This window comes from Podarcis filfolensis, assembly GCF_964270895.1.
Source record: "Podarcis filfolensis genome assembly, chromosome: 1".
In the NCBI taxonomy this organism is placed as follows: domain Eukaryota; kingdom Metazoa; phylum Chordata; class Lepidosauria; order Squamata; family Lacertidae; genus Podarcis; species Podarcis filfolensis.
In genome coordinates, this window is record NC_139604.1 from 59,332,357 (window position 1) to 59,459,015 (window position 126,659).

The window sequence follows — 126,659 nt, forward strand, 5'->3', positions numbered from 1 at the left end:
TTATCGTCTTATTTTGGATAGTTCTGTCTCTTAATCTTCATCCAAGGAGCACAGTGGCGCGTTTTAGACTCAAAAAGTAACCTGTGAGGTATGTAAATCAAAAATCACTTGATCAGGACCACCCTTATCTGTTTAAAATTGTAATAGTGGGGAGTAGAGAGACAGAGCAGCCCACTAGACCTTGGCTTTCCTATATCCAAGCCTGTTTCTGCTATATCTCCCAATGAGTTGTAAAGCAGATGAAACAAGGGAAATCCTTCAGTGGTAGTATTACATAATTAGTGTGTGTGTGTTAAAATACATGTGTCTGGTTTTCAACATTCTCTGTTAGCTCTTAGTGGGATGTGGTTCTGCTGACTCTAGGATAGTTACCAAATTTTAGATGCCCACTGAACAGTCTTATTTCTGGATTAAAATTGGAGGCACACATTGTGCTTAAGCTGAAATACAGTCAATGTGTGTTCTCTGAGCTCCCAGAACTGTGAGCGCATCCTCCATGCAGCTGCTGGATAAAATGTAACTTTGATGTAGGCACACAGCTGTCTGTCCTCTCCTTTGTTCAGTTAACTGGATTTTGAGGGCAGGACCAGAAAAACTGAGAAACGCAGTTACTGCTGGGCTTTCCCTGTGGCTGCTATATCTTCAGCTGCACTGTCCATATATTAGCGGAGGGGTGGAGGGCTGATGCCGTAGAGGGATTCCCTTCTGCAGCTACAGAGTGGGGGGGGGATGTGACCTTTCAGATGTTGCTGGATTACATGTCTCCCATCAATCCTGACCATTAGCTATGCCGGCTGCAGCTGATGGGCGTTGGAGCCCACAAGCACATCATTTTAGAATTGCTCCTCTACCTTCCCACCAGCTGAAAGGGAGCAAATCCTGCTCCTTGTCTTTGTCAGTGTTCCCAAGGGCATTTCTTTATTTTCTCCCACATATTTGAATAATTCTTCTGCAAGGGAGCAGCATTATAATCACAAAATCTACGTGTCTGTAATGTCAACGACTCTTTTATTTACAGTATATAGTTTTAATATTATGTTCAAGGCAGTTTACATCCAAACTGACAAAATGTACCAAAATACAAAATCATAAAATAATGCAATAAATCATAAGGCAGTAGTATGTAAATGCCAAGGTAGTAAATGGCAATCCCTTAAAGTTCAATTCAGCAAAATAGAACTACAAAAAACAAGCCCATTCATACAAACCAGTTCATAATAACTTCATTAATCTCAACAGTAAAATAGAAGGAAATAACCCCTAGGGAAAGGGTGGGGCGTACTGTGTCTCCCCAGGATCCATGGAATATAGAAACATTCCTACACTTTCTGTTTAACTAGCATGGAATAAAGGCCAGTTCTCCAAAATAAAGTATAGCTGGCAACCCTGCTGCTGGCTATTGTTTCTTTCTTGGCTGAACTTCTATAAACCTTTAGCTTCCTAAGCTTCAAAGTGCTAAATGGAACTTTGCTTTACTTTAGAACTTTACACCTTTTCCTCGGAGGGTCTCGAGCTGTGACATGCTAAATCTCTTGTAGCAGAAGAGAATTTTCCTCCAGCTGGTGCCATCTGAGGTCATCCAAAGAAGTTGACAATTAGTTAGTTTTGCCATTAAAAAAAGAAATAACCATGTATGAAATGAAACACTGTGCCTTTCGTCACATTGGAGGGAGGTGAGAGGTTTAAGTGAATGCATGGTTTACCTATGTTTACCTGTGTTGAATTGACTGGAAAGAACTGGTGGCTGAATTCACAAAATCTGAACTGGCAGAGGTCAGTGAGGAACACTTAGCTACCTTAGCAATTGCCTGCTGCCCCTCAGCCTTTGATTTTTGCAGTGAACCATATTTAGTGCTGTACTTAGCATGACATTCGACTCCTATTCTTGCTATGCTCCAGTGCATGCTTGATGTTTTCACATTTTGGAGACTTTCATTTTGCATAAATGTTCCGTAGAGGCAGAGCTGTGTGTGGAGCTTTTTATTCTGCATCCCACCCCCACCCCTCGAACCACTGAGCCTCTTGGGCTTGCCAACCAGAAAGTTGGCGGTTCGAATCCCCGTGATGGGGTGAGCTCCTGTTGCTCTGTCCCAGCTTCTGCCAGCCTAGCAGTTCGAAAGCACACCAGTGCAAGTAGATAAATAGGTACCACTGTGGCGGGAAGGTAAATGCTGTTTGAGTTCGCTTTGGCACTCATCACAGTCCTTAGTGCACCAGAAGCGGTTTAGTCATGCTGGCCACACAACCTGGAAAGCTGTCTGTGGATAAACGCCAGCTCTCTCGGCCTGAAACAAGATGAGCACCACGCCCCATAGTCACCTTTGACTAGACTTAACCGTCCTTTACCTTTTCCTAGTACCTAATAACAAATATATTCTGTCCACACATAGACATTGATGTGAATAGCTGCCTTTGGCATATTGAAGGCCTGAATGTTGCAAGAGCATCCTTGCCTATTGACTATTTTTTTATAGGCTAGAGATCATGTGGCTTATTGGTCCTTGCATAACATGCAGGATGAACTCTCCAACTTAAGCTACTTAAAAAATAATGTGTAGCATTTGCACAGCAGTTTGTTTTTTAGCATTCAAAACTGTGTCATACTATAGTAATCCTAACATGTAGAGTAGGACATTATTCATTTTCAGGATTTATAAACTGCTCTACATTCAGACTAGGACAGACCATAACCAAAATACCGAGCATAAAAATGATATTTAAACCAATAAGAATTAAAAGCAGCAGAAACAAAATAGACTCCTTGGGAGAAACCATGCTGGGCCTGGCTTTCACTTCAAAGAGAAGAGAATGCCAGAGACCAGACGGTCCAGTACTAAAAGGTTTGCTGCAGGGACATGTGGCATCATCAACAGATCGTCATTCACAGATCTAAGTGACAAGGGTGGGATGCAGGGAGAGAGCAGGCTTCTTAGATTATACACCCCCATATAGCACGTGGGAAACTCTTAGAGTGAGTCAGACAACTGGTCCAATATAATCTAGCTCAGTATTGTCTACCCTGGCAGCCGGGAGCAATCTAAGGTTTCAGAAAGGTGTATTTTCCAATCCTACGTGGAAGTGATGGGAACTGAACCTGAAACCTGTGTGTATCACAGGCAGCATCTGAGGATGGGTGAGAATGGTGAAAGCCATATATTGGGTCAGCTTCCTGGCTCAGCTCACACTCTTAAGCCCAAATAGTACATCACTACCATTTTTTATTTGGCTGAGTTTATCCAAATGACCCATAGCCCCTTGTTTTTTAATATAAAATATTCTATGGATTTCGATCCATAAGGGGAACTAGGAATGTTTGCTATGGAAATCATATACTTTGTATATATGCAAAGGTCTGTAGCTATGAAATATACTTGGTACGTGATATTAAATGGGAAATCAGTGACCAAATTCTCTTTAGGATTAAGTTTTATGTAAGAAAGTTAATAGACTAATATCAGTTTTTAATTGCAAACATGAATAGAACTGGAAAAGTAACTATAAGCCAATAAAGATAAACTGATTTCTGTAATACTTATTGTTACATGCCAGCCCAATCTCCACCAAGTGGTGTGTGAGACTTTGGGGGTCCCAGGTGCTTACCCAGGGAGAACGTAGCAAAGTGAAAAATACAAAGGAATGAATATAATCCTAACACTGAAAAAATGGGAAAACAGATCGTTTGATTTAGTCACCCATGTAAGAATCATATTAGAAGGGTGTGTATTCGTGCAGAGAACAAAATCTTTGTTGAAAAATGGCTGACACCCTCCGACAGGGAACTTGGGTGTTGAGAGCCAAAATGGCCACTGAAAACTAAACCCTTAAGATGCTATAAGAGTGAAGCAAAACCAAGTGCATATGAATCCATGTTAACTTCAGTATTGTAAATGGGATTAAGGTTAACATGGATTCATACACTTGGGTTTGTTTTAGACTGTGTTTATAGGGTACTTAAAGCTACAACTGTGCAAGATACTTTGTTCTGTCCGAGCCAAAGGCAAAGGGTGGCTCTGCCCTACTTTCCTAGAAATGCCCACCCCATCTCGATATCAGTGAGTAAGGCCTATTTTCATTGTGCCTGCCCTTGCTATGGGTCACCTTTGGCCCTCCAGATGAATATTGGCCAATCCTGGAGGAGAGCTGGAGTCTAACAACATGGGAGGACCACAGCTTAGCTACCCCTGGTTATTGTGTAGCTATATGCGCTCTTAACTACACTGCATGTGCTCCCACCAGCAGAAGTGTAGCGTGGGGGGTGCCAGGGGTGCTTTGGCCCCGGGTGCAATTTTGAGAGGAGCACAAACAGGCACCCCCACATTAGGCTTCTTCATCGGAGCCTGGCTCAGCGCCAGGAGAAACAGCACCTTGGCTGCAGCACTTGTGCCTGGTGCAGCTCTGCCCCCCAGGTCAAGCCTGATCCAGGTCTGATCTGGCGGCTGAGAGCAGGTGAGTCGGCAGCGAGGTGCACCCACTGCACTGCCAGGTCAGGCGTGAACCAGTAGCGGAGAACAGGAGGAAAGTGGGCAGCAGCTTCCTCGCCTCTGAACCGTGGTGTATGGGAGGGCGCCCTCCGCGCCCCACCCGGGTACGCCGCTGCCCACCAGCATATGGCAATTACACTGTCACTTTAACCTGAACACCAGCTCCTATGTGCTATTGCCTATTGCCTACATCACCTCATAGAATCCGATGTTTGCTTTTTCCTTTTTGTGTGTGTGTGTGTTTTTAAAAATATGTTTGGATTATTTTCTTTGGGTAGGGTGTGGAATGACAGGTTTCTACCTATACTTTAAAACAGACATTTACATAAAGTCCTTTTTCCTTAGGAAATCAACTGCACACATTGAATAGTAAGTTGCGCTAAATGTCAACATGAGACTGATATAAGCACCACAGCCACCCTACTCAGAATAAGCCTATTTAGGAGACGGACGAAGAGTTTGGAAGAGTTTGGATTTGATATCCCGCTTTATCACTACCCGAAGGAGTCTCAAAGCGGCTAACATTCTCCTTTCCCTTCCTCCCCCACAACAAACACTCTGTGAGGTGGGTGGGGCTGAGAGACTTCAGAGAAGTGTGACTAGCCCAAGGTAACCCAGCAGCTGCATGTGGAGGAGCGGGGAAGCAAACCCGGTTCACCAGATTACGAGACTACCGCTCTTAACCACTACACCACACTGGCTGTGGTGTAGGGGACAAAACTGTGTCTTAGCAAGAGGCAGGTTCGCCTCCTGGGATCTCTGCCTAAAAATCCCAGACAGCAAGATTGGCAAAGACCTCCCCAAAGAGCTTTGAGAGGTGCCACTAGAGAACAGATGGCGCTGGGCTGCACATGCCAAGGTTATAATGTGATAGCAAATGCTGGGATAAAGAAGAAGGGAGCTCATAAGGAAACTTCGTGTTCTTTATCTAGATGCCTTACTTCCAGCATTTTATATAACTCGGGAGCAAAATGTCCCTCTGCATTATTCTGTGGTACCACATTGCTATGGTGCATTTATTTCCCAGCCCCTCCTCCTCCTCTCATGCAAATAGCTTTTCAAGGGAGCTTGTGGATGCTTTGATAACAGATATACACTGCGCTCCCACCAGAAGGAAGCTCTGGGTTGAATCAAAAGTTGATGGGCTGCGATATGCATCAAAGCGCTCACAACACTTCACCACGCCAAACAGAACTCATGACTTGGTGCCTTTGGCAAGATGGCTGTGTGGATTGGCCTGTCTGATTCCTTCACTGTCTCCACTTCTGGAAAACTTTTAGTTATGAGTCTTAAATAATTTTATCATAAATAATTGAATGATCTATCAATCTACATTTATATCCTGCCTTTCCTCCAAGGAGCTCAAGGCAGCATATGTGTTTCTCTCCACACACCTCCATTTCCATTTTATCCTCCCAGCAGCCCTGTGAAGCACAATAGAAACAAAGTAAGGAAGGCCCACTGTAACTCAGTGAACTTCATAGCTGAGTAAGGATTTGACCCTAGGTCTCCCTAGTCTTAGCCCAACACTTTTATCAGATGTGTTGACTGGGCTTCACCCCCCACCCCTTTGCAGTGCAGGAAAATGGCTTGCCTGAATTCATTGTGACATAAGGTGATTGACAGGTGGGTGGGGATCTACCCACCCTTGGAAGTGTTACAGTGGATCTAGCTCCCCAGGCCAGCTCTGATCCATGGTGACAAATGTATACATATCACAATTCAGAAGTGGCAATGTAGATTCCACAACTCCACACTCAGGGTTATCTTAGTGTGAATCTTCTCTTGTAAAAGCTGCCTAAGAGACAGTAAAGAGTAAATAATGATATCCATTATTCTGTCACCTGGTTCTCCAGCAGGTGGTGCTAACACTCCAAATCCTGGCTCTTTCTCCCAACATTGCCCATAATCACCTTAAAAGAAAAGAAAAAAAAGTAGCTGTGCTTAACTTCCAAAAAGAGCCTGGCAGCATTCAAAACTGGCTGGTCAGTCCACATTGAAATCCCTTCTCTTCATTCTTACATCTATGGAAGAGCCTGCCGTTGCTCAGTGGCGAAGGCACTCTGCCAGTTGGAAGGGCGGGTTCCTTTATTATTGCTGGAGATAATCTCATATTTGAAAATGCATTCCAAAGCTGAGCCTTTATAACCCTGCAACTAATTAAACTTTGAATCCAGAAGTCCTCTGAAAGAACAGCTGATCCAGTTGGTATTCTTCCTATTTTAACAGAGTATCTGTAGAATGAGGTACGATGCTAAAAAGGAAAAAGAGATAATCTCAGTTGTAGAGTGACAGAATGAATCCTAACAATAAAAATAATTGCTATGTGGGGCATGGTGTCATCAATATGGCAATCACACACACAAACACACTTTCTCCTTTCCTTCAGCATGGATGTAAGAAATCATCCTACCACTGACTAACATTCTGATAGTGTTATTCGTACCTTTTGAAACATAAAAAGAATGATAAAAGAATGGGGAAGGAGCTGATCCATTCTTCTTTTCTTTTTTACTAATATCATGCTGGGAGACGGTACTAATTGGGTGCTTGGGACACAGTTTGAACCTAGAGAATCTGGATTTGCTACGCTCTTTGGATCTTATAGTGCAGAACTCTAGAGCTCCTCTGTGTGTGAGCCCAAAAGCAGAGTGGCAGTGGTGTACATGTCTTATTCAGGTCAGGGAAAGAACTGTGAAAAGCCCACATTCACCCTATTGGCTCTAGAGCAGAAAACTCTGTGCAGGGACATATATGTGTGTGCCTGTCTGTGTCAGTGAGCATTTTCTTAACCTACCAGGTCATTGAGTTCTGATGACGCACAGTGTTGATTTTGGAGATCGATTGCTAGAGCTTCCTACTGACTGACCAGAGTAAACAGTTCACACTGCAGCCAAAGTTCACTGTAGCCAAGCTGAGTTGTCATGTTCCAGTTCTCATTGATAAAAAGGAGGGGGGTTGGGGTGGAATATAGAGCTGGAGTCTTGCCAGATTGTTGATGTGTCCATTCAAAGGGCAGCATGGAGCCAGATGGCTGCATTGTTACACACCGCTCCAATCTCCATGAATGTTGCGAAATTCCAGGGGTTGCAGACATACTTATCAGGGTCTGTGTTTCCTTTTGGGACAATGAGGCACAACAGATACTGTGGTGTCTTTACAATATTTGATTTTATTTACACACACACACACACACACACACACACACATATATATATATATACACACACACACACACAACCTGTGCCTAGATGGACTGCAGGGCATTCACATCCTATGCGAGTCTGTCCTCCCCCTTAAGGAAAGCACTGGATTCAAAAGGCAACCAAAAGCCATCCTCTCTGTCTCTTGGTTCCAGCCTGTCATCGCTGGCTCACTTTAAGTTCTGGCCCTTCTTTGCCTTCTTGCTGCTGACTCCCAGGACCTTCCCCCCGCATATGCCATTCAAAGCTGAAGCCCTGGCTAAACCTCACCTTTGCCTCTGTCCACTTGCACTCAAAAGAGAAGGGGCCCCACTCTCCCTTGCCTGGTAGCCTTGCCCTCTGATGGTTTCCATGATGGGCCATCACTGGAACTTTGTCCCCTGCTAATGGCCCATCCAGCTAACCCTGCTGTGCTTGGCTTGGCTCATTAGCATTACTAAATCCAGGGCATAGGTACTGGGGCCCTGCGTGCCCAAGCACCCACAAAATTCCCCATGAAGAGCCCGGGCACCCACAAATTTCAGCACCAGGGCCATGCACATTGCATGGCACCCGTGGCCCTGGGCTCCCACAGTCGTGGGGTCATACTGGCACTCCAGTTCTGTGTTTAATCAAATCTTGATGAATTCAAGCTTTTACTTAATCCAGGAATTATGGGGGAAATCTGGCCCCCTGGAATTTAGGGGAATCTGGCCCTCCACAAACCCACATTCATAACAGCATGTTCTCTTTTATGGCAAGCTGATCTTAAGACTCTGATCCTCCACAGCTCTGGAAGAACAGTACAGAAACCACCTTGCAATGTCTGAGTGACACATCCATTAAACAAAACGTTGACTTGAACTTTGGGGTAGATATCTGCTGTCACAGCAATCAAATAATTTGGCTTTATCTACAGCTTGATATGGAGCTTTGAAATACCGTAACACTGAGTAATAATCCCGCTTGGAAGAATAGAGAATGTGATCTGGTCTGACATGTTGTTTCTATTAGCTTCTGTTAATGTTGTGAAAACATCAGAGTCTTGTAGCACTCTAAAAGATTAAGGGAGAAATTGCATGTTGCACAGAAATAAATGTTAATTTCTACTTGCCTGATGGAATGACCTTTCCTCTCCTTCCCAGGGCGGGGCTCTCTGATCCCCCAGAGCTGCTTTGTGCTGGCTCCTGATAGTGGAACTACTTAATTGATCTAACCCTTACTGATTACTTGTAGCACAAGCTTTCATGGATTAGAGTACACTTTTTCAGATGCATGGAAGGTTGTACTCTGTTGGCAGGAATCTGTATCCATCTGCAAGAATGTGGAGGAGCACAGCTCTGGTCTTCTCCCTCCCTGCCCCCCCAATAGCAGAATCAATGATGCCACATGGCAGAGCAGTGTTTGCTTGGGTCACGCCAGATGATGTCTGGCCCAAGGTCACCTAATGGCTCATGCATGATCAAAGATGTGAATCGAAGTCTCGCCAGTCAAAGTCCAGCTCAGTATTGCACAACTGTCAACTGATCCATGACTGTCAACTGGATGTTATGTTGTGCTCTGCTGCTCTTTGGGTTAACACAGCTGACACGGTTATGGGCTCTCCATGAGGGGGGGGGCTGGGGTGGTGTGCTCCTTCAAAATTTATCACGACAACTGTCCCTCTCTCCCTCTCCCTCTATGGGGCTGAATGGCAGTGCAAGCAAGCACAGCCTGTGACAGTTCTATAGAAAATGTAAGGTAAGGAAAGTGACCACAAGAGCAGTCATGCCCAGTTTGCTTTGTTGACCTACACCTGCAGTGGGAGAAGAACGCTTGGTCCTTTTTCAGCCCTAAACAAAAATGATCAAACTCTTTAATGATGGTACTGGTGTTCATTTATTTATATAATGTTGTCAAGAGTTCATCCTGTTTTAATTAAATGATGGAAATGATAGGGCTTGAAGCCACATTCCCCGAAGATGCTCAAAGCAGGTGTAGCTGGTGACACCAGCGTAAGACAATGCGAAAAGGCTGATCATGGCTGGTGGGCATGGTAGGAAGACTGGATAAGGGCAGGGACTGACATTGTCTCTCTTTTGCTGATCCAATTTAGCCTCATCCTAATACATCCTTAAAAAACAACAATACACATGTCCACATAAATACATATGGCTTTTCAATATAAATAATAATAATATAGTAATTTATTATTTATACCCCACCCATCTGGTTGGGTTTTCCCAGCCACTCTGGACGGCTCCCAACAGAATATTAAAAACACAATAAAACATCAAACATTAGAAACTTCCCTAAACAGGGCTGCCTTCAGATGTCTTTTAGAAAGTTAGATAGTTGTTTAATTCATTGACATCTGAAGGAAGGGCGTTCCACAGGGTGGGTGCCACTACTGAGAAGGCTCTCTGCCTGGTTCCCTGTAACTTGGCTTCTTGCAGTGAGGGAACCGCCAGAAGGCCCTCAGAGATGGACCTCAGTGTCTGGGCTGAACAATGGGGTAGAGATGCTCCTTCAGGTATACAGGTCAGCACCAACACTTGGAATTGGGCTGAGAAACGTACTGGGAGCCAATGAAGGTCTTTCAGGACTGGTGTTATGTGGTCTCGGCGGCTGCTCCCAGTCACCAGTCCAGCTGCCGCATTCTGGATTAGTTATATAAAGCATTAAACAACCATTGGGATTTCTGATTCATTTTTAAAGCTGGTGTTGTATGATTGCCTGTCACTTACATTTACTGCTGGCGTCATCCAGTGGGATAAAGATATTCAGTACCAAACTCACCAACAGCAAAAGAGGTGTAATTGCCAGTTAACGCTGCTGCACTGGACAGGGCTGCCAATTAGGTCCCGAATTCGCCCCAAATAATGGCATTGTTACTGTGACTCACCAACCTGACTTTATCCTTTAATGGCCCAGGAGGAGTAGGGGAATGTTTCCTTTATGGAAGGTGATGACTGGGAGAATTACAGAGATCATCTCTGGAAAGTGAAGGAGCTTTGAGAAAATAACCTTTGCTGCTGATGGGGGCAGGGAAGAAGCTGGTGGAAGCAGAAGCAGTTTGATAAACAGGGGGAAACAGAGATTGTGGGTGGGATGAGTTGCGAGCAAAAAGCTAGAAGGATCTTCAGGTGTAGGATGCCTGATATGAGATAATGGTTCTTCTGTCTCGTAGGAGTGCACAGGCTGTTGCTGTTGGGAGAAAGATCCAGCTGCAACCGAGGAGAAGAATGCTGAAGGTCATCCTTGAGAATATTTGTGGGAATGTGACCTCAGTGGCCCTGCTCTCTGGGTCTTGTGAGATTGTTGTAGCAGCCAATCATAAGTGGTGTTGGGGCAAAACAAGCAACATTCTGGAGACAGGGTGTGTTCGCATTACCTGCTTCCAGCTATTTACCCCTTAGCTGTTCACATCAGCAGGGCTTCAATTATATTCTGACCAAGGGGCACTGACGGAGTGGGATGTCTTTACTCTAGGCACAGGTTCACATACCTTGGCTAGAGATGAATTAGGAATGCCTTAAGGACTGAACAACGCATCAAACAATAGCACGCTATAACAAAGTACAGGATACATATGAATTTTGGATAACGTTGAGTGGACACGGATTGTAAAACGGCACTGGAAATGAGGTTAGTGCACAGGAAACAGGAGCCCACCACTAGTTACGCCTCTGTTTGGCCCATGGAAAATATAGAAAAGGGAGTTAACCTACCAAGTCAACCCAGAGAATAGGAACTGTTCATTCTCCTGCCTCTCCCCACAGATGAGACGGCACAGATGCTTGAACTACCGTAGGTGCAGCCAATTTCTAGCTACAGCGCCACTCACTCATTTGCTAAGGCTGTCTTTGCCCCCCTTTCCAGGTTCTTGCCGAGGGCAGATCTAGACAGTGCTTCTTAAGGGATCAGCTGTGCTGCTGGAGTACAACCTGTTCCACACATACCAGGAATATTAGCCCATGCTGGCCTCCATGGGCGTAGACAGGATTTATGGGGGGGGGGAGCAGAACTGACGTGATGGGTCAGTTAAGTATTTCTATTGTTTTGCTGAAGACAGGAGTGCCTGGCGTGCTCTGGTCCATGGGGTCACGAAGAGTCGGACACAGCGAAACGACTAAACAACAACAAATTGTTTTACTTGATGGGAGGGAGGACCTGCTGCCCCCCCGGCTACGCCCATGGATAATTGCTGGCCTAGAACTATCTACCCAGACAGGTTTCTACTCTTGGCAAACAGGCAAGAGTCTCCTGGAAGGAAAGTGTTTGCTTTTTCCGAGGATTATTCATGTGCTTTCATCGGAGTGTCCACAAAAGTTGCTAGCAGCTGCCAAGCAGATATGCTCCAGGGGTAAAGGGAAGCTTTTTGTATATTGGGGCCAGCCCTGGAAGAAGTGACTTGGAACTAACTTTGTGCAGGGCATTTTAATACACAAGGTTTTGAAAACTGGCAATTCGGGAGAGAGGCATTTGAAGTGCGGAGGAGAATTTTGGCCAGTGTAGGTTTTACTTTACTAACATATAGGATTTCTCGGTCCTAAACATATCTGCTCAGAAGTAACTCTTGCTGAGTTCGTATTACAAACTGAAGCACAAATCACTCTGAGGCTCATGTGTGAAAATAGTCTGGGTGGTTTTGCCTGCTCAAAAGGGAGAATGAGGGAAGGGACTTCCGGAGGCGGCGCCATTGGTAATGGCGGATTCCCTCCAGCTGTGAGGGAATAGCTCCACGGGAATCGGGTCTAGCCGCGACGGCGACGCGGGGACCCCTTAGAAAACTACAGGCGGGAGAAGCCTGTGTTCGTGGGACTCAGCGGGCACCTTCAGCGCCCCCCTAACTGTGAGGGAACCCCGCAAGGGGTCCCGGAGCGAAACGGGGAGATAGGCGCGGTGCTGAGAGCCAACTGCTTCTTCCGTGGAGCGAAGCCGCACAGCTGTTGCCGGAGAGCGCTGACCTTTTTCCTGGGACAATTCGGCTAACAAACAACTACCCGTGAGTAGGTCAAGTTCAAAGACCGGGGAATTTAAGGAAAAGAGGATTAATTTGGCACTGCAACGGGAAGGCGCAAACAGGAAGTCCGTCTTCCTTTTTGTATATAGATCAAAGCAAAGACTGATCAAGCTAACGCTGGAGAGCTGGGTTTAAAAGGACTTAAATCCTAATGTCAAATCAAAAGATTTCCCTCCCTGAATTGCAGGAGAGGGGAGGGAAGAGGAGAAAATTTATTTTGCCTGCAAAAAAAGTGGAGAGAAAAAGGAGTAAAGACCACCACTTAATCCTTGGGAACGGACTGCCAGATTAATAAAATTGCTGTACTGAGAATCGCACTATTTATGGACAATGTAACTTTGTGACAATTAACTCTGCAAGTGAGACACTTTTACTCTGAGGGTTATTTTGGACTTGGAACTGTTGCTTTTTTCTTTTGTAGAAGAGGGACTTTGGAAAATCGGAAAAGAGACTCTATTGCAATACCATTGATCGTTACTGTGTCCCCCTAGAGGAACTTTGAAATTGTTGCAACTAGCCAGGGGATTTTCCACTCTCGACTGGCCTGGGAAACTTCCGCAGCAAAACAAGTTTTGGCCGTGGGATTGACCTTGATTTTCAGATCCATAGATAAAGTGGCATGGCAGACTTGCTTCAGGAAAAGACAACAAGATCGGGAAAGGCTAGACAGCAGCAGACTAGTGTAACGCAGCAGCGCAGAGCATCCGTATCTGCCTCTGCATCTGTATCTGCCCCTTCTGCATCACAAGGAAAAGATCCTGCACAAGGAAAAGATCCTGCACAAGTTGGGTCTAAAGGAATGGCTACTGAAGAGGGATTCACTTCAGTATTAAATAAAATTTTTGAAACCTTGGAAAAATTAAGTAACCAAGTAACTGAAGCGACTACTAAAATTGACCAAAATACTACTAGCATCAACAATTTGGGGCAGAAGGTGAACTCAAATACAGAAGCTATTGAAAGACTGTTGCAAGAATCCGCTTCGAACCAAAAGGCAGTTGAGGAAGCAAAGGAAAAAGTGCTGGCTGTAGAGGAAAAGATCCCAACTATATGCAAAGAGCTAAAGGACCACCGGTCGCTTCTGTCTATGATCGAACTTAAGGAAAAACAGACTAATCTGAGGATCAGGGCGGTCCCTGAATTGGAAAAAGACAGTTTAAGTGACTTTCTTACGCAGGAATTTGCAGAATTTTGGAATTTGGATGCTAAGCAAGATTTCAAGATAGTAAGTGCTTTTAGGCTTGGAAGAGGAGGGAGAAAGAACAGGGTGAGAGACTGTTTGGTTACCCTCCGAACAAAAGAAGAGAGAGATAAAATACTGAGTCTGCACTTCCAGAAGACCTTGGAAATAAACGATTCAAGAGTGGAGATATTCAAGGATATTCCGAAATACTTATTGGATCTTAGAACTAACTACGGAGATCTGGTGGCCCTGCTGAGAAGTAACAGAATTGTTTTTAGGTGGGAATTCCCTCAAGGCCTATCCTTTACCTTTAAAGGGAAAAAGTTCAAAATAAGATCAGTGGAAGACAAGGAAAAATTCCTGAGAGACCACGAAGAAGATCTGCAAAAAGAAGTTCTAGAAGAGCTAAGAGCTTTAAAACCAGGAGTACTAGACATAGTACCACCACCTTTGGGATTGGACAAATTAGAAAAAGTGATACCACCGTCAGAACAAGAGGAATTACTGGGAGCAGTTGGAGGAAAGTAGAATAAATACACCATGTCTCTGCAATTATTAAGTTGGAACATTCATGGACTTAACTCCCTGGAGAAGAGGAGGAAAGTTTTTCATTTATTGAAAAAGGAACAATTGGACTTAATTTGTTTACAGGAAACACATGTGATAAGGCTACACAGGAAAGTATTGATTAATAAAAGATTGGGTCAAGAGTTTATTTCATCGGATAAGGTTAAAAAGAGAGCCTGTCACCGAAATTTGTTTTTAAAGTTTTTAAAGATGACCAAGGAAGATTTGTGGCAATCGAAATTCAATCACAAGGAGAAAAAATTTTAATAGTAGGAGTTTATGCACCAAATGAGGGGAAATCTGAATTTTTTAAGAAATTGCACGAGACATTGTTAGACTATATGGATCACAACATCATTATGATGGGAAATATGAATGGAGTGGTATCTACAAATATGGACAAGTCGCAGAGACAGATTGTAACTAAAGATGGCAGACTACCAAAAACCTTTTTTGAACTGACTGACAATATGGACTTGATTGACATTTGGAGAATTAAGAACCCCCTAGGAAGAGAGGGAACATTTTTCTCTGAAGCCAAAATGACATGGACAAGAATTGACCAAATATGGATAACTAGAGGACTGGCACCTAAGACTCGAAAAGTGGAAATTTGCCCAAAAACTTGCTCTGACCATAATGCTGTGAAAATGGAGATGAAACTAACACCAATCGGTTCCTTCAGATGGAGGATGAATGACACCTTATTTAGAGATCAAGAGGTTATCAAGAAGGCCCAAAAAATCTTGAGAGACTATTTTGAGATAAATTTGAATACTACTACTGAAAAAAGAATAATCTGGGACGCAAGTAAAGCAGTTATGAGGGGGTTTCTGATCCAACAGAATACAATAAAGAAGAGAGCCCAAAATGTAAAAAAAGATAAAATTTTAGAAAAAATAAAGGAGGGTGAGAAGAAACTAAGAGCGAAACCAAAGTCACAAGAGATTCTGAGAGACATAAAGTTATATCAAGTGCAATATATGAAGATGATGAACCAGGAAATTGAATGGAAAATTAAACAAATGAGACAAAAGACATTTGAATTGGCTAATAAATGTGGAAAATTGTTAGCTTGGCAAATGAAAAAAAGACAAAAGCTCAATACTATCACTAATTTGGAAGTGGAAGGAAAGAACATTCAGAATCCAGTGGAAATTAGAAAATGCTTCCAGAGGTATTTTAAAGAGTTATATACACAAGGGCCACAGAAAGAGTTTGATATAGACCAATTTTTAAAAACAAATGGATTACAAAAAATCTCTCAAGAAAATAAGATAATGCTGAACTACAAAATTACAGAACAGGAGGTAGAAGGTGCCATTCAGAATATGCAGTTGGGTAAATCTCCAGGGCCGGATGGCTTAACCTCAAAATACTATAGATCTTTGAAAGATTGGTTAATTCAACCACTAAAGGAGGTTTGTAATGAAATTTTGGAGGGGAAAAAAGCGCCAGAGTCGTGGAAGGAAGCCTACATTACACTTATACCGAAAACAGAGTCTGAAAAGACACAACTTAAGAACTACCGCCCCATATCCCTGCTCAATGTGGATTACAAAATTTTTGCTGATATTTTGGCTAATAGATTAAAAAAAGTATTAGTGGAAGAGATACATAAGGACCAAGCTGGCTTTCTCCCAGGTAGACACTTGTCTGACAACGCGAGGAACATAATTAACATATTGGAGAAGTTGCAAGTGAACATTAATACTAAAGCAGTTTTAATTTGTATAGATGCGGAGAAAGCCTTTGACAATATTTCTTGGAGTTTTATGAAGAAAAATCTTTGGGGGATGGGGGTGGGTCAAGGGTTTGAAAATGGTATAAGTGCAATTTATTCAGAACAAAAGGCTAAGCTAATAGTCAATAATGTGATGACAGAGGAATTTAAGATAGAGAAAGGGACACGACAAGGCTGCCCAATTTCCCCATTGCTTTTTATTTCGGTCCTGGAGGTTTTGTTAAATATGATTAGAAGGGACCGTCTGATTAAAGGTATCCAGGTCGGAGCCAAACAATACAAATTGAAAGCTTTTGCAGATGACCTAGTTTTGACGTTACAGGAGCCAGAATCTAGTACGAAAAGAGTATTAGAACTAATTCAATAATTTGGTCATGTGGCAGGATTTAAGCTGAACAAGTCAAAAACTAAAGTTCTTGAGAAAAATCTAACATCGATTGAGAAAGAGAGGTTTCAGAAGGAGACAGGTTTAACATTAGTTAAGAAAGTAAAATATCTGGGGGTTAATATGACGGCTAAGAACTTAAATTTATTTAAAGATAATTATGAGAAATGTTGGACAGAAGTGAAAAAAGACTTAGTAATATGGTCAAATTTGAAGCTTTCCTTGTTGGGTCGAATTGCAGCTATAAAGATGAATGTATTGCCAAAAATGTTATTTTTGTTTCAACCATTGCAAATTTTGGACAAGATGGACTGTTTCAAGAAGTGGCAGAGAGATATTTCTAGATTTGTCTGGCAGGGCAAGAAGCTCAGAATAAAATTTAAAATATTAACTGATGCAAAGGAAAGAGGCGGATTTGCCCTGCCAGACCTTAAACTTTACTATGAATCAGCAGCATTCTGCTGGTTGAAAGACTGGCTGCTTCTTGAGAACACGGACATTTTGGACCTAGAAGGTTTCAACAATGTTTTTGGGTGGCATGCATATTTGTGGTACGACAAGGTTAAAGCACATAAAGCATTTAAAAACCATATTGTCAGGAAAGCATTGTTCAATGTCTGGATAAGATATAAAGACTTACTGGAAAATAAAACCCCAAGGTGGTTGTCACCAATGGAAGCGAAGGCTCAGAAAAAGCTCAATATGGAGGCCAAATGGCCGAAATATTGGGAAATATTGGAACAAGAAGGAGATAAATTGAAATTGCAGAGTTTTGAGAAATTAAAAGATAAAGTGCGAGACTGGCTTTATTATTATCAAATAAGAGAGGCCTATAATTTGGACAAAAAAATTGGCTTCCAGGTGGAAACAGAAGTGTTAGATCCCAAAACTAAGATACTCTCAAGAATGTATAACTTGCTGTTAAAATGGAATACGCAGGATGAAACGGTTAAATCTGCTATGATTAAATGGGCACAAGATATTGGTCATAACATTATGTTTGCGGACTGGGAACAGTTGTGGACCACCGGTATGAAATTTACGGCATGTAATGCCTTAAGAGAGAATATTATGAAAATGATATACAGGTGGTACATGACACCAGTCGAGCTTGCAAAAATATATCATTTGCCCAATAACAAATGTTGGAAATGTAAAGAAAATGAAGGTACATTCTTTCACCTTTGGTGGACGTGCCCAAAGATTAAGGCTTTCTGGGAGATGATCTATAATGAAATGAAAAAGGTATTTAAATATACCTTCCTGAAGAAACCAGAGGCCTTTCTCCTGGGCATAGTCGGCCAATTGGTGCCAAAGAAGGATAGAACTTTCTTCATGTATGCAACAACAGCAGCAAGAATACTCATTGCAAAGTATTGGAAGACACAAGATTTACCCACCCTGGAAGAGTGGCAGATGAAGGTGATGCAGTTGCGTAGCGTGGGGGGTGCAGGGGGGCGGGCCGCACCGGGCGCAACATCTGGGGTTAGGGCAAATCCATGGGTTAGGGGGCGCAAATCCACGGGTTAGGGGGCGCAAATCCACGGGTTAGGGGGCGCAAATTACTTGCCTTGCCCCGGGTGCTGACAACCCACGCTACGCCACTGAGGTGATGGACTATATGGAATTAGCGGAAATGACTGGCAGAATCCGAGACCTGGGAGAAGAGTTGGTGGAAGAAGATTGGAAGAAATTTAAAGACTATCTTCAGAAACACTGTAAAATTAATGAATGTTAAAAATGATGATGGATTGAAAATAAGAGGCATTAGCAACAAAGTTAACGAGAATATGCAAAAATGAGTTGAGAATGGATGAAAATATAGAGTTATAATATGTTAAGATATAGAGTTAAGATAAACGAAAGAGGGTAAGGATTTGCTGATTTGATTATTTAAATGGGAATACAAAAAGGGGAGGTGTGAGGAAGTCAAGGAAACAAGCTAATGAGTTTAAAGTTTAAAAAAATGGATTTGTTTTTAACTCTTTTGTATCTATTCGTTTTTTTGTATTTTGTATTTTGTATTTTTATTTTTTATTTTTTATGTATTTTTGTATGTTTTCTTTTTTTATCTTTTTCTTTTCTTATTTCTTTTATGTTTTTGTAAAATTTCAATAAATATTAAAAAAAAAGGGGAGAATAAGGGAAAGCCAAATCCAGGACTGTGTGAGTATTCCATGATTTTGTCATGCAAGCATGAAACAAGTTGATATTAGGGCCTGGGTGCAGAGTCATGATAATCTAAACGTATTCATTTATTTTAAAGCCAACAGGTTTCCAACACATATGGCTCTGAAGATAGACTTGAAAATGTATAAGCAAAGCCCTGTGAAATCTCACACACTGAAGCCAAGTAAGATTTCCAGAAGCTGCTGTAAGAGAGAGGCAGGGCTCAGAATCACACCTTGCCCCACCCTGTGGCTAATAGAAATGGAACAAATTCTATAGAAAAAAGCACTTTTGTCCAAATCAGGGGTGGAGAATCTCCACCTGTGGGCCAAATTTGGCCTAGGAGGGATCCCAATTTAGCCCATGAGGCCATTCCTCACAAGTTACACCTATTTGCCTCATACGCGACATTGTATATGATGTAAGGTATGGGGCAGATACCAACATGGCTACAAAGGTACTATCAGGAGCTAAAGTGAGCCCTTTTGCTGAAGCAAGCACCCCTCCAGCAGCATGAAGCAGTGTGCATTGAAACTGCTGCTAAAACTGAAGGCCCTCAGCTCCTTTTAGCAGCAGATTCAATGCAAACCACTTTGTGTTACTGGACCAAGGCATGCTTTCCCCTTCAACTGAAGGACCCCAGAAGAGGTTTCCCACCACAGTCTAAATGTGTCAGAATTTGGATTTGTTCAGCTTTTCTTCCTTGATGTAATTCACATCCTGACCTTCAGCCAAAGCTTCCCAGGGTAGCTGACAGCGGTTAAAATTAAAATTCAGCTTTACAAATACAATGAAACCAATATAAATGAAACAGAAATTTAGAATAAAATAAGAAAGTCAACAGGAAATCCAGCAGCAGCTTAGGTCTTGCATCAACTATAGACATGAAGAGAAAAAATGTGCAAAAACTAGTGCAAAAGACAACTGTAATCTCCATGGGGAAGAAGTTCCACATCCAGGCTGCCACAGTAGCAAGTGTATTGGTGGTCCTAAGTAAATGCCATCCACACAAGCCCCATTGCTCAGAACCACAGGGCACAGAAGAGGTGGCTAGCTCTGCCAGAAGGTGCCATGGCTAAGAGTGGAAGCAGATGCATAGCCATATTCTTATTTAAATTGCCAGCAGGTGTGTTTTACAGTGCTAGATGTATGTTAGCCTGGTCTGGCCTTCAGTGTCTTGTCTGTCTGCAGCAGCAGCCGAAGCAACTCTGCTTCGCCATCTCTCTGTTTCCCTGGTCTCAACCAAATTGGTTTATATATTTAGCATCACCCTGTTTTGTAAGTTTTCTTGGCATGCATTTATTGACAGGTAACAATTGTCAATGGAAGGACACCGAAGGGAGATAGAGGAGAAGGAAAACAAGGACATCTGGAGTGGGAAAGTGTCAAAGGCAACAGCTGCAGCAGGAGTGTGATGAAGTCAGGAGGAGGTAAAACAGGAGGAGGCAGATAAGCCGCTGATCTCAGGATGGGAAGACCTTGGAAAGGGAAGACTAAACATGAAGGAAGGGCCCAACACTCTGGAGATGCAGGCAGCTGCTTTGCCACAAAACAAGGGACAAAAACCTTCACTGATTTTGGCACATAAAATCCACAACCAGGTGGCATGTTTGCTCTTATTCAAGCTGTTTTAGGAATAATGAATAGGTTTTCAGTTGCATCATCATGTTAAGACTAGAAGTATGGTATGATCTTAAGCAAATGTATTTACTCCTATGTATTTGATGATACATCATAATGCAACTATAACCATAATGTTAGCCTTTAGCTACTGTTATTAGGAAGAAGCTGGTATTTCTTCTGCAACATTTCTAAGACTTTGTTGTGTCTATGTCCATGCTTCAAAACTAGATTAATTAATTCAGGGAGGTCTAGTTTTCTGCCTTGGTCAAAGCATTTCCTAATCTGAGTATCTGGTGTGGAAGATGCAAGGTCAAATTCTTCCCACTGCCTTGTCTTTATACATGCCGTTTTATTTTGCCCAGTCTTAGTTCGCATCCAATTTATTAATGGGAACAATTCTTCTATCAGAAGTTTAATGTCAGGCGCGGCCTTCAGAGTTGTGGGGAGGGAGGATTTATTATGCTGCACAGCTCCTGAACTCTCCCCATTGTTGGGAGATGCAGTATTCTTTATTTATTTTGCATACCTTTGGCAAAATAAGCCAAGGGAAGCCGGGGGGGGTCACCAACATGGCGCCCTCCACATGCTGTGGGCTATTAGCCTCAACCAACATGGCCAGTGGTTGGGGATGGTGGGAGTTGTGGTCCACAGTGGTGGGAATTGTGATTTGCAAGGCTCTGCACTTGCTAGTGCACTGCATTGGCATAATGCACCTGCACTGCTCCATCTGCAAACAACATGCAAACACCTTGGGCCAGGGCTTGGATGTAACTGCAGGTGGAACCAATGCACACTGTCCCCCCACCCTTTTTTTAAAAAAAAGCCCTTCCAAGGGCAGACAAAGTGCAGGAAGTGGAATAGCATTGGCACTTCCCCCACCCACAACACCTGTGATGGCCTTGGAATCCGATTCAGAGGCTGAACCAGAGGAACCCCAGCCTGCACAGGAGTCCCCGCCTCCAGGGCCGGCTGAACTGGGGCAGGGCCTTGATTCTGAAGCGCCTGCACCTGTGCCGGATCCTCAGGAGCAGGCACCAGATGAATCCACTCTGGCTCTGGAGGTGGTTGAGGACTCAGTGCCTACAGGTGAGTCTCCCCCTGGGTCCAGTAACCCTTCAACCTCTCCTGAACTGCAGAGGCTCAGGGCAGAGAGGCGAAGGGAACTGGTTTCTCCCAGGAGGAGTGCTCACCTTAAGGCCAGGAGCGGCGGGTCTCGTGGGGGCCGGGACTGCCCCTGGCCTCAGAGAAGATAAAGGCCAGTCAGCCCGGTCCCAGGTTGCGGGAGCAATGTCGTTGAAGAGCTGTTTTGGCCAGCATCCAGTCCTGTTCCCCCAGAGTTCCTGTCCTTGCCCGGCTTCTCGCTGTGGACCCCGCTTCACCCGAGGAGGACTGTCTGCCGACCCTCAACTCAGGTCCTGGACCTCGCCCCACGGTAATCTCCCCCCTGGACCAGCACAACACCCTCCCAAAACCCAAGAGGTGGCAACTATCCTACCACTCCTCTCCATCTTTGGCTGCTCAGGCAAATGCTGTGCTGCAAAAAGGAGGTGAGGCATTGACATCATGGCCAAATGGTGATGGAAGTAGGCAAGCTTTTCCAGCTCCATGCTGCAGAGCCAGAAGAAGCATTATGCCAACTTGCATCAGGTTGGCAACCCCCAGGTTAGATGCTTGCCTGTATATTAAGCTTCATAACTTTCTTTCCAGAAGGGCTAAATACTTTTCAAAAAAAATAAATGTAAGCTGAGTCCTCTGCTGGCATAGGCCCTGCTGCAGTTAATCTTTTTGTACCATTATGAATTCAGTCCTGCTGGACTCCAGGAAATGCTATTGCCTAGTGTCCAGTCCAAACAACTTAGATATCAATCAGAATTCTGACTTCGCTCACTGGTTAAAAACACTGATGGGCAGCAGCAGCCAAGCTGGCTCATGTAACAGAAACTGGTTAGAATGGTACCTACACAATGTGTTTTGTAACATTGCAGGTGACACCAAACTGGGAGGAGTAGCCAATGCCGCAGAAGACAGAATCGGGATTCAAGATGACCTTAACAGATTGCAAAACGGGGCCAAAACTAACAAAATGAATTTCAGTAGGGACAAATGAAAGGTTCCGCACTTAGGCAGGAAGAACCAGCTGCACAAATATAAGGTGAGGGACATCTGGCTTGCCAGCAGTACATGTGAAAAGGATCTAGGGGTCTTAGCAGACCACAAGCTTAACATGACGCAGCAGCAAAAAAGGCTAATGCTGTGCTAGGCTGCATCAACAGAAGTATAGTGTCCAGATCAAGGGAAGTAATAGTCCTGCTCTATTCTGCCATGGTTAGGCCACACCTGGAACACTGTGTCCAGTTCTGGGCACCACAATTTAAGAAGGATATATTGACAAGCTGGAATGTGTGCAGAGGAAGGTGACCAATATGACAAAGGGTTCTGGAAACCAAGCCTTATGAGGAACAGTTGAGGGATTTGGGTATGTTCAGTCTGGTAAAGAGGAGACAGATGAGATGATATCTTCAAATATCTAAAGGGCTATCACATGGAAGATGGAGCAAGCTTGTCTTCTCCTGATTCAAGGGCTGAACAAATGGATTCAAGTTACAAGAAAGGAGATTCCAACTAAACATCCGTCATGTATGATGATGTTGAGATTCCTGCATTGCAGGGGATTGGACTGGATGATCTTGGAATCTCTTCCAACTCTACAATTCTATGATTCTATTATTATTTTCAGAAGGGCTACATTTTCTTTTTTAAAGAAAGCTCAAAGTTGGGGGCTGTTTGGGGGAGCCGATGAAGACCTTCATGGGTGCTGGGCTGGCAAAACCTGCCCTAATTGGCTGGCTTCTGCTGACTTTAACTGAAGAACAAGAGAAATGAAGAGCGAAACAATGCAGCAAGCTAGAATTCAGCCATGGTGCTCCATTGCTTGTGTCCTGTTTCAAAGGTATCCTCTCAGTTCACAATCCATTTATTATAACAATGAAGGGGGATGAAGGCAGCTTCAGTGCCCTGGTTCTGTGCATACCTATAAATCTGCCACTGGTAGTCCAACAAAATCTGTACTGCACCATGTTGGCTGCCCCTGATGTAGACCATTTGTAATTAATTCTGTTTTCAAACCTTTGCTTTTCTCTGTGTAGAATCTGGACAGTTATTTTAAGCACAGAGTGGACATGCTTCCTATAAGGTTTTCAGTGCTGTAGACACTATTGGTCATCAGCTGGGGGTCATCAAAACCCACGGCAAGTGGGGTTCAATCTGATTCAAGGTGAGGCAGATATTTGTAGGCACTTCCACTTCAGTCTGTTGAGCAAGTATGGCATGCAGGAGAAGGGAGTTGGAGAGATGGGAAAGTAGAAGAAAGTGAGGGTGCGGGAGGTTACAAAATAGAGCGCCTATTGAAGGCTGGAGTCAAAATCTGGATAAACAGCAATGGAAGACTGCTGATCTATCCAGTGCCAGATGAAAAGAAGAGGAGGGCTCCTTCACCTGTTGTGTGGCAGAGGAATTTCAGCAGCCATAGTTCACATGGTGAAACTCCCTCTTCTATGCAGCTATTAAAAGGTGCAGGAGCCCCTTCGTCTTTTGCATCTGGTCACTCTAGCCGGAAATGCAGCTTTCAGAAAGCCCTTGCACCAATTATCGATGACTTTCATGGTACGTGCTCTAAAAATAAAAACTCTGACAAAGAGTTGGCCCCTGAGCAGCAAGCCCGTAAATCTTCCAACAACAGGCCACTGTGCTCTGATGAGCAAAGCTAATTTGGAGGAACTGACATTGAGGGACTTGGCTCTGAACAAGCTGTGCAAACAGGAACCCAAGATAAAAAGCCTTGAGTAAGAGCTACTAAAACAAACAGTGTGTGAAGTGGCATGCTGGTGGAGTGGCCTCCTCAAGGCTAGAGTAGTGAGTGGGTGGGAAGGAAAGTTCCCTGAAAACGTTGCTTACTTTGTGCTGCACATCTCTCCTTTCCTCTGTGAAACATTTCAGCACACGAATTAGCGTAGTTTGCAGGACTGGCTTGCCAGTCACTGAAAAAGAAGGTGGCAATTTTCTTTCCCTAGGTATGTGTTAATCAGCTATATGTACTGTATGTACAATACAAAGGTTTAAAAATCTGGACTCTTATTTCTCCTCTCCCCAGGGTTTCCTCCCAGGCACTTCTGGTAAAAGTTAGCTTTAAGTATTTTCAGAACAGCATTCAAAGTCTAACCAAAAGGATGGCATTCACCTCACCAGCCATCCCTTACCTTGACAGAATATTGGGAACTGCGATTGTGTACTATAGGATACAGTTGTACCTTGGTTTTCGAACAGCTTAGTTCTGGAACGTTTTGGCTCCTGAACACCGCAAACCCAGTGAGTGTTCTCGTTTGTGAACTATTTTTGGAAGCTGAACATCCAACAGGGCTTCCACGTCTTCTGATTGGCTGCAGGAGCTTCCTGAAGCCAATTGGAAGCCACGCTTTGGTTTTCGAACATTTTGGAAATTGAACGGACTTCCAGAATGGATTCCATTCGATTTCCAAGATACAACTGTAGTTTTATGTTTCTTATAATAATTTTTATTAATAATAATAATAATTTATTATTTGTACCCCGCCCATCTGGCTGGGTTTCCCCAGCCACTCTGGGCGGCTTCCATAGAAACCAAAAAACACTAAAATATCACATATTAAAAACTTCCCTGATCAGGGTTGCCTTAAGATGTCTTCTGAATGTCAGGTAGTTGTTTATCGCTTTGACATCTGATGGGAGGGCGTTCCACAGGGCGGGCGCCACTACCGAGAAGGCCCTCTGCCTGGTTCCCTGTAGCTTTGCTTCTCGCAATGAGGGAACCGCCAGAAGGCCCTCGGTGCTGGACCTCAGCGTTTTATTAGTTTTACATATAATCACATTGCATAACATCGTATCCTCTTATTAAATCTCTTTGGCTCTACTGAGCCTGTCGACTTCCCTCCCTCCCGCCTAATGGTTTTCAAAATTAAATTTTGCATCTTTGCATTTCACTTCCTTTCCTATTCTTGTTATATCATTGCCTAATATATTAAATTACTCAACCTGACTAGGTAGCAATTTCATCTTACAAATCTTCAGACAACCCTGCTAGTAATGTTAGTTGCTTACAGTTGTCTTTGAAATATAATATAAATTTATTCCAGTCTTTTCGGAATGCTTGATCTCGCTGGTTCCGGATTCTTCCCGTCAGTTTAGCCAGTTTTGCAAAGTCCATCAGTTTCATCTGCCAGTCTTCTTTTGTTGGTACTTCATGTTTCCATTTTGGGGCTAATAAAATTCTTGCCGCAGTTGTTGCATAGAAGAACATTTTTTTATCTTGTCTCAGTATCTCTTTATCTGTAGTTTTAGTTTCTATCCCTCGTGACTACAGCATGGAAACTGAAGCCATGACCACCAGCCTCAGAAAGCAGATGGCATCTGAACATTGCTTCTAGCAGCCTGGTGGTGTAAAACCTGGCATTTCCTCAGTTTGCCCAAGCCTGCATCAGCACTAGCAAATGCTTATAAGAAACCTCAGCTGTTTTCTGACAAGAGGCAACCTGCATTTTAGGCCCCATCACTCAGAGCCAAGCTAAACATACCTGGGGGTAGCCATATTTGTTCTTTACTTGTCTCCCTCATTAATTTATAAAACAGGGAGAAGAGAGAGTATCCAATTTTTATAACAAAAGCGGAGGTAGAAGAAGCTTCTGTTTCCTTCACTCACACAAGAGCTCTTCATACACAAATGTAAATAACAATAACAATAACAACAACAATAATAATAATGTCTAGTTTAGACCCTGGAGATCTTCTTACTCATTGCCATGGAGAACTCTGCTTTTCTTGGTACAGCATTTGATTTTGATTATGGTTTTTATCGTTGTAAAGCACAACTGATATTCACTTGATGAGTCATAACTGGACCGAAGTTTAATTACAGCAGTGCTACTGCTACCACATATTTTTCTTTTCTTTTTTCCTGATGGGCAGCAGGGTGGGGGGGTGAGTTCCATAATGCAATTAAGGCAAATGGTTTAGCTGGTAGCACTTCTGCTCATCACAAGCCAAGTGGGCAGGGGAGTAAATGTACTTGCAACAAATAATGGATTGTCCCAGTGTTCTTAAGCACCGCCAATCATTTCAAGGGACACAGAGTCCTCACACACACCTCTTCTGGCAGGTTTGGAACACCAGCAACCCTGTTGTTAACTGAACCAGTAACGAGGCAGAAGCTGGTCTGGGAAGGATCAGAGAGGACCCCACACTTCCCATGACTCTGCTTCTAAACCAAGAGCTTCCATAGAAATAATTCAGAATATTGTATTCTGATTAAAGTTTAACCAAGTTGTAGTTTTTTTTAGGACACTAGGTGATATTCAGCCAAGTTTTATGCAGAATAGACACACTGAAATGAATGAACATGACCATATTAGAGCCATTGATGTTTATTCTGAGGAAAATAATAATAATAATAATAATAATAATAATAATAATAATAATTATTTATACCCCACCCATCTGGCCACTCTGGGCGGCTCCCAACAGAATATTAAAAAGATAATAAAACATCAAACATTAAAAACAGGGCTGCCTTCAGATGTCTTCTAAAGTCAGATAGTTGTTTATTTCCTTGACATCTGATGGGAGGGCATTCCAAAGGGCAGGTAAAACTACCGAGAAGTCCCTCTGCCTGGTTCCCTGTAACCTCACTTCTCTCAGTGAGAGATCTACCAGAAGGCCCTCGGTGCTGGACCTCCGTGTCTGGGCTGGACGATGGGGGTGGAGATGCTCCTTCAGGAAAACTTAGTTGAATACTACATGTTTCAGTGCTTGTCCAAATAATTCAATATAATTTTCAAAACCTACTTCCAAATCATTTGTCCCCCCCCCCACATTCTTCTATATAATGAGCTTCCAACATCCATTACCTCATCTTCCCCTATTTCCCATCCTTCCCACCTTCAGTCTTTCTTCTACCCAAATAGTACTTACATGACCACTCATCTAGCTTCATTACCTTCCCGTCCTAAGACCTCCACTCCTCTAGCCTTTAACCCCATGGCTCTGCCTAAATCCCTCCAGCTTGAACACAATAACAACTGTCACACTTTCCTCCCAGCCACAAGATCTACCTGCCCTGGGCCTCGGGTGATAAAATGAATGGATGACTGCAAGCCTAATTTTCCTCTTGGTCTCTGCTTGAGAAGAAAGGAAGGTCTTTATGCTGGAGGGGGTGTTTAGAAGATCCCAAGCCTGGAAGAGGAGATCATTCCAGTGCCTCCAGGATAGAACCAGTGCTGATCTGATATTTAACACATTTACTTGTTTGCACAAATATGCATATCCAGATGGGAAGAATTCCCCCCCCCATACACATTGACTGAAAAAAGACACTTAACACTCCATCAAGACAAAGCACTGCTCATAACAGTGGAGTCAAGAGTCTCCAAGAATTTATTGTAGTTTGATAATAGGTCTGAAATAGTTTGCTTTAAATAGTTTGCACTGTAGAAAAGTAGTAAGCAAATAAATAAATATGCCCAGGACTTGAACATTTCCCCCTTGCGAAAATGATGACAGCTTTTTATTGCAAAACAGAAGTTTACAGAGAAAGATATATAATGAAACCAGAAGTACATAGTTTTAGCTCATCTCATCCCAGTTACCCCAAAAGTCCCTTGGTCTGTTGTGCATACTGTCAGCAAATTAGCACATGCTGTACATGGGTGCTACATAGCTTGTGCAAATGGTAAGTGCATTAGAGTTCAAGTAATTCCAGTATGTGAACTTTTGAATGTCAACAGCAAACTCTACCCAGATGGCTGCAGGAGTTTGGTTACTATATTCTTAATGTCTGTTTCTTCTTTGTTCTCCTTTTAAACAACCCAAGTTTTCCAAATTCTCGGTGGCAACACAAGCATTACAGCTGTGCTGAACAAGGTGCATTCTCCTTGTAAGTGCATCAAGGTGAGTGGAGCACACAGAAGACAATTCCCCCCAACTTTGGGATAGCAGTAGACATTTGGGATAGCAGTAGCCATTTCATCCCAAACAGGGCTTTGGTCCTGGCCATCTACCTGCATGAACCAGCCTCCATCTACATTGGATGCTCACCAGCCCACCCATATACCTTTACTGCTGCTCGCTGCTCCACAGATGCCACGAGGACCATCGTTTGGTCTGTTGGTGGCACTAGAAAATGCAGCACAGCTCTGTCCAGCAAGCTAGGTAGGAAAAGGGAGGTGGGCTGTGTGAGGAGCCTCTTGTTTTCATGTGGAACTTGCTAGAAATAAAATTCACGTATTTGTTGGTTACACTTGTATCCCACCCTCAGGGGCATTTGGAAGAACATATCATCCAACAACTTTGTGAGGTAGATTAATATATGAGAGCCAGTTCTTATATGGACTGAGCCCTTAGCTGTGATCAGGCAGTAGCATGTCCACCCAGAAACAAGAGGTTGACGCAAAGACTAAAATCCATACACTTTCTCACTTGACTCTTCTTTGCCTTCAGTCTGGTGGGGTCTGTATTTATACCTCCTGCTTCCCAAATGGTTTCTGTGGCTTTTTGTCAGGAGATTGTTTTTCTTTCTGAATGGGTCTTGAATCCTTGTTTCAGGAGGCCTATCAGTGCTCTCTGCAAGCCTCCAGCCCTGGGAGCTATGTTGTTGTCTGTGTTATATGTCTTCTTTTTCCCTTGTGTGTACTGCTCTTGAGAGAATGAGGGGGTTCAATAATAATAATAATAATAATAATAATAATAATAATAATAATAATTCATTATTTGTACCCCGCCCATCTGGCTGGGTTTCCCCTCTGGGCGGCTTCCACAGAAACCAAAATACACTAAAATGTCACACATTAAAAACTTCCCTGAACAGGGCTGCCTTAAGATGTCTTCTGAATGTCAGGTAGTTGTTTATCGCTTTGACATCTGTTGGGAGGGCGTTCCACAGGGCGGGCGCCACTACCGAGAAGGCCCTCTGCCTGGTTCCCTGTAGCTTTGCTTCACGCAATGAGGGAACCACCAGAAGGCCCTCGGCGCTGGACCTCAGCGTCTGGGCAGAACGATGGGGGTGGAGACGCTCCTTCAGGTATACTGGGCCGAGGCCGTTTAGGGCTTTAAATGTCAACACCAGCACTTTGAATTGTGCTCGGAAACGTACTGGGAGCCAATGTAGGTCTTTCAAGACCGGTGTTATGTGGTCTTGGCGGCTGCCCCCAGTCACCAGTCTAGCTGCCGCATTCTGGATTAGTTGTAGTTTCCGGGTCACCTTCAAAGGTAGCCCCACGTAGAGCGCATTGCAGTAGTCCAAGCGGGAGATAACTAGAGCATGCACCACTCTGGCGAGACAGTCCGCTGGCAGGTAGGGTCTCAGCCTGCGTACCAGGTGGAGTTGGTAGACAGCTGCCCTGGATACAGAATTGACCTGCGCCTCCAGGGACAGCTGTGAGTCCAAAATGACTCCCAGGCTGCGCACCTGGTCCTTCAGGGTTCAAAACCCAGTCTGGAGGTCTGAAGGTTTTGTTTTGTTTTACAATCAAGCACTTTATAAATTTTATGAAATAAATACTGGCAGTACTAGAGCTTTGCCACTGGGGCTGGTTTTCGGCGTTTGGGAACCAAGGCGTTTGAGAACCAAGGTACCACACTGTACTGTATGTGGTCTTTTTCTATGCTGGGGAAAGAGGGAAGTTTGGGAACTCTCAAGGTCATCTTTTAAAGGTCTAACAAGCCTGTATTTCCACACTTTACTTTGCTGCATATTTTGTGATTTTAAATCTCTGCTGGGGTTCTTCTCATCAAAGAGAACTTACCCCAAACTTGGATCTTGGCATCCACAAGTACTCCTTTTTATACCCATTTTTTTCCTCGCACCAACAATCAGAAGGGCAAAACCCTTTTGTTTTTTCCTGCTCAGGTAGTATACACTGTTCTGTTCAGCTTGTTTTGTAAACTTTACCAGGATTTTCTCTCTGGACTCCGCCTGCCGTATTCAGCAGCAATTGACTCTGCTGGTGCCCATGAGTACAGCCTGAAGGGACTGTTGCTGTTCAGTTTGCTTAAGCATAAAGAGAGGCGATATGTAAGGCAGTGCATGCTAAGAGCAGTGGTTCCGTCCCTAGCTTAAGCCAATATTTGCCTAAAGCCTAATGGTGATTTATATGGGAGTTATGTTGCAACAACTCCCACGTTACTCATTTGGATTCTCAGATATCTGGTTAATAAATGCCAGGCCGCATCTGTAAGTTCATCAGGTTCACAATATTATCAAAGTGCAATGGTGAGAAGTGAAATGGTTAGAATACCACAATTGGTTTATATCTATATTTTGTAGGATTGTCTTCATAATTTTTATACTTGATTTCCTTACTCCATAAGCTGATATTATCTGTTTTTAGGTAGATAAATATTATCCATTTTTAGGCTTAATTGATGAGGTAGAAAGCAAGTGTGGTCGCCCCATACGCACTAGTTCTTGTAATTGTAAATACTGTAAACAAGTCACAAGGTAACAAGTGAGAAGGAGCTGAGGAAAGTCACGTCGCGTGAATCATTCATCAGAGAGAAGATCTGAGAGCAAGCTTACCTTGGGGTTCTGTTCTGATAAAGATTAGGGGGATGTAGAGTGTTTTTGTTGCTGCTGAAGCAATAAATTATCAAGACAGTCTTTTTTTGCCTAGTCATGTCTTTCAGTACCAAGTCCCAACAATGACATTTTACTACACAGCAAAATGCAAGCAAATAAGAACCGAACTATTAAATTACAAATTGCCCTGGTAAAGTCCAATCTCATTAATGGAATTGGCCTGGGGAAATCCAAAATGTAATGTTCCATTGGCATAGGTTTATGGAGGTGATGCAGGGAGATATAAAGAAAGAAGTTAGGATAATCAAAATTTGTTCAAGGATTGTTATAGTTTCTTGAATTTGTGTTAATGGGAGAAGACTTCAGATATAATACCTGAATTGTATCCTACACATTCATTCTAATTAGCCCAATGTAAAAACACATGCCTGATTCTTTGTTAGAAGTATAGCAATTAGTGACTCTATATTGCAGCTTCTCCTATGCCTTTAATTGTGTAGGCACAGCATAACAATACCACCCTGGATTGCCATGACCCCCTTAAGCCTTTTGCAAATTGGTGACCTCTACACATAGCAAACTGTTCTTACAATAATCTCACTGTCTATTGAAGGTGTTTCCCAACCCCTGTCTTAAACTGGTTTTCCCCCTAGCCTGTGATTAGGAATGAACCAAGTGGACTGGCTGACACAGAAGCTGGTCCAAATATTTGCTCATAGAAGTTCTTATGGCTCTAGGTGCAAGATAAGCTTGGTCCTCATAAAACTGAACAAATACAAATACTTCTGAGTCAGAATTACTGCACGCACCTTTTTATCAAACACGTCAAGCAGAGGGAGCAATTGACTATACCAACCATTTTGTCTTTGAAGAGCAAACCTGTTATTCGAGCAAACTATTAAAATTTATAAACAGTATAAACAGTTGAAGTGATATCCCTCATTATGGTGATTGTGATGATTTCAATTTGTCACTCACCGAAAACACTGCAGTCCCTAGCCAACTGACAACAAATTGAAAAGCATACAAAAAATTAAAATATAAACAACCTGCAGTTATTCAGCATCATAAAGTACCACCAAATCCTTCGTAATACTGTACTAAAAACAACAGACCACCTCAAAGCAGGTGAGCTCATCCTAGCTCATCCTGTCCCATCAAATGCCTGGGAAAAGAGAAAGGTGATTAACCTTGTGCTAGAGAGATGTTAATGTAGGCTCCAGGTAGGCCTCACTGGGGGCAGCATTCCATATATGTTCAGGAAGTGTGAGAGGATATTTCCATCTACCATATCCACAGGAACAGCTAGACCCAGCTAGCAGTGGATTGAGGTAGTACTTTAAATCCAGCCCTGTACATTGAACGGTTTCATCTCAACGACTTTTCTAAATGGGACTCTGGCTCCATGAGTTGCTTCCACCCTGGGGTGCAGGGGAGAGGGCCTAGGCACACTTACCTTGTTGGAATCCTTATGCAACAGGCCAGCATATGACCTGAAGGGTTATATGCTTCCCTAATATACAGCAATATATTAGATCATACAGTAGGGGATGCTGGAGGCCTCAAAATCATATGGGAATCAGAAATTGACCACCCAACTGAAGAACGCAAATGAGAGGGTATGTGGACTATTCCCCACCCCTAAAACCATCTCTGCCCACTTACAGAAGACCTTGCTGAAGGTAATCTTGCACTGCCACTGGACTTGACAGATTGCTAAAATCAATCCCTCCCTTTCCCTGTTATGTTGGAAGGGTTGTGGAAAACTTGGTTCAATTATTCATGTTTCGTGGGAATGCCATGATGCTTTTTTTTCCTTTTTAAAATCATATCCATAATTACAAACCAACCTCTCTCCAAATCCTGCCTTAGCCCTACTAACACTAGACATAGACTTTGGCTCCAGCTTGCAGTACAGAGAACTAGTAGGCTTTTTGCTGATTGCAGCACGACTAGCAACAGCACAACAGTAGAAAAACCAGTCTGAAATAGCCCTGAACATAGGGGAAACAATATCTGGATACAGCAATGTCTGAGGGTCTCACTACACTACAGAGATGGATTTAGGGCAGTGTGACTAGTTCCACAACACTGGGTGCCAAGCCTAGGGGGCACTGTGGAGCATTGCAACTATGACATAGTGAATTGAGCAGAATGGAAGGCAAAGGTGGGGGCTGAATTTTGGGCTTGCACAGGATGCTGCTGAAACGTGAAAGACTAAAGTTCTTCCCTAGTCACTCTACATAGGAGACTGATCAAATGCATGACCAAAAGAGACACCTTTCAGGAAACCGGAACCCTTTTCTTGAACCGTGTTAACGACCAAAATCAAGACTTTGTTGTACCAAGTGCTCAGTCTTCTCAATGGAGAGATTATATTAGTTAATGTGTTTGACTACTGAATGTGTGAGATTATGTTTAAAGTCAGAGAATAGAACAGACACCATTAGATGTACTGCTGGGTAAATGTTTAACGCTTCTTGTTTTTGTATCTATTTAAAAACCAATACAAACTTGTTTTTTTAAAAAGGTCACCAAGATCACTTCCGAATGACCTGTTTATCGAAAATTTATCCTGGCTTGCTTGCACAAAGTTTGCAGGGGGAGGTATGCAGCACCTGCTAGTTACTGAGCATTCATTCTGATTTGTTTGGCGGTTATCCACCGTCATGTCAGACAACTGTTATTGCCACAGTTTCCAGTGCATTTTCCTGACCCTTTCATTTTTGGAAGTGGGTTTGTTGTGCAAGAGGGCAAAATCCACTTTGATTGTGCCATCTGAATTTGCTGGTATGTTCACAGGATTTGTGTTATGTACTGAAGTTCTCACCCTGGGCCAGCAGGGGAATACTGTAGATTGTTCAGGTCCACATATGCAAATAAGGGATTGAAAGTGACGTTCAGTGATTGGATAGTTACAGAAAATGGTTACTGTTGCGTTCTAGTGGAGCTCTATATAAGCAGGCTGGCTGAACCCTTCAGTTCAGTTCTGTTCTGGCCTGTGAATAAACAAGAGCTGTTTGAAGAATTGCTGTGTTGTCTGATATGTTCACCCACAACTTAACAATTTGGAACTGGAGACTAACTACATCCACCTCAGTTATGCAGTGATGTACTTATTGGTCAACATAAGAACTTAAGAGCTCTTCTGGATCAAACGAAAGGCCTACCTAAGGACTAGCAAATGTGGTCTCTTCACACGTGAACCACAACTCCTATTATCCCTGAGCATAGTCAATGTGGGCTGGAGCTGATGGTAGTTGTAGTCTACAGCACCTGGATGGCACCATATTGGGTTATCTATTCCAGCAGCCCGTATTCCATGGTACTTGTAATTTTTTTCTTGATTTTCTTGTTTTATCTTATTGTAGAATGCTTTGAGGTTTTTAACAATCACACAATGTATGAGTTTTATGAAACAACCAAAATTGGGGAACCACTTATATCTGATGCAATAGCAAAATTGCAAAACAGCAAGTCCCAGTCTTAGAACAATTCAGGTTTCTTTGCACTAGGACTTACCTTTTGACGAGAACAAGCAATAGTCTGTCTGCCGCCTGCTGTTACCAAGGAATAAAATGCCTGCTGTGTTTGACATTTCTATTTCTTGTGTTTTCTTCAAGGTTCAGGAGCTTTCACTTTGGCAAAGAATAAAGAAAAACAGAGGGAACACGTTGTATCAAATCAACCAGATGTTTTACCCAGCAAAACATAACGATCCATTAAATTTCAGCTAGGAACTGGGAGAGCTGTAATATTCAGTCGTTAATGGGACTGTCCATAAATTATATTAATTGCACTTTTAGAAACCTTCCAGAGCACCTTTTTCCCTTGCTGCCATTTTTCAGTGTAGTACAGACCCATCAGAAAGTAAGCCACAGGTATCACTACACCCCTACCAGTAAAATATTTTATGCCTGCCGTGATGGATTATCTTTATTTTTTTGTGTCAAACATAGAAAGTAATGAATAACACTTTTTTATTTTCTAAACTACTCCTTGAAAGAGTAGGCCCAAACTATCCACCATGGGAGAGGTCTTCCCAGGGATGTCTAATGAAGGAAGATGCATATTGTGACTTCCTCATGCCAAGCACATCACCAGCACACTTCACTGACCACTACTTCTGGGAGCAGGGGAAACAGTGAGCAGTGCAACATCAAACCGCATATCATCTTTCCTTAGGTGTTATGAGGGAGGTGTGAGTGGCAGCCATATGCTATCTCACAGTTCAGCTTCAGGCTATGAAAGGCGGTATGTGTGTGTGCGCGCGCAGCGGAAAACTGAGGGAAGCCTGGGAATAGGGAGAAGCAAAAAGGGCCCAAGGGACACTGAGAGCCAGTGTGGTGTAGTGGTTAAGAGCGGTAGTCTCCTAATCTGGGGAACCGGGTTCGCGTCCCCGCTCCTCCACATGCAGCTGCTGGGTGACCTTGGGCCAGTCACACTTCTTTGAAGTCTCTCAGCCCCACTCACCTCACAGAGTGTTTGTTGTGGGGGAGGAAGGGAAAGGAGAATGTTAGCCGCTTTGAGACTTCTTAAAGGGAGTGAAAGGCGGGATATCAAATCCAAACTCTTCTTCTTCTTCTGAAGCATCCGCTTTGAGTGCAGAAGATCTCTGTTTCAGTCCCCAGCATCCTCAGACAGGGCTGGGAATGTCCCCTTTTGAAACCCTTGCTGCCAGTTCGTGCAGACATCACTGAGTTTAATGGACCAATGGTCTGAGTCATCATAAAACAGCTTTATGTGCTAGGCATTCACACTATTCACTGAGTGTTTCACTACTGAACAAAGTTCCATTATGCTGGAGATGGGTTCCCCTGCCCCTCACCTTTTCCTTGCACTTGAATTCTGCTCAAAGAAAACCCAATACAGTATTTGCATTAAAAGCAAACTGACCACATGGAGTCATGCTTTATGTAAATGATATTTGGGGCCTTTGAACAGTATTGAAATTGGTGGGTACATAGGGACACAGTCCTTTCCTTTCTGCTGTGTCTGTTGGTTTGATGTCTCTGCTCTGTGCTTGCTGTGCTCTTTCTTATATTATTATGTCATTGTTTGAAGATGTAATCTCAGCTGTCATTGTAAGCCATCTTGGAAGCCTTTTTGGCTGGAAGGCTGGGTGTGTTTTCAACCAACCAAAATTTTTCCAGCACTACCAGAATCCAGCAACACTGCTGAATCTGAACAGTGTTCACCTATGGAACATTTCTAGCATGTATCAGCAGTTCCATTGTGGTTTGTACATTTTGACCTTTCACCTTAAAAACAACCCTAGCAAATTTAGCATCCATAGTAACAGGAAGTAAATTTTTTCATACTCCAGTGAGCTGGCAAAGAACATCTGAGGCAATAAGAAAACTGCTTCAATCCAAGCCAGTAAGTCCATGAAGTGGATGGAAACCAATATGCTGTAACATATATTGAGTCACTTCTTACATAACCATAGCCATAGTTAGTGTTGCCAGGGAACAGAGTTTAGTTTTCTGGGATTGGTGCCATCTAAGCCTTTTATCTCATGACTTGCTGTACCTGGGACAGGTGTAGCCCTTTGCTCCCTGGACTGTTATCTGAAATCCACACTAAAGAGCCATGCTATACTTTTGGAAAATAATGGCATCATTCTACAAACCTCTGAATATCTATCTATCTATCTGAACTCAGTGGAGAAATTCTCTGTAACACAAATATTATCCATTTGACCCAGCCTGCTTCCTCCAATGACTGCAGATCCTGACATTTTAAATCATACTTCATACTCTTCTGCAGGAAGCAAATAATGTGTGAAGCAGCTTCTGGGCCTTAAAGAAGAAATAGAAGGCGAGAACAGATTCTGGTCCCAGCAGACCATTAGTGAGACACGCTAGATTAAAATATTGTACAGTATTTTAAGAAAGAACCTCCACCCCAAAACTAGTCAGATCTCTTGAGCAAACATGGATCATAGTTATTACTCCAGGAAGCCCATCCTTCTTCACTTAGTTGAGCAACAACAAACCTTTTGTTATGTGGACAAGGAAAGAGGATTGCATCCAAGATGACATAGATACAGGAGGGTGAGGGATCGTGATTTTGGTGATTATTGTTTTCATTTAGCTCTTATGTGGATGAATTAAAAGGGGGAGGGGGCATTGTTTTAGGCTCAATACAGAAGCAGCACAGACTCAAGATCTGAAGAGCTTTTTGTGATTTGTGGGTTTGAAATGTAGCTTCTTTGCTTATTCCTTTATGACAAAAGAGGTTCTTTCACAACCTGCAAAGCTGACACACTGGTATGTGGCATCACATGATTATGATGTCACCACGCCAAGAAATTGCCCGTTCTAGAGAGAATCAAAATGAATCCCAACCTGAGCGGATTCTTTCATTGCAGAAGGGAGTGGACTTAAGGATAATAAACAAAACCATCCATTTCCCCTAACCACTGATGTCACATTACGTTCAGTTCATTACACTATGAGTCAGCACTTGGGACTTTTTTTCAGCCGTTAACTTTCCAGATGCTAAAGTGAGGGGCAACCTTCCCCCCTCCCCGTTTTCCCTAAATTGTTGGTGCGTAGCACTCAAGTGTCCAAAATGAAATGCTTCAGTTTTGCACCGCTGCCGACTACTTGGCACTCAGAGCGATGGCACCGCCGTCGCCTTCAAAGGAGACTTTGTTGCCGCCAACCTCGCGACAAACAATGCCGCAAAGATTAAATACCGAACGGAATGCGGCAGAATTGCGTCGTCTTTGCAGCCCCGGCGGAGATGTTGATACCCTGAACCACATCGAGGAGGGGGAGGGAAGCCAACTCTGTCTTCTTGCGTTTCCTCCAATGATGCAGTGCATTTTCATACCCATCCCACCTGCCTCCGTTTCCGATTACTTTTATTTAGGTTTAGTTTGAGATGTGAATCCTGAATAAAATCGCCCCTGGTCCACGTGCCAGGGGAAAGGGAGGAGGCTGGCTGGCTGAATGGATCAAGAAAAGAAAATGGAGTCTACAAGACAAACAAGGGAGTGGAAATAAAGAAGTGCGGTGTGTGCGAGGGGGAATACACAACTGGCGGCGAGAGAGGGAGCGTGCAGAGAACCGCTGGAGGATGGAAAGCGGAGGAAGAGCTGCAGGCTGGACTCGCGGGGCGGGGGATGGAGGGAGGGAGTCCGGGCACAGCCGCCACTCCTTTTGTGCGCGCCGAGAGGGGCAGGGGGGAGGAAGCGGGGATAGCAGCCGCCGCCGCTTGCCGCCACCTTGCTCCCTCCTTCCCCTCCCCCACAACCCCAAGGTTCTCTCCTCTGCATTTCAGTCTATGCGTATCGCAGGGATACGCGCGAGAGCCTAGGCAGCGCCGGATAACCAGAGCAACGGGGAAGGCAGCCAATGGACTTCCCGCGCCGCGTCTTCCCTCTGGACCAATCAGGGAGAGGCGCGGCCGCAACCTTGCGGTTGGCTCGGGCACGTAGCCAATCAATAGAGACGGAGAAAGAGAGAGGGACGGGGGGGGGGTTGGTGGCGCGGATGCGAGCGGGTGGGAGGGGGCAAGGCTGATGAGCGCGAGGTGAACGCGCGCACGAGGTCCGCGTGCGAGCGGCTATAAGAACCCTCGCGAGCGCCGCGCGCCGCATACCGTCTGCGGGGCTCGAAGGCAGGAGGTGCGCAGCGAGGCTTTTCCTGTGTGTGCGTGTGGCGCTGCCGTTGTTCCTTCTGCCTCCCGAGCTCGCTCTCCTCTCGCTCGTCGGCCATGAAGACCAAGTTCTGTAACGGCGGCGAGGCCGACGCTTCCCCGCTGGGGCTTCTGCTGGGGTGCGCCCAGGGCCCGGTCTTGCCCGCCCTCACCCAGTCTCCCTCGTCGCCTCCGCTGCCGCCTTCCTCTCACGCCGAGGCCGAAGCCAAGCAGCAGCCCCTCGCCTTGCCGCCGACGCCGCCGACCCCTCCCTCCCCGCCGGCGGAGGAGCAGCCCGACCCCCGCACCCGCCGCAAGGCGTATTTTTGGTGCAGGGAGTTCCTGCGGGGGGCGTGGCGGGGGTTGCGGGAAGATCAGCTGCGCATCACGCCCATCAGGTCAGCCACATACGGGGGTGGGGTGGGGAGTGGGAACATCAAGGGATCAGCCTTCTAGGGTGAATGCGATTAAGAGCTGTGTGTCTCTGAGCGTATACAGAGTGCTTTCTCGTCGCCACGAAGCAACCACATCTGGCATCAGGTTTCCAAGAGAGGGTTGTTCATGACGGTGCGGCCCCTACAAACCTTAAATGAGGGGAAGGGGTGGGGCTGTTGGCTCTTGTCGGACCTGGCACCTTTTGTCTCCCACAGTCTTACTGATAACGACGTTATGGAGGGGAGTCCTTAAGGCTTCATATCGGATCTATACGCACTGAAATGTTACAGGGAAACCATTGTCCATATGGTGGTACTGCTGTTTTCTACCAAGGGCACGCCACTGACCTCCCAAGAGTAATGGAAGGGCAGAAGGAGACTATGTTTTGGGGAGATGGCAGTTTCACTGCTGCCAAGGACCTGTCGGTGCCTATATGTATATAGAGATGTTTCTGTATATTGCAAACATAGTGTTGCCTTCTGTGTGAGAGAACATTTGAAGGTATCTAAATAGATAAATTAGCTAGATAAATGATTGACTCATTTCTGATACCTTCCTAGGCCATTGTTTGCACTAACCATGGTTTAGAATCCTAACAATGGTTCAGGCTTAAAAATGTATAGGAATATTGTAGTCTAGAGTTGCTTGACTGCTTTTGTTTCTCTTTTGCACTCCTATGGAGATAGAGAAGTTGCCCCAACTATGAATTCAGACATCACAACCATATACAGTTGGCAAAGCTTATTATGGTTAACAAGCCCATTTTAAGACATACCATAGTTTGTTTCCTCTCCCCCCAGTTTACTGGATAATTTATGAACTGAGCCCCACAGTTCATCTTCTTTAACCATAGTTAGTGAATTGTGCCATTATCCACTCTTCAGAACCTTTGACACAAATGGGATAAGAATAGAAAGTAATGTGTGGACGTCCATTAACTTTTGGGAGCACATCTTTTATCTCTCTGTAGTATAGTATGAGGCAGATTTTTGACCACAAGCAAGCCATCCCACAGTGATAAAGATGTTGTCTCTGTTAAGCCTTGAGCTGTTTTGTTGAACTCAGAAGTTACTTTCATCTAGGACAGAGTTTCCCAATCTTTGGTCTCCAGCTGCTGTTGAACTACAACTCCCATTTACCCCTAGTTAGCAGGAGCAGTGGGAATTGTAGTCCAAAAACATCTGGAAGCTCAAGTTTGTGAAACCCTGATCTAGGAAATTAAATGAATTCCACTACATGTGTGGCTAAATAGATATGTATGTTTGTGCCAAAAATATGTTGCACTTCACAAGTTTGATTTATTCAGTTTACTATTTTGAATTGATTTCTATACAGGAATTGCTTGTGTTCTACGATTTGAGCTGATGATATTCCTGGAGGTTTTTGTTTGCTTACATTAGCCCATAGTCCGAAAGGAAAATCCATTTTAAAAAAACTCTTTAAATACACTACTAAGTTGACTTCACTGATTGTCTGGTAGCCATCAAATGGGAATGTACCATTCAAAAAAGCTTCAGAGGTGATGAAAAGTTTAAGGCAATATTTTAAAAATGTGAGTCAACTTAACTTGTAAGATGGTTTCTGAACAATGAAATGTGTATTCTACTTTTTTTTTTTTTTTTGAATGAGACTGCTCAGCAGTATGAGTCATTTTTTGGCAACAAGTTACTGTAGTATCAGGTGCCTTGCTCTGACTCTCAATGCCAGCAATGAGTAGATAACTGGCTTGGGTATAGTATGGGTAAGTAATCAGGAATGGAAAGTTTTTTAGATTTTGTATAATTGCCTCTGAAGAAAAGAAGTAAAACAAAAACCTTTTCTAATCACTTTAATTTTCCTAGAATGCCCAACAGTTAATACTCATACCAGATATGTCAGTGAGGGATTTATTGCCTTGTAATTTTTTTTATTTAAAACGCTTTGTTTAAAATATTTGTCCTGTCCTTTATCCCAGATCCATGGACAAGTAACATTAATTTTGAAAAACTAGAACAAATCCATGGGAATACATATACATATAGCATTTCCCCATCTAACATGTTTAGAATTTTAATAGTTAAACTGAACTCTAAAAGCCATAGTTCCAGAATGTTCACAAGTAGCTGGACTACTTGTATATTTTAAGGGCATTTGGCAGAATCACACTGGTGTGTAAAAGAGGTCATAATGTAACCCAAGAGGTCACAACATAATAGTGTTGAATATTATTACAGCCCAATTCTAAATACTGTATGTTGACTTAGAAATATGGAATACTACTGAACTTAGTAGAACTTAAATTTCCTTTTAAGTATGCTTAGGAATGTAGCTTTAATATCTCTATAGTTTATTTAAAATAGACACTTTCTTAAACACACAACTGTTTGCAACTTTTAGCATGCAGTTCCTGCTGTTGAACGTTAATAATCTTAGCAGCATTGTATCTATTCTTGGAGCTGCCATTTATAAAACTCATCTGAATCCCTATTTTGTATACACATTACTTTAGTGTACAATCCAATACATGCCTACTCAGAAGTAAGTCCAATTGAATTTAATGTGATTTCCTCCTAGGAAAATGTGTATAGGATTTCTGCCTGAATATGTTTTAGGAACAATCAGGAATTGTGATTAAATTTGCTTCAAATATACTAAAACTATCCAAATAACCCATTTTTAGTTAACTTTGAGAAGTGGTCTTGTTCTATCAAAACATGGATAAAAAAGATGGGTGCATACTGCTCCCCTTGTGGTATCAAAACCAGAAACCAGCTTCTAGGATATCTTTACTTTTCTATGGGTTATATACTGTATAAATACATAAGAATACAATTCTTTTAGATACCGATATAGCTGGATTTAAAATAATCTGGGACTGCTGCCTATCTGTTGAGCCATGATCCTCAGCATCTGAGAATAGACCCACACGGTTTTTCCCCTTCAGTATCTCTTCCGTCTCACATGCCCTGCAATAAAGACTTTACTCTTGCAAAAAACACCCCCCCTAAAAAAAAAACCCACACACCTGGGAATAGTTCCTTGCTGCTTATCTTTGTGTGGAGCCTCATACCGGAGTGGGGGGAAAACCCTTCACTTCTGGAGCAGCCTTTGCCAATTCTAGCTTGGTCTGATGGGAGTTGTAGTTGAAAACATCGGGAGGGCAACAGGTTGTTGAAGGCTGTTCTGAAGTACCCAAGTCTTGGGGGTTGTAAACTTTATGGGGCCTTTAGGCACATTTGAAAACCAGAGAAGCAGTTGTTAGATCTATCTAACAATAGGTCCTTCTTTCAACCCTAATTTTAGCAGTTGTGGGGGGAGGACCTTGTGTGTGCCAGGGAAGGCTTCTGTGGGTGCATACACAGGTGCAAGTGCCGCACTGAAGACCCTTCATATCCTCCAAATGTTTAAAATGTGGGCATGACTAAACACAAATTTAGGTTTCTTCTATAAGGTTTTGTTTAAAAGGTGCTAAAGCATTGTTTTTCTGCTACTGTAAATGTTCACTTGTACCTGAAGAATAAAGAAGTGTGTTGTGGAGGGAGGTGCTTAATTTTGCCTACCTGTTTTTCTGGTACTATAGGTTTGTTAGGGTAAACACAGAAAACTGTTGAAAGAGTGGGTGCACGCACCTGTTTTCTAGTCCGAACCTTCCCCTGCTCAAGCTGCTTTTCTCTCAGAAAGATATGTCAGGTTTTTCAATATAGCATTCAGTTCATCCTTAAAGTGCTGGTTGAAAGTTTTTATTTTCTGCTGCTTTGTCATCTTTTTCTGGTATATAGCTTGAGTATTCTCCGTGTAGTCTTAAGGTTCTTAGTGATAGCAAATCAAGGGCTTTTCTTTGCAATTGAAAAAAAAAAGTGCCCCAGCTGCACTTCAGTTTTGGGTTTCTTGTAAAAGATTAGGAGCGGGGAATAACTCCAAAGGTAGTCATAGGGTAATAGAAAGATGGGCTAACTTGGCAGAGAGTAGTTTCTGGTACTGTACTCCTTTCTGTTGTGGTATCTTTGTGCAATTTGATGCTCTGGACACAGATCAAGAGTAGCTTTTTGTGGTTTAATTATTAAATTGGACTATTCTGCATCTAGGAAAAATAATCCAAACTAGCAAATGCTGCCTATCTCAAATGTTTGTTCATTTAGCTTCATACATATTTCTTCATTTAGCTTCATAAACCAGGTATGATGGTGTGCTTTTCCTCCTGGATGGAAGTGCACAACAGGGCTTGCTTTCAGATTTATTGCTGCTACTACTTCAGCAGTACAAGAAACTGTAAGGTTCCTTGGTGTTCAACTGGTGCTTTATTAAAACGAATAAGGCAGCAGATGCTTTGCATAGGCACATTCTTGCTGAAGGTTCCCCCTCCCCCAACAAATAGATGTGTTGGCAGCCCAGTCCATTTATGAAATAAATGAGTAGCAAATTGCATCAATATGAATTGGTTTAAGTTTCTTCTAGTACTTGAGAACTTCAGCCGGGAAATTCCACCCTTTTAGACTTGCTTAGAAGCAAGGCTACATCATCATCATCAGCTGGTCTGTTTCAGATTGCAAGCTAGAGTTCTTTCTCTTTCTTCTTCAGGAAAGAGAAAGTTCTGCCTGCCACAGTTCCCACAGGGCAGCCCTGTTCAACACACAGGCAGCATTGCTGAAGTTGTGTGTGGGAGGAGCCTTGTTAGCTATACATTGTGTAGAGGAGCACATCACTAACGTGATGTCAGATGAGGGATGGTCCTGCCTGCCTCTTAAATAAGAAGCGGGTGGTGTCAAAGCTATGTGCAAAACTATCTGCATTCTTCTGTTTGGTAATCTCTCTTAAATTTAGAAAGAATGAATGCTAAGCAGGGGGCATCACAGGAAGCTGCTTTTATATCAAGTTGGGCCATTGGCCCATCTAATTCCATATTGTCAGCGCTGTCTGGCAGTGATGCTCTAGTCTAGGGGCTTTAAAGCAGGTTCTTTTCCCTTCCTGGAAATGCCAGGGATTGAATCTTGAGATCTCATCTTGCAAAGAAGGCACTGAGCTGCAACCCTTCCTCTTACACAGAGCAGATACCCTAATGGAACATTCCTTTATAACTGTGTATCAAAGGAGGTGTGCCTTGAATTGCTTCACCCTTTGTAGTTTGTCATGACAATTGCACTTTGACAGTTGAAATTAACGTAGTAAAGCATAAGCTTCAAGAGGCATCACTTAAGAATAATATTTTATTTATATGGTGCCACCCAGTTTGGGAGAAAGGTGGGCTTATATGTACATGAAATGAACACATTATAGAATCGGTGCATGTTGGAGGCACCCACAATAGTGTCCATGGCAAGGGCCTCAGATTCGAAGCTTTCTTTTAAAAAAGTAAGTCTCTAGCCCTCCTAGAAAGAAAGTAATGAAGCAAAGTGTGCAGCTATCATTCTAAGCAATTTCTGTGAAATGAGTCCGCCTACTCCCTGTCATTTTTTAGCCAATCAGTGAGTTGTCAGGACACAAGGCAGTAGGAGTCCCTGGGGTCCTAAATAATTACTATTTCCCCCTACACTTGGGTGCACCTTTCCTGCTTCTGTCTTATTTTCTAGTCCTTGAGTCCACCCATTTGCTGCTCTGCTTATTTTGTTTTGCTGCCTATCAGCTACATGGAGCAGGCAGCTCCTTCAGAGACTTTAAAAAAAGATGTGAGTTGAGGTAATGACATAAATTAGTCATGGCCATTAATTTCAATTGGTCTACTCTGAGTAAAAGTTTATTACAACCCATAATAATTATAACATTTCCCCTGGTTGTTCCCAAGTTGCTGTTGCTGTTGTGAGGGGGGGGGGGGAGTGGACCCATGTAAGAAACATTATCTTCATCACCTTTTCCTCTGCCTGGGATTGTTCTCAAATTGCTTGGGAAGTGGAGAGCATTATCTTCTCATCGTACAAAATTTAAAAATTTTGAGAAGCTTGTAGGTGATATTCAGCCTCAAACGTTACACTAGTTTGGGCCAGTATCGCTCAACTACAACTCTGGTGATTTATTTAATTCATTTTCTGTGTTTTTTTCCCTTTTCCCTTTTTTAATGCAATAAAGATAATATGCGTTTGTATTTCTAACTCTGCCTCTGTATGGCTGACTGTAGCAATCGAAAATTATTCCTGGATTCAGTTATATTTTATTTTCTAGCTCTAATGTATAGCAACACGCAGCATAACAACCAAGACTTAAAATTGTGTGGAAAAGGAAGTTTTTCAAACATTTTTTGTTTACCAAAAAAATTTGAATGGATTTTTCCTAATTGGAACAAGTTTTGTTCCTGTGTGTCTCCTTTTTCTGCTCTTTTGGAGATGGTAGTCATTTTGTATTAGGCAACACCTCTGGTAGCAGCCATTTTGTGACTTTGCCCTTGGTATTGCCCTTATGTAGATTGTCAGTTAGGAATAAAGACTAAGGGGTTAAGCTGAACCAATGGCAGAATATCTTAAAGTACCAAATTAACTCCATTACAGCACTCATTGGTCATATACGCACCCCAGCCGTCTATAACTATATTCTATCTTCTGAGCTTTCAGAAATGTCCATGAAGTTCCACCATAGCACAGCAGTTTTCACTTTTCATACTCTTGCTGTAAATGTCTTTGGTTTTACAATAACGATGGATTAGGCTAGCTTTTTGAACTTAAAACATAGAATTAGTTCTCAATAAGGATATGTTTTACTGCTCTCCTAGATGATGATCTGTGAAATTTTAAGAGCACACTAGAGGCTTTTAATGAGGTGGGAGGTAGTTTCTCTTGTATCCTCTGCACCACAGTCAAGCTGCTTGCAACTTCTCCTTCAGCACCTTGTTGCTAGGACCTCAAATGCTGCTGTGCACCATATTTGCACTGCAAGGAAGAATGTGTTATGCCACTTTGTTCCAAGAGGTAGTCATCCCAGCTTTTCTTCACCTCCACCTGTTCTCAGAGTAGAATACATCCTGGACTGAACAGGGCCCAACACCCAGATGACTTCACCAGTCCAAAAACTCATTTCAGAATGGGTTGGGGTGGGTGGGTGAGGAGAGAGGCAATGCATCACTAGTGCATTGCACCCCTTCTCATCTTTCCAAAACCAGTCACTAAGGTAGGCGCCATGCCCAACCCAATAACTGTTTTAAGGAAGCAGATAAAATAGATGTTCCCTCAAAGCTGATGTGAATATCAGTCGTCATAGGAAAAAATGCAGACTGCTTAACTTGACTGAGAAGGACTAATTGTGGTCAGCCCATTCACTATACCTCAGTATTGTATACCTCATGGTGTTGTTGTGATAAAATCGGATAACTCAATGTAGAGTGCCCTGAGTGAATGTCTTAGAAGTGCAGGATATATGAGAATACGCTTTATAAGCTCAGGACTCATATACGGTAGCATTTTATCATTGTAGAGAACTGGATCAAACTGATCCTGTATGTTAAGTACTTGTGCTCATTGTTATAAATAATCTAACAAACATGCTTTGCCTCTAGTCACATATTATGGTCCTTCCCATTGTCCAAAATTATTTATTAGCTGTTCTACCTTAAACAGTGACTTCGGAGACATAAATGCAAAGTACTATTAAACATAAATTTCTTCCTAATTCTTCTAACTTATATTTAAATACAGATTTGGGAATGAAATTCAAGCTATGTTTTAATAAAGTTAGTGTTAGGAGTAGAACCTGGAAGACCAGGGTTTAAATCTGTACTCTGCCATGAAGTAACTCTACCTCAGAGGGTTGTTGCATGGAGGAAATGTGAAATGTAAATGTAGACATAATATAGTCAGTGCTGAAAAAATAGAAAGTTAGGCAGTGTAGAATAGCTCTTTCATGTCCAGTTGTCTAACTCAGGGTATTGGAATCTGAACTTCAGTCATGTGAGAAGTGCAAGTGTTCATATGTGTAACTCATAATTCTTTCCTTCTTAGGGGAGGCCTCAGCAACATGTTGTTCCAGTGCTCATTACCTGATACCATGGAGACTGTTGCAGATGAACCACGCACAGTTCTTCTTCGCTTATATGGTGCCATTCTACAAATGGTGAGTATTTGGTGTGGGGGAGTGGGCTGATGTTTAAACATCTTGCATTAGAATAGGCTTGAAAATATTAAAATTAGATTTTATTGCACATGCATACTCTGTGATTTGAGAGCTCTTCAGTTTAGATTTGTTCATTTCTTATTGCCTAGAAATTGCTTTCTATGAAGATCTCGGATGTATAGTTTTTTTTAGTTAGTTTTGCACTGTCTTGTCAGTATGCATGTGGACGTTTCCTGGAGTTTTACTATTCAGAAAAATTGTCACTTATTACCCTCTTTGTGCTTTGCAGACTTAAACTGAGAAACAGCATTCATGGTAAATCTGATAACTGTCTAGAATTTCGTTGAATCATTAACTACAAGCATATAGCAGCTTCAAGTCTTTCCCCAAAATTCCTTCCAGGAAACATGTACCAAGCTTTTACTGTCAGTAATCTAACAGCATTTGGTAGAAGCACTTCATTTTCCCTTTTCCCATTTTGTTGCTTCCAAGTGCATTGCTCTGGATGCATGCAGATGGAAATTGAAAATTGAGGCCATGATCAATTCACTGGTGCCGTACCTATGGACAAAGGATTCCCACAGATCCAATAGTGCTCCTGTTTATTTATGTCAGGGTTTTACATTATGCTTCAGCCACATTTCCGGCATGATTCACAATATATAAATGACAGGATAAAAATACAAAACCCAGAATTGTGATATGCGTAGCTGCAACTAAAAGCAGTTGAACTTAAAACATGGGAGAATACATGTCTGTGCTTGGTGCTGAAAAAAATAACATTGTGTGCATCAGACAAGCTTCCCTGGAAAGGGAATTCTACACGCAACACCAAGTAGGCAGTTTCTTTAGTTGCCATGCACTTGTTTCTGATGATAAGGATGCCTGGAGGAGTACCTCCAGAGATGACCTCCAATAATGGACATGCTGACATGGAGGTGGGCCTTACTTCTGGTACCCAAGTCTCAAGCTATGTAAGCCTTTAAAGGTAAGCATCAGCACTTTGAATTGTACTTGGAAATGGACTAGAAACCAGTATTCTTTAATTACCTGTGAGGATAGATCCCAGTTAATAGGAATATTTTGAGCCAGTTGCAGATTCCAAGCAATCTTCAAAGGGAGGCACACATACAGTTCATTACAATAGCTCAGGGATGGCAAATTAGATCTAGCCCACTTGTCAGTGGGAATAATTGGGAGTCTAATCAAAGTGTGTTTCTGATTCTTCCTTTCTAGCCCTGGCTGGACTGCAAAGGAACATTAATGCTTCAGTTGCAAAAATCGGAGGCTTGCTCAGCTTTCCCTAATGAAAATAGGTCTTCTGTTTGGCAACAAAAACAAGTCCAGCTTGGGGCCGGAGTTGAGTGCAGTTAGGAGCTCCCAAGTGGAATCAATCCCACAGAGCTTTTATTTTGCACCAAATTTAAAAGGTGCTGAATGAAGGCCTTGCTTGAAGAGGAGCAGTTAGGAGTGCACTATAACACTCCTGATTGTTGTTTCGCAGCTGTGGCTGTATCTGCTGTACACCTGACGTCACAGGATGTTGGTGGGTTGGAGTTTTCCAAGCTATATTAGTTTTCCAAGCTAATCCTAGAGGTTACCAGGGTATGGTCATGCTATTCCTGTCTAGAATGAGACTGCAGCTGCCATAACAGTCTTAAGTAGATGAAAAACACTTTGTGTCGCAGAAACTACCTGAGTCATGTGACATAAGTGGATCTAGGAGCACCTCTTGGACTTCTCTGTTGATCCTGTGGGAATCCTTCACACACAGGTACTGCACCAGCAGTGGACTGAATCATGTCACATATTTTTATGTAATGGTTGTGTTTAGCCACAGAATTTACACACAAAAATGCAAGTCTGTTTATTTCTTTTAGACATACGATTCACTGTGGCATGTCTGACAAGAGTTGTAATGTGCCTCTGAGTAAGTTTTCCATTGAGCAGGAAATGGCCTTAGGTCCTAGGTATAGATCTTGGTAGGTCTGTATTAAAACAATATGTCCATGTAGACATTGACATACTCCTGAATTTCCATTTGTGAAATGAATACACGTACAAGATTGTTGTCACTTCTGTGTTTAATACACAACACATTATCATTTAGAAAACGACCATGCAATTTAGATTTAACGTATCCTGAATTGCTTTCTGACCAGCTATTTTGAATCTAGATTTATCAACAACTGTGCATTAAAGCAGTTAATGATGTAGTAATCTTGCTAGAGAGTGTTGAACTCATTGGCAAAATACAGGTAATCTATGACTAGTAAAAGGAAGATTTTCTCCTTGCACTCTCCAAGGGTGGCAAAATGAGTTCTGCTGTAACACTGAACAGCTGATGCATTATGGATAAAGGGATAAAGAAAATGCATTCACATATCCAAATGATTATAGCAGTGGGGTAGAGTTCCCACTCCTATGGAGCTTCCTCATTATAAACATATGGTTAGCCCCCAAAGTATCTCCACTTGCTTGTACTCCATGTTATAAAACTGATATACATGCTATTTCCATATATTGAATTGAAGTGTTCTGCATGCCTTCATATAACTGAGAACAATGAGATTACTGGGGCATCAGTTGGTGCTTGTAAGTATGAAGCTCGGATTGTGTATTGCAGTATACAAAATACTTGGATTGGAAATATGTAAGCAAGTTACTGCTGCAATGTCTTTCTCTGGTCCATCTTAGCAATGTATTGCAACGAAACAGTGGCTTGAACCATTGGCACTAGAACTATCAATTAAACTAACAGTCTAGCGATAGTTACACTGAATGTTTTATTTTAACAAATTATTTAAGCCACACCCCTGGCTTTATAAAATCTTCAATGTATGAGCTGATTGCATATTATAAGTAACCTTTATTTGTACAGGCTGCCTGTACAAAGTAGTTTGTAGAAATTAGGGCATCAGTGATTTGCTAATGTTTTCATCTGAAAAAAATAAGGCAGCGTTTTCAGGATCTCAGTAGTAATTTCCATCATATCTGTTGTAATCATAGTACTCTGAAGAAATTTTCCTATGAATATCCAAGTTTGGAGAATCCTAAACCAGAACATGGGCACATACTGCTTTCCCTCAATACCCACTTTTTAAACAAAACCTTCTGTGTCCTTATATGAAGAAAATAGCACTGGAGCTCAGACTTTTTCTCCAAGATCTAGTTTGGCCAATTATTTGAGTGTTAATATCCTAACCTTTTTTGTCTTGGTATTTAAGATCTTTTGAGATTTCTAACTTCCTTTATTTCCATAGTGGCAGTGAAATGACTGCTCTTGTTGGTGCAGTTCACTAAGGGTTAAGTAAGCAGAGACAGTCCCAAGGTAAAACTTTCAGATTATATTGAGGGTTTCAGTATAAGCATTTGTCTTTTCCAGATCAATCTTCAATGCATAAGCAAACTGATTGTGCTATAGATTTAGATCTTCATCTGAGATCTTAAGGAACTTCCTTGTACCAAACAGGAATAAATTAAAAGAAAAAGAATTTCAGTGATGCTGATATTTTTAAAAGTTCCAGGGATGCTGGTTTTAAATACTGATGCACATACGTATAATTTTCTTGCACTATTACTTACCCTCAATATCCATCTGTATGGCTTAAGACAGAAATATAGCTACCACAATTCCAGCCAGCATTAGCAATCATCGGAGTGATAAGAGTTGTAGTCTAACAACATCTGGAGGGCCATGTGTTCCCCATCACTAGTTGAAACAGATGACATTTTGATTATAACTTAATTCTTATTTGTTTATGCCTGCATGCAGAAAATAATAGTATCATTATCAAATACACATGTAATCTGAGGTTCAAAGTTTTGCCCCGCCCCACCATTCGTTGAAAAATTTACCATAGAAAACCAGTCCAGTAAATTTCAACTAAAGCCTTCTTTAAAAACAAACACTATTATTTACAAGCTAACAATGACTCCAGTTTGCTTGTCACATAAATTCTGGAAGACACAAATGTCAGTACATACTGTTCAATATAAATTGTTTCAGGTTGGCTAAATTTACCATGCAAAAATTGCATGGGGCCTCCCTTAGTTATAGCTGTTATTTTAAGCCACATTTTATGCATGCATGATATGAAGGCAGGAAGTGAGCTTAGTTGGGTTGATCTGTGTAAAACGTGAAAGCCTGGTTGAGATTACTATAGTCTCCAATCACATAGGTGAGCTACTTTTTAAACAAGCTGAATATTTGTGCTTTTGTGGAATTGCTATTCTAATTAAACATTGGTGTGTTTGAAAGGCAAATGCACATGCTATATCTAGGATTCCCCTTCAAAAATCTGAAAGGATGTCTTAATAGCAGCAGTTCAATCCTGTTACACACACACACACACACACACACACACACACACATGAAAACTAGAGTAGTTGTTGACACCAGTGCTTAGCTTTAAAAGGATTCATTTTTAGAAATGATTTCCTTATAACAAAGAAACTAATGTTGGTCCAACAAAGCAATTTGAATTTGGAGTTCAAATACAAGTTCTTGCTTCTGTACACTGACACAAAATACTTTGCAGAATTGTTCATTGTTTCAAAGTAGTACTTAATACCCATATATCCCAATTAAAGGAAGAGCTGGCGATAAGGGCCCATGCCCTATTTTTAATGGCCAGGTATAAAACTTGGTTTTGCTATTACTAACTGTAAAATCACAATATTTCATAATAAAGGAAGCATTTAAGACTACTTAATCTTCCTATAGTCTATCATTCACAGTCATTTTGAGAAGAAGGTTGTGAGTACTGACTGCAGTTCTGTGGTATTGCATACCTACTTTTTCTGCTTGTAACTAAACAAATATATAGAATTCTGCAATTGTAAAACTCCTTTACTGATGTGATTCTTGCTCTTAATGTCTTGTAGCAAGCAATAACCACAAATGCCTCTTAGTGGCAGATAATTTGATAGCTGCACTCCTGTTAAGGGGACACTTGTTTTGTTGGGTGGCGTTAAGGGTCTTCTGGGGGTGATGTACCATTTTAGTTGTATGTGCATGTGTTCTCTGCTGCAGGCTTGTCCATGCGATCGTGCCTAGAGCACTCTGGTTTCCAGGTGACAGACACGATTCACGGTATAGTATGAGATCTCTGAAGTTGGAGCATTCTCTACGGGTTTCATTTCTTTATGACTCAGAGTGTGAAGTTATCATGAAAATGCTTGCCTTATTCACATTTTTATAATGTCCAAACTGTTGAGAACTGACTACCAAAATAGTGCATTAAACACCCCACCTTCCTTTTGCTCCTTTTAAAGAATGGTAACTTGATCAGAAGTAAAAAGGATTAGGGATGTTCTTGGTGTTAGTAGGACTGTTGTAATAACATCTCTTATTCTTTCTGCTTTAGCATATTTTATTAAAAATAGTTGACACCACCTGTTTTGATGTTTCTCAGTCTTGAGAAACCTCCCTCTGTAGTCTCAACGTTGCAACTTTTGTACTTATATTTTAAGCCTGGAATACAATTGGGTACAAAACTACCAGAGATAAGTAATTTCATCTTGTAAAGGTTAGGTGCATGGCCTGCAGAACTGGTCAGGATGATAAATAATGCCAAACTCTTGCTAGCTTTTATGATGGCAGAGGAATTGCCACTCTGTCATTTTATTACTAAAGTCTGTATTTGGGTATTGACATAGTAAAACTGAACCTTAGTTTTCCAGGCTGCATTTCAGTTTATACTGGTAGCTTTTCTAGTGCTAAACTTCAGAACTTATTGTTATTACATGACAACCCAGTACAAATATGACCAGCTTCATATTTTGGATGTCCTGTCTCCTCAACTGGATTCATATTATCATGGAATTACATTCTCGCCTCTCATCTGTTATATATAAATAGAAACTGTGAAAATCAAAACATAATGTTCAGCCTAAAGTGCAGTAATGTATGGTAATCAGTATTACTAGTTAAATTTTGCTGTTAAATTAGCCTTGCACCCTATTTTCATTTTTAAAAAATCAAATTGTACTACAAAAGAAAGTTTGGGCCACAACAGTGAAAATGGTATCCCCATCACTTCAATTTTATATGGAAGATCTACACAATAGCGGTTTGTGCATTTTATAGTATTAAATTGGAAAATGACTACATTATTCTCTAGTCTCTTACTTCATCAGACTACTTTGGCCTTGAGAGACAGAGGTGGTAGCATCTCTTCATGTTTAAGAGACCAACTAGCTTATTCTATTAAGCAGGTCTTGCCAACAAGCAGGAAGGAGTCTGACAGCATGATTACACAAAGATGATGTATTAGATGCCTGCTCATCTCAAGCCTCTGCAGGATATCAAACAGCTACAACAGCTTTTTCCTGCAACACAATCCCGTTAGCTTAGTTTTTGGTAGAAGCTGTACAATAGGTTTCCTGTTATCTCCTTGGAAATTGGCCATTGTCCACACAATAAGAGTCCTGTTTTAAGAATGTACTGGGTCACTATCTAAGCAGGTATCTGGAATGTGGGCAAATTAGTCTGGTAGTTTTTGCTTCAAAGTTCATGAAGCAAATACCTGAATATACTTTTAGCTTTAATGCTTTCCAGGCCCACTCTTTTTTTTGGTTGTTACAGTCAAGTGTAGTATAGAATTCTTTTATTTGGATATCATATCCATAACATTTTCTTTCACTTCAAGCTAACAAACCAGTTTGGACAACTGAGTTTTTTAGCGAAGTGTTTGAAGAGTACTAATGAAAAAATTCTGACCAGTCTTTTCAGTGTGTAATCCAAGTACGTTAGGTGGGTACTTTCTATGATCCTGGGAGAAACCTCTCTAATCCAATTTGCTTCTGATAGATTATACCATCACAGGGGAGCATCAAGCAATAACTACTTCTGGGTGATATGCAGCTTTGACTGCTATTCAAGAAGTAGCCAAGGAGAAAATGGGGGCACTGACACATTATTTGTATAACATTGCTATTTTAATATGCAGTTGTAAACTTGCCCTTGTGAATATTCAAGATATGTGTGTTCATTGAAAGGGATGTAGTTTTACTGTAGCATATACTTATTCTTCTTATTTATAGCATTCTAATGGAAAGAATTATTATTTATGGAAAGCCATTTATTTCAAGTTGGAGCAAGGCAGCTGTGAGAAATTCATAAGCTTTTAAACAATTGGTATTGGTTATTTGTCCATTTGGTTCTTGATTAAGGAATATTAGAGCAGAAAAAGTATCCTCAGTTCCATTGTCCTCATTTAATTTTAATAATTTTAATTGAAGGCTTCCTTTAGGGGCCTCTAAAGTAGCGTTGCAGATTTGCATCATTAGTAGCTATAGTAAATTACTGCTTAAAGGAACTGCAAAGTGGAATAGGCCTTATAGCTTTGAAGTTCTTAATGAACTACAAAGATTTTATTTCTGCAATTATAGTAAAAGCATGTGCCATTGAGTCCAGAAGCTAAAGCACAACTTGGGACCTTAGAAAATGCTTTGCGATAGGTCAGAACAAGCACGCTTCAGTTCACTAGGTCTGGAACTGAAAATTGCTTTGCTTGCTTATATTGCTTTGAGAAATGACGTAAGATTATATCTAAAATGCCTTAAATATTGTTGTTACTTTACAGTAGAAAAGAGATCTGTCAACAAGTTGTAACTGGGATAAGTGAGTGCCTCCTTTATGTGTAAAACTAGATAAAGTATTATGTTTAAATAGTTTGTGAATATTGCTATATTTCCTTTAACTTGTTTCCACTGTTCTACTGGCTTGCTAGCTTGCATCTTTGTTGCAAAACTGAGTTTATAGTAAAGCTTCACTTGGTCCTTCCATATTTGGATGCTTCTGTGTACGGTACTAGGAATTTTGGGCTCCCAGCTGCTGTAGTCATACAGAAGACCACATCTCGTGCTAGTGGTCTTGTATGTTTTGTCTCTATAGGCAAGCTGATATATTAGGTTTCAATGGCACATCCTTTTTTTAAGTACCTAGAGTGATGTCTCGTGTGAAGTTGCATTTCTCAGCCTAATACTCGGTCAGATGAATATCAAGTAAATAGCTGTAAGACTTTCCGAACCCTCCTAATTGTGATGGCTGCAACTTATTGCTTATGTTGATTTTCAACATCTCATTGTAAATGTTGACTTTTCTCATTCATAGAGGTCCTGTAATAAAGGAGGATCTGGACAGGCTCAGAAAGAAAATGATTTACAAGTAAGTATTATCATTTTTTTTTGTTACCATATCAGGCTGCTGCTATAAAGTGCAATATGTATTTGCTTTTTTATACTCTTAGATCTGTTTTTTTTTTTAAAAAACCAATTTGCTCATGTCTAGGTCCTGTTTGTTTGCTCCAGTGTTTCAAAAACAGTGCTTTCCCTACCTGTCTTTGGGTTCTTACGTTCTGTAATTCTAGTCTAGAGGGGTCTGCATGGTTCCCCTGCATAAAATAGGTTTCAGTAGCAAGTACATGACATGCATGACTGATATTACAGTTTGTAAACAGATTTGAGGGGTAACGCTTCATCCTATGGGTTCATACAATTTATGCGCTTTAAGGGTTGTTAACAGTAAAGCATGCAAAACTTATGAGGCTATTTCTAGGCTATTTTCTTCTGTCCTGTCACATTGTGTAACCCTGCAGCTGTGTTTGTATATAATTATGTAGTACCGTAATTCACACTGCAAGGTACAGCAGTTCTTCATAAGCAAATCTGTTTAAGAAAAAAGGTTGCAACTTGCTGCCTGATCCAGCACAGACCTGCTGCAGAGAAAGTACTGCAGCCTACCAAAAGGTCCCTCATAAGCAAATTACTCGTAGGGGGGAGACCTTTGAGGAATAAGAATGCATCTTAAAATAACTACTTAAACATGGATCCTATCTCTGAATCCTGAGTCTACATTTTTGTAAATGCCTAACTAAAACACTGAAGGATTAACCTTGAAAGTCTCCATTTGAATTAGTCCAATAACTTTGAAGTTAAAAATTAACACCATTCATTGCCTAAAGCTTATTCTCAAATTGCTTTCAAGAGTTCTTTGAGTAAATCATTGGTAATTATAAAAGCCTTTATTTCCAAAGGTGCAATGAATCATTCATAAGATAAAGACAAAACCGAATTGAAACTAGTGTATTTTTACTGAAGTACATCTGAACTAAACAATTAGATCTTGGATCCAAAGTATATGGCAGTACTTTCTATGCCTCTTTGAACTAGCAAACTTATGCAGACTACAAACATCATTTCTAGAATCACTCAATGAATCACATCAGCATTCTGCTTAAAAGACGGTCAGTAGAACAGTATATATTGGTATTTAGTGTAGTGGAATGTGTGCTGTAGGTCTACTTTGTATAAAACTGGCTACCATACATTGGATTGGAATTAATATGGTATGCCAAATCTAATGTAATCACTAGTTTTAGAACTGCAAAGGTAATAGCAAAATCAAGGTTAATTTTTAACCAACCTCATAGCTTAAATTGTTGTATTTTATTTTTATATTCAGTGCAAAAATTCAGTACGCAACACAAACAGTTAAATATTTAGAATTCCAAGTCTTCGTTGACTATATATTGTGAAGGATGAAAACAGCTGTTTTCTGTTAGTGATAAATTACAGTTTAAGAAATTAATACAGATACAGATTTGGATAGTTTTGGTTAATCAGGAAAGTATTCAGTGTACATGGCCTGACTGAACAGAATAAGATTCTTAATCAGCTGGTGCTATTCAGGTCCTATTAAAAATTGGGGGGGGGGAGACTTCCTCTTGAGCAGTTGTGAGCAGCCTCTGGCCTATGGGCCAGATTACCTTGCCAAAGGTCCTTATTTAGCTTGCAAGGTTGTTTCCTCCCCATTCTTGCCCACCTGGCATCATATGCAACATCAGGTGTAGGGCAGTAAAAGTTGCAGATGCAAATGAATAATGGGGTATCTTAAAAGTGTGCTCCTGGTTTGTTCCTTTTCCAGCTGGATTTGTGCTATGGTCTTATGGCTGGTGAAAGTAGTAGTCCAAACATCTGGAAGACACTAGATTGGTGAATGCTTAGACGAACTTAAAGAGGCGTATTAACTCTCATAACAGGGAACTTTTGTTTGTAAACTCAAATGGTACTCATTTATTATTTTTAAGCCACTTGTTCTCATTCTTAGACTGGAAGCTAGTATTACAACCCACCCAGTTGGTCAACAGGTAGCCAGTAATAAATTCTAATACTGTGATAGCATACTCTAAGTCTTACACAGTTTTTATTGCACGTTTTGCAATACTGTAGTTTGAATACTGCAATATTCTGTATCCGATTCTATATCTGAATCTAACTGATAGTTGTAAATCTCTTTTTGTTAATCTCCTCAACTGTATCTCTCTTCATATTATATATATAATATAAGTACCTGTTTCAGTTACTTTGTTTTCTTTAGGGTGCAGAAGCTGTGGTTCTGGAGAGTGTTATGTTTGCCATTCTTGCAGAGAGAGCGCTTGGACCAAAGCTCTATGGAATCTTTCCACAAGGCCGGCTGGAGGAATTCATTCCTGTGAGTGCCAACTATTAGTATGTGGAAGTTGTAACTGAATAGGACTGTGTCCTTCCTTGTGGTGCTAGCAAAGATAAATGTGGGATATCTGCTAGTGTGTAGCTTTCTGTAGTTTGATTTGGCATAAGGAGAATGGAAGCTGCTGTCTCAGTTTTTGGATTTAACTCCTTATAGCTCTTAATTAGGGTGGAGCAGAGTGTACTGTACCCTACTCGGTAGTAGAGGAACCTGTGGTAAACTATAGCAGTGGGAAACCAAAGTGCACCCCACTCACTTCCTAGGTTCCTTATATTTGTTTTTATCATTATAGGTTGGTTGTTTCAACAATAAAGTTGATATTGAAATTTCCAATGCTTGTATTCCTCCTAATTAATATCCATGCTATATGTTTCAGAGCAGGAAGTTGGATACGGATGAACTGGGCTTGCCTGATATATCAGCAGAAATAGCTGAGAAAATGGCTAGGTTTCATGGTATGAAAATGCCATTTAATAAAGAACCAAAGTGGCTCTTTGGAACCATGGAGAAGTAAGCAATTGTAATTTTATTGTCTATAATGTTAGATAACTAAGAGATTATTTATTTAATAATAAAATAAAAATAAAAATTGTTATCTTACATTATTAAATTTGTATACCGCTGTATACCCGCAGATCTTAGGGTGGCTACAACATAAAATCACAACATAAAAACACTGTATATGTGTATATATATAACCCCACACATGTTAAAAAGGGCATTAGATGTTGATCAGCCAAAGGCCTGGTTAAATAGGAACGTTTTTGCCTGGTGCCTAAAGGTGTATAATGAAGTTTAATGCCACTTATTTCAGCTCAAAGGAGGGGTTTATTGGAAACTTGCCTCCTTTTTTATGGTGTGGAAGGTATCTTTCCTTGGGTTAATTTGCGGTTGCCAGAAAGTCCCTTATAAAGTTTTTGTTTTATTTTTATTATACAATTACTTTGTGATGGTTATGGGGAGAGGAGGGGGAACTGTAGAAATACTAACTGTTCAACAAAATCTTTGTGCAGGTACTTAAACCAAGTGATGAGAATCAAGTTTACCAGAGAGTCACGTGTTAGAAAACTGAACAAGATCCTCAGTTACAACCTGCCTCAAGAAATGAAAAATCTACGGTAGCGTTCTAACTCTTGACAATTTTCATTTGCTTTACAACTCTCAAGTGACTGCAGACATTTTCAGTCAAACATAACGTTAACTAAAGAAACGAGCAAACGCTTCCTTGACTTGCATTTTATTATTGTCAGTGGATATTCCTAAACATCTAAGTATATAATTACATTGTAGCCGATTCAGACAACAGTGTTTTGATTGCTTAGCTTGGAAGTTTCCTTTTTAGTGCACCACACAATGAAATTCCAATATAGTCAAATGGTCTAGCGTTCATTGGGTCTGTGCACAATGTTTCAGCAAGTTAGGTCACTTCTGCAGAGTGTTGTCCATTGCAACTTGGATCCATAGAGATAGTCAAGGTAATTTGGGTTCCATACTGTGGTATAGCAGAAGTCTTTAACCTAGTTCTCCAGTGAGTGAAATAAATGATTAGATGCTTTAGAAATGAAAGCTGCTTCTTCCTTGGAAATATTTTAACAAGAGACTCTTACCATGAATTATGATGCCAGCTTCGCTGTCCACACATAGACAGTAAAGGAATCTCTAGTAGGTCTCTATGGCGGAATGTAGACTTGTTAAAAATAATAATTCTGAAGGCACTACGTGGTTCCTCTGCCCCACCATCCACAATAAGCATACTAAAGGGAGAAAAATAATTTGATACATTAGAATCTCTTAAGCCCTCCAGACAGACCATCACTGTTCCTAGAGTGTGGAAAAGGAAAGCCAGCAAGTGCCTAAATGCACTTATTTGCAGTGCTTTGCCTTTTACTTGGAGTAGGAGTAGGTACAAGAAAAAGCAGCTTTAGTGGACACACAACTTGAGGAGCTTTGATTGAGAAGCGTTGTAATGTCTGCTCCTGAGGTTCTTCAGTGGAGGTAGGCAGCAGAGAGCTGAAAAGTATTCTTATTTGCCGTACACTTTCAACACACTTTTCTTGCTTGTCTTTTACTGCTTAAGTGAGGGAACAGTTGACATTAGAACTACTATTCAGTTTAGCTCTTTTTCTCTCTCTCTTCCAGGTCCTTGCTTGAAGCTACTTCATCTCCAGTTGTGTTTTGCCATAATGACTGCCAAGAAGGTACCATAACACTGTTGCATTATTCTAAAAATGTAATAACTTTGCTCGAATGTTGGTCTGTTACAAATTAAAGTCATTAGTTTGAGATAAATACCATATCATAACTGAAGGAATATTCTGTTTAGAATCTAGAACTGGTTTTTACTGGGGAAAGGTCTTAAGGCTGGAGGGAGACAGGCTAAGTAGTGATGCAAACCATGTTGTATCTTCATTTTTTGCAGGTTACAGTGAAGAATAATCTGGACTGTATTAAAGCAAATCAACTTTGTACAGTAGCTCCTGCTTATATTGTATACTGTGATAAAATAATACGGCATGGACAGTGCTGTTCTACAGCAAGTTGCCAATATCCCATCACAAGAAATGGAACCTAAGTTGAATAGAAGTAGGGATAGGTTATTTCAGTCTTTCCCAGTGCTTATTACTTTATATCTCTCTTCTCCCAGGAAATATTTTGCTTCTTGAAGGTAGAGAGGATTCTGAGAAGCAAAAATTGATGCTTATTGACTTTGAGTACAGCAGCTACAATTATAGGTAAATGTTGGACCTTTGTATTTTTTCAAAAATGAAATTTCCATCTTAGTTTTCCAGCTTAGTTTTCCTCAACTGTATTTCTGTACTTAGCCTTTTATTGTTTTATTGAGATTTCCAGTGTTTCCCAAGTTTAATAAAATAACTTTGTGTTTGCATCTAATGCTTGAAAATCAGACTACTTTGCTAAATACTGGAAGGATTTTGAAAGTTTTTGCTAGATACATTTTGATTGTGTTTATGCTAGACAGTAGCATTAAAAATTGCCTGTATGTACTCACTTTCAGTTAGTAAAATGTAGCTGCAGCATTTTGTTTTCTTCTAACATGCTGTCTTGACGGTACCTGGCTAACTTACTGGTGTTGTTACAAATGGAAATAACATCCACTGATAATGTTTATGGTAAAGCTCATGCTTTACATGTATAACATCCCCAGTTCACTTGTTTGTATTTTCAGTTACAGCAGTTGTTTGTTGGTTAAATTTGTTTGTTGCTTTATCTTGCATAAGGTAACCCAAAGCCACTTAAATCCTCAACAGAGATACATTAAACCAAGAGGAAAAAGTAATATATTAAAAACATCCTCCTCACTTCTAAAAGGTCACAGATAGTTAATGACCAAAGACCTCGTTATAGAGGAAAGTTTTTGCCTGGAGCCTAAAGATATATAATGATGGTGCCAGGTGAACATCCCTGGCGTAAGAGTTGAACAATACTGGCCTAGACTAATGTGATATTTGATGCTAAATGGCATCTGCAAGCTTCTCAAAATTAGGTGTGTATGTGATGGTAGTGATAATTTTTCTGCCATTGTACTGTGATCTCCCTTCCCCAAACACATTGGGAACAATCAAATTGGTGGTAATAATGATGCTACTTGAATCCTGCTCCTTTAAAAAAAAAGTATACCATATTACTGTGAATTCCCTATACAGTGAATTCTTAGTGAATGTCTGGTCTTTACCTCCTGCACAGCAGAGACATGCCTAAGCCTCATTCCAAAGTTTTCACTTTTGCCTGTGCTTGGAAGGTGGGATTCTTTAACATCTACCCACATTTACTGTGTAATCATATTTGCAAAAAAATAAGCTTCTAGGAGCAACCTGATCTCAGATATTGGATTGAAACTTGTTATTAATATATATGACATGGATTTCTATGTTTGTGGACCAGTAATAAGTAGCCATGAAATGTTAATTTGGGTGGGAACAAGCAATAGAATGTATTTTAGGGGTTTTTTGCAAAGCTTAAAAAAATCCTTATATTTTGAATATTCTTCACTCTAGAGGGTTTGACATTGGAAATCATTTCTGTGAATGGATGTATGACTATGTGTATGAAAAATACCCATTCTTTAAAGCGAACTTCCTGAAGTATCCCTCAAGGAAGCAACAGGTGAGCAGTAAAACAATTACCTTGAATTTTGAGGTCTTCTGGCTTCCAATTCCATTTCTAACTATCTGGATGTGAAAGGGATTTCATTTCAGAGCTTAGTCTGTGGGTGATTGTAGCCAGTGTTGAAGCCAATGTTGCACAAGCAGATTTCTAATCATACATCTGGACCTCCCCTTCCACTCCTGCTCCTTGCAGGTCCCTCAAAGTCTGCTCTACAGCGCCACCCAACCCCAAGCAGGTTTTGAGGGGCATGCAAGGGTGAAGTCTTATTATGTAGCCAAAGTCCATTTCACTGACAGGCAAACATAATTTGCTGTATCTTCAGCTTTAACTTTACAACTTGTCACACTCAATTTTTTGACATTGTAAAATTTTGTAACATGACCTCAGTAGCAGCCGTTCATGTTGCCCCAGAGTAGTCCCAAAATCTCAAGTCCTCTGGAATAAAGTTTCTGAATTTCAGTGTTTGCTTGAAGAGCATCTAGAGTTGGAGGCAATGTTTATTACATACAGTATATCTTTTGTTAATTTCAGTACTCATGTCCCATTTTATACATGGCCAGTTAGTAATTGTTTTCATTATAACACTAAATCACATTTAGATTATTATTGTTACCATATTTTTCCATATATTATGACATTTTTTCTGGAAAAAAATCAGTGATAAATTTCTTACTTTAATAGGGGTCGTGTTATACACAAAAAAAATGGTAATTAAATTTCCATACCACCCTTCAAGGATCACAGCTTGGTTTACAGTATAACACAAAAATACATAATGTAGTAAGAAACGAAAACAATAACCACTCCAGCATAAAGGCCATAGATTATTTAGCCAAAGGCCTGGGAGAAAAGGTGTGTTTTTGCTTGGCGCCTAAAAATAATGTAACAAAGGCACCAGGTGAGCCTCTCTGGGATGAGCATCCCACAATCTTAAAGACTGAGCAACTTGTTTGGCCTCATGGAAATTTGTTAAAAGCAAAACTGGAATACAAAACTCTACTAGGACCAATAGTTAGCTAAAAACAAATGTGACTGCAGGTATGAAAACTTCTTTGGAACTGTGCCAGTGATTTAATAGCTGAAAATACCTATTTGCCCAAATGACTGAGCCACTGTTCTGACTGCTTTCTGTGCTTTTCAGCTCCACTTCATCTCCAATTACCTAGTTGCATCTCAAAGTGGGTTTGAAAATCTGAGCAATGAAGATAAGTCCAAAATAGAAGAAGAAATGTTGGTTGAAGTAAACAGGTAACTTCATTCTGGATTTACTGTATGTGATCCTGTTGCTGAATCTTGCTTTCAGTGAAAATGTAAATTGTTCATGCTGTCTTCAGAAATCTTAGCAGTGTTTAATCTAGCCTGTGCTCTAAAATGGTTAATTTTCAGCATTGAACATCTAGAAGCTATATATCCTTAAAGTAGGACAAGTGGAGACCCATATGGAATATTACCCATAATCATTTGTCCTGACTGGTTGAGCTCATTTGCTGCCTGTTTTGAGAACAGCTGCTCCGATTTCCTAGAACTGAAGCAGCGGGGGCATCCAATGGTTAAAATCACAAAAAGCATTCACTCAGGGACATTTTTAGTTCTAAACAGCAATTCAAAGTATTGTTGTTGATCTTGAAAGCTCTAAATGACGGTTCTAGGATACCTTAGGGGCCATTTTCTCTCATTCCAGCCTTCCTGTGCCCTAAGAGGCCCTTCTGTGGAGAGGCTGAGGTAACATTGGTTGGCATGAGGGCTTTCTCAGTGACTGCACCCAGATTTTAGAGTACCTTTCCCCATGAGATCTGTTTGGACATCCTGCTTTTTCAATGACTGGTTAAAAGTTCCCTGTCCTGGTAAGCATTTGTCTTGCTGGGCATGAGAGTTTTAGGGGACAGACCCTCACTTTTAGAACGTTTATCTACTGAACCTGCATGGCAAATTCCTGCATTGCAGGGGGTTGGAATAGATGACCTTAGGATCCCTTCCAACTCTACCATTCTACGATTCTATGAACCTGATTTTTGTTTTTCATGCTTTTACTTTATTTTTATGACTGTGGTTTTAGCTGTTAGAAGCTGCCTTGAGTAGTGCATATGTTCTGGAAGGGTAGAGCATAGGTTTTCTACAATAAACAAATCACTCCGGAGGCAGAGTGAGAACACATCCAGAGTTGTCCTCTTTGAGAAGTTGCATTTCTTATGTATCCTGTATGGTTGAAATGAGCAATGCTGTTGATGTAACAAATCCTAGACTACTTCACTTTGGTTAAAAGAGGCAAGGGTGAATTTTACATTATATACTGGAACGTCTAAAAAAAATACATTGTGTCTTGACAGGTTTGCCCTTGCATCTCATTTCTTCTGGGGTCTGTGGTCCATTATACAGGCAAAGATATCATCTATTGAGTTTGGGTACATGGTAGGTCTTCAAACTTTAAATTCTTAATGCTCAGCAGTGTGATTACTATGTCCATGTAATCTAGATTACTCTACCTGATAATTATCCCCTACCAAGCCTATGTTTGTACATCATTCCGTCTAACTGCCAGCCAGCCAGGACTGATCTTTGATGGTGCAATACTGGAGTAGGTAGTGTATACATGACCTTAATGAAGGGGCAAGAACTTCCTCCACAAAAGAGCCACATTCCCTCAGGCGTAATGTGTCGGGGGCCGGAGGCAAAAGTGGGGAGGGCACAGGTGTGCATGCACGTAAACATGAATGGATTCAGGATGGTTGGATAGATAATACTTCCCCCCTGTAATTTGTCTTGGGGGAGAGAGCTCCCATTTGTTCTAGTGGTAGTTTCCCCCCACTGTAAATTGCAGGTTTGGGGCGCCTGCTCTAGTTTTAAAGCCAGAGTGGAGAGAGAAAAATGTTAGTCTCCTGAATTTGCTGCATTTCTGAGCTGGCAAGGGAGACAGGCGTCTCTCCAGAGACAATCTGGAGGAGGAGGGGAGGGAAGGTCTACCTACCCAGATAAAAATATTCACTGGACCCAGAGGCTCACCATCCCTGCCTTTATGGATGCTGTTCTTAACACCCCAAAGAGCTGTCCATTGACATTACAGATGCCTTGCTTCAGTTATCTCATCAGTTTGATTTCTCCCATCTTATTATTGCTCTTTGACTTATTTTGAAAAATATGCCTGTAATATTCAGTGAGAAGACTTTGAGTGGAAATGTAAATGTAGTTATCCTTTGCATCCATATTGTATCAGTAAAGATTTAACATATGTGACAGCTGCATTCAAGGCAGGTTTCTGGCATTTCATGCGAAATGTGATAGTTTGGCATTCTTTAATTGCTCTGGCATTAGGACAGAATACAAAATGGCTCAACGATAATACTTTTACGTCACTTAGGACTATGCACTCTCAAGATTTGATGCCTACTTTGACCAAAAGAGGAAGCTGAAAGTGTGAAGGTTGAAGACTGGACAATCTGTTTCTGTACTGTATAAGGAAGGCAGCTGGGCAGAAATTCCACTGTGCTTAGGCTACTGTAGTTGTAATGAAGGTTTTGCAAATTCCAACTACTCGGATGCAATGCTGAAGACTGCACAAAATGGCTAAGTTTACTTTTTTTTTTACAGTTTCATAAGTCCTTGGAACGAGAATTGACAGCTGAAGTATAATATAACAGTGCAATATCAAGCTTTTTAATCTAGAAGGTATTATGAGGGAAACCTTGAGTTTTAATGTGAACCATCCCATACTTCAAGAGTAAACAGTGTTAACTGTGGGTACCTATTTTAAGTAAGATATTTTTATCAAATTATCTTAATGCATTCTACATTTCTAGCATCAATGGGAAAACCACAATTCTGTTTAGGGGAAGTTGATATACTGTGAATTTTGGCTGAAAACTCATTTGAACAGAGGCTGTTCTTATGGGATAGGTCAAGCCATTCATCTCCAGAAAACTACTGGTGAACTAACACTAAAACATAATGGCTAAAAACCAACGAAAGGGTGCATTCTGGCTTTTCTTTCCATGCAGACTAAGGTAGCTTTCACATTCTGATATCTCGGTAGAACAAGGTACAACAGCTGCATCTCCAACTGGAACGCACGAATTGCTGTCCGGTTAGCTCATTCCACATCTCTGACCAAGGATGTGCATTCACTGCCCAGCAACAGTCCTGCAGTATTGCATTGTTGTACAGGATGTTCCCTGCGCAGGCAGCACTGGGATGAGTGCCTTGGATTCCTCCACCTGCCCCTCTCTGGCTTGAGGGAGGAAGAGAGGGGCAAATGAGATGGGGAGCAAGCGAGGAACATTTGACCAATTGTGGCATGCTGGTGCCTTGTGGGGGCACACGGCTCCTTGTTTAAAACCCTGCTGCTTTCCCCATCAGATAAGTGGATGTTTCTTGTGCAGAAAAGACATTAAAATATATACGTGAACTTTACAATAAGTGTATGTTACTTTGAGAGCTTCTAGAAACATATCTTTTACCATCCTTATTTGACTTGTGCTTTCTGCTAACATGTATTGTACAAATAAACTTTTTTAAAGTCTTTAACCTTTTGCTCTCTTTGATTCTTACTATGTGGCACATGTCATTTAAATTTTACCAAATTCTCTGAATGAAAGGTATGGTAAATATGGATATTGTAGCATGCCACAAATGAAAGCGAGCTTGAGGCTTTTATGGTGTTAAGTGTGAACTTGTAATAGCACAGAAATGAAAGATTCCTCATGGTGGGCTATGTTGATCTCAAGTCCTGTGTTGAATTCGAGCCAGATACACAACCCAAAAGGTGGGAACTAAAATAATAATGCCTCTTAATAAGAAATAGCCAGGTGACAAAATGTAATGGTAAGAAGGTTCTGGTAGTTAGGGGGAAATGCAGCAATAAAGATGATTAATTGCTGGCCTTGTTGGGTTGCAGGAGGGATTGTGTTTCATACTTTAGCAGCGTGCTCTATTTTCTGGAAGGATAAAATGATATACAGTATGCAAGTAAACCTGCATGGATCAGTAGGAAAATTCCATCATCCACTGTATTCATGAATTTGAGAGAACTGTGCTGTATATTCCTTTGTTAACCCAGAGTGGGATTCACTTAACCAGCCCCGATAGTGGAAGCCTTGAGGCAGGCGTCATATTTTTAATGCTCTCTTTTTAAAAAAACAAGCTTTGCATGTCAACAGCTCGCAGGTCATAGAAAGGTTTAATGCAGCCTTTGAGATTTACTATAATAGTTTTGCTACATGTTGGACATTTTTGTAGATGGGAGAGCATTTAGTGATGTGGCCCCTCTTCCTCCACCCCCTGGCAACTGCAATCAAGGGATACGCTCCAGAATGCTACCACCTCAAGTCTACTATCTCTGAAGTGGTTAATATTAGCCACATTCTACATTAGCTCCTTGCACACACTAGGCAACTTCCTCTGGCCCAGGTGTTGCAGTGAATCCAGTTTGCTCTCACCAGTAGTTTTGCCTGAACAACACAGTGAGTCATCTAGCTGTATGTCACTTAGAGCAGGCACATGTAGATATAAGAACACTGCAGTGAGAATGGAACATGTTTCCAAATGCAAGTGGTACTAATTATCAAGCCCAGCAAGGGAGAGGAAACTCTAATAATAGACTTCTTCCTGAATCAAAAGGAACGGAACACAATTTGTTTTCAAGTCTGATGAACAAGGAAGTTCACAAGGTGATGAGTTTTAAACATAAAAAGGCGCTTGAGGGTGATTGGCCATCTAGGCCTCATCTGGATTTAGCTGCATCAACACTTGCATAAGTGGTGCTACCTCTACTTAGTTTGGTGAGATTAACAACACAGACGTTAATAAGCAAAGGGGTTCTACAAAAATAGGCAAAGCAAAGGTAAGTAATCTGATCCCCCCCCCCTTTTATAAATGATGAGCCTTGGACACAAATTGAAGCAGCAAATGGAAAACATCTCCTTATAGAAGTTGTGGCTTTTCTACCTTAAGCCCTTAAATAAATTGAGCAAGTAATCAACTCTTAAAAACTATCCTCAGTGTTTGGGGGAAATGACATATAAAACCACAGAATTCAATTTTTGTATCGGGACATAATAGCAATAATTTGTTCCTTAGCAGGCATTAAAATTAGATAAATACAATACAACCTCAGATGAGCAACAACACATGATATATTACACTGTGTTAGGAAGCTCACTGGGTGACCTTAATCGAATCACTGTTTCTCAGTCTAAATGACCTCACAGGGTGGTTGTGAGGAAGAAATGGGGAGGAGGAAAACTATGCACACCACCTTGAGTTCCTTGGAGGAAAAGTGTGATAAATTGCAAAAATTAGGTGAACAAATAAAATATTCCTAAATTGGCTCTACAAAATGTTTGTGATGGGGAAAATGAACATCTGTTACTGAAAGAATGGTTGAATTCATGCTGAGTGCAGTCAGATTGGTGGTAGCATGATTTTGGAGAGCAACCAAAAATGTGATGTCAGAGCAAAAGTATGCCAAATTCTGGTTCGTGGCTTCTGCAGAAAAACGATAACTTTTCAAATACATTTGGACAAGGGGCAATCAGGGAGTACGGATTTCTTTGCTGTTTGGCAATACTTTAATTTTGCAAATCAACAAGAAGCACAACAGCAGCTGCTGAAAATTTACCTTGAACTCAGGGAAAGTAAATTGAACTGTCATCTAAATTAAAGATTACTTCCCAAAATGTGAATACTGTGATCAACTCAATAATTCAAGACCAATAACAACAAAAACCTCTTAAAGTAGAAGATTTATCACAAGAAAGGGCCATGGGAAATAATTTCTCAGCTAGCTGAACAAAAATACAGATAAGGAATCAATATAACGGTAGTTGTTGAAACGGTGGAGTTCACCTAACAAGTCGTGTCAGCGTAAGCCGGGGGTCAGCAACCTTTTTCAGCCGTGGGCCGGTCCACCGTCCTTCAGACCATGTGGTGGTCTGGACTATATTTGGGGGCGGGGGAAGGAACGAATTCCTATGCCCCACAAATAACCCAGAGATGCATTTTAAATATAAGGACACATTCTACTCATGTAAAAACACACTGATTCCCGGACTGTCCGTGGGCCAGATCGAGAAGGCGATTGGGCCACATCTGGCCCACAGGCCTTAGGTTGCCTACCCCTGGCGTAAGCTCTGCACAAGGTCTTCGCTTGCTCAACAGACCTTTGTCCGGCTGAAGACAAGTCAATTCCCTTCCCCACTGCAGTTAGTAGAGAGTAAATTGCCTCCTGCAGCCATCTAAATTAAATGACCTTGAACTGGAGTAAGGCAAACCAAGGATGTAAGTAGATGAAATGTGGGAGAGCCATCAGGATCTTCCTATCGATCATCTAAAAAAGCATTTTGTGTGTGGGGGAAGCAGAATAAGTACTGGAGAAAGTGAGGTTTAACCTTCCTCACGATTTTCCTGATTTAAACTAGTTCCTGCCCTGTCTCCAGCTGCTATTTTCCATGCAGGAGAAAACATATAGACACACTGCACTTTGGGGCAGAGAGGCATATAGAAACATGTTAAGGGTTTAAAAGCCTCAGTACTGTGCTCCCTGCATGAGTGCTTTGCATTTCACATTTAATTTTATTTTGACCCAAGATCCGTTATACATACACCCCTAGCAGCACACTTGCTACTGCCTCTGTGCCTGCACTCAAATCTGTAAGGAGCATCTAAAGTCTTCCAGCCTACACGGTGCTTTGGCAGGCATACTGCAGGCTGGGTAGACCCTTAATTCTTCACCTACCTAACACCCAATTCTGTAGCTAAATGTTTCCCCAGAATAATCATGTTCTCAGATTAAATTCAATGTTCCCTAGAAAATTGCATTAATCCATGTATCCAGAAATACTTCTTCCCACCACACAGAGCATGTATGTTCATAATGCTTTTATCGCACTTAAATAAGCCCAAGAGGTTCTCAAATTTGTTCACAAAAGATGTCTCATCATAAAAGAATCACATTGAAATCTGGTACCAGAAACAACGCAGTGTCCCTATGGGACCAGGGTTATTCAGTTGTTTTTTCCTGCCATCGTCCTTGTCTTCCCTGGTGTTGCCTCTGCCTACATCCTCTGAAGCAACAAATGCCTATGGACTTCACTGCTTGTGGCAGGAATTCACAGCCTGCCTTCCACTGTAAACCACAAGACGTTGCTGGCTGAACACTGAGCTCCCTGAACTCCCTGACTTAAGAAGTGCGTCAGCAGGCAGGAGCTTCCTGGACATGAAATGGATTTAAAGTTTTCCTCAAATCTGTCTCGGAGCACACTGTACCTACTAAGTACAGTGCTACCTCTAGTTACGAACTTAATTTGTTCCGAAGGTCCGTTCTTAACCTGAAACTGTTCTTAACTAGAGGCATGCTTTCGCTAATGGGGCCTCTAGCTGCCGCTGGGGCAAAGTTCTCAACTCGAGGTAACTCTTCCAGGTTAGCAGAGTTTGTAACCTGAAGCGTTTGTAACCTGAGGCATTTGTAATTTGAGGTACCACTGTATGAGGTTCCCTAATGCTCAGAATGAAGCTTGAATTTAAAACTTCCCAGATGGCCCATGATTGTGACTTGTTCAGTGTTAAATACAGCTGCCATTATAATCAGCCCCCAGCCAGCATGAAAATGAATGAGTGGAGCATCTTATTGAACATGACAATCCTCTTATATTTGAAGAGCTAGCCAGTCCAAGACCAGCATGATCCACAGTGGTCCCTCTTTCCTCCCCCATGAGGGCCTTTGATTCTCACTTCGGCCATCGGATGAGGTTGATTTGATCCCCTACCCCATGTTCCCTATTTAGGTCTTCACTCACCCCTTCTTCCCTGGCCAGAGTACGTGTGCCATTTTGTGACTCTCCTTGCTGGCCCTGCAAATGAACCACAGAGACTGGGTTAGGAGGAACAAACTTTACTTAGCAATGAGCTGCTACCAAATTAGTATACAAAAAAACTGAAACTAGTCAGCTTTTCCTGCTGCTCTCACCCAGAATTCCCCCATGCAACCATTTCTAAAAGTCTTAATTCCCGCTCACGTTACACTTGACAGCAGACTGAAAAGTATTGCATTTCTATAGAAATTATAGAAATTATTTCTAAATTGGCATCTATATGTTTAATTAGCAAGTGCAAATAACTCCTCTTTTTTGGTGGTGCATTTCCTCTTGTTTGGCGATGTTTCAGGGACCACCCTAGTAGCTCCCCTCAAATCTGGTAGCCATATTAAAGCACAGAAAATGGCTCCACCCAGCTCCCCATCTTTAATGAGTTTGATGTGTCTGGGCTTCTATAAATATCACTTCAGCACTAAAGATGCGGAGGGAATCATTCCCTCCACCCTGACCCTTTTCTTTCCCTTTGGGCAAGTTCTTTCGAGGTGTGTTTGTGAAGAAGCTCATGACACAGAGATGGGAGAGGAGGAGGAGGAGGAAAGATTTCTTCAGCAAGCTTTGCCAGATCGCTGCTCTTCCTTTCTATGCACAATGCCAACTGCTTTGTCACAAGGCCCAGTGGCAGCACAGCCTGGCTCTGAGGCTACAGCACACTACCCCTGCTATTCAAAATGCAATCCATGCTCACTTGCCCTGCTGCCAAAGTGAAGTCAGTGTTGGGAATAAATAGCACGAGGAGCGTGGGAAGGAGAAGTGGAAAGGGGGGGTGTCAAATTGGGATGCACAACACATACTCACTCTTTATATCTTTTGTCTTTTGCTGTTACTTTTGCCTCCTCTGAGCTGGAACTTGCACAGCCATGGCAGATTTCTGTGTGCAAGTAGCAAAGGCTTGTAAGGAATTCTGCCCTGTTTCATCCCATCCTGGGGCACAGCAAGTTGGGAAACAAAAAACCTTGGTGGGGTATAAGAATGTCCACAGTGCATGGCAGGGCTGCTACAGCCCAGGGATGAGTTTTACAGATCTGTGCAACTAGAGCAACATTACAGGACCGGATGAGTTCTTTTGTGTTTAATCTGTAGAGCTCTAGGGAGCTGGGGCTCTATTCTCCATGCATTCTGATTTCTCATAGATAGATAGATAGATAGATAGATAGATAGATAGATAGATAGATAGAGTCTAGCCAAAGCCATTACCAACGATTGCCTTTCAGGTAGAATCAAGACTATGTTCAAACCCTTTCAAAATCACAGAGCCAGTGGTTGAATTTGGGCTTGGGAGAATACAGACTTCTTCGGCCAATTCAATGGTGTCTCTGGTCTAGCTAAATGCAATTGTGCCAGGATCAGGTGTTCCTGAGCCTGCCTCTGTAACGGAACAAAAGATACTCAGTGTGGCACTGTGCAAGAGAGTGAAAAGCCTACAGTGCAGGGCAGTCCAACATTTCATTTCATTTCAACACAATGCCTTGTCTTGCAGGGCAGTAATACAGGGATGGCTAACGTTTCTTGGCCAAAGAACCATGGGGGGGGAGGGGGGAGAGAATGTGCCAGTAGTGGGTGTGACCACTTCACATTTGCTCTCGCTGACACACTCTTGCAGGAAGATACCGGTACACACATAGGAATGGATCCCTCCCTCCACAGCTTATCTATGCAGATCAGAAGAGGTGGGTTATCACCCCATCTTTCCTTATCAAATGACAAATTGAACAACTAGGAAAGGAGTACTTGGCATTCCCATCAGGGAAATGGGCAGCACCCACCCCAGCTCTGTGTCTATTTTATTTTTGTGTCTGCTGCCAAAATCAGCAGGGAGTGGGACATAGAAATTTGCCAGAGGAGCCCCCTCAAACGGGGACTTAGCAAGCCCTACGCTAAACAACTAAAGCAGGCAGCTTCCTACAGTGTAGGTTGCCATCCTGCAACCTACACTGCGAGTCCCTGAGCATTGCACCCATAATGGTTTTGCTCTCTTTGTCAGCCATGTAAGGAGAGGCAATAGGTTTGCGTTGGTTTCCAGCAAAGTGAGAAGCAAAATGGGACGTGCAGTGAACCATCTATTTTGTCCGGTGTCCCAGCTCCAGAACAGCACGTGCCACAGAAGGTAAGAAATAAAGAGAGGCTTCAGGCCATACTATTAATGCCTGAGTCGAGAAGGACGTGTGACCAGTGGGTGGGTAGGCCTGGCAGAGTTTACATTCCCCCAGAAGCTGAAGAGATTATATCCAGTGTCACAATACAATTCTGGCCAACGTAGCACATAAATAGCACACTGAATAAACTTCATTTGCCTTGCCAGCCTTCACAGAATGATTTAAGGAGCACACTTAGTTGCACTTTAGCACAGTTCTCTACGCAAGGCCGAATACAGAGAGAAAGCTCCCTAATGTCAGAGAGAAGCTAAATAGTTTAAAGTTCATCAACACAAGAGCCTGAAAATTCCTTGAAATCGGTTACCATAGGAAACAAGACTTGGCAGGAACCTTAATGGCTACAATACAAAAGTGCGCTTGGATTTTATGTTCTTCATGCTGCTGGGTTTTTTTTTTTAGCTGAAATACATGTCGCACCATGTTCTTGACATCATCCCGAGCATAAACAAGTAAATCAAAAGTGAAGCCCACCAAGAGTGTAGAACCACACCCAGTTCTATGAAATAATTCTCAGAAACGACATGAGGCTAGCAGCAAACAGAGAACAATCAGCCTACCCTGCACTGTGATATTAACAGCTTCCATTTCTAACTTGGTTTCTCACTGAATTAAATTCACCTAAAGAGTGCAGGGAACCATTTTTCAGATGCAGCTTGCCAAAAAGGGCAGCCTCCACGCCATCCCATTTTTCATGGCTTACCACAGCTCTGTATGTGCATGTGTGAATCAACCCTAAGGCTTGTTTCACTGTGAGATAAGAACATAACAGCAAGAGAAATGCAAGCATGCATGGGGCACCCATAGTAGAGCCCACTATTTGTATTTCTCCAAGAACAGCACCTGTTTAACCCTAATGCCACTGCCATGATGCCAACCAGGCAAACCCAAATGCAGTGTGTATCCTTCCCATGGGAATCCTTTAAAGAATGGACAATCCCAACAACAAACACTTTGAACATAGGCTGAAGTTTTTCTTAGGGGGTGCTTTAGGAATTTGACGTTTGTTTCCAGTGCCAGCAATGGTGTTAGCCACACACACACTTGTGTGTACACACACACAGGGCCTTCTCCTCAGCTAATCTGCATGATATATCATCTCATGGTTGAACCAATAGCTCGGAAGAGGGCAATTTTCATCTCCATCAGGGCACTAGGTCTGCATCAGGTGTGTGGGGAATTCTTGGCCTGCCAAATGTTGCTGAACTAGAACTCCCACAATCCCTGTTCACTGGTCATCCTTGTTAAAAGGTGCATAATCTCTGTTGTTTCTTCAGCTTTGTAAACCGCCTTGTGTATAATAATACAGCAAGGCGGTTTACAAATTAAAAGCGAAATGAAATGAAACTCTACCAAATTTATATTGGCATAAGCTTTTGTGGACAATGATCAAAACACAATTGATCATGAAGTAGACCCTAGCCCACAAACACTTATGCCAATATAAGCCCATGGGCATTTCCAAACTATTGTGATTTGGAGGTGGGATCCAGTCACATATCAGCAAATTCAGACTGCATAATTGAAGTTGATTTGGAACGTAGGTGCAACTCCGGTTCCCGGCAAAAAGGATATTTTTTGCTGAAAGGAAACTGAAGGGAAAATGCACTAGAAAGTATGGGACAACAATTGCTCTGTCATCCTTGCAAATAAATTAGGATGAATGCTCAAGAAACAGGCTGTCTGGAAGCAAGCAAGCCATCTTAAGGTGCCTAAAGACTTCCTGTTGATTTCACTAGTGGTCTTCAGGGTGCTATACTAGAGGACAACAAATATAATAAGGGATCCCACAGCCGTTACATGAACGAACAGGGCTGAATATTGAGTTAAAATTCTGCCCCTTCAGCACTCCAGTGCAAGTTATAATGAAGGCACAAGGTGAAGCAAAATGGAAGGCACTGCCAGGGTTTATACATGCTCCATGATTCTCAGTCAAGAACATACTGTTCTGGGACAATCAGACCAGCACACCATACTAATGGTCCACTATTTGAAGGCAGTCATCCTACACAGCATCATGGAATTACCATATTTATCTCTAGAAGGATTCAATATCCTCAGAGTTCTTTGTACATATACCACTGGATACTCAAGTCCACCTTAACAGTTTAGTCGCCAGCAGAGCTGTAGCATGAATTAAAGGTTTCATAATGGGAGTGTTAATGGTTTTGATATTCTGTTCCTAGTTCCTTTCCCCTAGGAAGCAAACATGAATAGAAAACTACCCATTTACTGCAATAAATGATGCAGGAAGAGTATATTGATGTAAGAATCCTCACCTACTGACTTCACTCAAGCGGCAGTGATTAACATCCAGTATGAAGATCCCGTTTCTCATTTCCACCCCACAATGATTTTATTAAATTGTACGTTCAGGAGGGCACCAAAGCCTTCCAAGTCCAGCTCTGCCAGGCCCCAGGGAAGATTGCTTACCACAACACACATACCCCATAATCCTGTCCACAGTGTAGTGCATAATGCAAGGAATCAGAGCAAACAAGATTAAGCACCACGTCAGAGGACCTTCAAATTAGCCAGCTCCAGATAGCTCAAGAAAGTGAGCCACCCCACATTCTACAGGAGAAATAAAAAGGATTAACTAAGGCAGGGGTAGAGATATTGCTGGGCTACAACTCATTACCACCAACCAACAGCCTTGCCAGCTGAGGCTGAGGGGGGTTATATTCCAAGATGATCTAAAGGGCACCACTTTGGGCACCCCTAACCTGAGTAGTAGAAGAGTCTGAGAGGATACAAAATCACACAGTGGAAGGTGCCAGAAAATTCATAGCAGTTTTTCTTGTGAAAGGGGGATATATATGTGTGTCAGTTGGCTTTATGTTAAAAGCAATCAGATCAGTAAACCAGGGGTTTGCTGACATGCTTACACATTTACTATGGAGGATCAGCGGTCACACAGCAATTTCTTTTTACTTAGCCATTCAGTTTTCTCTTCGCTTCTGGCAAAGCAGCAGCAGGGCAAGGAGTTCACATAACTCAGAGATCAGCCTCCTTACCGTTCATTCACTTATGCTGTACTTCCACATTTAGCCTGCCCCAGGGTCACAAAAGTCTGAATTCAAATACTGCATGTTTATTTTTAACTTCTTGAATGGCTAAGCAAAAGATCCCTGATAGGCACACTAGGACATTTAGCTTCCACATTCAGCGGGAAGCAGATCTGTTCCTGAGATTCCACACAGCATTTAACGTAGCGTAATATCCCTGATACGGAGGGGGGGGCATGTCTTCTTCACCTTCTTCTTCGCTACAATATATTCATTTATTTCCGAGTCCAATTGTCAATGTCAAAAGGGACTAAAATCTATAAAATTCATAGAAAATCAACGTGCCAATTTGCTCAATTTCTCTAGGACTCCATGACACCTCCCCTGTCCTCCATAATCCCTCAAGCAAGGTGTCAAGACCCTAATCCTGTCAAATCACTCTGCCAAGCCTTTCCTCGGGCAATGCCAGGTGGCAGACTATGCATACATGGACCATTGTCTTCTCATCACCGGTACTCAGGATGTACTTATCAGTGCATATCTCCAGCTCTGCATATTCCCCCTCCCTCCTCCATATGTAATCTGTGTAACCCAACCTCGCCTTAATGTATTCATGATGTAATTGGGATGTATTTTGCACTGTATTCTGGGACATGGAGGGAAGTTTTAAAAGTTCATGTCACCCCTTTCTCACTGTTCAATCTCGCCTTGAACCTGGCAATAAACTTGGATCTTCTGCAGCTTGCTCCTGTCTCCGGCTGAGCTCTTTTTCCTCCTCAGGGACCTGCGGACTTAGTCCGACGAGCTGGGTGGCAGAGCAGCCTCGCACCCAGATTTTACCGTAACAATCCCCCATTACAATCTAGCAATGCTCACCACCCCCAGGGTAAACACTAAAGTGCACCAGCCATAGGAACCTCAAGCAAGTTTGTATTTTGTCCTTTAACTTTCATTTGCATGCTTTTTGTTTTTTTAACACAAAATCAAAACAATTAAAAGAGAGAGAGAGAAAAGGCAAATTCCAGTTATTGAAAAGCAATGGGAGAAGGGAACGGACTACAAGGTACATAATGGCAAAGGGACAAGAGGTTCAAATCCTGTGGCTCATCACTTTGGTAGTGGAGACTTAATCTAATCTCCAATTCCTCTTTCTCCCAAATCTGCATGGAAAAATGTAATCTTTTAGATTACTGTACTGTTGTAATGTGCACAAATAGCATCTAGGGGCCTAGGAGCCAACTCCTAGGGGCCAAGGTCCCTTTGCCCCCCCCATAAAATATTTGAGGGGCCCCCCACAGTTGAGGGGAATTCCCATTAAAATGGTGTGTGTGCTGTGTCACATGATTGATTATGCGGAGCAGGGTTTATCTCCCCCCCCCCCCACAATATTTTATTCAATATTGGCTGATTAACATTCTGTGGCCTTTTAAATGTGTTTGCGGGAGGAGGGTTATTAGTTTGTGCTTGTTTTTGCTTTGTGATCTATTTTGTGTTCTCATTTTAAGTTTTTATGTTGTAAACCGCCCTGTGATCTTTGGATGAAGGGCAGTATAAAATTATTATTATTATTATTATTATTATTATTATTATTATTATTAAGCATACAGGCTTTAGGGCCCAGTTGAAAAGTCAACAATTATATCTGGGATAGGTATTTGCAATAGAAGTCAGCGGCTGTTACATATTCTGCACTCATTCAGAATCCAAATGAGGTTGACTGACATTCTATCTCAAATGGGTGCTGCTTATTAAAATTGACATGGCTTCTATCTTCTTCTTCATCATCATTTATTTGTTTATTTATTTATTTAAAACACCCCATTCAGCAACAAAGGCTCTGAGGGCAGGGCACAGCAACAGTAATAATACAATAAAAGCAAAACAAGAATACAAAAACCAACTGAAACTGACACGAGGACAAATAGAAGAAGACACCTTCACCCCGGTATGGCTCCCCTTTATCCCATACACAGCCCAACAAGTCAATAACAAAAACCCACCAACAGCATACAAATCAATATGGCTAACCTGATCCAAAACACCCACCCACCCCACTCACACATGAAAATAAAGACCACCACAGCCAACCACAAATGAATATCCACACCCTAGGCCAACCCCAAACTCTCTCACCACCAAAGGAACACAAGTGAACAGCAAAGAACCTGCACAAGCAATGCTGACACCAAATCCTACATATAGTAAGTAAAATAGAAACATTGCCACCTGACCCCACCCCCACCCATCTCTCCCCCCTCCACCTCTTTTCCCCTTTTCTTCCTAATGTCTCAGCAAATGAAACTGACTTGTTAAAATGTTACATGGGGGAAAAAATATGAGAGAGAGACATTGCACACACTTTTGTAAATCAAGAAAACCTTTAATAATAATAATAAAAAGAATACAAAAACCATTTCCATCCAAACATGAAAAAGCACAGTAAAATGGCACATCTTAATAATGAAAACTCAGCAGACAACCACAGATAGATATATACGGATGTGCTGGGGGGGGGGGGGAGAAAGAGAGAGAGAGAGAGAAAGAGAGAGAGAATCAAGCGTGGGAACATTTAAAAGCTCTTTGTCTGGCACTGAAATGATATAAACACAGGCGCTTTGCAAGCATCCCTGAGAACACTGCAGAGGTGGCGTACCAGAAGCAAAAAGACTCTCTCCGGTCATCACTTACTTTGAATGACTAGGGCACCCCAGTTCATATTAACATCACAGTGACTGAGCAGACCACTAGGGAGGAAGACAGTCAAACAAACATCTGCCCACTAAAGTATGTAGGGGTTTAAATCTCAGTACCCACAAGTTGAACGGACTCTGGAACCCATTGGGAGCTGGTCAATCTGCTAGCATGAACTGGAAGTGTAGAGGCAGCGTGGGGTGGGCACACAGTGGGTTTTCATCACGAGTGATGAAAAAAGTGTCTTTAGCTTTGCTTTCATCTGTATTAGATGCTCCCTTATATTATCATTATTTCTTGAATTTATATACTGCCCTATACCCGGAAGTGTCAGGGCTGTTCAGGAACACAGGAACTGTCAGGAACACAGGCAGCTGCTTCCTACCAAGCCCAGCATTGTCTACACTAACTGGCAGCAGCTTCAGAGTTTTCAGACGGGAGCCTGACTTGGAGTTGCCAGGGAGTTGGAGCTGTCTACCCCTGAGCCACAGCTCTCCCTTCACTACTATGCTGGCAACTATGCAGGCCCTCATGCAGAGGTCTTCCCCACATATGTTAGCTGTGATCTTTTTAACTGGAAATGTCAGGGATCCTATATGGGATTTTCTGCACACGAAGTGTGTCCTCTGACACTGAGCTATAGGCTCTTCCCAGCTGTAGGCCAACTGGCAGAAAATGTGGCAAAAGAACTTGAGTTCCAAATGGAGAAGGGACACAGGTTTCCTATGCAATCCTAGGCATCCCATTCCTCTTCCTCTCCGTGTCCAATTCTTCCCTTGACTATTTTAATGGCAAGGGGGTGTCTGTGTTTTCTTAGTGTGTTTAAGCCCCAGTTGCAGCCACACCATGCTGCCATTAGGTTCCCCAATGCAGTGCCCGTGAGCACAAATGGAGCCCTCAGAACACCCACCTTTGGCACCAATAAAAAATACACAGTTATTTTGGCTTTTTGCTTGTTTGTTTGGCAGGAGAGTTGCCTGCTTTTTTCTTAGTGTCATAGGGCACATGTGGCTGTTTGCTCTGTTTTTTTGTGGGGGCTGGGTTCTGAACATTGCCAGTTTTTCTTCTGTGAAATGGGTATTTTTTTGGTGCCCACAACAGTTTCTTTGATTTCCATCTATGCCCCTCAGCCCAGTATCCTTGTTTGCTATAAAGTACAATGGCACAGTAGCAGTGATGGGGGAAATCCTTTTCTTCAATGGAAACACCTGTGAGAATGAAAAGAGATAAGTTTTGCATGAAAGAAGCCACGCGGCCTCTACTACTGCTGCTCTGACCAAACTCTGCCTGTCATTATTCATCTCTGCTTAAGAGGGCTTGCTTGGATGCTGCAGTAGCTCCTAGTGTTAAGGAGGAAAGTTTGGGCACATCCACATAACTGCAAAATCCTCCTTTTAAATGAGCAAAGGGTGCCACTTAGCTACAGGGTGCTGGATGGACTGTGCCATGCGATGCCAGTGGTCATTCATATCGTTGGGTCCTCGTTTCCCCAGCACAGCCTGTCCTACAAGCTGCTTGCTTCTGGGACGCAGCTCATAAATGGAAATGAGGAGAGCACAATCCCAAACTATAGGCTGAGGCAGGTGGAACAGGAACGTTTCATTGAAGACAGTAATTGATGTGAGGGTCTTGGGCTTGGATTTCTGATGCTTCTGCTTATGGAGATTGCAGAAGACATCAATCCTTGCATAGATACCTGGAACAGAAAGAGCATCAGAAGGAGTGGCAACATGAACACCAGAGTCTCTGTCAATCCTGGAGTTATTGTCCCAAGATCATAACTATTCCTCTGAATTGGGCAGAGATTTAATAATTTCTCTTTTCCTTGCATTGAGGCTGAGAGGGAGGAATTTGATGATTATTGGAAACAGCAGTACCTTCTAGCTCTGTGAGATGAAGGACTACAGATATCTGTGACACAGCCATACAGGAGAGGCAAAAGGAGGAAGAATCTAACACTCCAAATGAGATATAAGCTAAGGCTTCAGAAGCACTAAGAACAACATACTCTGGAGCAAACTGGATATGCATATTAATCTCTAACTGGGTCGCAAGAAAGCAACTACAGAATATAGAACAAGGGTTCTAGTAGGGTTGCCATATTTCAAAAAGTAAAAAACCAGGATACCTTGAAAGCTTTCTTTTAGGAAGACCCCAAAATTATTGAGCTTTTTTTTTAAGGAAAACCCGAAAGGGCAAAGTGTCACTTTTCGGAAATTCACCCCACCTTTGAAATCCCAGTAATGTCCAGGAAAATCCGGATGTATGGTAGCCCTAGTTCTAGAGATCTTTTGGAAATTTAGATAAACATGAAACTCATATTCCAGTAAAACAAAAAAAGCAAGCCTAGTCCTCATCCTTGTATGGAAAAGCCTTGCAGTTTTGTATCTGCTGGTGACAGAGATCAAAGCTGGACTTCCATTTATCAGAAGATAAGGGTCCAGGTCCCTATATAGTTCCCCTACTCCCTTCAATTATTATTATTTGGTCATTTCTCCAGCCCACCTATCTCAGTTTTTGTGCTCTATTGCCTTTCAGCACTATGCTACATCCATTCTCTTCAGTCACACCTTTGGACCACTACAGCCTGAAACAACTTCAAGGGGACAGAGATATTGAGCTGGGATTTCAAGATTGACTTTATGCTTTTAATGCATGGGGTGAGGAGAAAATGATCAATTCCCAAGACACTCTCCACCTTCAACTATTACTGCTACAGTGTCTGTAGAACTTTAATCTGGCTCTAATGATACCAAGACTCTACATCTCTGGGTCAGTTTTTATCAACATATTCAAGAATACACCTCTCTTGTGAGTCACCTCTTTCCAGGTGGGACAGCAGGTCAGAAGGAGGCAGCACCCAAACATCAGGCAAAGAACAAGAAAACAGATATATTTACGTTTCTCTGGACTGTTGTACAAGAAGGCAGTTTTCACTTTCAGTAGCCCAACCTCTATCTTCTGAGAGATTGGAAGGCACTTCAGTGACACAAGAACTTCTCCGACTGTGTCCTGTGAAAAGATGTAAGGGAAACGCTGGAGGGGAAGGCCAGCAAATCCACTTGCAATTCTCCTTCAGCCTTACCAACCTTGAGGCCCAGGAATGAGGCCTTAGGATTGGAATGGGGAAGAGAGAAATCAGCTATGGCTTATTGCCACCCACTTTTTATTTTCCGACTGTTTCTTACTCTGTTGCTTCTATGGACAAGGGGTGGCAGTTTCTTCCTGTAGATGCTTGTGGGCAACAATTCATGGCAGTGAAAGGTATTAAGTTGTTCAAAAGCCACAGAGTGAAAGTCTACTTGGCACAGAGTGGGCTGCTCTAAGTGAAAAACAGGGTGGGAACTATTACTAAGGCCGTTGGTTGTTTAATCTGTTCAAATGTATTGTGTGCATGTTTGTGTTCTACCCAGGTATTTGGTTAACGGGCTTAATTTTTGTCATTGTACTTTTGCTTGTTTTCCTTACAACAGAATAGTTAATTTCTTGTTTATTTGATTTGGTAAGATTCAGCATGGATATTGAAATCCCTCGGGCCTGTTGTCTTTTACATTTCATATTGTTGGTTTCAACCTGGTTTTCTAGTTTGCCAAAATTACATTAAATCTTAATTCTGTCTTTTATGGTGTTAGCTATTCCTTCCAGCTTTGTGTCATCTGCAAATTTATAAGCATCCCATCTATAAATAGGAACTCTGCAGCTCTGATAATGCATGAATCATGTCTTCGTAATTTTGAGAATTTTCTGGGTGATCTCTCTTTGTGGCAGTCTGCTTGTGTGACAGAAATCCACTTGCACAAAGGGGCTTACTATTTCTCTTTTTCCACTCCCCTCTAACCCCTCCTCACCAGGCACCCTCAAAATCATTTCTGGAGTGTTCCCTCAACACTTGGGAGGAGATTTTGTGGGAGAATTGAAGGCTGCAGGGGTGAGAAAGAGAAGTAGATGCCCCATTCCATGAGCAAGTGGCTGCTTGCACTACTCTTGATCTCACCTTCTGTGTCAATAACCTGGAATTTTTATTTTGTAATAAAAAAATTAATGTAGGATTTTGAGAATTCTCCCAAAGTAATGAAGAAAACCCACAGCTACCTTTGTCGCCTTCTGTAATTCTTCACAGAATTCAATCTTTCTGGAAGTATTAAGTGCATTCAGAGCTATTCTCACTTCCCCCAGAGGCATATGCCGGGAATATCTGTCAAAGTGTTTAACCTATGGAATAATTGACATCATAAAATAATAACAATAACAGTAATAATCTGTATTGATTTATGGTGTTTATTCCTGAAATGCTTCACATGCATTTATCCCTGCAATTCATATATATATATATATATGCATAGAAATGATGATGATGATGATGATATACTAATGGCCCTATAAATTAGGCCAGCGGTATTATCCCTATGGATGGTGGACTGAAGAGAGATAGTGGTTTGCTTAAAGCCACACAAAGAGCCCAAAAGTGAGGTGATATTTAAACTGAAGATTTCTACACATAGACCACCATAGTATATGAAGTTTGAAAAGACAAATCAGTAGGTCATAGTCAATTAATCTTTACTCAGAGTAGACCCATTAAAATTAGTGGACATGACTAACCGAGTGTACTCTGAGAAACAGTTCAGGCTTCCTCCACCTCGGCCCTCCAGATGTTTTGAGACTACAGTTCCCATCATCCCTGACCACTGGTCCTGCTAGCTAGGGATCATGGGAGTTGTAGGCCAAAAACATCTGGAGGGCCGAGGTTGAGGAAGCCTGAGTTACCGTAGTTGAATACAGCCCAATATTTCCTGCAAAGGTCATAAGACCTCAGGGGAATTTCCACTCAGATATGACACACGGTGTTGAAATTCCAGGCCTTACTCTGCTCACGCAAATTGCTTAAGGAACATTTTCCTGCATCACGTAAGTTGATCCTAGATGCTGTTTCTCAGTTCAGGTGTTATTAATGTGATTTCCACATGAATATTTTGCTTTTCATTCTGTATTCCTTCTTGGTTAGTACTGGGAGGGAAGGGCAAGTGCAAAAGTTTGCACTCCATTAATTAATTATGGCCTGGATTTGAACCCTGGTTTTCCAGGCCACAGTACAACAATACAGCCACCCCACACTGATTTTCTGGGAAATAACCTTCATAATTATTTTACACTTATTTGAACTGACACCCCACCATATTCCTTATAACACAAGTCCCATGCTGTTGCTTTTCCCATTATCTGATTTGTTCAATTGCCGCCTCCCTTTCTTGATAAAAGCACTATTTCATTCACCTCATCAACAAACACGTCAAAATTTTATCCATTTGCTTTTTTGTGTAGCTCACAAAAACAGTTTCCCCTACATGCAAGATAAAATGTAGGTATAAACCTCCACCAAGCAGCCTGAGAAGCTTGGGGGAGGATATTTTTTTTAAAAAAGTTTGCTAAAGAGCCCAATATATTGAGAAAAAAGGAAACATACGCTGACAGGAAATGCACAAATAGCAGTAATGGGGCACCATGTGTCAAGCCAAGCAAAAGGAAATTGAACAAAGTGGAACAGAGGGCAACCGCATGTACCTCATGGTTGCAGGAAAGACATGCATTTATTGGAGATTTCCACAAGGTGGAGGCATTGCTCCATAGGCAGCTGAAAGATCAGCAGTTCAGATCTATGATGCACCTAGTTTTTTATTTACAATTTGAAATTATATCGTTACATGCTTTGAAAGGGTTTTCTGCCCCACCCCACCCCTCAAACCACATGACTAGAGCCCTGTGTTTATTTGAGGCGATTTCTTGCCTCATTTTGAGAACAGCCACTTCAGGTATGAAATGCCATAAAACTTCAGCTTGCAAGTCTCAGTCTTAGTTAGTTGGTGTTAGGGCAACGGTGATGCTTAGCATCTGTATGTATCGGGAAAGCCTACCAACCTGGAGCTTTCTGTGTGTGTGTGTCTTATATCAGATTCCCAATGAACTACAGTGGTATGTTGGTTTTCAAACGCATTGGTTTCCAAATGTCAAAAACCCGGAAGTAAGTGTTCCAGTTTTCGAACATTTTTCGGAAACCGAACGTCCGATGCAGCTGTTGGCTATTGTTTCTGGGGCGCATGCACCAATCAGAAGCTGCGCCTTGGTTTTCAAACATTTTGGAAGTCAAACGGACTTCTGGAACGGATTAAGTTTGGTGCATTTGTTTTTGCTATTTACTTTGCGTTTTTGAGGCTTTTTTGGTTAATTTGTTTTTGTGACTGTGTGGAACCCAGTTCAGCTACTGATTGATTGTGTGACCGTGGAAATGGATAAAAGCCCCCCACCCCCCACCCAAACAATGACTATCAGCAGTGCAGGTAAGAAAAAATATTAATGCTAATTTTTATCATCTACAATACTGTCTTATTTATTTTATAGTACAGTACATTGATTATTGCTTTCATTTCATGGATCAATGGTCTTGTTAGACAGTAAAAATCATGTTGAATTGCTGTTTTAGGGGTTGTTTTTAGAAGTCTGGAATGAATTAATCCATTTTGCATTACTTTCTATGGGAAAGTGTGCCTTGGTTTTGGAACGGACTTCCATTAACGGATTAAGTTTGAGAACCAAGGAACCACTGTATACCCCAGCCAATCCACACTTCACAAGATAACAAAGATTGCAGGGCGTAGGGGGAGGGAAGAGTGCTCAGCCCCACCTGCAGCCGCTGCTTTCCCCTTGCAACTGCCCTCAGGCCTCCCCTTCCTCTTCAGATAGGCTCACTTCCATTTTTGGAGCCTTGCGGGGGGGGGGGGACATTTGCAGTGAGGAATCAGGAGCCGGCAGAAGAGTTCAGTACCACCTCCTCTTCCTCACCATTACACCCCTGCAAGTCCCTTTGCAGTCCAGGCTGGGAACTGTGTCTTTCCCTCAGCTAGGAGTGATGGCACCTCTCAAATGTGTGGGGAGGACCTATACATGATTTTGGCAGCTCAACTGTCTATTGCAGCTCAAAGAAAATGGCTCAGAATCTCACATTGGACTTTACTGCATGTAGATGTGACTTGAGATTGTAACTTCCAGGTGCTTTCCACATGATATGGCGTATTCTTACACACACATACAGCAAGACCAACATTTGCGAGGCAGCCATCATTACAAGCCTGGGAGATTTGGAATTACATTTGACTTCAGTATACTTTATTTATATGAGAACAACCTCCATTTTCATCTCTCTCTCTTGGGACTGGACTTGGTTACTCACCTTAAATACAGATGAACCTATGTTACATGCCTCTTATTTGTTTTGTTTTTTCCACCTTTAAATAATATTTCTTATAACTGTTTTTCATGTTATATGTACACTGGAAAACAGCAACAGCAATAATCGGGGGGAAACCGACATAACATTTCACAAGGACAGGAAGAAACACCACGGACAGAATAATTGCCAACCAGGAAGAACAAGGATATAGCTTGAGTGCCTCACTTGTAGTTCTCTAAATCATCTAATGTGTCAGCACGAATGGAAGTTATTCATATTGCAGTTGTTGTATAAGGGATACTTATTTTGACTGGAATGTAATTGAAATTAGTAAGATTTTGGAATGCAGAAATAAAGAAAATAATCAAACCATCAAATCTAGCATGCAGGGGGCCACCTAAATTATATAATTTAGTACAGTGGTACCTTGGTTTACGAACTTAATCCGTTCCGGACGTCCGTTCTTAAACCAAGGCACGCTTTCCCTAGTGAAGCCTCCTGCCACCGGTGCCCTTCCACCGTTCAGATTCCATTCTTAGACCAAGGTAAAGTTCACAAACCAGGACATTACTTCTGGTTTTGCGGAGTTTGTAAACCGAATTGTTTGTAAACAGGGCTGTTCTTAAACCGAGGTACCACTGTATTTGAATGAATGGTATTAGAAATTGTATTATAATTTGGTATTGTTATAATGAGGCTATTATTGGATTGTAATTGAAAAATTAATAAAAATTCTTATTAGAAAATATTTTAAAAGTCTATTTAAAAAAAATGTGGGGAAGAGGAATGGAAGAGAGGAACCTTGGGTGAAGCAGGTCTCTGGGCTACCGAGGAGAGGAATCAGCATAACAGAAGCATAGAAGGGATCCCGAGGATCATCTAGTCCAACCCCTTGCAATGCAGGAATATGCAGCTGTCTCATACTGGGATTGAACCTGCAACCTTGCCTTGGCATTATTAGCACCATGCTCTAACCAACTGAGCTATCCATGCTGACATCCTTAATATTCTGGGGCATATCCACTCCCTTGAAGCCACGTGCCACTAATTCACCCGAGCCCCCACCTGCTTGCACTGCAGCAACAACCAGGCTCGCCAAGACATTACCATCCACTGAGACAGACTAGCATGGGACTCACCCATATCATCTGGCCTGCTTTTTTCTGGGAACAGAACTTTAGTGCTAAAACACTGAACCAGGAATGCGGGAAGCTCTTCTGTAAATGCGCCCTTATGTAAAACTATAGAAGACTACCCACTATCGCTCTCACCTGTAACTTGATGCTGCTTCTTGTCAGTTCGGCCTCCTGCAGGGTACAAGTAAACTGATCTCCAAAGTCTGGGCTGCTGGAGTTCTTTGCCACGTGGGTCTGCCATTCGTGGACAATATACTGGAGATCAGGAGACTGGGAGGAAGCCCAGCTCAGCAGCCTAACCTTGACAAAGGTGTTGGTGCACTGTTGGGTGGGTAGGCCCAGGGCTCCTGTGACGGTCAAGAGGAGCTCCAGCTGCTCTTTGTTGTAGAGAAGCGAGAACTTCAGTTTGCCTGGATACTCATCAGAAACAACTGCATCACTACTCAAGTTGCCCATTTCGTGGCTATTTTCTGAAGCTGGTGGTGAAAAGCAGATCCCAAGCTTCTTGAGCTCCTTTTGGATTCTTAGGATCTGGACAAAATGAGAAAGGTGTGCTCTTAAAAGTGACTGACTTCTGAGTAAACAAACATTGGGTTGAACTGTTTATAGGCATATTTATTCATAAAAAATACTTGTATACCATCATTTTAAAAGGATCAAAGGTGGTTTACAACAATTATATATACACAATTAAAAAACACAGATCACTAGCTATTACAAAAAATGTTTTTCTTAATTGTATAGGCCTGGCAGAAGAAAAGTCTTCGGCAAATGTTTAAAGGTTAATGCAGAAGATGCCTACTGAATCTATATTCTACAGGGCTGGGCCAATGAAAGTTTCATGTGGATGTTCAAGGAGTTTCACCAGCTTGTGGAACAACCAGCGACGCTCCTATGGATGATCTCAGTGATCAAGCAGGGGAAGAAGTGTTCAGGCAGCCCCTAAGGTATTTTGAACCTAAGATAAATTAATACAAGGGCCCGGAACCTGGCTCAGTAGTGGATGGGCAGCCACTGCAGATGTTATAATGGTGATGCCACATGTCGACAGCCATGTGTCCCCATCAGCAGTCTGGCCGCCACTTTCTGCAGCAGCTGGAGCTCCCAAAGAACAGACATCCAAAGAGCACATTGCAGTAAACCAGCCCCAGTGCATGAACTACAGTGGTTAGGCTGTTCCTGTCCAGGAAAGGTTGTAGCTGACCAACCACACTTTGGCTTCTAGTGACAGGAATGTACCCAAGAGTACCCAAGCTTACACATCTGCACTTCCAGAGGAAGTGCGACCCTGTCCAGAATGGGTAGCTTGCCTACCTTCCAGACATGGGAATCACCCTCTCAAAGAGCTTCTATTTTTCCAGGATTTAAACAGTTTATTGGCCCTCATCTAATCCAGCACTGCATTCGGACACCAGTCCAGAGCTTGCATAACCACTCCTGATTCAAATGTTATGGAGTAGTAGAGCTGCATGTCATCAGCATACCAGTGACACCTTGCTCCAAGACTCCTAACGAGTGCTCCCAATAGCTTCATATAGATGTTAAATTAATTATATAGGTTCAGTTGATTAAAATAACAAAAAACAAAAAAAACCATTTAAAAGAGTTGGAAAACTCTTCAGGCATTGGAGGGTGGGGTTCTGATGTTACCAACACCAGCCAATCACTGCTATGCACAGCTGCGCACTGGCACAACCAATTTACCCCAAACTCAATCCCAGGCAGGTAATTCCACGTATGGTTGCAACTATTATACTTGCCTTGACCTCTTGAACATACTCTCGAGCGATGCCAAGAAGAGGTGTCTGCGATCTTTCCCCCTCGAAGACATTCTCTTCTGCTATCCTTCTCCGGGCTTCATTGGCAAATTTTCTTTCTGCAAGAACAAACATAGCTAAGTGCATATCATCAGAGACAAGTAGGTCCATACAGGAATATAAGGAGGGAAGGAACAAATATTTTTCAAAAAGGATCCTTGATGGGTTGGAGCAGCAAAGGGTGGTATCCACTTGCTCTGGTTGGGCAGAAGACAGAAAGGGCAATAGGCAGAGCTAGGGTGAATGATAGGCAGAGCCAACTAATATCAGTTTCATCCCCACCCTCCTCCCTTCTGAGTTATGTAGCACTGAGACTAAGGAGGAGGCTGTGTTGCTTGAGGTTCAGCAGCAACCTCCTCCATTGTCTTCTGCATTTGCACTTGCCCTGTCAAAACAGGTTCCTGGGTTGGGTCCTGAGTGGTTTCTATATAAGTATTCACTGTTTGTCCAAAATTTTGAACTGCAACAGTCATCAGATTCATCTTCTCATGCATCTGCTCCAGCAAAGCGTTTGTCTTGCAAAAAGCAAGCACCAAAACTACTTCTATATCCATTTTTGTTCAAGGTCAGAGTCTGGTCTCACGATCCTAATCTCCACAGCTGTGAAATCCCCAGATCGACTCCAGCAACAATTTAACAAGCTCCCTCTAAAGGGAACAATTTCCATTTGTATCCATCTTTTAAAAGCAAGTCCAGCAAAAGAAAGTTACTTTCATTTTTCAAATTTTTTTCTTTTAAGTGCAAAAGGTAACTTTGGAATCAATTTGTTTCTCTTCTTTAACTATCTGTCAAAAAACATTCCATTCACAGTTGATGGGCTTCCCCAAAAGCTTCTGTCTCTGACAAGCAACACAAATGGATAGAACCGAGGCCCTGCAGGAGCATAAGCCGCTGTTTTTGAAGATTGAACCTGGAGTGGGCCAGGGGGGGTCTGGAGTTGTGGGGGTCCTTAATTTTGGAGGGACTTTGAAACATGCATTTAAATATTTTCTGGACTACCCGGTTGACTGTGGGGAATGGGACTGTGGGGAAAGGGCTGATTTGTTGAGGGGAGATGGAGATATTTTTGGGTTGGAGTTTCCCCGAGACCTACTCCTCAATGAGAAAGGAAAGAAATTAAGAAAGAGACTAACAAAAGACAAGGCAAAGTGCTGGTATAAACAAGAAGAAGAACTGCAGAAGGGACATGGAAAAGACTTAAGAGCCTCGGACATAAGGTTACCAGGTTGATGGACTAGATGGAAAAGATAGTAAGGCCTGACATAACCCGAGACCAGGAAGAAGGGACGTTGGATGAAGATTGGAAGAAAGCTTTAAAAATTTATTTTGGGAATTAGGGTAAAATTTATTTTGGGAATTAGGAAAAATGGTGGAATGAAATTATTTGGCTTTAGTAGAAATGATATTAGTAGATATGTATAAATAAGTATTAAGTTCTAGGATTTAAGGTATTTTCTCGTAAGATAAGGTTAAAATAAATTAAGGTAAATTGAATGACAGAATATTTTGAAAGATGAAAAGGATTTGCTGAGTTAATTGATAGGTTAGACTATTAAGATAAATTATCCAATAAAAATTGAGAAAGATGGAAAGAATTTGCTGAAACAAATAATTAAATTAGAATACAAAAAGGGAGGTGTGAGGAGGTTGATGAAACAAGTAAATGAAAGACAAAGAGATGGAATATTGGATGTGTGTTTTACTTTTTCTTTTTTTATTGTTATTGCTGTATTTTCTTTCTATTTTTTCTTTTTTTCTTTTTTCTATTTACTTTTTATATATTGTAATGTATATGTTGTTAATTTTTTTTGCTGTTTGTTTTCTGTTTCTCTTTTTTGTAATCTCTAAATTCTTAATAAATATCATTAAAAAAGAGAGAGAGACTAAGGAGGAGGCTGAAGTGGAGGGAAGAAAGCAGGTAGGTGGGGGCTGGCTGAGAGCAGACCAAGGTTGGTGGGCAGTGCCCCATTCTCCTGGATGGACCTGCCTCTGCTTGGTTGGAGGAACCCATAGAAACTTTTTATTACAAAGTAATGAGGTCATAAGGAAATGATACCTCCTACCAAGTTTTGCATTAGAGTATTGTACAATAAAATGAAAAGCTGCTCACATAGGTATCATGCAGCACCTGAGCCACATGTTTGTCATCATGCACCTAGATATAATGCCCTCTTTGTGTTTTCATGCACCTGTGCAGCTTCCATGCTTGCAACTCCCCCCATTCAGATTAATGGAAGGAGAGGGGATGTGGAAAGGGGATCCCTCGCAGAGCTATGCCTCCATTGACATGAATGGAGAAGCTCTTCTAAAGAGCAGTTGCACCTCTTGCATTGCCTTCAGTTCTTTCCTAGTTAGGCTGCAAGTGTTCCTGACAAGAGTAAGAAGCAAGCCCAGGAGAGCGAGGCTTATTCAAGTCACACTCCAACAAGCCTTGTCTCTTTGTGATAGGTCATCGTGATTTTCCGCCTAATTTGGCTTAGTCCTTGATATAATTGTTCAACCCAAAGGAACACATGCTTCTTATCCACAATGTTCTCTGTAACGTACCTTCCCATAATCTGCTGGACTTCCGGCATCTGCTCAGTTGGCAAGTCAGAATGATTAATGCCACCACCAGCAGGAGAACAGACAGTGCCAACATGCCATATTTCCAGATATCGGGGAAGGGCAGCTGAAGTAGGCTGAGCTTTGGTTGGGTCATAGCTCACTCCCTGCTGGAAACAGAATGGATGCCCTTCAAGACTACTAGCAGTCACATCATGTTCAAACTGTACCATGGAAATGGAACCACATGGAACAATGTCCTCCAGATGTTGGGCTCCCAATCCTCATCATTCCTAGCAAGTATGGCCAATGAACATCTGGAGGGTACCACATTGGTAATCCCTGGCCTAAAACAAGCTTGGCAAGCCTGCAGTTCAGATCTAGCTAGGCAATGGATTTGATGTGGCTGCTAACCCCCTTCTTTCCCCCCACTGAAGGCTGGTCTCTACCATGAATGGAGAACCACAGCTTTGTACTGGGGAGGAAAATCCCCTGTCCCTAGACCCATCACTCAGATAAGAGGTTTCAACTTTTAAATATGTAAAAAGCAAAAGCAAATGGGCAAGTGTTGCAAAATGCCTGAATATGTAACTGCAGGTGAAATAACACCATATCTACATGGCCAGAATTTAGTTTTCAATTAGGCTTATTGCCCTTTCCTTCAAGCTGCATTCCCAAGCTATCCAGCTTGCAAAGGCCAGGCCGGTGATCTGTATGAGCCTTACATTGTCCACTAGAACCTATATGTTATGGGGCCATCTCTTTAACTCTGTTTTGAGTAGCTTGCTTATTAATAAAAATAAGCAGTGCAGATAAATACAGTTCTTCAAGCCAACATGCAGACATGTCACCGCTGCAAAAGCAGAGTTTAGACAAGATCCAAAGAAGCCAACGTGAAAACCTTAACTGTGCCAACGAAGGTGAACACTAACGGGGGGAAAGCGGTTGCCTGAGTTACAGTCCTGAATTATGGGATCTGCAGCTTAGCAATCGTACTGTGCAAAATATTAACAGGTGTTCTCTTCAAAATATTTTACGCACATATATTTATCCATTCTTTTCCAGATATCTTGTGCCCCAACTTTAAAAACCAAAACAATGATGAGTCAGGCATGCCTTGTTATTCATGCTTACTTGACTCTCCCTGTTGTGGCTGCTGCTGCCACAACAAGGGAAGAGGGATCTCGGGTATGCTGATTCAGTGCACCCAATTCCCAGAAGCTATGCTGCTTAGTTCATGTGAATGGATGGGCAATCTGCAGATTTGCTGGATGCAGACAATCTCAGACTGTGCACAGGATGTTCAGTCATTGGAACTCAGGAGGAGATGCCAATGCTGGCAAAGTGCAGCCACATGCCACACCGTGCCTCCTCTTTGCAAGCACCTCTTTCCACAATTCTGATTGTCCTCTAGAGTAGAAAGGCATATTCCATGTTATCATGTCTCAGTGGGAATCCACAGGAGAGCCAGTTTGCTTACAATTATCCTACAACAGGTGTCTCAAGCTCCTGGCATACTGTGAACCTACCACCTCCACCTGCCACAACACACCCACTCACCCACCCACTCACCCACAAGCCACAACTTCAAATCATACCTTTTCAGACGCCTGCTTGAGAAGGGAGATCCTGGTGCTTGCTGCAAAAAAGTGGTGTAGGAATTCCAGTGCAGAAAGGGCTGGCATGCTTCACCAGAAAAACAAGTTCTGCCTCATACAGCAAGAAAACTGGGATACAACTGATCTGGATTTATTCTGCAGAGCTGAAAAATAAGATCTTTATCTCCTTTCCCTAGAACAAAGTGCATGTGCCCAGGTGCCCAGATCTCTTTTAAGGCTCAGGATCAGCATCTGGGACTGCTTTCAGATGACACCAAATCTATTAGCTACCTTCTTGCTAAACATGGAGCATCTGCACTCCCCTGATTTATGTTGCCCCAAAGCATTTTGTACTTGGCCAACACGGAACCAACTTCCTAGAGCTATTGCACCGTACATTTTAATAGGTGTGTTCAGTCACCATGAAACCAGCACATGTTTAGGGCAAGAGTAACTAACCTGGGGTGGCTTTGTGTTTCCCTAAAAGTAACAGATTGCTCCAGAATTCTGATTAGAAATATAGAATTCCATGGAAATTTGGATGCAAGTGTCCTAACAGGGGCCAACTGGGCAATGTACACACCATCATTCCTATAGGTAAGAGAGCTTTTCAGCATAGCTAGATTGAATTGCCATAGTCCCACTTTCCAGAATGTGACAGAATATTTTAAAATTCCATTCTCCCAGATCTAACTCAGCTCTCTACACACTGGACCAAAGTGTATCAGAAGGGATGTTTCACACATGCAAAGTCTGCAGCTGCACTGATGGGCCTGTTTCAGGCCTTCTGAATTCAGAAATACTTTGAAATTATCACAAATGCCAGAATTCGGAAGCTATTAATGATGCCATGGTGTGCCAATTGCACATCTTTTTAGACTAGCAAGGAAAACAAAGAAAAATTCAGCAGACATTTTTTTAAAGCAGATGTGCTTATTATATTCCAGTATTGTGTCAACCCACATAGAGTTCCCTGTTGCGCATCATCTTCTGCAGCATAGCTGATCCCATATAAAGTAGATTGCCAGTTCCAGTTACTCACCTGTTAAAAAGCCAACTGATATTGTGCAGAGGGTTTGGCACAAGAGCAAAGGAAACAAATTCAAATAGAATGGAACAATAGAAATAGCATGTAAAGAGGGCTGGCAAAGTACAGCAGAATTTTGTAGCCCTAAGCAGGGGGAAAGGTATTCCCATATAAACCAAGAGGGCACCCCAGATTTCTCCTGCAACAGAGGGATCAGGGGTGCATGGGCTTCCTGGCCATACCAAGAACAGTGCAACAGCTGGGCTCATGTGGGAGGGCAGCCCTTGAATTCTGAAACACGTCACATTGTCTAGTTTACTAACCTCAGGTGTAGTGGAGGATGCTACCCTGTCACCAGTTTTGAATAAGTTTCAATTGCTAGTCCAATCATCTTCAGAATGTGAAATGGGGGTGTCATTCTGACCTTTGCCTCAGAAGGCAAAATGCCTTTCGTCAGCCCTCTAGTTATCACAATTACACATCTTCTGAGATGCTCAATGAAGCATATGTGGTTCCCCACTTAGCTCGGTTTATCGTCACAACCACCCTGTGAAGTAAGTTAGCTTGACTGGCCCAATGTCACCCAGTAAGCTTCATGGCAGAGCAGGGATTTGAACTTGATTGCAGTCCCACACTTTTAACCACTGCGCCACACTGACTCTTAGCCATCTAAGGCATTTGCTACAGGAAAAATACACATCCTTAGAGGTGTTCCCCTCACTTACATGTGATCATCTCATGCGTTACCACATAAATGCATGGCGCTGAGAAATAACTAAATAATTCAATTCATACCTGGAAATGGCAGGAAAGAGCTTGAGAGTCCCTTGTGGCTCATGAGAAGACCTTCCCCAGAGCCCAAAGAGGACATCAGTGAGGGCGGAGAAGAGACTGGAGGCATGGCAGAGCTTTGTTTAGGCTGTTCAGCCTCCTTGCCTAACAGCTGGTATGTCTGGCAGTGCAGCAGTAGCAGCCATTTCCCAAGCATCCTCCAGCAAGAAGCAGAGCTTCAGTTCTTGTGAATATTTTTGGTATGGATCAAAAAGAAAGCAGTACAAAGGGCATTTAAAGGGTGCTCCCCACTTTACACGATTTCACTTATGCACACAGGGGCCCTGAGCACAACCCCCATGTAAATGGGGGGACAAACACATCTGTATTTAATCTGCTATATGTTTGGGAGATTTGCCTGTCCATTTGCTATGAGTTTGGGGACACCTCTTAAGATATCCTTACCAAATTTTGCGCAATGTTTCCTCATATCAAGGAACAGGTTTTTATCTATGTTTGAATATACAACTGGATGCCATTTTGAATCAAGATGGTGCACTGAACCTTTCAAAACTGCACTGATTTGAACCACCATTTGCAAAACTTAACTGATTTGGGAATTTTGAGCTACGCCGGGTACAAGACTCCTATTGGAGAATAAACATGATGCAGAGTAATCCTTGTTGTGCTACATTGCATTGCACTATATCTTGGGTGATCACTCGTAGCTGAGTAAGATTGTCTTCCATAAACACGGTTTTAACAATGAGTCCGTGACTGTGGAGGCCAATTCTGGACCCACACGTCCTTCCACAGTGGGGACATTGGTTCCCGGGCGGGAGTTGATCCCGGTGAGGGTTTGCCAAGCGTGCCTTCCTCTTAGCACGTTTCTCCCTTGCGTTCTGAGTTTGAGTGTCTTCAAAGCCCATGACACCTTTGGTAAAAGCTGTTCTCCAACTGGAGCGCTCACAGGCCAGTGTTTCCCTGTTGTCGGTGTTTATACTACATTTTTTTAGATTTGCCTTGAGACAGTCACTATATAGGCAGCAGGTGGCGCTGTGGTCTAAACCACTGAGCCTCCTGGGCTTGCCAATTGGAAGGCCCAGACTCACCTTCGCCACAGCTTTAAGAGGCCTCATTGAGGCACTGGGACACCGCTGCTCCTGCTGCTGCACCGTGAGTGTTGGGGAAGGCCGCTCCCTCCTCAGGCTAATTTCACCAGGCCTAGGGGGCGGGGCCCAGACTCACCTCCGCTACAGTTCTAAGGACACTGGTGCTGCTGCAGCAAATGTTAAAAATGTTTTTATATATTTTAAAGTGTTTTAAAGGTGTTTTTACTTTTTACTTTGTTGTACCACCGTGAACAGTGGTTTTTATCTATGTATTTTTATTTTGTTCCGTTTTATTGTGGTTTGGGGTGGGGATTAGTTATGTTTAGGTATAATTGTTTTTGGTTTGTTTTGTTTTTCTATTTTGTAAATGGAGGCTTGTATGAGGCTTGGGATTGCTACCGTAGTGGGGCGAGGGAGGTACGGCGGTGGGGGCAGATGTTATAGGCGAAGGGGATCGAGATACGGATATGCTCGTACCCCTTCCAATCTGCGCCCCATCCCGAGGGACGAGGGTAGGGTGAGCAAGGATTACTCACCTCCATCACTGGTGTTGTGCAATGCCAGGTCTATAGGCAACAAAACCGCCACTCTGCGAGATTTCTTTACCTCGCAGGGGGGTCGACCTGGCTTGTGTGACGGAGACCTGGGTACACGAAGGGGAAACTGTTACCTTACGAGAGATGGCGCCCCCGGGTTTCTCCGTCCTCCACCAGTCACAGACTGTGGGCCGGGGGGGAGGGGTGGCATTATTAATCCGGGAAGATTGTTCTTTCAGGGCTCTACCATCGCCATCGATCCCCGGCATTGAATGTGTTGGCCTAGTGTGGGGCTCCGAGGTGAGCTTGGCTGTCTGGCTGGTGTACTGGCCACCTAGCGCACCAGCAGCCACCCTGTCAGGCCTGCTGGAGGTGGTGGCCGGCTGGGCCTTGGAGTTCCCTAACCTATTGGTATTGGGGGACTTCAACATCCATGCTGATGCCACTCCCTCCTCACAGGCTCTGGACCTGGTGTCTTCCATGGCGACACTAGGGCTCTCCCAGTTTGTTTCGGGCCCCACACATCAAGGAGGCCATACGCTGGATTTGATCTTTGGCGCCGGTATAGATGTGATCATGTCTCCTTCGATGAAGGTGCCATGGTCTGATCACTACGCTCTGAAAGCCAGGATTGACTTTCCACTCCCACCCTGCTTAGGTGGCGAGCCGATTTGGGCTCGCCCGCAGAGGCTGATGGACCCTGATAGATTCCGTCAAGCCTTGCAGGACCTTGCTCCCCCTGGCGACTCATTGACTGAGCTTGTTGAGGGCTGGAATATCCAGCTCCTGGCAGCCATCGATGAGATCGCACCTAAGCGCCCTCTGCGACCCCACAGAAACCGGGCTCCCTGGTTTACCGAGGAGCTTCGGAAAATGAAGCGGGACCTCGGACAGCTAGAGCGAGTATGGCGGGGTGCCCATGATGGAGCCTCAAGAACATCTTATAGGGTTTTTATGAAAACCTATGAGATGGCAGTGAAGGCCGCTAAGAAGTCTTACTTCTCGGCCTCCATTGCATCCGCTAGCTCTCGCCCGGCGCAATTATTTAGTATAATTAGGTCTTTAACGTCCCTTGAAGGACAGCCAAATTTAAATAACAATCTGACACACAGCTGTGAGGCATTTGCGAGCTTTTTTGCGGAGAAGGTCCTGTTGCTCCGCCATGACCTCCCTGCCAATTTGGATACAATAAAGGAACTGGAGGCCCCTCGACTGTCCTCGGGTCCAGTATTGGACCACTTTGACCGGATATCCCCAGCCGATGTGGACAGACTCCTCCGAGCTGGAAAGCCCACCACCTGTCCTCTTGACCCGTGCCTGTCTTGGCTGATTAGAGCGTGTCCAGACGAGGTGCGGGTCCCCCTGGGGGATATCCTCAATTTGTCCCTTGGCACCGGGATATTCCCAGGGGAACTGAAGGAGGCAGTGGTGTGCCCGCTCTTAAAGAAAACATCATTAGATCCCTTAGATCTATCCAATTACCGCCCGGTTTCAAATCTTCCATTCCTGGGTAAGGTGATTGAGAGAGCGGTTGCTGAACAGCTTGGTAGGTTTCTGGATGAAACATCGGCTCTGGATCCATTCCAGTCTGGCTTCTGCGCTGGTCATGGGACCGAGATGGCTCTGGTCGCCCTAACAGATGATCTCCGCAGGCAGCTGGATCGAGGCGGGTCGGGGCTGCTGATTCTTCTAGACCTGTCAGCAGCCTTCGACATGGTCGATCACGAACTCCTGGACCACCGCCTTGCCGACGTGGGGATCCAGGGCACAGTCCTTCAATGGCTGCGCTCGTTTCTCTCTGGTCGGGGACAGAGGGTGGCGCTTGGAGAATTGTCATCGCGCCACTCCTTGGTGTGTGGAGTGCCTCAGGGTGCGATACTCTCCCCGATGCTTTTTAACATCTTTATGCGCCCCCTCGCCCAGCTTGTCCGGAGTTTAGGGCTGGGTTGCCATCAGTATGCTGATGACACCCAACTCTATCTGTTGATGGATGGCCATCCTGACTTGGCCCCAGACACACTAACCAGATGTTTGGAAGCTGTGGCTGGATGGTTACGTGGGAGCCGGTTGAAGTTAAATCCTTCGAAGACAGACGTCCTCTGGCTGGGATGGGACGATATGGGATTGAGGGGGCAACTCCCATCTCTTGCGGGGGTGCAATTAGTGCCAGCACCGTCCGTTAAGAGTTTGGGTGTAATCTTCGATACCTCCCTCTCTATGGAGGCCCAGATTACAGCTATAACAAAGGCGGCATTTTTTCATCTCTGCCAAGCTAAGCAGTTGGCCCCTTATCTCTCTCGCCCTGACCTAGCCACTGTGATCCACGCGACGGTCACATCCAGACTGGATTATTGTAACTTGCTCTACGTGGGGCTGCCCTTGAGACTGACCCAGAAACTCCAGCGGGTGCAGAATGCCGCAGCGAGACTCCTTATGGGGTCTTCGCTGCGAGATCACATTCATCCGGTACTATACCAGCTGCACTGGCTCCCGGTGGAGTACAGGATCAGGTTTAAGGTGCTGGTTTTAACCTTTAAAGCCCTATACGGCCTGGGACCCTCGTACCTACAGGACCGCCTCTCCTGGTATGCCCCACAGAGGAACCTACGGTCTGCAAATAAAAACATCCTGAAGGTCCCAGGCCACAGAGAGGTTAGGCTGGCCTCAACTAGAGCCAGGGCTTTCTCGGCTGCGGCTCCAATCTGGTGGAACGCTCTGTCACAAGAGACTAGGGCCCTGCGGGACCTGACATCTTTCCGCAGGGCCTGCAAGACAGAGTTGTTCCACCAGGCCTTTGGTCAGGGCGCAGCCTGACTCCCTCCTCTGGCAACCTACACAGAATTTTGCTTAACGGTTGCCATTAATTTGATTTTAATTAATTTTTATAATGAAATGTTTTTAGAATGTTGGATTATTTGATTGTTTGATTATTTGATTGTTGTTAGCCGCCCTGAGCCCGGCCTCGACTGGGGAGGGCGGGATATAAATAAATTTTATTATTATTATTATTATGGAGTGAGCTCCTGTTGCTCTGTCCCAGCTCCTGCCAAACTAGCAGTTCGAAAGCACACCAGTGCAAGTAGATAAATAGGTACTGCTGTGGCGGGAAGGTAAACGCTCTGGCTTCCTTCATGGAGTCCCATTGCACAGAAACGGCTTAGTCATGCTGGCCACATGACCCGGAAAGCTGTCTGTGGACAAACACCAGCTCCCTTGGTCTGAAAGCAAGATGAGCGCCACAACCCCATAGTCTCCTTTGACTGGTCTTAACCATCCAGGGATCTACCTTTTTTACCTATATAGGCAGCCAAGTCAACTAGCACTACCTATTATTCTGGTGTGGACTTAGTGAAATTATTCCCTCTTTATCAATTGTAACCACAAAGGCAAATGAGTAAGAAGCAGCCTTCCCATCAGGTTATTCTGCACCACTGAACACAAAGCTCATATGCCTTCAGGCTGGCCATATCCCAGAGCAAATACTGAGCACAAGAAGATTCCTGCCAGGAATGCCAAAAGACATTTCAAGGGTCAGAGAACAAGGTGTGTGGGGCCAGAACATTCCTTTGTCGTGGAAGCCTAGCCTGTATTGAGAGAGGGAGTGCTGGCACTTGTCCCCTTGTTGAGACTACGGCAGCATGAGAGCATTGAAAGCTTTGATACCACGTCATCTAACTTCCCAGCAAACCAATCAGAATGAATGCTCAACAAAGAGGTTGCAGGGAGGAACCCTAAGTCTCAAACATATTGTGGAGCCCATCTTAGACATAACATGGTTGTGTGTATCCAGGCCCCTGTTTGCTTTCACCAGGGGAGAAAATGACCCAGACAGTCTGCAGATTTAGCAACCTAACTTCCTACCCATGTTAAAACCACCCAAGACTTGCCAGAGCTCAAGATCCTGTTTGGAAGTGTTGCAAGAATATTTGAACTGTGTTTGCTTGTTTATTCTTTGTGGACATCCAAGTAAGTTTTTAGCAACCTGTTTTTGTTTGGATTTATGTGTTTTAGTATGGTAGCCTGTGTTATGTTCTGGGTGTAACACAGGCTTCAGGTAAAAGTTTACAGATGCCTTAGTTATATACCACCCTTCCATTAAAAATAAATTAACAGGGCAGTATACAGCTAGGGTGGCTGTGTTTCTACTTTACAGAGCAGGGTCCTCTCTTTGAAGAGCTGTATGGTCCCGATCAGCATGAAAGATAAAGGACCCTAAGAAAAGAGTGTTGCTGCTTGTCTAGGCCAGTGTTCCCCACTATGGTGAGATTCATTGCCATACATTCACATTCACACACACACACACACACACACACACACACACACACACACACAAAACATATGGAAGTCTGTGTACTCTTATGGATTGCCCTCCAAAAGTGGCCATCCCATTTACACTAGAAAAGCAAATCATCAGGCAGAATATGAAACAATTCAGCAGAAACAAACAAAACAGCTGGAAGCAAATATTAAACAGAATTTCAGAAGCCCAAGGTTATACAGAAGTTTTAAACAAAGCAGCTAATGGCATGAGGAAATGTAATCATTGGTATCCATCTTGATTCTGGGCATGAAGTTTTAAGGTGTCATACGACACCTAGTGGTTGGTTCCACAAAAGGTAGCTCAGTCAAACAGAAAACCAAACATTAGCACCTCTTCACATTCTATTATCCATTGGAAGATGAATTAAAACAATGAGTGCTTCCAGGCATGTTTATTGTGGGATCAGTGCCGCACATGCACGTAATGTGCACATGCCAGCCCAAATCACCCCACCCACCTCCCCATTTAATGCAGATTTACCCTTTTCCAGGGGAAATCTGATGGGGGGGGGGAGTTGCTGGTAATGCCTCTTTTTTCAAATTAACCCCTAATCCAGAAAAACAGGATCATTTTGCCTGACTCCAAACAGCACAATCTTCTCCTGAAAACCTACAATGCTCACCCATAATGCAAAAAGGAAATGATGCACGTTTCTGAAGATTATGTAGGGGAGATGCACTTCCTGAGTAAATATTTTAAGATTATTAGAACAGCGCAATTCTACTCCAACATCCTACCAACAGACCAGGAATAAACTTTTTTTTGGCGGTGGTGCATACCTCAGTGTTAGAGCATTTGTGTTGCGTGCAAGAAGGTCCCAGATTCAACTTCCGCCGCCTCTAGTAGGGCTGGGAATGTCCCACCTGAGACCCTGTAGAGCTGGGCTGCCAGTCAGAACAGGCAATGCTGAGCTAGATGGACTAATGGCCTGACACTATTTAAGGCAGATTCCTATATTCCTTTGATCTAGGACCTTGGTGTTATGTTCCTCCTTGCCAGCAACAGAGCTGGTCCAGTCCCTCTGGGGTAGCAGAGCCAGCCTTTTCCTTCCTCATCACTGTACCCTTGGGATGCTTCTCCTCCTTGTCCACCTTGCTAGATGGAGCTTTGCCTTCCCAGGCCCTTCCCCACTCATAGACTCTCTGCAAAGGAGAGCAAAATCTCACTGTGAGTGATCAATTTCCCCTCTTCTCCTCCATAGCCTCAGGCTTGACTCCTTTCCCCCCCTCTTTTCCAGCCCAAGGCTTTAAAGAGCATGAGGTGAAGTGGTTAGAGTGCTGAGCTGAGACCAGGGTTTGAATCCCCCTATCAGTTATGAAGTCCACTGGGTGACCTTGGACTTGTCACCATGCCTCAGCCTATTCCACTCACAAGGTTATGGTAAGGATAAAATTGGGATGAGGAAGAATCCTGTAGGCTGCCTAGGAATTAAGGCACATTAACCATTTATTCAGGTGAACTGCCATCTTTAGTGTCTCAAGACAGTTACTGAACAATGAGAATGAGCAACACCCAGAGCACCAACCTTCACATAAACCTAGTATTACCTTACTACAAGTCCAGCTACACTAATGATATATCATGATTAACTACAATCAGTCAAGAAGAAAAATAGTATACCACTGGTGTTGCACAGAGCCATACTGTATAGGTAATATTTTCTTTTTAACTTGGCTGTGTATATGGGCTTTAAGGCACTAATGAAATGGTACCTCAGGTCTGAGCTTCTGAATATCCAAAGGGACCAAGATGTGAGCTTTTGGTGTTCTTCACATCAAAACCATAAAGCCATAAACCAAAACCATAAAATCAGAAAGATAGTCTCTTTGCAATCAAACTTTATTTTATATTCCTACAGGGCGAGATTTGTTGATCAAGATACAAAAAGTTCACTCCTTGCATTCTCAGCAGAAAATATTAATATCAGAGATACTTAAGGGGAGGGGCAATGTTGCGTCCTAATTTTTGGCAATTAAAAAATGGGCATTATTCCCCAATTTGTCTAAAAGTCTCCAATATAGTTCTTCCCAAGGGAAGAGTTTCAAGTCATCTGCAAGTAACCATTATTGCTTTATGGCAGCTGGCAGGAGACGTATTCTACTTTGTGCTGATCTTAGTATTTCCCAAGAGGCAGAAAACCCACCAGCATATGCATTTTGGACTCAGCAGATAATTCTAGAACTTTCCCCATGCTGCCTCACCACTGAGGTACCAACACATTCCTAGCTTTGAATGTGGTTTCTAGGCATATCACTGCTCCATGAAATCTGGAATCATAAAAGTCCATCATCATATGGTCTGGTGACTTGGTTTACAAAAAGAATCCCGACAGAAGAAAAGGCAGTCGAAGTGGTCACAGCAATGTTGCACCACTCATGTAACAACTTTAAATTCAGGCTTTGATTCTTCCAGAGCCTTCAGCTCATTATCCACGTCAGCAGTCCAGTAAGTGTCGTACAAGCTGCAAGAGATGAGAGTTCAGACATTAATGGTACTGAGACGTCATGTAAAGCAGGTAACCTCCCTTATCTGTAAGAAAGAAGCAGCGCACACAACACTCTATTTCCCCAAGGTGAAAGGGCTTCCGATTGTTAACTTCCATTTGTACAGAGACAAGTAGTCTGGCTACTACGCCTGCCATGAATGGAAGTAAAACTTCCTTCAATATTAAAACTAGACAGCGGCTGTTCCTGATGAACAGACCCATGTTTCCAAAGAAGGAAGTCTAGGATTCATATTTTCGTTCAGGGGTACAGAACCTGTGTGCTTCCAGGTGTTGCTGAACTGCTCCATCTCCCATTAGTCCCAGACAGCGCAGCCAATGTAAGGTGTTGTAATTATGGATGTCAGAGGAATCAACTGAAAATGGGTCATCATGCAGGTTTCATTCTATCTGCTCTTAGGGGTTCAGATGCCATTTTAATTGGGGGTGCACTTACGGACTTCGTCATCAGACCCACATCTTTGAGACGCCTTCCCCAACCTCATTCCCTAAGCCTATTACAGCACGAAAGAGTCACTTACATCAGGTACTTCAGGTTACAGTTGGGACTTCTCACTGCTTCGCAGAGCTTACGCACACCCTCATCTCCTATATGGCTGTAGCTTACATCCAGTTCTTGAAGGCAGGGTTTTCCAACGATGACTTCGGCAAGCTTATCGCAGCAAACCTCTGTGAGTTCCGATTGTCCCAGCCTAAGAAGAAGGGCAGAATAAACACCAGACATATCCACAAGGGAGGAATATCCCTGAAGATGTCTCCTCTGCTGAACCCACAAACAAATTTCACACTGCTGCCTTTCAAGCAGGCATTCAGCTAATGTGAAGCGGAACAAGTCTCGGCCTAGGAAAAACGTAGTTCGCCCTTTAGTTTACCCAAGTGTTCCAGCATTAAAACATGTTCCAAACTGGCAAATTTATTTTTATTAATTGTAAAACTTGTAATTGGGTATTTCACATCACATGCCCTTCTTTTTAAGTATGGCAGGCTGTCACCATAGATGAAACATAGCCATGGAAGAGATCTGCTGCCAAGCCTTAAGGCAGGCTTCCTCAACCTCGGCCCTCCAGATGTTTTGAGACTACAATTCCCACCATCCCTGACCATTGGTCCTCCTAGCTAGGGATCATGGGAGTTGTAGGCCAAAAACATCTGGAGGGCCGAGGTTGAGGAAGCCTGCCTTAAGGCAAAACAAAGAGGCACCAGAATGCCAAACAAGGCAGCCCCCTCCCCTCCGTATTTACAGCAATAACACAAGAGTTCTAAGCTCAATAACGTTTTAGAAAAACCTTAACACACTGTTTTCAAGAGAGCAACAAATGTCTAAGGTGACTTACCAGAGGGATTGCAGGTTACAGCTGGGGCTCAGAACTCCTTCACAGAGATCAGTCACCCCTGCATCACACAGATTATTTCCACCGATATGCAGCTCTTTCAAAGTCCCGTTCACGCTGAGAGCAGAGCCAAGGCTCTTGCAACAGGCTGAAGTCAAACCACATTCTCTTAGCCTATGGTAGACAAATAAGAATATCTCTGACAAGCCTGACAACTCTGCAGTGCAATAGGCCATCTAAGGTTACTTTTCCTTTCTGTGGAGTCAATCATATCTGACCAAAACAATATGAGAAACAGACTCAATACACATCCATTATAATTTCTTTAAATGGTGTCTGTTAGACAACTTGTAACCATAAACAGATAGTAGATCAATATCAGGCAAATCGCTCCAGCAGAGAAATTAATAGAGTGACTGAAGAAGGCAGGAGGATGGGCTGACAGTTTTGGAATGGAATTATTTAGTTCCTTCTCCTCTGGAGCAGATTCTTCAACAGAGCCACCCTTGACTTATGGCTCCCTCTGAAGGGACACTAAGCTAAATCAGCTGGGAATTTTATCAAGCAGGCCTGGATCTAAAAGACAAGGCACAAGGGCAGCCCCATATAGACAGCATTGCAATAATCAAGTCTTGAGGTTACCAACTTTTAATAAAAATATTTGTTTATATATATTTAAAAACTCATGCATCAGTTCTCCATGGTGGTTTTTCAGCAGGGGCTATATTTTGAACTGAACAGAAGGCTGAAGGGTCAGCAACCTTTGCCCCACTCAATTGCTCCCACATGGGCCTAGATGACAAATCACTTTCTTCTCCTCTTAGGAATAGCCCAACTTTTCATATGTATCATTCACTTATCATACCCGTATGGCCCAAGTTAAGCCTTCTTGCACCTGACATCCTCCAGCTGTTTCAGACTGCAACTCCCATCATCCTGACCTTTGCTCCTGCCGGCTGGGGCTGGGGGGAGTTGCAAATCCAAGAAGGGGAGGGCCAGAAGTGAGAGTAGGCTGGCCGAGGTCATAAACTGTGCGGTGTGGGAGATGCTGTACTGCCAGACTGCTGACCAGTGGTGAGGAGTCTAGGAGCAGGCAAAAGGCTATCCAATCCATCTGCTCAGCCATTTCCTAGCAGCCCTGATGACCTGGGCACTTTCCTTGCCTTGGCTGACCTTGCAGGAGAACTCAAACAAGCTTTGGTCAACTTGAAACACCTGACTCATAGACTTATTTGAAGAGTGTTGTTGCTGCACTCACCCCCTTAGTAGGAGTAGTTTAATATTTTACGCGTTCCCCCTCCCCCTTCTCTATCTTGTTTTGGTCTGCCGATTTTCTCATGAAAGACAGCTGCTAGTGTTCACTGCAACTTGACTTGGTGGACAAAAGCTGTATAAAGGGATCCTTATGATCAGAAGCTGGAATACTGTGTCATGCTGAAAGTCCTTGGAGCCGGACTGAGCCTCTTGATAAATATCCTTAATAGTCACAGACCCATCCTGTTTACTCATGACTTCCTTGTTACACCTGCAAAAAAAGCCACAACAGAAAAATAAGCCTCCAGCTCCTTACCACAATGACTCAAGTTTAGATTTTGGGTCCTTCAGTCCTTGGCATAAGAACTCCATCCCTGCATCTTTTAGATCATTTCCAATCAGGCTCATCTCCTTGAGAGTCTCTTTGGTACCAATGACATTGGAGAGGTCCTTGCAGCCAGGCGCTGAGATATTGCATTCCCATAACCTGAAATAATAATCAAGTCACTGTCTTTAGTCACTGGCAAGATCTGAAGAGTGTGTTATAGAAACTTCAAGCTGTGTGTGCCGTTTGGAACCCCTGGAGTCCACATGAGCGAGACCGTTTGCTGTATTAAGTCAAACCCTCATACACAAAGTTTCCCTTCTGCATTAAGCAGGAGCAACAGACATCTCCAACCAAATGTGTGTGCGGCCTACAATGGAAACCCCATGTCAGTCAAACAGACACCTACCAGAAGCGAAGTGCATTTACCAATGTGTCTAAGCCTGAAAGGTCCAATAACTCCTTAGGGCAGGGATGGCTAACCTGTAGTCCAGCTACTGTTGGAATTCAATGGCCATCAGTCCCAGCCAGGATGGTCACTGGTCAGGGATGTGGTCCAACAATATTGGAAAGCCACAGGCTCCCTGCCCTTGATTATGTCAATAAGTGTGCGTGCAATTTGGATATATGACCCTTATTCACATAAACCTCCACATTTTCTCCCCTGAAAAATTCACCAGTGAAAGAAGCAGCCAGTGCTGCACATGCAGAGTTCCACTGATGCAACAGGTCATCCCTGTCCTCCAACCCTCTAGAACAGATTTTGAGCATTTGCAGAAGGCTGCAGAGGAGGTAAATTCTGTTGCACAAGCAGAAATCTACTGCACTAGCAAGAACAGCAATACTGGCTATGAAACATTTAGAGTTCCATCTGCAAAACTTGTTTGGCAAACATTTACTTGGAGTCCTAGGAATGCACATTGGTGAAAAAAATGATTTACGGAGGACAGAGCCTTTACCATTGATTCCCATTGGCACTGCAAGAGTTTTAAAAAGCATGTTTTCCAGGGCTGGGAAATGTACAGGCTTGCAGGAATGAAGTTTATGAGACTGAATTCTGCACGTTTTGTAACATGAGCAGCTTTCAGGATCAGACATGTAGTTAAACAGATCTGGCTCCTACAACACACAATTCAGTATCCACCAGCACAACACAACCCACTATCTATTGCGTTACAAAAAGGTACACATTTAGAAAAAAGTAGAAAAGGAGGTAAAAAAATTACAAGGGGCTTATAAAGATATTATCAAAAAGGTACATGGAAAATATTTGAATTACACAGAAATTATTTAAATGGCATAGGAATTATTTAAAAGGTGCATAGTAAAAAGACACATTAACACTCACATAGGGACACCAAAATACTGCAACCACAGTGACACTATTTGAAAACCAAGAAAGATTATATATATTTAGAAATATGTGACAGCCTAGTTGACAAGCTACACCTGCTCTAGATAAAGCCACTTACCACAGCTTGCGTATTTTGCAGTTGGGATTCAAGGCCCCCTGGCACAAGAGGGATACACCTGCGTTACCAATCTTGTTCTCGCCTATGCAGAGCTCGGTCAAGGACGACTTTGAACTTAGCACAGCGCTGAGGTCCCGACAGCTGGCAGGTGTGATGTCACAGCTCTCCAGTCTGCAGGAAAGCAAGAAGCCAAAGCACAAATTACGTTCCGTTCAGCAACCCTGCCCACAGCTGCTGCCACACACTAGCAGACGCACACATTATTTCAATTTTGCCCAAACTGCAGTTTTGTTGGCCAGTAGTGAAAGGCCTTAGAGGCTTATTGAGCACTGCAACCCCCCCCAAAAAACACCCCTTATCGAAATGATTGTGCATCAAGAAATGCAGTGGAATATGCAGTGTGTGTGTTTCTATGCCATGAGATGGTTTTAGGAGAAAAGAAAACCTTCAATTGGTTTTATTTAGAAGTGGCATCACATTAATCTTAAAGGAAGATTCCAATGTGCTGTAAAATTGCATATACAGTCGTATCTTGGCTTTCGAACAGAATGCGTTCCAGAAGTCCGTTCGACTTCCGAAACATTCAGAAACCAAGGCACGGCATCCAACTAGCTGCAGGAGTGTCCTGCAGCCAATCAGAAGCCGTGGAAGCCGTGCTGGACGTTCGGCTTCCAGGGCAAAGTTCGCAAACTGGAACACCTACTTCCGGGTTTGCGGCGTTCGAGTTCCAAGTTGTTTGTGAACTAAGCTGTTCGAAAACCAAGGTACAACTGTAACATGTCACACACACTGCCAAGACTTCTGCTTTAAGGGCCACAATTACAGAGGTTGCAGCAAGTAGGCATTGTTACACCCCACCCAAACCAATTTCTCCCCCCAAGTTACCCAGGAACCAGCTGAGCAGTTACAGAGAGCTGCTCCTTCTCCATTTTGTTGCATCAAAGCCCTCCACATGCATTGAGGGGGGAGCTCCCATTGAAGCTTCCTTCACTCGGCAGATAACCAGACTTTTCTTCTTAACGGTGCCCCTCACTCTGAAGGCTCATGAGAGCCACGAGGAGTTTGCGTAACTGCCCAAGCAGTTCTGATCACCGGCAAAAATGCAGGAAGCACGGACAGAACCAAAGAGGTGAGCGCTTCCAGAGCAGCCATGAAAGTTGCAGAAGAGACCATGGCTGTTGGTGAAGGATGTGTGGCAGGTGTAGTGAAGCGGGTGCAGCCTAAGCAAGAGGGGCTGAGCCTGGGGAGAGAGCCAGGGGTTGGAAATAGAGGCCTTACTGCAGTGATTGCAGGTTACAGTTGTCGTCCAGCACGCCCTGGCAAAGCTGCTTCACTGCGGCATCCCCTAGTTTGTTGTTGCTCAGGTTGAGTTCCTTCAGGGATGGCTTGGTGCGCAGGGCAGAGCTGAGAGCCTCCACGTTCTCTGCTGAGAGCTCACAGTACTCCAGCCTATAGGAGAAGAACAGAAAAGACCACCCCCCCCATAGATAAGAAGGAGGCTCAAACAGTCTGGCATTTTCAAGCACAAACCTTCCTCCTTCTAAACACACATCTGGACCAGCCCTCCACAACCTGGTGCCTCCAGAAGTTTTGGAAAGCTCCGTTGCCCATCATTCCCACCCAGTATGGTCAATAACCAGTCATGATGGGACCTGTAGTCCAAAAAACAACTGGAGACTCCCAGGTTGGGGAAAGCTGATCTAGACACAATGATTGTTCATGGAATTGTTTTAATGCATAGTTTATATTTTAATGTTTGTGTTGTTAGTTTGTATACCTGTTGCTTAAGAAGCTTATTTTGGCATTAAGCGGTATATTAATTATTATTAATAGTAAATATTTTCACCCGTACCAGCTCTGATCTCTCAATCTTTCTTGGATATTGTTATCAGAAAGTGTGTGTAGATCTGAGAAAAGACACTGTACAAAACACACTTTGTATGACTTTTTACAAGCAATTGGGGGGTGGGGAGGAATTGTTCACCATCAGCCTCAGCTATTTTCATCCAACTCCTTGAGAGTAACTCACGACCATGGCAAGATGCATCTGAGTTCGAAAAGAGATGCTTTCTAACTTGAGAAATCTTCTCAGCCAAGAGATCTTTGCTAACAAATCTAGTAGTCACTTACTGAAGCTTCTCCAGCTGGCAGCTGGGATCCAGAAGTCCCTGGCACAAGATCTTAACTCCTGCCGTGCCCAAACTGTTGTCTCCCAGGTGAAGCTCAGTCAGGGATGGCTTGCTGCTGAGCACAGAACGGAGACTCTCGCAGCAGCCTTTGGTGAGGTTGCAGTTCTGCAGCCTGGAAGAACAAGGCAGAGTTAAGTCAGCCTCCCTAAAACTCCTCATTTATTGTTTTACCTTGACGCCTAGATAATTGAAATATTATTTGAAATATACTGTACAATTCTGTGTTTGCATAAGACTATATCCTAAGCTTACATCTATAAATTCTCTGCAGATGATACTGATGCCCATGGGGAACCAAATATTAACGCTGCTGTCTTTTGAGTAGGCAAAGGCCATGTATGTCCCTTAAGAGTTATCTCAAGGGCACAAAGCTTCTCCCACCACAGCTCCTTTGTGCTATAGGCCCCCTGCCCCCCCTTGATTCTTGCCTGCCTTACAGGTTTACGGACTGGCTTAGAAATGTTTGTTGGCTTTTGTTAGCTGCAACACAAGGAATCCCACAGCAGAAAAACAACCCCTATACAGTGTGTTTCAAGCAGTACCAGCCCAGCAGGTATGTAGAAAAAATGCTGCCTAACAAGTCATAACACTTAACAGAGTTTTCAAGAGGAAAAACAGAGGAGCCAACCCTCTGCATTCCTCTTCTCAGTCATGTAACTAGAGACACCATCCCCTCCATAGTGATATTTTCTATATATTCAAGCCATGTGTTATAACTGCAAACTGTGGTAGGAGAAAACAGCCTACAATATCAGAGACTGCACTGCACTAGTGCAGCCCAGACTGATGGGGGCCATTTAAGTCATGAAGCCATAAAGCCATATGATCAGGAAGGCCGTAATTGCCATTTGAAAAACAGTCACATTTCACTAGAAGCCACTTTCCAGACTGCTCTCTGGGGTGCTGGCGCTAAAACCGAAACACATTGTTTCAGTTGTCAGGATGAGCTAATGAACACAAAGCCCCCTTGACACTTGAGATGTTCTTTGATCTGCTACTAGTTTCATATTTCCAGGTGCCCAGTTCCACTTCACCCAATTCAGTAGTCACAGAGATCCTTTCCTTGTCCCATATGAAGCCAATAATAACATGTGAGCTTTGAAAGGTGTGAGAGCTAGAAAAACTCAGCATCTAACCCCAAATAGGTAGGTAGACAGACAGACAGACAGACAGACAGGAGCCCAAGTTCTGCAATCTAACCTATTGGTTCACTGTGAAGGTGAATCAAGGTGTGGCAGTCTTTTTAGAGCATGCAAAACAGCACCACTACTTCTGGGCAATGTTGGGGGAAAATACATTTTAATGTATTTTTAATCTCCTGTTGGAAGCCGCCCAGAGTGGCTGGGAAGGCCCAGCCAGATGGGCAGGGTATAAGTAATAAATTAATAAATTATTATTATTATTCAACCCTGGCGATCAATGGGGTGACAGGTGTCACAGACAGATCACCCTCACATCCCTATTATTATTATTATTGATTTCCCCGCCCACTTGTATGCCAGCCTAAGCAAATGGTTTGATTATAGGTTAGCAGAGGTCCCACAGTCCAGCTGCTCCAGGAAAAACTCATACAGTGGTAACTTGATGGGAAGAATATAAGAAGCAGAGATCACAGTTCAACAATAGCAAAAATAGTTTACTCTAACCCCAAAAGGAATTCTGAGCCACTTTCTTAGCCAGAAGGGAATTTATCACTGACAACCTTCCTACTGTGGACATTTCCATCTGTGGAGACCTTCGGCTAACAAAACTTAAGCCATGACAGATTGTAGGAGATTTACCATAGTTTCTGAAGGTTACAGCTTGGACTCAGCAATCCTTTGCACAGCAACTCTACAGCAGCATCTCCCAGTTCATTGTTGTTCAATTTGAGTTCAGTCAATGTTTGCTTTGTGCTCAGAAAGGCGCAGAGATCTTTACAATGACTAGCTGATAGACTACAGTCATCCAACCTGAGAATGAAGGGGAAGAGGAGCCGGGTGTTAGCTCTAACAAACCAGCTGAGAGAAACATTTCTCCTCTACAGAATTCTCCCCCCCCCCCTTCCAGCCTGATTTGGAAGACTTCCAGAATATTTGAACAGCAAAAGGTGAAATCCAACATTGTCTATCAGCAAATTGGAACCCTTGTTACAGCAGATTCCCCATATATCCATAAGCAGTGCTTTTTTTTCTAAAAAAATGTTTTGAGGTACTCATTTTGACTCAAGAAAGTCACCATTTTATAGTTCAAATCGGGGGAAATAAATATAGTAAATGAACAAAAGTACAAAGATTCACAAAATGTTTAGAGGTATGCATACCTCTGAGTCCCGCCCCCCGAAAAAAAGCACTGCCCTTAAGCCTCCCACGCACTCACAAAATAAATCCGCAACAATAAAATAATTCAACAAGCAATAGGGTTTTCAAATGAAACAAGAGCAGACAAAAATGGCTGCTGGTTAGAAACAATTAAGTTAGACATTGCTTTCATTCACATGCAGCACTATGCCAAACCATGGCTTACAGCAGTGATGGCCAAACTTGGCCCTCCAGCTGTTTTGGGACTACAATTCCCATCATCCCTGGTCCTGTTAGCTAGGGATGATGGGAGTTGTAGTCCCAAAAAAGCTGGAGGGCCAAGTTAGGCCATCACTGGCTTACAGGAACAAGCCAAAATCATATCTGACTTACTCCTTCCCCTCTGTGTGCTGCTGCTGCCACGGTGAACTTGGGCTTGTCTCTCCCAGACAAACCATGAGCAGTTAACCAAGAACAAAACTTGGTAACTGTTAAATGACAATGTGAAATCTGGTTGTGAGGAGCATCTCTAGGTATTTTGGGGCCAGGACAATGTTTTCAAGCAAGAATTACACCAGCTCAAGAATTACACCATCGGAATGGAGCCCTTGCAGTTGTGAGACCTTAACATACATAGGTTTCGCTGACATTTTACTTACCTGATGGTTTTGTACTGGCTCAGGGTTGGAAGAAGTTCCTTCCAGCTGGACCCACTGAGCTCTTTGGACTGGATGTCGAGGTCCATTTTTGATGCAACAGCTGGAGAGAAGGGGGAGAGAGAGAGGTATTATTTTCCTACAACAAGGGTCAAGGGGAAGGCTATTGTTCCCATTCAAACTACAGCATTTTTGTTTGCTTTTCTATAGCAGAAGCCACTATGCTGCCCTCCACATGTTGATCAACTCCCACCAGCCTCTGCCACCAAAAATGATGAGTGCTGGCAGCCCCACAGCAGCTGGCGGCCTCACTGCTGGCTATCCCTGGTCTACAGCATTTGCAGCTATCTCAGTTGCAAGCAAGAATTTCTCAAAAGACTCCTGCACTTGCTCAAGAACTAGCCCCCTACTGAAAGGTACTGTTTGTGGCCGCTTGCAACTTAACCCAAAGAGGCCCCTTCTTAACAAGAGCTGATGCAACAGCCCGAAAGCACACACATGAATCATGCAATGCTTCTGTCTCTCTGCCGACAGCCGGTCTTAACCACATTTACTAGAAGTGAACCTCTGAAGGGCAATGTTTCAGCATTTGTAAACTTTAGCCCCATTCTGAAGGTGACTACATTCCTGATCTGCACAGCCTACATTTGTAGTGAAGATGCGAGTTTAGAGAGGGCCCTTTATTAAATGGAGCTGGCACTATGTGTACTCTGCAACTCCTGTATTTGGTACAATGGTACCTTGGTTTACGAACTTAATCCGTTCCAGAAGTCCGTTCTTAAATCAAAGCGTTCTTAAACCAAGGCATGCTTTCCCACAGCAGTGGGGGACTCAATTTACAAATGGAACGCACTCAACAGGAAGCAGAACATGTTCTACTTCCAAGGCAAAGTTCACAAACCAAAACACATACTTCCGGATTTGCAGCGTTCTTGATCCAAGTTGTTCATAAAATAAGCTGTTCTTAAACCAAGGTACCACTGTACCGTTAATCTGGACCCTGCTAGGCCTGCAGTACCAGCAACTGCACTGGGTTTAGCACACACAGCACAGCAGCCATGATGGATCAAATTGGATACGCCATTTATTTGGTAATTCATGATCTATATCTTATGTAGCTCTGCCCGCATGAGCAATAAAATTAATACAAAAGACGGAAAATTCCACCTTCTGTTCCAGTTCTCAAAGATATAAAAGGTGTATTGAGAGCCATACTGTGATGTCAGTTGATTCATTCTGAAAGTGTTTTTTTCAGGGTGAGTGTGTTTTTTCTTCTTTTCTTTCCTGATACTTGCTCTGCTTCATGTTCTTTCTCTCACCTGGTGGCCAAAAGATCTTGGCCTGCTGTAAGTATGACTCCCTATATTCCTTGGGAGGGGTGGCTTTAAAAAAGAAAAAACTTCATGAGATCTTCTCATAAACCTCCCACATCACACTTGGTTTGGTGCCAAGGTTAGGCCAGAAGAGAAGAAGAGAGAGAAGAGTTTTGGATTTGATATCCCGCCTTTCACTCCCCTTCAGGAGTCTCAAAGCGGCTAACAATCTCCTTTCCCTTCCTCTCCCACAACAAACACTCTGTGAGGTGAGTGGGGCTGAGAGACTTCAAAGAAGTGTGACTGGCCCAAGGTCACCCAGCAGCTGCATGTGGAGGAGCGGAAACGCAAACCCGGTTCCCCAGATTACATGACTACCGCTCTTAACCACTACACCACACTGGCTCTCAGGATTTCTGATATCACTTTGCAAAGTGATAGAACTATTCTATCATTCTCTCCAAGGGGTGCACGTTATAATCAGCTCAGTACCATCACAAACCACTCCCCTGAACTCCAGGTATTTGGTACCCTTGGGGTTTTTTTCCCATTTTGAAATTTTCAAGTGAAATTTGATATAAGGTTAATCAGTGCTTTTTTTCTATAGAAAAAGGGTGCCGGTACTCACAATGAAGTTGTTACAATAAGTGCCACGCTTTTAGCCTTTTTTTGGGGGGGGAATGTTGCTGGTACTATGTACCTTTCAGTACCTCCAGGGAAAAAATCACTGAGCTTAATTATTCTGGGTTGAAGTGCTGTTACGAGACATTTCTGAAAGCTGATTCACCAGTGAGCTGGCAGAGAAAGCACGTTTCATCACCTCCAGAAAACCCAACCCAAATGCCCAACCTAACGACTGGATCTTCACAATATCTTTTCCTGGAAACAACACAGAAACAGACTCTGTGAATACTTGTCAAGCAGGTCACCCGGTATTAATATTGCTGTGCCTCAGAAGCTAGCAACATTAAACAGTTTTAACAAAGCACTCACCTATGTGCAACTCTCTCTCACCTCCCTTTTCATAGTACAAAGCAGACACTGGATACTGCAGCCAGGAAGGGAAGTAGGACAGGTGAGCTAATGGTGCTTAACCCTTTCCATACCCTGTCATTTGTCCACTCAAATTACCGTACTTTCCACCAGCTTTGGATAGAAAAAGAGCTAGGAAAGATATGTGGTGGGGAGCCTACAACTTTTTCCCAAATGGTCGTGGGATGATTTTGAGTGGAAATAGCAGAAGGAGACAGGGTTACCTACCTACAACACTTTGCCTGATCACAGATTCTGAAACTGTCTGGGGGCAAAAAAACAACAACACAACCTCCTAAGTAATAGTTCACAAATTATCTGCCTGGTTTGGCCATCAAAGAACATCATCCCATATATATATATATATATATATATATATATATATATATATATATATAATTGACCTGTGCCACATATTCTTTTTGTAGGCTGATAAACTGCACGGAGAGACTCAAGTCTTGGGGAGGTATTTGGCCATATGATATTCACTTCCAAGTAGTTCCACTAGAAAAGTTTGAGTAACCAGTTTACTACTGATCACCTTTAAAGTAACAGACCACATTGTCAGCATGTTGCTGGGCATATCAAAGAAGGAAGTGTTCCCTAGAGATCACCGACTGTTCCCACACAATGCTTCCGGCTTAAACCATCTGCCTGCAAGAACCTTGCAAATTCCAATGTCACTAGAAATTGACAGTTCCTTCCATTCATAGAGTTGCAAGGGACCAAGGGGGTCATCTAGTCCAACCCCCTGCAATGCAGGAATCTTCCACCCAACATGGGGCTCGAACCCACAGCCCTGAGATTAAGAGCCTCGGGCTCTACCGACTGAGCTTTCAAGCCACATCATATCCTCCCACTTTGCACAGCTGAACGTTTGCCTCTCTCCAGGTAACTTTGTACCTCAATTTGTGCACTTTGTTGTTTCATCTGTCAAAACATGGCAATGTGTATAAAGCTCTGCTGGCTTCAGCTAGAAAAAGGAAAGGGACCAGATCTGCAGATTCCCAGAACTCAGGGCACAGATTCAATGCTTCTCCAATGTTACCGTTTTATTGCCTTCTGGAGGGACACTCTTGCACTATAGCACAGTGAAAGCATGCGCTCACACATGGAGCATTTGAAGTGTGGAAAGTAGCAGGATTTCAGGAAGAAGCACCAATTGGAAATGAAGCAGTATGCCTACCCCGAAATCTCAGCAGGCACAAACCATATTGAAAGTGGGGTCATGTATCATCAGCCCTATACCATCATGAGCCCAAATCGTAATGAATACACAATAAAAAGGACACCTGAAGCCTGTTCTCTTTTCTACCCCCTACTGCGATGGCTGGAAGAGACCATTAGTTTCTAGACATCAGCTATTTATAGCTGAACACACCCTTTTGGATAATTAGGCATCTAGGGGTTTTCCATCCTTGCAACTCTATTCCCTTTCCTGTTTACATCATGCATGCAAATACAACATATGCGATGCCTGGCAACTCCCAGTCGTTAAGAGGAAAAATGTACCAAACTGATAGGCTTCACTCAAAGGAAGCTGCTGGTTTTTGACAGCCATTATTTTACAATGGCACAAACGATGGTCCTTCACTTGTTCCAGGGATGGGAAATGTGTGGGTGTCCTTCCCTCTGGCTGTTGGCTACCTCCCACCACCCTTAACCATTGGTAATGCTGACTGGGACTGATGGGAATTGGCATCCGGGGAGCCATGGGTTCCTCATCTCTAACTTATACCAACAAAGAGCTGGACTATATGGTCATATCTAATATGATACGATCATAGAGGTTTATCATAGAATTGTAGAGTTGGAAGGGACCATGAGGGTCATCTAGTCCAATCTCCTGCAATGCAGGAATCTTTTTGCCCAATGTGGGGTTCAAACCCACAACCCTGAGATTAAGAGTTGCCAGAGACCTACTTGTGAAAGCAATCGGCTCATACTTTATGCCTCTCAACTGAACAGTCAAGAGCTCCAGTTTGTGGGGTGGGGAGAGAGACCAAAGCAAGCATTGGGAGGCTGGTTGTAAATTGCCTAGTAGTTGTGAGTTGTTTTTTATCTAGATGCCACGAACAATTAAAAGGAAATTCAGCGAGTTTGATTCCTGTATTAGAGCATGAGCAACAGCTGACAATAGGCAATGCGGGGGAATGCCAACCACATGCTTTTCAAAACTGAAGTGCACTGCAAAACGCACAAAACCTCCGGTCACAAAACAGCCTGATGCCAGCAGTTGAGCAAAGCTAGCTAATGAAACAAAAAATGCTGTTCACAGAGAAAACCGACATTCTTTTGGAACCATATAAGTACCAGATTCACAGAGCTTGGGCAAGGGCCTTGCAAAGCCACCGAGCCCAGCCCTCTGCTCTATGCAGAAAACCCAGAGCAGGAGCATCCCCAAACAGACCTGGGAGTCTGGCCTCTGCGTGAAAGAGACAGACCCTGCCTTCCCTCAGACCAGCCTTTGCTAACCTGGTGGCCTCTGGGTCTTGCTGAAATACAGCTCCCTTCAGCCCCAGCCAGCTCACCTAACCAAGATCTGACACCCTCCAACTTCAGCTCCACAAGTTGGCAGCAGAAGGTTTCCATGACAACTTCCAAACACACAAAACACACAGATCACTGGTGCCATTTATCCTCTCAAAGGATGAGAGCCGGGAAGCAACAAAACCCACCCATTTCTTACTGTGTTGCTACTTTGAAATGCCACCACTGTCCTTTGCAAATGGGAGGGAGGAATCCTCCATATACCTACCCAAGTGCGAGTTCTTCCAGCACAAAGCTTCCTATATATATATATATTATATTATATTGTTATTATTAAGAAACTGAGCCACCGCTACACACTTTCTACCATAGTAAAGGGGCAGAACTTCCGGGGAAATTAGCTGACGCCTCATTAAAGTCATGCTATTTTAAATCGGGGAGGGCTGCTATTACAGCATATAAATGACAATGAATTGGGTTTATTTCACAGAAGCCCGAGAGCAAGTACTCATACCTAGCTAGGAACCATTTCCCCAGCCCCGATCGGCCACTTTCTGCAGTGTCAGGCTCAGCAAGGAAGAAGCTGGAGTGCCTCCCTCTTTCCTTGCGACACAAACGCGTCAGAAGCGGGTTAATTAAAAACAGGAACTCAAAACCAGCCTTGCTTTCCAACCCCGCTGCCTAAACTAGAAATCTATTTTTTGCGCGCTTCTCAGGCACCTATGACACCTGGTTTAAAACAAAAAACAACAACCCGACCACGCAGTACTTGTTGGCCAACGCCAATGCATTGAAAAGAGAGCGAGGTTTGCGCTTACTTACCCGATCTTCGGCCCGCGCGGAGAACCAACCCAAATACAGCTCTGCCGAAGCCAAGCGCCAGCGCCGCCGCCCGAATCGCAATAAATAGCTTCTCGGCCAACCCGCCCCTAACGGGAAGCGCTGGAACTAATCTGCCTAGCCGCGCCTCCTTCTGGGCGGCGAAGGGAGAGGTTGGGCCACGGGGATCGCTCGCCTACAGAGCCGGCTGTAGTAATTAGATGGGCTCTGCTTTCCCCGCAACCAAGACGGAGCCGATTCTGTTTGGGCAAGCTCGACTCCCAGGGCGCCACGTGAGGCTTTCCCAAATGTGCGGTGACGCATCAGTCTCTTCTTTGGAAGAGTCATCGCAGCAGCCACAGGCGGAAGGGAGTCCCGCTGGTTTTCCACGAATCCCCTTGTTTTTACAACACCAGAGGTGCGAACGCCTTTGCTAAGAAGATCTGGGATAGCACTTTTGCTCTGACTTGCCTAGAGTCTGTAAATCTACCTCCTGGCTTTCCACCAGTAGTGTGACATTCAAGAGGCGCAGATCCCATGTCTGCACTGCCACACTGGGAGAAGATGCTGTGCCTGTTGGCTGCCTAGAGACCTCCCAGAGCAAAAAGCAGGATTCCTATCCCAGGTTGCCAAATTGCCAAAATTCAAAACTTATAAATTTGTCACACACACCCTGAAATTTTATTTATTTTTTAAGAAGTCCAAGCAAACAAGGTTCATGTTTTAAGAACCTGATGCTGGAAGGCTGATCTTTTCACAATTTTCTCCACAGGTTACTTTTGAAAGCATGTCTTTATGCTTTTCTGAAAACAAATGAACGTGTGCAATAAGCAAACTTTTGCCCACTGTCTTATACTTCCAAGCATGAATTTTCACCCACAACACTGCAATATATTCCATCTGTACAAAATAGGTCCAGTGATAACCTTCTGCATTGAGGAGAAGGGGCCATGCTGTTCATCTCCTCTAATTGGCTAGGGGTGATTGATAGCTTATCCTAGTAGACACACTGGAAGGATGCCTTTTTGAACTCAGCAGGCCTTACTCCTAAGTAAACATGTATAGGATCAGTATAGGATCAGGCTGCAAGTGTGCCCTGGAGATGCTCCCACAGAGGAATATTAAGTAGAGCAGAGGAGCATGGCAGCCAAAACATTTTAATGAACACATACAACTAAATAAGGTTTTCAAAATGGGAAGGCGCTGCTGTGCTGAGAAAGCTTTGCTGCTGTTCACCATTTCTGAAAAACAACTAGAAGTGTACTCTTGCCCAGAAGAGGTATAGCAGGGTGTGTATAGGTGATTTTAAAATAAAAAAACAGATTCCCACCCAATATATGGCATACTGCCAAAGACAATTTCCAGGAGTACCTCAGATAAGCACAGTTCATGTTATGAGGCAAATAATGCTATGTTCATACCTGAAGCATAAAGTCCTAGAAGCATCTCTCCTCTTCCATAGCAACAAAAATATAACAACCTAAATAACTAAAAATTTGCTACCCATTTATGACGTTCAAAATCTAGAACCTGAGGTGGCTGCCTCACACTGATAAATGGGAGAGACGGCCCTGGCAACTGCCACCCCTTGTCCCCATGGGCATCCACATGTAGGTAAAAATCAGCTGTTCTTGTTTGTCCACAAACCTATAAAAAGATGGAGACAGAGCTGATGTGGGCCATAGAACACTGATAATTGTCTGTCTTCTCCATTCTCTTCTCCTTCTGCCTATGTAATCAATTTCAGACCTAGCCCAAGGCTGTCAGGTCTTTTCATACAAGCCTCTTTCAGAAATCCTCAGTTAATTAAGTGCCCTACACTTTGTCCCCCTTTGGAAGCACCTAGCTTTTTACCAGAAGGTTCTTCCAGTTGAATTTGTTTCTGGCCATTCATGAATCCCATATTCTGTCCTGGTGTATCATCCCACAGCCTTGGACTGCTCCCTTGTCCATACCTGTTCAACAGTGTACTGACCTTCATTAGTCTTAAGTAATTCCTGACATCCTTTTAAAAGACAACTGCCTATGAAGGAAATTCCAGTTTCCTCTTTTCGTAAATGCCTCCAGCAAAGATTACTTTGTTCTCTGATTTCACAAGTTCTAGTTCCTCCTACAACCTCCTGACCTAAGGAGAAGCAAAGGGCTGTTCTTCAGCTTTGCAGTTAAAAACAGGTACCGGGTGGAATTCAGTGTTGCATTATATTGAACAATCCGTCTGCGCAACCTTCTTGGGGAGTGTGAAACAGGAGTGATGGAGGAATGGGAGTTGTGAGACGTGGTGCTCTTCCACACTTCCACTTGTCCTGCCACTTTCCTCCAGGAAACCCCACCATTTACTGCCAAATTAGAACATACATCAATCAGTTTTTCTATGGATTGACATTTGTTCTGATTCAGCAGTAAGCAGCAGATTTTCCTGGAGGAAGCAATGGGGCAAATGGAAAACCTCTCAGACCCGTGTTTTCTAGGCACAGAATAAGCAGAAGTGTGGATGAGCTCTTAGTGCAAAAGGAAGAAATTTAAAGGGCTACAGGAGAGTCTGTTAGGGAGGCAGATGCAGAGAGAAAGGTTCTGTGAGTATGCATGTCCATGGGCTTTTTTAGGGGTGGGGAAACCAAAATAAAGCATTGAAAGGGGGAACACCCTAGTCCATGGGTAGGCAAACTAAGCCCCAGGGGCCAGATCCAGCCCAATTGCCTTCTAAATCCGGCCTGCGGACGGTCCAGGAATCAGTGTGTTTTTACATGAGTAGAAAGTGTCCTTTTATTTAAAATGCATCTCTGGGTTATTTGTGGGGCATAGGAATTCATTCTTTCCCCCCAAAAGATATAGTCCGGACCCCCACAAGGTCTGAGGGACAATGGACTGGCCCCCTGCTGAAAAAGTTTGCTGACCCCTGCCTAGTCTCTCACCAAAAACAACAACAAAAAGCCTGAGCAGAATTTTGCCCCCTAGCTCAGGTTCTACAAATTCTAGAAACTTGCTCATTTTAAATGATAACTGGGGATCTGGAGATTATGTTTCACCAGGGGAGGGGAAACTGCTACATGTTTGCGGAATACAGTGGTACCTCGGGTTAAGTACTTAATTCGTTCCGGAGGTCTGTACTTAACCTGAAACTGTTCTTAACTTGAAGCACCACTTTAGCTAATGGGGCCTCCCGCTGCCGCCACGCCACTGGAGAACGATTTCTGTTCTCAACCTGAAGCAAAGTTCTTAACCTGAAGCACTATTTCTGGGTTAGCGGAGTCTGTAACCTGAAGCGTGTGTAACCCGAGGTTCGACTATACCTGTTCGGCTCCAGTAATGCAGGCTATGCACCTCAGCTCTGAAACACCAACATATTTATGTACTTAACACCGAGACTTATGAACTTTGGCCAGTTTCTTGACAAAAGACATTGCATCACAGCACAGATGGTAAACTTCTTGCTGCAGTGTATGTAGACTCACAAGGCTCTGACTGATAAGGTCATCCCAACCCATTCAAAAGTCTTATGATTTTAACAGCATGATTATTCAAACCATCTAAATTGGAGGACTTGGTTTTACATACTAAACTTCTTGCTTCGGTGTGTCAGTGCTATATTGATTTTAGCGTGGCTGTGCCTATGCACACTGAAAATAAGTCCCATGGAATTAACTTGCATCAAGAAGTCTGTTATTGAGCAACCTGAAGCTCTTTGTGGCAGTGAGTGGCTGGTATGAGGCAGTGGGTGGATGTTATTCTGCTTGCATCTTGCTACTCCTTTGTCTTGGGCTGTAGGAGCCACCCGATCATTCTGCCCAGATACTGAGGTCCAGCTCCAAGGGCCTTCTGGCAGTTCCCTCATTGTGAGACATGAAGTTACAGGGAATCAGACAGAAGACCTTCTCAGTAGCTGCACCCATTCTGTGGAATGCCCTCCTGTCAGATGTGAGTGGTGGCGGCCTGGGAACAATTCCAAGGGCCATCTGAAGAAGCCTAGGGGCCACATTCAGGCCCCAGGTTTCCATCCTTGCCCCGCCACTGTGGGGAACAGGATGTTGGCTCAGCAGGGCTCTACTCAAATAAATCCAGTCCCTTTGGAATAAATGGGGCTTTGGCTCTTACCTTTTTTTCTAGACTGGGGCAATTGCTATTGAAAACTGTCCTGACAAATCTGTTGAGTAGTGGGGTACAACTCTTTTAAATAAACAAAGCAGGCAAATGTTCCCTGTGTCCTGCATCATGACAGACACTATTTGGGTATGAGGTGGTGCCCTTAAGAAACATTAGGAAGCTGCCTTTAACCGACTCAGACCATTGGTCCATCTTGCTCAATATTGCCCACACTGACTCTCCCGGGCTTCGGACAGGGTTCTCTCCCAGCCCTACTTAAGAGATGCTGGGAATTGACCTTTTACAACCATGGTTCCCAACATGGGGCACATGCCCCACAGGGGGGCAATTTGATTTTTAAGGGGGCAATTCGAAAATGTGTTAGACCATGTTAATGGCCTTTTAGGCTTCCTCCACGTGAATCGGAGTTCACTTTTTGAATAATAAGAATTATATGTCGCGGGGGGGGGGAGGGATCAGTATTTTAGGTGGGGCATGGCCAAAAAAAGGTTGAGAACCACTGTTCTACAAGCAGAGCAGATGCTTTCCACGCCACACAACTTGCGCGCGCGGGGGGGGGGGGACTTTTTCTTCTCTGATTTATTGCGAGCGCTAATCCACGAAGCAGGAAACGGCGTCCTCGCTTTCTAATGACTCATCCGTCCCAATCCACTTCTCCAGCCCCATCATGAGCTGGCACTGGAAAATAGTGCGCCATCCCCGGCTGCTGCAGGCGGCTTGCTGACCGCGCCCTTCTTGCATTCGCTACCGAAACTCCTAAGGACTTGCATCCCTCGTTGGAGAAATCCCAAAGACGCAGCGCCCTAAGCCACGGCGTAGCAGCAAACTGCGCGAAAGCATCCACGTTCCTCTAGCGGCGGCCTGTGCTTGAGGTCAACAACCGAACAGAGAGCCTTTCTTTTTTGCACAAAGAAGCGCCATCGCGCCCTTTTATGACCGCCTTGGCCCTCAGATCGACTCTCTGCGCGCATCCCTCTCCAAGCCAGCCGCCGAAAGCTCCTTTAAGCACCCCCAGCTTGCCCGGCCTGCCATACTTACTGCGCGGATCTGCCTTGGCAAGGAAGCTGCTGGAAAACGTCAGCCGGATACTTCCTACTCTCCGCCTGCTGGTATCCGCGCAACCGCCAGAGTTTGGGCTCCGCGCGCTTCCGCATTGCCAAATCGCAAGGAAACGCCTTGGATTGGGCGTGTAAGCTTGCTTGGTTTTCTAACGGATGTATGCCCCCGATCCTTCCTTTCTGCACTTGTTGGGGGGGGCAGGATCAGCAAGAGACACGCAGCAAGGGTGGCTAGTGTGTATGAACAAGTATATTTCTTTAAAAGAAGCGGGGGGGGGGGTTAAGAAATGTATGCGGGAAAGTAAAGGGACTGGAAGCCCCCGCTGTTAGGTATTTATTGCATTTATACCCGACCACTTTCTCGAGGGGGCGCACATGGTTCTCCCCTTGCTCATTTATTCCCCGCAACAACCCTGCGAGGTAGGTTAGGCTGCGAGGCTGTGATTGGCCCAAGGTCACCCAGTGTGAGCTTCATGGCCGAGGGGGGCTTTGAACCCTGATCTCCCCCAGTGGTTTTCCCGGTCCGACACTCTAACCACTACACCACACTGGTTCCGCGCGATCACTGATGCGCTCTGATTCCGAGTACTGGAAGCAACGTCACCCCTTTACAGACGCTTTTGCTATCTACCGACAGCCCTGGAAAGGCACGGCGCATGCGCACAATTTGGTCCAGGCCTGCTGCTGGAATGTTGTAAAACTGCCGCAAGGTGGCACCGTGCTGCTTTCTCCGGCCCGCCCCTTGCGTGGCCCGCACTGACACAGCCGAGGGTTTTCTCTACCCTTCCAGTCACGCGCCAGGCTTAGTTACAGCTCCACGGCAACTCCTGATTGGTTGGAACGGCAGCGATTCAAAATGTGATTGGCTGCTTGTAGGAAAGGGAGAGTGTTGGACTGTTTGTTTGGAATTCTCCGCTGAAGGCTGCAATTTCCTCATGCGGGCGTCTGGAATGCGCAGCTACCAGCAGCCTTTCCTCCTCGGCATCCAGTTTCCTATTCAAAAGAGCAACACCACCTTCCTGTCATCCAGCCGCTCTGCAGCAGGTGCTGTCCTGACAGTGAAAGCGGATTTTTGCATAATATGTCTATAAGGAGCAGCAGGGTGCCAACACTTATATAAAATATTTGGCGGGGCAGGAAAGCCCCGCTCCACATAATTGATCACATGATGCGGTGCACACATACCATTTGAAGGGCACTGCCCATCAATTTAGCCCCCCCCAAAAAATATGTTATTGCAGCAGGGACAAAGCCCCCTCAGCCCCTAGGAGTTGGCTCTTGTGAGCTGCAATCACAGGGGGGTTGTGTTTTATTCATTCATTTCTTGACCCAAGGAACTCCAAGGACATGGTTCTCACCTGCCCAATTTATCCTCCCCATAAGGCTGAGAGACAATTGCCAGTTCAAGTCTTCTCAGTGAACTTCTGTGCTGAAAACAGACTCGACCCTGGGCCTCTAGAGTCCTACAGTCACTTACCAAGCAGACAGCGCACACATGGAATCTTTAGACTATAAGCCTGTGGGAAGGGCATGTATGATTTTTAATTTTTGTTACAGTGCCTAGCAATTTTAGGCATAACAAAGACAACTACTGAAGTGGGTGAGTGAGCCTTCAAGTAAACTGGTCACAAGCTGTTAAGGGATTTATATATGAATACTAACACATTGAATATGGCTCACTAATAAATCAGCAGCCAGTCCAATGGAAATCCTGCTAAGGTTATGTTTCACCTTGAAACAGCAACTGATGGTCTGTATTGTTTTTCTGGAAGAGTTATCATTATCTCTGTTAAGTGAATTCATTTGTTCCAACATTGATTTTGATTTATCCAGAGAGCTGTCTGATTTGTGTTGTAAAATGTTACTGAATAAGCAGTGTGTTCTGAGTTGTTAGATGGGTTGGTGTCTCTACTGTTTGTTACATTTTGAGCTAAGAGTAGAACAGAGAGGAAGATCTTGACATCAAATTCAGCTTTGACTTCTTTAGCAAATAAGGAAGAAAACAAACAGGAACCCAATGCCAGAAAAAAAACCCCAAAGCTCTATACACATACCATCAGCTCCTGAAGGAACCATAAAAAACCCTGAGAGAGACAGTGTAGCATCTCTTTTCCTATCTTCCCTGGAGCTCTGTCTTCCCTGAGGGAAGGGAAGAGTGAGGGAGCCCAGGCAAGGGAGTTCTTCCCATCAGCTCCCAGCTGGCCTGAAAGGACTCTGCCCCTTTACATTTTACCTAATGTATCTGTTTTAGCATTTTAAAATGGTAAATCACCTTGTGCGCCTTGGGAGAAAGGTACAAATCCAGTAAAAAAAAATAGCTGACTAATGGAAAAAGAAACTCTGCAACCAGTCTGGGATCCTGCCTATGATTTCTGAGAACTTATCAAGGAAGTTAGAACTTCACCTCGCTAGGCCAATGAAGGATGAGTTCTCCTCTGCATTGCTGAATACGAATTTAATTGTTCACACACATATCCACACCAGGGATGACTCCAAGGAGTAGTAAGAGGTAGCAGGCACACACACACCCTACCCCACCCAGATATTTATACAACTCTATTTGCTGCCACAGTTATTAGCCATAGTAATAAAATAAAATAAAATAAAATAAAATGTCCAGTACAGCTGCACCTTAGAGACCAACTAAGTCTGGTATAAGCTTTCGTGTGCATGCACACTTCTTCAGATACTCTTCTATCTGAAGATACTCAGATACTATCTGAAGCAGTGTGCATGCACACGAAAGCTTATACCCAGAACAAACTTAGTTGGTCTCTAAGGTGCTACTGGTTTTCCCAGTAGTGATGTATGGAAGCGAGAGCTGGGCCATAAAGAAGGCTGGTCGCCAAAGAATTGATGCTTTTGAATTATGGTGCTGAAGGAGACTCTTGAGAGTCCCATGGACTGCAAGAAGATCAAACCTATCCATTCTTAAGGAAAGTAGCTCCGAGTGCTCACTGGAAGGACAGATCCTGAAGCTGAGGCTCCAATACTTTGGCCACCTCATGAGAAGAGAAGACTCCCTGGAAAAGACCCTGATGTTGGGAAAGATGGGGGGCACAAGGAGAAGGGGACGACAGAGGACGAGATGGTTGGATAGTGTTCTCGAAGCTACCAGCATGAGTTTGACCAAACTGCGGGAGGCAGTGGGAGACAGGAGTGCCTGGCGTGCTCTGGTCCATGGGGTCACGAAGAGTCGGACACGACTAAACGACTAAACAACAACAACAACAAGGTGCTACTGGACAATTTTTATTTTATTTTTTTAATTTCGACTGCATCAGACCAACACTGCTACCTACCTGAATTTAGCCACAGTAAATTAAAGTTCTACATAGGATGAATAAAATCTTTGATCTGTA

The 126,659-nt window shown here is 43.0% G+C and overlaps 3 protein-coding genes and 1 long non-coding RNA gene across 6 annotated transcripts; 1 reads left to right on the plus strand and 3 right to left on the minus strand.

The window, feature by feature from the left end:
- Window positions 1-35,844: 35,844 nt before the first annotated feature.
- On the minus strand, window positions 35,845-37,001 carry LOC310757604. Its single transcript, XR_014545346.1, has 2 exons — window positions 36,876-37,001; window positions 35,845-36,122 (listed from the first exon to the last, which is right to left on the minus strand). It is a non-coding gene; the product is annotated as an uncharacterized lncRNA (long non-coding RNA).
- A 1,054-nt stretch (window positions 37,002-38,055) lies between these two features.
- Window positions 38,056-66,193, plus strand: CHKA (choline kinase alpha). The gene is made up of 12 exons (XM_083602321.1): window positions 38,056-38,984; window positions 46,920-47,031; window positions 55,151-55,204; window positions 57,416-57,529; window positions 57,924-58,057; window positions 58,561-58,665; window positions 59,687-59,745; window positions 60,192-60,279; window positions 61,564-61,672; window positions 62,817-62,923; window positions 64,003-64,084; window positions 65,031-66,193. The coding sequence occupies exons 1-12, from the start codon at window positions 38,665-38,667 to the stop codon at window positions 65,088-65,090; spliced, it is 1,344 nt and encodes a 447-aa protein (XP_083458447.1). The 5' UTR covers window positions 38,056-38,664; the 3' UTR covers window positions 65,091-66,193.
- Window positions 66,194-78,149: 11,956 nt separating this feature from the next.
- LOC310744581 (synaptotagmin-1-like) lies at window positions 78,150-87,558 on the minus strand. 2 transcript variants are annotated; one of them, XM_083576119.1, is made up of 4 exons: window positions 86,885-87,558; window positions 82,481-82,600; window positions 81,289-81,400; window positions 78,150-80,084 (listed from the first exon to the last, which is right to left on the minus strand). In XM_083576119.1, the coding sequence occupies exons 1-4, from the start codon at window positions 87,203-87,205 to the stop codon at window positions 79,783-79,785; spliced, it is 855 nt and encodes a 284-aa protein (XP_083432245.1). In that variant the 5' UTR covers window positions 87,206-87,558; the 3' UTR covers window positions 78,150-79,782. The 2 variants fall into 2 exon arrangements, with proteins under 2 accessions (XP_083432245.1, XP_083432246.1); XM_083576120.1 differs by lacking the exon at window positions 82,481-82,600.
- A 14,738-nt stretch (window positions 87,559-102,296) lies between these two features.
- RNH1 (ribonuclease/angiogenin inhibitor 1) lies at window positions 102,297-123,404 on the minus strand. 2 transcript variants are annotated; one of them, XM_083575123.1, is made up of 10 exons: window positions 123,278-123,404; window positions 112,488-112,587; window positions 111,331-111,501; window positions 109,491-109,661; window positions 108,639-108,809; window positions 107,361-107,531; window positions 105,880-106,050; window positions 104,313-104,483; window positions 103,500-103,670; window positions 102,297-102,936 (listed from the first exon to the last, which is right to left on the minus strand). In XM_083575123.1, the coding sequence occupies exons 2-10, from the start codon at window positions 112,571-112,573 to the stop codon at window positions 102,849-102,851; spliced, it is 1,371 nt and encodes a 456-aa protein (XP_083431249.1). In that variant the 5' UTR covers window positions 112,574-112,587; window positions 123,278-123,404; the 3' UTR covers window positions 102,297-102,848. The 2 variants fall into 2 exon arrangements, with proteins under 2 accessions (XP_083431249.1, XP_083431248.1); XM_083575122.1 differs by lacking the exon at window positions 123,278-123,404 and adding an exon at window positions 118,142-118,271.
- Window positions 123,405-126,659: the final 3,255 nt, after the last annotated feature.

What these genes read in the sequence shown, in the direction of transcription:
- CHKA (XM_083602321.1), top strand. Translation starts at nt 38,665, where the DNA reads ATGAAGACCAAGTTCTGTAACGGCGGCGAGGCCGACGCTTCCCCGCTG. An exon ending in AGAAAGAAAATGATTTACAA is followed by an intron (nt 55,205 to 57,415) that starts GTAAGTATTATC and finishes TGTTTTCTTTAG; the next exon opens with GGTGCAGAAGCTGTGGTTCT. An exon ending in ATGTTGGTTGAAGTAAACAG is followed by an intron (nt 62,924 to 64,002) that starts GTAACTTCATTC and finishes GTGTCTTGACAG; the next exon opens with GTTTGCCCTTGCATCTCATT.
- LOC310744581 (XM_083576119.1), bottom strand. Translation starts at nt 87,205, where the DNA reads ATGGGCAACTTGAGTAGTGATGCAGTTGTTTCTGATGAGTATCCAGGC. An exon ending in GAAGCAGCATCAAGTTACAG is followed by an intron (nt 82,601 to 86,884) that starts GTGAGAGCGATA and finishes ATTATTCCATAG; the next exon opens with GTTAAACACTTTGACAGATA. An exon ending in GTACAACAGTCCAGAGAAAC is followed by an intron (nt 80,085 to 81,288) that starts GTAAATATATCT and finishes TTTCTGTTCCAG; the next exon opens with GTATCTATGCAAGGATTGAT.
- RNH1 (XM_083575123.1), bottom strand. Translation starts at nt 112,573, where the DNA reads ATGGACCTCGACATCCAGTCCAAAGAGCTCAGTGGGTCCAGCTGGAAG. An exon ending in TGCCAGCTGGAGAAGCTTCA is followed by an intron (nt 108,810 to 109,490) that starts GTAAGTGACTAC and finishes CTTCTCCTATAG; the next exon opens with GCTGGAGTACTGTGAGCTCT. An exon ending in TGTAACCTGCAATCACTGCA is followed by an intron (nt 107,532 to 108,638) that starts GTAAGGCCTCTA and finishes GCTTTCCTGCAG; the next exon opens with ACTGGAGAGCTGTGACATCA.